General features: G+C 44.3%; 1 protein-coding gene across 1 annotated transcript; it reads right to left on the minus strand.

Annotated features, from left to right (window-relative positions):
* Positions 1-224: 224 nt before the first annotated feature.
* large1 (LARGE xylosyl- and glucuronyltransferase 1) lies at positions 225-72,880 on the minus strand. Its single transcript, XM_061714738.1, has 15 exons — positions 72,552-72,880; positions 60,206-60,392; positions 49,889-50,187; positions 48,303-48,385; positions 44,740-44,863; positions 44,409-44,580; positions 30,824-30,928; positions 29,671-29,783; positions 15,262-15,387; positions 14,040-14,195; positions 10,353-10,516; positions 7,420-7,698; positions 4,834-4,980; positions 2,710-2,905; positions 225-1,039 (listed from the first exon to the last, which is right to left on the minus strand). Exons 2-15 carry the CDS (start codon positions 60,309-60,311, stop codon positions 842-844), a joined length of 2,268 nt encoding a protein of 755 aa, XP_061570722.1. The 5' UTR covers positions 60,312-60,392; positions 72,552-72,880; the 3' UTR covers positions 225-841.
* Between the last annotated feature and the right edge of the window lie 45,454 nt (positions 72,881-118,334).

Below are 118,334 nucleotides of genomic sequence, written 5' to 3' on the forward strand. Positions count from 1 at the left end.
GGAATAAAACCAATTGAAAACCTCTGACCTTATAGAAGTTTGTGGATTTATTGATGTTCGTGGATATTATTGAAGTTTGTGGAGTTTATGGCAGTTTGTAGAGTTAACTCTGTGAGGAGCTCCAGCGTAAACACAGTGTGTTTGTGTGAGGTGTGTGTGTGAGAGGTGTGTGTGCTGCATCAGTGCTCACGGAGGCAGAAATGATGAGGAACAAACAGTGTTCACCTCTGTTTTTATTCAGGTAGCAGCGTCAGTCAGTTCTGTCTCACACACACACACACACACACACACACACACACACACACACACACACACACACACACACACACACACACACACACACACACACACACACACACACACACACACACACACACACACACACACACACACACACACACACACACACACACACACACACACAGAGCTCTGCTTTCATTCTACTACTTCCTGTCCGACTGCACAGCTGCATCTTGGTCCTGTCGTCCGTCACAGCTTTAACACCCAGCAGAACGGCAGCAGAACGGCAGCAGAACGGCAGCAGAACGGCAGCAGAACGGCAGCAGAACGGCAGCAGAACGGCAGCAGAACGGCAGCAGAACGGCAGCAGAACGGCAGCAGTGGGACTAGAATCCTCCCGGATCACGTCTTCTAACAGCAGAGGACAACAGATGGAGAGAAGACCCTGCAGTTAACACTGAGAGTCAAACGTTCGTACAAAGTCTGATGGACTGGAGTCCGGAGTCCCGGCGGCTCCGTGAGCCTCTTGTTTTCCATTCCCCGGGCCTCGGTGGTCCGCAGGAGCGCGGCAGTTCGGTACTGGGGCGGCCAGGGGTCCGCGCTAGCTGTTGTTCTCAGCTGTCATGTACTTGAGGGCGGCGAAGCCGTAGCGGCGCGACATGTTCTGCTGGAACTCCTCCTTCAGGGTCTTCAGGCAGACCCGGTACTGCTTGTTGGAGCGGAACTTGGTGATGTCGAAGCTGGGGGCGTGAGGCATGTGGATCATGAAGGCGTTGGGCAGAACCACAAACTCGTACTCCTGCAGAGAGAGAGAACAGGAGCGTCAGTGTGCAGATCCACCACCATCGGAAACACTCGTGTTGTTGTGTGGAAAGTTCCTATAAACTGAACCCTTCTGGACTAGGCCTGTGTTGAAAAAAATAGATTTTCCGATTCTAAATCGATTTTCATATTAATTCCTAAAAATCGATTCGTATGTCTAAAGATCGATTTTTTTTTTTTCATCATTACATTACAACTTTTGGTATTTTTTTGTTTATGCCCCAAAAAGGAATGTTTTGTTGGAAACGAGAATAACTTGTGCCATGTTTTTGCCTTTAAATATGTTTAAAAGTATGAAAACATTAAAGTTTTCAGTTATAATTGTATAAATTGTCTATATTTCATTACTTTATATACTGTCTTGGGGTTACATTTGCATAAAATGCTAAAAACCAAATTTAAAAAAATATAAAACCGAAATAGACCGGAAATGAAAAAAATTTAAACTGAATGTGGGAAAATAAAAGCGATTTCATACGTCTCTGTTTCCTCCCTGGATCTGTTTGGTAATTCTGACCCACGATGTTTCTGAAAGCAGTTCTATCAGCATTCTGGGAGCTGATTGGTCCTTACAGCATCATTAGCTGCCAAAACTTGCTGTTGAATCTCAATATAATACTAGTATTAATATGTTGCATAACTACACAGTCAAAACGGCTTAGCTCCGCATTATTTGCAAGACCTGATAGTGCCTTATGTTCCTGGCAGAGCTCTCCGCTCTCAGAGAGCAGGTTTACTCGTAGTTCCTAGAGTATCTAAATGTAGATTTGGAGGGCGGGCGTTCTGCTATCAGGCACCATTACTATGGAACCAACTTCCAATCTGGGTTAAGGAGGCTGACACCACCTCCACCTTTATAACTAAACTTAAAACCTTTCTGTTTAGTAAAGCCTATACTTAGTGTTTAGTAAACCTCTAGCTAGTGTTGGTAAATCTCTAGTTAGTGTAAACTCTAGTGTGTTAGAGTCAGTAGTCATAGTTGCAGCTATAGAACAAGACTATAATAGCTAGTCTCAAATATAGCTTCGTGGTAGATATGCTGCTATAGGCTTATGCTGCAGGGGGGCACCGACATGATCCGCTGGGCGGTGCCTCTCACCCGTCTTCTCTTCTCCTCTCCCCTTCCTCTCTTCTCCTTTTCCATTTTTATTTATTATAAGTATCTCATAGCTATCATGTCCATTGCCCCTGTAGTTTCTTGTGCTGGCCCCCCTTTTTTCTCTTTTGTGCATGTTTTCAGGCCGGAGCTTCGGAGCTGCCCGCTGGCCTGTTGTATTAGTACTATACAAATAAAATTGAATTGAATTGAGTCATATAATTAATTCATAAACAGCTCAAAAAACTGTTTTAATAACACTAACCCAAGTCAATATCGGAATCGAATCGGATCGAATCAAATCTTGATAATCGATTCTGAATCTTAAGAATCGGAATCGAATCGATTCTTGACATTTGAATCAATCCCCATAACCCTACTGGTTTGACTGTGAATAGGAGGGAAACTACACCCATTTCACAACAGCAACTAGAACGCAAAGCTTTTATCCTGATCATTTCAGTAGCTGTGATTGCCGTCATGAGTGCAGGTGCAGGGTTGAGGTGCATGGTGGAGGTAAAGGATGGTGGGGTCGGGTGGAGGTGCGTCACCTGCGCGTCCAGCTCCATGATGTGAGCCACCTTGTTCCAGCCGAAGCCTACGAAGCGGCGGTCGTATTCCGGACTGTCCCTCCTCACCATCACGTAGGGCTCGAAGTCGGCCTCCCACTGCACCTTGTAGGGCGTGGTGGCCGTCCGCCATTTGGCAAAGTTGGTGGGAGCGTGGCCCTTAGTCCACACGTGGTACCTTTAAGGACGGAAAACAAGAACGACTTTGATGAAGCTTCTAACAATACTGACATGCTTTTATTAATAATAAAAGCTCAAACTTATCATCATAAGCATATCAGAAATGACCACATCCACGACTCTCTATGTCAAACCATTTAAAAGTTATGGCAGAAAATAGGAACTATCAAATATGGACTATCAGATGAAGGGGGGGCACGCTTTTTGGTGTCTATCGTCGCCACGGTAACGCTTTTGACTGAGAAAAGTAATGCGCGTCTTCGCAGGATGGAGACGCACATTTTGATGTATAACACACCTGGGAGCATGTTACGGTTAGGGGCGAAGAAGCGGCCGAAGAAATGGCATAAATTTCACCAAAATTACACGATTAATTCAAAATGGCCGACTTCCTGTTGGGTTTCGGCCATGGCGCCAAGAGACTTTTCTTTAAGTTGCGACATGATACAGGTGTGTACCGATTTTCGTGCATGTACGTCAAACCATATTGTCGTGCTTGAGGGGCGCTGTTGAGCCATTTTGCCACGCTTATTAATGCAAACCATTAAATATCACATTTTTCACCAGGCCTGGCTTGCATGCAAAATTTGGTGACTTTTGGGCACGTTTAGGGGGTCAAAAAGGCCCTCCTTTCGTCGGAAGAAGGAAAACAAAACAAGGAAAATTCCTACAGATACAATAGGGCCTTCGCACTGTAAGTGCTTGGGCCCTAATAATAAAAATACATTTGATTTATTTAAGGTGCCTTTCAGAGCACACAACACCGATTAAAAGGGCAAAAAAAATAAGCCAGGATTTGATTTCCTGTAAACAGACACAGAGTGAGGGGATGGAAAGGTGGAGGTGGGTTTAGAAGAGAGGTAGAGCTGGGTGTCATCCATGTAACAACGGAAATGGATGTTGTATTTTTCGGAAAATATGACCAAGAGGAAGGACATAGATGATAAATAGGATGGGGCCGAGGACAGAGCCGCTAGGGTCCAGATCCAGACCTGTGGTTCCTCTACTGACCACTAGGGTCTGGATCTAAAAGCCATCAGCATAAATACACATATATACATAACCGTAACAACTGTGTAACTTTGCATCCACTTTCCCCGGTGCCTACGACCATGTCAGACTACATTTGTCCAGACACGCGTTGAAGGTTAACTGCAGATCTGGAGTCCATGACGAAAAGGTTAAAGGAGCTGTATGTAAGAGCAATAATAAAACGAATCATAAAATGACCCGGATATGTCAACAGACATTTAAAAATCATGTTCATTTCAAATACTTATGTCACTGACAACAGCACTCAAGCCAGGATATTCCAGATTAAAAAGAGGAGTTGCAGCCCTCAACTGATGTTTATGTTGTCATTTTTTTGTTTTGGCCTGAAGCTCCACCCTCCACCTATCTCCCAATCACCAAGTCAGTATTGTTTCTGAAGCTCCACCCTCCACCTATCTCCCAATCACCAAGTCAGTATTGTTTCTGAAGCTCCACCCTCCACCTATCTCCCAATCACCAAGTCAGTATTGTTTCTGAAGCCCCACCCTCCACCTATCTCCCAATCACCAAGTCAGTATTGTTTCTGAAGCTCCACCCTCCACCTATCTCCCAATCACCAAGTCAGTATTGTTTCTGAAGCTCCACCCTCCACCTATCTCCCAATCACCAAGTCAGTATTGTTTCTGAAGCTCCACCCTCCACCTATCTCCCAATCACCAAGTCAGTATTGTTTCGGCATCCGGGTTGCCAGCTTGGCTCTAATTATCGCAGCAGCCGCTACGAACGTGTTGGATGAAAAACCTGGCAACCTCTGGTCGGGGGGAGGAGGGGGAGGGTACACGCCGCTCAACAATATTTTGAAAGTGACTGCAGTACCAGTTTTGGCCATTTCTTACAGACAGCTCCTTTAAATGGATAAGTGAAGTTGGGCACCTGAAGGTGAAGAGCGTGCCCATGTCCAGCTGAGACAGCAGCTCAGCCTTGGATTTGGGGTAAGAAAGGCGATATCTCAGCGTCTCAAAGGCTGGAACCACCAGCGCCTTCTTGGCGTTGGCCATGTCCAGCTGCACGACGGACTTCCTGTAAACACAGAACATTAGCCCACACAGCACTGCAGTGCTCAATACAGGCAAGGCAAGGCAAGTTTATCTGTACAGCACAATTCAACACAAGGTCATTCTAAGTGCTTTACATCAACATTAAAAGTGGCAAGACACAATTAAACAGTAAATAATAGGGCTGGGTATTGTTAACCCTTGTGCTGTCTTCGGGTCAAGGACGGAGGAAAGGAAGAAGGGAGGAAAGAAGGAAGGAAGGAAGAAAAGAAGGAAGGGAGGAAAGAAGGAAGGGAGGGAGGGAGGGAAGAAGGAAACAAGGAAAGAAGGAAAGACGGGAAAAAAGAGGAAGGGAAGAAGGAAGGAGAGAGCAAGAGGAAAGAAGGAAGGAAGGGAGAAAAGAAGGAAAGAAGGATGGGAGAAAAGGAAGGAAGAAGGAAGGGAGGGAGAAAAGAAGGAAGGAAGGAAGGAGAGAGCAGGAGGAAAGAAGGAAGGAAGGAAGGAAGGAAGGAAGGAGAGAGCAGGAGGAAGAAGGAAGGAAGGAAGGAAGGAGAGAGCAGGAGGAAAGAAGGAAGGAAGGAAGGAAGGAAGGAAGGAAGGAAGGAGAGAGCAGGAGGAAAGAAGGAAGGAAGGAAGGAAGGAAGGAGAGAGCAGGAGGAAAGAAGGAAGGAAGGAAGGAAGGAAGGAGAGAGCAGGAGGAAAGAAGGAAGGAAGGAAGGAAGGAAGGGAGAAAAGAAGGAAAGAAGGAAGGAAGGAGAGAGCAGGAGGAAAGAAGGAAGGAAGGAAGGAAGGAAGGGAGAAAAGGAAGGAAGGAAGGAAGGAAGGAGAGAGCAGGAGGAAGGAAGGAAGGAAGGAGAGAGCAGGAGGAAGGAAGGAAGGAAGGAAGGAAGGAAGGAAGGAGAGAGCAAGAGGAAAGAAGGAAGGAAGGAAGGAAGGAAGGAGAGAGCAGGAGGAAAGAAGGAAGGAAGGAAGGAAGGAGAGAGCAGGAGGAAAGAAGGAAGGAAGGAAGGAAGGAAGGGAGAAAAGAAGGAAAGAAGGATGGGAGAAAAGGAAGGAAGGAAGGAAGGAAGGAGAGAGCAGGAGGAAGGAAGGAAGGAAGGAGAGAGCAGGAGGAAGGAAGGAAGGAAGGAAGGAAGGAAGGAAGGAAGGAGAGAGCAAGAGGAAAGAAGGAAGGAAGGGAGAAAAGAAGGAAAGAAGGATGGGAGAAAAGGAAGGAAGAAGGAAGGGAGGGAGAAAAGAAGGAAGGAAGGAAGGAGAGAGCAGGAGGAAAGAAGGAAGGAAGGAAGGAAGGAAGGAAGGAAGGAGAGAGCAGGAGGAAGAAGGAAGGAAGGAAGGAAGGAGAGAGCAGGAGGAAAGAAGGAAGGAAGGAAGGGAGGAAGGAGAGAGTAGGAGGAAGAAGGAAGGAAGGAAGGAAGGAAGGAGAGAGCAGGAGGAAAGAAGGAAGGAAGGAAGGAAGGAGAGAGCAGGAGGAAAGAAGGAAGGAAGGAAGGAAGGAAGGAGAGAGCAGGAGGAAGAAGGAAGGAAGGAAGGAAGGAAGGAAGGAGAGAGCAGGAGGAAAGAAGGAAGGAAGGAAGGAAGGAAGGAAGGAGAGAGCAGGAGGAAAGAAGGAAGGAAGGAAGGAAGGAAGGAGAGAGCAGGAGGAAAGAAGGAAGGAAGGAAGGAAGGAAGGAGAGAGCAGGAGGAAAGAAGGAAGGAAGGAAGGAAGGAAGGAAGGAAGGAAGGAAGGAAGGAAGGAAGGAGAGAGCAGGAGGAAAGAAGGAAGGAAGGAAGGAGAGAGCAGGAGGAAAGAAGGAAGGAAGGAAGGAAGGAAGGGAGGAAAGAAGGATGGGAGAAAAGGAAGGAAGGAAGGAAGGAAGGAGAGAGCAGGAGGAAGGAAGGAAGGAAGGAAGGAAGGAAGGAAGGAAGGAAGGAAGGAAGGAAGGAAGGAAGGAAGGAAGGAGAGAGCAGGAGGAAAGGAGAATTAGGTCATTTTTTTACCCAAAGACAGTACAAGGGTTAAGAACCTCACGATTTGATTCGATTTCGATTCTTTAGGTTTCGATTCGATATTGATTTGATATTGATTTAAATGTAAAAGTTGTATGTAGGACAGGCATTAATATAAGCATATGCTTCTGCCTGTGCCTTTTCAGTCACTATTTTTTCGATGTGTTTAATGCTTGTAGTGTGATGTGACTGAATAAAGAATTTCAATCAATCAATCAATCAATCAATCAATCAATCAATCAATCAATCAATCAATCAATCAATCAATCAATCAATCAATCAATCATCTCATTCTTACAATGGCAAGAATGAAGTTTCTATACGGTCAAAACGTACAAAGACCGGGTCAAATACAGTATTACAAAGGCAATCTGTAACAATTCGTGCAGTGAATCAAACCAATTTGACCATTCTATGCCACAATGCCTGTTTCCAGCAGCAAAGGCGGTGAAAGGTTGCGTGGGAGGTGTTGTCTCACCTGAGATACTCATAGAGGCCGTACATGGGCAGGAAGTCGATGTCCGATAAGAACATGTAGGGCGTGTTGACCTGCTGCATGGCCACGTTTCTCAGCAGGTTCACCGGGTAGAACTGGCCCTCTTTGTAGACGATGTGGTAGCCCACGTTCCCGCGGCTCATCAGCACCTCGGATCCCTGAGCGTAGCGCAGGAACTGCTGGGCCTCGGCGTCCGACAGGTACAGGGCCAGGCTGACCGGGCCTTCCCAGTGCTTACAGATGGCCTCCAGCATCTGCAGTCTGCACAGAAAACAACTACGCTTTCAGACAGAAACATGAGAAGACCTGAACAAACTGTTGGACACGTTCATACCGGCCAACTTGAGCTCTTCAACTCAGCTTGATTTTTAAATGTGAATTTTACCGAGCCAGACTGACTACGTTTACATGCATCAATAACCCTTTTCTAACCGGATATTAGCACGGCCATGTAAACACCAATAACCCCTTTGAATAACTGGAATTTGCTCATATTCCGGTTTTTAAAAACCCGAATATGACCCCTGGGTTACTCCTTTTCTAACCGGAATATTTGTTCATGTAAATGGGATATCCCGATCAAAAGGAACAGGAATTTGTTTTCTGCGCATGTTCTTTTCACAAGGAATGCTGCTTTTTTGAGTCCAGGAAGTTCTTCTAAACATGGCGAAACACAAGACCGGGAGGAGACTAATCACTTCTTAAAGGGGACCTATTGTTTCTTTCTTTAACATATATAAAGTGGTCTCCCCTCAGCCTGCCAACTCAGAGAAGGAAGAAAGCAACCAAATTCTGCAGTGTCTGTACAGCCGCCCGGATGAGCCGTCCAGTCTGATGTGGATCTACGAGCCAATAAGATTCTGCTGACAGTGATTTACATCGGTTGGCCTCCGATGTGTGAAACCACGACCACAACTAACTCCGCCGGCCGGAGCTTCCACCATTTTTTCGTAGCGGTGTATCGTGTCATTCAGGCAGCCAATCAGCACAGAGCCTCATTACCATAGCCCCGCCCACTCAGAATCCTGCATAGAGGCGCCACATTCTTTGTAGGTTATGAGGCGTCACATTGTTGGTACGTAGATGAGGCGTCACCTTTTTTATGTAGATGAGGCACCACCTTCTTGGTACGTCGAAGACGCACCACCTTCTTGGTACGTATGTGACCCTTATATTCTTGCTGTATGTTCTGATTCCAATATTTTGTCTAAGACCGTCTACAGAGTGTACACTCCAGATCAAAACAAAACAGTAAAGCACCTACATTCATATTTAAAACCCTCGTCATACCCTCCCATTTTTTGAAACGTATGGTTCTTGTGGACATGACAGCTCAAATGTTAAAGAACACGATTTTGCAGTTTATGTGCCGCAGCATAAAATCATATCTATTCCCTGTGCACTATAGAAAAAGGCCACTGGAGGGCGCGGGCACTTTTTAGTGTAACCTTTGAGGTCAGTAAGGAGGTCAGAGGTCAGATATTACAGTACTGTGAACATGCATCATTGTGTGACACTGAAACAGTGTTCTTTCACATTATCTGCACAGGAATGTAATAGTCGCCGGAATAAATGACTGTGGGGTGTTTTTATATGATGCTGTGGGTTGCAGGAGGGCATTATGACGAAGAGTGGAGTAGAAAATGTATGTTTGCTGAGCGTGAAATGAGCCGTGTCTGCAGTATCGCGACCGGAGATAATGTTAACATGCTAGCGGCTAACGTAATGCTATCACCGTGAATGCCGGTTTTCGCCGAAGAGAAGCTTTAAATAGACTGTAATCACATGACCGGTCAAAAGAAATGTAACGAGTGTAAAGAGTGATACTCCGGACAATAGGTCTGTTCATATTCATCATTATAGACTGTTCTAGTGAGAGCAATTCATGTGTTAAGACAGCTGTGTTGTTCGATAAGCTGATGAGGTTACTAAGGTAAATAAGTTACTCTTAACAGTAACAATAAGGACAAGTTAAGTGGCTTTAATGTCCATTTATTCATTTTGTGTTATATGCAATTGGTTATGTGTGCCGAATTGAAGGTAATTACATACAGAAATGACAGATAACGTGTGTACATAATTTGTTATTGAGAAAAGGAAATACAGTCAATGAGGTGTTATCGTGATTTAATGCTGACATTTAAATGGTTATTGATTAAGGTGAATTATTTAACGAGCCAAACGGTGTCTATTATTTGTATTGATAACAGTTTGCTTACTATAGAGAATGTGAAACGTGTATTAATGGAACAGGGGTCAGATGCTTATAATAGGATTGAGAGATGAGTCCAGTGGTTACTGTACAATTTTCCGGTAGTCAGAGGTCAGATACTACAGTACCGCGAAAATGCAGTAGAAATGTAGTAGAAAAGCAGACGTTTTAGCAGTTTGATGGTCTGGAACATTCAGGTGTCTGTTAACGCTATGCTAAGAGGGAACAACATCAGCAATGGATTCATGAAACGCAATTGTTGCTTCACATCAACGTAGAAGTGTCCAACTATGTGGAGCTCAACATTGTAGAGAGTGAAAGATTTTGTCAGACAGTTGTCAATCCTCCCAGGAGCAGACGTCCCAGCAAAAATCTGACTGTTAAGCAGGAGCTGGAGCTCAGAGCCAAACGCCCTCACTGAGCATGTTAGATGTTAAAGTCCATGACAGCTCAGTAGAAGACTGAACCAGGATGGTTCGTCTGGAAGAGTCTCCAGGATCTTTTCTGTCCTGGAAGAACATGAACTCCTCCAGAACCTCGAGAGACACTGATGAAGTCAGACAGGAAACATCTACTGAGGGTTCCTCCTGCTGAAGGAGGACCTACAGATGCTTAGCTGAATGAACCTGATTCATAGCTGTAAAAGCACAGCCCTGCGATCATAACCAGTTGGAGTTCAGAGAGTCCAGGTGTGCAGACGTACCTGTCCATTGAGAGCTGGGCGACCAGAGTGACGTCGGTGTTGTCTGACGTGGGTTCATACTCGTAGTGGAGGAAGTAAAGATGCGTTCGATGGACAGTGAAGCGCTCTCGACGGAACTCATAGCATGGATCGTCTTCATCCAGCTCTGACAGAGTCTTCTGGAGCTGCAGATAAAGACAGGAAAGGTAAGGAGATTAAAAAAAATAATAAATTAAAGCTGCAAGCAGCGATGAACGGGCCCTCGCGCATGCAATTTTCACCAATAAAAGGTCAAAGACTCAACACCATGTCCGATGACACCACCCACGAGTGTTTATGTCAAACCATTCAAAAGTTATTGCAGAAAATAGGAACTATCACATATCGACCAATCAGAAGAAGGGGGGGGGCGCCACGGTAACCCTTTTGACTGAGAAAAGTAATGCGCATAGCCGCAGGATCGATATGCACATTTTGATGTATAACACACCTGGGTGCACGTTACTGTTCGGGCCGTATTAACTGCCGAAGAAATGGCATAAATTGCGCAAAATTACACGATTAATTCAAAATGGCCGACTTCCTGTTGGGTTTTGGCCATGGCGCCAAGAGACTTTTCTTTAAGTTACGACATGATACAGGTGTGTACCGATTTTCGTGCATGTACGTCAAACCGTATTGTGGGGCTTGAGGCACAAAGTTTTCTAGGGGGCGCTGTTGAGCCGTTGGGCCACGCATTAATGCAAACCATTAAATATAAAATTTTGCAAAATTTGGTGACTTTTGGGGCACGTTTAGGGGGGCAAAAAAGGCCCTCATTTCATCGGAAGAAGGAAAAGAAAAACGAGAATGAGAAAAATTCCTACAGATACAATAGGGCCTTCGCACTGTCAGTGCCCGGGCCCTAAAAATGAGGAGAGGAGTGGGCTTGAACGGCTCTCGGTGTGGATGGTGTTTCCTCACCTGGTCTATCAGTGCTCAGCCATACTATATTTTTATCACAAGGGTGGGGGTGCCGGGTGTGTATGCATCTGTATACTATGCTGTGTGTATGTGTGTGTATGTCGTATGAATGAGGGTACGGGGAGTGGGGGGGTCAAGGGAGACTGTTTCTTTTTACTTATTAATGTAAAGCACTTTGTGTTGCACTCTACCTGTATGAAAAGTGCTATATAAATAAATAAAGTTTAAGTTTAAACCATGAGAGGTGTTAACACCACCAGCTCAACAGCTCATTATTGATTGAAGAGACTACTTGACCCCCCCATGGACAAAACTAGGCTGCAAAAACAATTTAGTTAGAGAGAGATAGTTGGAATTTTTTAATATTCGTTTGGGTCTTTTGGCCATCTTTTCTTTTCCTTAGTCATTTTCCTCTGAATCTTTGAGTCTTTGAGTTAAAGCTCTGTGGTGACCTGTAATCGTTTCTCTTTGGCTCCAGAGACAATAACCTTTGTTTTGTTTTCTGGAGAAAGTTGTGGCACATCCAGTCATTAATGTCCTCAATGCATTTACCAAGAGCCTCGGCCTCCTGGTGACATTGTTATATATCTGCTGTGTCTCATCTGCATAGCTATGGTAGTTTTCCTTGTGGTTCTTTATAATCTGTGCCAGTGGGAGCATGCAGATGTTAAACAGAAGAGCTCCCAGGATGGAACCTTGGGGAACTCCACGTGTGATTCTTGTCCACTCAGATCTAAAGTTACCTATTGACACACAATTCTTCCTGTTCTCTATCTATGTTCTGAAGAAGTGAAGAAGATAAGAACTGATGGACTGATGAAGAACTCAAAAAAGATAGATGAAGGATTGATAAGTGACTGATGGACAGATAAATAACTGATGAAGGACTGATGGACAGAGGAAGAACTGAAAAAGGTCTAATGGAGAGATGAAGAACTGATAAAGGACTGAAGAACCAACGAAGGACTGGTGAAGGACTGATGGACAGAGGAACAACTGAAAAAGAACTGATGGACATTTAAGGACTGATGGACAGATGAAAAACTGAAAGGATTGATGGACTGATAGAAAGACTTCCATTCGGGGTCTAGACATTATACCCATTCACAACGCTAGATGGCGCCAGATATCTTTAAAGTGAATGCTGAACTAAACTCCCCAGGCCAAAGAGAACCCCTGTCACGAAGAAGAAAACATAGTGGTAAGAAAGAGAAGAAAATAAGAGAAAAGATCACAGAAAATGGAGAAATGTGACAATCTGGAGAAAAGTGGGTGAAGTTATGATGCAAACATCAAGATGATGATTTGAATGAGGCAAAATAACATGCTTTTTCTCTCCAATATATTGTTATAATCATTTGTTTTGGATGTACTATAATTATTTTCTGTATAAAAATTGAATTTGGTGTTCAAAAAGTCTTTTTTCAAACTTGAGTCTTGAAAACGAGGGGATCGTCTTATAATCAGGGTCGTCTTATATTCTGGCCAATACGGTAATTCGTCGCTTATTTGAAAATGTCGCCATCTTGCAGTCCTGCTATTGCCGTTGGTCTCAATAACTCTGCCCCCCCTCCGCTTACGTAGCGGTTTCTTTCCTCTAGCCCAGCAAAGAGATGGTGCTATCTTGGAACAGGTTTGATGGAAAAGGGGTAATAGAGGTGTCAATCCTCCAGATCCATCATCGTTCCTGAGACACGTCCTTGTTCAAACTACGCTCAGCAGCTGCTGCTGCTCCTCGTGAGGGCACGAGAACATCCTCAAGTGCTCATGGATACAAACCAACCCACAACTGTTCTCGGTCAAAGGAATTAAGACATTAATTCCATCATTTCAAATAAAACCAGTTTTATAGTTTGCAACCTGAAAAGTTGGAGGAGATGGGTACTACTTCTGTAATATTATATGACTCCATATTTATTTACTTTGACCTACGTTTTAGGGTGTGCTGGGAACAGACTTGTGCTACGGAAGAGTATTAGGGCCAGGCAGGAGAAAAATAAAAACAATATTTTAGAGGAAGATTTTTTATCATTATGCACTTCAAGAAAAAAGTCGAAATGTCGAGAAAAAAGTTGAAATGTCAAGAATAATGTTCTTTTTTTTATTCGAGCTAAACCTCATAAGTTTTTTACTTCCTCCTACCCTTTTTCGGGCATGAAGGTTTATTTCTTTTTGATTTTGTTTAATGACTGTTTATTTGTATTCTTTTTCTGATGTTTTGTGTAATTGTTTTTTGTGTTTATAATTTAAATTTTATGCTCGAAATAAAGATTTCAATCAGAACTACAATTTCGAAATAAAAGTCGAAATGACGAGAAAAAAGTCGAAATGTCGCCAATAAAGTCGAAATGTCGAGATTAATGTTTAAATAGAATTTCAAAATAAAAGTCGAAATGACGAGAAAAAGGTTGAAATGTCGAGATTAATGTTTAAGTACAATTTTGAGAAAAAAGTTGAAATGTTGGGAAAAAAAGGCAAAATTTCATATTTTTTCTCGAAATTATATTTCAACATTAATCTCGACATTCAACTTTTTTTCTTGACATTTCGACTTTTTTCTCGAAGTGCACAATGAAAAAAAATCTTCCCCTCTCAAATATTTTTTCTCCTGCATGGCCCTAATACTCTTCCGTACTTATGCAGATACACCCTGTAGTTGCTGAAATAAACTCTTTCACGTCAGCTTTGGAACTTTGGAACAGGAATCTCTGGATCGGGGCTGGTTAAACTCCGTTTAACACGTACGTTCTCACTGTTGTGGTCGGCCTCGCTGGGGCAGCCGAACAGCTCCCGTCGCAGCAGGTTGCCGTCGTACTCCAGGAAGGTGAGATAGAGGTTCCTGAAGAACTCCACGTGCTTGTTCTTCACCCGCAGCTTCTTGGGGGAGTTCCAGTGGATCACCTGTTCAGCGGGAAGATGACAGGAAGTCACGGTTCCTCTGACGATCATCAGAAACACCACACTGTTCTGATCAGCACTCACATGAACATGGAATTCATTTGGTGTAGGCCTGTGTTGAAAAAAAACAATTTTCCGATTCTAAATTGATTCTCATATCAATTCTTAAAAATCGATTCGTATGTCTAAAGATCGATTTTTTTTCATCATTACATTACAACTTTTGGTATTTTTTTGTCTATGCCCAAAAAAGGAATGTTTTGTTGGACACAAGAATAACTGGTGCCATGTTTTTGCCTTTAAATATGTTTAAAGGTATGAAAACATTAAAGTTTTTAGTTATAATTGCATAAATTGTCTATATTTAATTACTTTATATACTGTCTCCGGGTTACATTTGCATAAAATGCAAAAAACTAATTCTCAAAAATTAAAAACCGAAATAGACCGAAAATGGAAATTTTCCTGACTCTGATTTTGTATTATATGCACAAATGTGTGTCCAGTAAAGGGGGGGAGGTGTTCTGTGCATTCTGTGTGTTTTTGTATGTGTCAATATTAAATGTTAAAATTCAATAAAAAATTAATTCCAAAAAAAAAAGGAAAAAGAAAAAATTAAAACGGAATGCGGGAAAAATAAAACTGATTTCATTCGTCTCTGTTTCTTCCCTGGATCTGTTTGGTAATTCTGACCCACGATGTTTCTGAAAGCAGTTCTATCAGCATTCTGGGAGCTGATTGGTCCTTACAGCATCATTAGCTGCAATACTTGCTGGTGAATCTCAATATAATACTAGTATTAATATGTTGCATAACTACAGTCATATAATTCATGCAACAGCTCAAAAAACTGTTTTAATAACACTAACCCAAATCAAAATCAGAATCAGATCGAATCAAATCTTGATAATCGATTCTGAATCTTAAGAATCAAATCGATTCTTGACATGTGAATGAATCCCCAGCCCTGATCTGGTGACTCCACCCACATCCGTCCACAGACACATTACTGTTCAGACAGCACTGGAGGATTGTGGGAGCAGCGGCTCCGGTCCCGTCAGAATCTCACCTTCAGGTCCGACACGTCCTTGTAGCACTTCTCAGAGCGCGTGTGGTCGGAGAGCTGCACGTTCCAGAAGCAGGGCAGCTGGTGGACCAGGAACGGGTTCTGCTTGATCACCGCGTTGAAGATGTCCTGCAGACGCAAGAACACACACATGGCAATTGATTTCAGGAAGAACGCCAAAACACCTGAACCTGTTAGGATTATGGGACAAGTCCTTGAACAAGTGCAGTCCTACACTGCAAAAACTCAAAATCTTAACAAGAATATTTGTCTTATTTCTAGTTAAAATGTCTCATTTTTAGTCAAACAAATCTCATTACACTTAAAACAAGTGTCATTAGCAGAAAAATAACTTATTTTACAATTGTCACCTGTTTCAAGTAGATTTTCACTTAAAATAAGTAGATAAAATAAGTAAAAATCTGCCAGTGGAACAAGATTTTTTTGCTTGTAATGAGAAGATACAGGACTGTCTCAGAAAATGTTAATATTGTGATTTTCTGTAATGCAATTACAAAAACAAAAATGTCATACATTCTGGATTCATTACAAATCAACTGAAATATTGCAAGCCTTTTATTATTTTAATATTGCTGATCATGGCTTACAGCTTAAGAAAACTCAAATATCCTATCTCAAAAAATTTGAATATTCTGGGAATCTTAATCTTAAGCTGTAAGCCAAAATCAGAAATATTAAAATAATAAAAGGCTTGCAATATTTCAGTTGATTTGTAATGAATCCAGAATGTATGACATTTTGTTTTTTTTAAATTGCATTACAGAAAATAAAGAACTTTATCACAATATTCTAATTTTCTGAGACAGTCCTGTAAATCTTGTCCCACTGGCAGATTTTTCTACTTATTTCAAGTGAAAATTTACTTGAAACAGGTGAAAATTGTCAAATAAGTTATTTTTCTGGTAATGACTCTTGTTTTAAGTGTAATGAGATTTTTTGACTAAAAATGAGACATTTTAACTAGAAATTAAAGCTGCAAGCAGCGATGAACGGGCCCTCGCACTCATGGCCAACGCCCCTCCTTCCAGCCCCCCCCAAAAAGAGAATATTAAAAATACGATAAATGTAAAAAAAAAATAAGATTAAACAAGATTTATCTTCTCATTACAAGCAAAAACATCTTGTTCCACTGGCAGATTTTTCTACTTATTTTAAGTGAAAACAGGTGAACAGGTGAAACAGATGAAAATGGTGTTTTTTTTTTCCAGTTATGAGTCTTGTTTTAAGTGTAATGAGGTTTTTTTTTACTAAAATGAGACATTTTCACTAGAAATAAGACAAATATTTTTGTTAAGATTTTGAGTTTTTGCAGTGATCCATTTTACTTATCCTGTGAAGGACAGAGTCATATTGATAAGTTCAGAAAAGTGTTTTTTATTGTTGTGTTTTGATGTATTTGATGTAAGCCCAGTGGATATTTAAAGCTTACAGAAGGCTGCATTTAACTGCTGCTATGTCATTCCTGCAGTATTTCTGCAGGTGTTTTGGTCACTGCTATTATTTGTAATATATTATAATATTTGTAATCAGAACAAATTATCTGTCCCCATATGATAAAATCCACCATCCCCCCTGATTTTTTTTTTACAACTCGAGTGGCTGCGGTTCTGTTTAAAGCCGGGCAGACACTGTGCCATTGCCGGCTCGTTTTGAACCAATTTTCCTCTTGTTTCAATCATTAATATGTGTGCAGACAAGGTAAAAAAAAAAAAAAAAAAAGAAAACTCAAACTCTTTCTGTGTTTTCTAGTAGTTCTTCTAGTTTTCTATTGTTACTTTTAAGTTTACTGTTCCCTTTGTGGTTTTACTGCTGGTAAAGCATGTAGCTTTAATTATCACCCAATTCTGTGTTTCACCTTGTTAGTCAACTTCACTCCAACTCATTACCACCAATTTTACACTTTTTTTTGGAATGAATGGTCAATGGACCTCATTTACATAAAATCATAGCTCATTTTTGAGATAGATAAAGATAAGCCGAAATTCTGAATTTTTTTGACTATAGTTAAACTCAGAGGCATATAAATTGATGGATTATCACAGACGGGTATATGTGAAAATGAAATGAAATCATTTAAAATGTTTGGACCACCACCCAGCACCAGCCAGTGGTTGGTGGGTCAAATTGAATATCACAGGAGAGGAGAAATTGAATAAAATATCCATAATTCAATGCAAGTAGTGAAATGAGGTGGGTAGTAACGAGTTACATTTACTCCGTTACATTTACTTGAGTAAGTTTTGGGAAATTTTGTACTTTTAGGAGTAGTTTTGAATCACTATACTTTTTACTTTTACTTGAGTAGATTTGTGAAGAAGAAACTGTTCCTCTTACTCCGCTACATTAGGCTACGTTGAGCTGTTACTTTTCTTTTATCCTTTTTATCCGTGTACGCGTCAATCTCATGACATCACTGAGTGATTCTTTGGGAAAAAGGTTTGTTTTTGCATGTTTTGTCACATTTACACAGACTCAAACACACACAGAGTTTCTATGAGTTCATGTTTGTTCTAGTTCTGCCTGGTTGAAAAAGAAAAGTACAAAGGCTTGAAATTTTGTGCTACTGGTGCTTAATTTATTTTTTATTCTGTTATTTTATTATTTATTAAAGTTCTTGAATTTACTTTACGCTTATTTTAATTTAAGCTATTTTTCATTTTTTTATTAATTTTAATTTATTTTATTATTTTATTGATTTTAATTTGCCTGAAGGTGATTATTTTGTACTTTTGTCTTTTTGAATGGGTGTGTTAAAAAAATAAATCAGACGTTACTCAACAGTTACTCAGTACTTGAGTAGTTTTTTCACCAAGTACTTTTTTTACTTTTACTCAAGTAATTATTTGGATGACTACTTTTTACTTCTACTTGAGTCATATTATTCTGAAGTAACAGTACTTTTACTTGAGTACAATTTTTGGCTACTCTACCAGCTCTGGTAGTGATCATCAATTTTATTTGAAATGAGTGTAACAGAGGCAGTTATATGGATGAAAATCATATTTTTGATATAAAAGAAAAGTGAATATGGGTCAATTTGACCAAAAGACCACAGAAGGGTTATCTATTAACATTTCAACATAATCAACTCATCCAAGAGATATTCAGAAGAGCTTCTCTTCTGCAAATGGTACAGTAGATGAGCTGCCATACAAAGGAATTTCCCTTTGGGGATTAATAAAGTAATTCTTATTCTTATTCTTAAAATCCGTCTAGCTGACGTGACCCAGGCAGACCAAACAACAGGCTTCAGCTTGAGCGGCCGTTTTCCGCTTGGTCCTAGTGCTGACCTGTCTCCATTTAATATAGCGTAACATTGTTTTTGGACGGTAAAAACTGCAGGGGACCAAAACTGCCTTTTGAAAAAGTGCAGGATACATGTCCCCCCCCCCCCCCCCCATATTACGTCCGTGTATGAACGTACAGTCAGTGTGAGCAGGGACCTGTCGCATCAGAGCATCAGGTCCGTCCCAGCCGGTGTTCTGCCAATTTCTGCTCCCTGCCGAAAAAATGCTACGTTTGGGTTCTGCGCATGCGCACAGTCGATTTTCAAAGTTTGCATCATTTCTTGCACGATGTAAAATGGATAATGGGATGTTGATTATTTGATCCTTCAAAATACACGACCCATGACATGAATGCATTACACTTTGTGAACATTATACGATAAAGAGAAAAAAAACAACAATTCTATGGCTTTATTTGATATTCATTCAGTCATTCGCCTTTATTTAACCAGGCAGGTCATTAAGAACATTCTTATTTACAATGACGGCCTGGCAAGAGACAAGGACCACTTGGGGGTGAAAGGAAGTGGTTTAGGGAGTAAAACACAGTAAAGTTGTGGCTCTACAAAGGTGGAAAACCTTTAGGTAGCATTTTTTGGCAAAGCTGCAGAAATGGGCAGAAACTGGCTCTCGACTCTCGGCCGCGCGCTCCTGATCGGGATCGCGGATGGAAGCTCAATAATAATATAATAATATAATAAAATAAAATAATTGCAACACGCATTAAAAAACCACAATACAACTTACGTGACGTGACGGCGTGACTCCACATGTTGCTGCAAGTTGCAACAACCCCCCTCCCCCCCCGGCAGCTTCCAGGAGCTGCGGCTGCGCGTTCCCGCGGTCTGCGCGCACGCGGCCCGCAGACAGCTTCATGCTTCTAATCCAACTCAAAACATTCATTATAAATCGCCTCTTGCACATACAATGCTCAAATCATATTATTTTCAACAATATTTTTACGAAGTTAGAAGTTAATTCGACATTGCATGACAAAGTAAAGATTTATTTCAAAATGAGTTCATATTTTGAATAAAGTCGGTGACAAACTGTCCCAAATATAGAATGGATATCAGAATGGAAGCCTGATTAAATGTATTGATTTTGGGTCAATTTGCACCAAGTATTTGAAAGTTAAAACAACTTTTATGTTCATGGCGAGACACCGAAATTTGACATCCTCTAACAGCGACGCCCTTTGAGAAAAACTTACAGTTTTCTCTGTCAGCCATCGTCAATGTCTTACCTATTTATCTGACCAACTTTGAGATCCATCCGCTCATCTCCCTTTGAGCACAGATGCATACTAGAAGACATGACAATTCCTGGTGCCAACAGGTGGCGCTACAACCGATCCTGAATATTCAACCATAGATGTCTTCAGGCTCAGCCTACAATCATGCACATACGTTTTCAACCACATCAAATCATGTATTGCTGAATTACAGCCAATTGGTGTTTCATGGCGAGCCTTAAAAATGACCCCAAACTTCGGTGGATCACTACGGTCAAGCCCTCTGCTAAAAACGTAAAAGCTTCGCAATTTAGCGTCGGCCATGTGTCTAGATTGTACAAACCAAGTTGTGAGCCAATCTGATAAAATCTCTAGGAGGAGTTCGTTAAAGTACGAGGCCTAGAAATGATCAGAATTCATAAAAAATGACATTTTCTGTTCAAAATGCTGGACTTCCTGTGTAACTTAGAGCATGGGTCCAAGAGACTTTTTTGTAGGGCTTTGTCTGATATAATAGACACATAAAGGTCATTGCTGTAAGTCAAACCATATTGTGGGGCTCGTCAAAAACATAAAATAGGTGGCGCTATAGAGCCTAATCCTTTTTGACCCATGCCTGTCGCCCATAAAATACGTAATTTTATGCGACTCTAGAAGCGTGTGCAAAATTTGGTGAGTTTTTGAGCATTTTAAGGCCTCCAAAAAGGCAATTTATTTATGGCGAGAATAATAATAATAATAATAATAATAATAATAATAATAATAATAATAAACATCACAGATACAATAGGGTCCTCGCACTTTCAGTGCTCGGGCCCTAATAAGACAAATATTCTTGGTAAGATCTTGAGTTTTTGCAGTGTATAAATATCTGGGGACCATCATTGACTCTACCCTAAACTCTAAAGAGAACTGCAAAGCTGTGAGCAGGAACCAGCGGCTGTTCTGTCTGAGGAAGTCGTCCCGTTTCCACATTGATAGGACCATGATGACACTTTTTTATCATGCTTTTATTGAATCTGTTTTAGCTTTTTCACTAGCATCATGGTTTGGAAACCTGCCCCTAAAACAGGGTTCTGTAACCTTTATTATCAAAAGAGCCATTTTGCCCGCGTTGTCATAAACCTGTTCTCTGTATTTGTCCTGTGTCAAATTAATGACTCAAGATTGTGTGTGAGATGCTTCTCCCATCTACTGCAAAACAAATCTACGTACGGGTGCTAATAAAGTCAACTTGAACTTGAACAGAGTCAGCGCTGGCGTCATCGCCGGGGATCGATGGCAGCGAGCAGGCAGAGCCTGAGCTCTTTATTCTCATTCTGCTTTTGCAACCATGTGGTAGAAGACGCCAGCTGATACTGCCAGATTGTTGTCACAGTAGTCGTCATGATTGAATCAGATAAACCTTGGAGACAACTGAATGCTTTCAATATGATTGATTTGTAACTATGGAGTAAGGTATATATATATATATATATATATATATATATATATATATATATATATATATATATATATACACACACACACACACACACACACACACACACACCCTTCTCAGAAAATTAGAATATTGTGATAAAGTTCTTTATTTTCTGTAATGCAATTAAAAAAAAAAAAAGTCATACATTCTGGATTCATTACAGTTTAAGATTAAGATTACCAGAATATTCTAATTTTTTGAGATAGGATATTTGAGTTTTCTTAAACTGTAAGCCATAATCAGCAATATTAAAATAATAAAAGGCTCACAATATTTCAGTTGATTTGTAATGAATCCAGAATGTATGACATTTTAGTTCTTTTAATTGCATTACAGAAAACCACAATATTTTAATTTTCTGAGACACTCCTGTGTATATATATATATATATATATATATATATATATATATATATATATACATATATATATGGCTTACGTCTTAACTTACATATTAACTTCAGTAGCCAGGAGGAAGCTGACACTTATGTTAAACTGCCTGACTACTCCTTGTACAAGTAATACGTTTGTTGGATCTAACCTCTCTCTGTCTTGTGTCTCATTCTCGCCGGTGCATAGTTGGAGTGCAGAAACAAATTTCTCCAACATTTCCTCACGTAGTTTAGTTGCCCTGATCGATGTTCAGGCCTTCACAGCTTCGCTAAAGCCAGCATGCGTGGATGATTCCAGCTCTCCAGGCCTATGATAACAAGGCTCGCCCTTCACCAGAGCAGCTCCTCAAACAGAACCCACAAGCAGCACTCAAAGCCCCTCCAAACTGCACACCTCGTTACAACTGACTAATGAGAGGTTTCATTAAAACCCCATAAATGTAGCACTTATCTCCATGAGCTGGAAATAGCTCCCAGTTGAAGATCACCTGCATTTTAACACGAGTTAAAAGAAGAGTCAATATTGGATCTTTGGAAACCTGAAAGTCCGTCTCTGAGGAAGGTCCATCGTGGCAGATTTTCCTCCAGCTGGATCCATAAATGCAGCGAGTGAAAAGTTTGGGCTCTAGAGCAGGTTAAAGAACAAGTTCTTCCCTTTTAGTTTCCAGCTTGCTCCAGTCTGGCTGATGTCAGTTAAACTCAGGTTTACCGGCGTTTCACCGCTCACCTCTGCAATGATTATTAATAAACCATGTCTGGGCAGCAGAATCACAGAAGGAAAAGTGTTTCAAGGTCGAACAGTAGCACACTAGAGCTCTAAAAACCCGTGTGACAGAAACTGGAGCGGCTTCATACCGCACTTTAATGTGAATCCAGAGCTGAATTATGGTTCTGCGTTAAACCTACACTGCAAAAACTCAAAATCTTAACAAGAATATTGTCTTATTTCTAGTTAAAATGTCTCATTTTAGTAAAAAAAAAATCACATTACACTTAAAAAAAGACTCATCACTGGAAAAAACAACAATTTCCACCTATTTCAAGTAGATTTTCACTTAAAATAAGTAGAAAAATCTGCCAGTGGAACAAGATTTTTGTGCTTGTAATGAGAAGATAAATCTTGTCCCACTGGCAGATTTTTCTACTTATTTCAAGTGAAAATTTACTTGAAACAGGTGAAAATTGTCAAATAAGTAGTTTTTCTGGTAATTACTGTAATGAGATTTTTGGACTAAAAATGAGACATTTTAACTAGAAATAAGACAAATATTCCTGGTAAGATTTTGAGTTTTTGCAGCCTACGCCGTAGGGTACGGGCTACACGGGAGTCTCTCCGTAGCTACACTGTAGCCTGACCTGCACCTCCCAAAAAATGTAACTATGCGACATGGACCCAACGCAGACCGAGAGGGCAGTGATTGGTTCGCTTGGTAGCAACGCATTTCCGGTTCCGGTTCGTGAAGCCGTCGAGAACTTTAAGCACTCTTTTCTTTGTGTGTGTGTGATTTTTTTTTTTTGGGTCAAAGTATAAACTAGCGCTCTGGGGGGGTATTGCACCGCGGAGAAATGGAGTGACGGAGAAGTCCGAAGGGTTCACGACATCGTCACGGCAACGGCGTAGGTTCTGCGTTGGTTTAACGCAGAACCTTAAATCAGGCTTTAGGCCTATTGCTTTTATTAGGGCCCGAGCACTTGCAGTGCGAAGGCCCTATTGTATCTGTAGGAATTATTCTTCTTCTTCTTATTGTTCTGACAAAAGGAGGGCCTTTTTGCCCCCCTAAACGTGCCCAAAAAGTCACCAAATTTTGCATGCAAGTGAGGCCTGGCGAAAAATTTGATATTCAATGGTTTACATTAATGGCCGTGGCGAAATGGCTCAACAGCGCCCCCTTGAAAACTTTGTGCCTCAAGCCCCACGATACGGTTTGACGTACATGCACGAAAATCGGTACACACCTGTATCATGGCCCAACTTAAAGAAAAGTCTCTGGGCGTCAAGTCGAGAAACCGAACAGGAAGTCGGCCATTTTGAATTAATCATGTAATTTTGGCGAAATTTATGCCTTCCTTCGGCAGTTAATACGGCCCAAACCGTAACGTGCACCCAGGTGTGTTATACATCAAAATGTGCGTCTCCATCCTCCGACACCACGCATTACTTTTCTCTTTCAAAAGTGTTACCGTGGCGACGCTAGACGCCGAAAAGCGCGCCCACCCTTCATCTGATTGGTTCAGACAGAAAAAACTTTGCGCCTCAAGCCCCACAATACGGTTTGACGTACATGAACGAAAATCGCTACACACCTGTATCATGTCACAACTTAAAGAAAAGTCTCTTGGCGCCATGGCTGAAACCAAACAGGAAGTCGGCCATTTTGAACATTCTGAATTAATCGCGTAATTTTGGAGCAATATATGCCATTCCTTCGAGAATTAATACGGCCCGAACCGTATCGTGAACCCAGATGTGTTATACATCAAAATGTGCGTCTCCATCCTGCGACTACACGCATTACTTTTCTCTTTCAAAAGTGTTACCGTGGCGACGCTAGACGCCAACAAGCGCACCCCCCCTTCATCTGATTGGTCCATATTTGATAGTTCCCCAAAAGGCACCAAATTTGGCACGCAAGCCAGGCCTGGCGATAAATTTGATATTTCATGGTTTGCATTAATGGGCGTGGCAAAATGGCTCAACAGCGCCCCCCGGAAAACTTTGTGCCTCAAGCCCCACAATACGGTTTGACGTACATGCACGAAAATCGCTACACACCTGTATCATGGCACAACTTAAAGAAAAGTCTCTTGGAGCCATGGCCGAAACCGAACAGGATGTCGGCCATTTTGAATAAATTGTGTCATTTTGGCGAAATTTATGCCATTCCTTCAGCAGTTAATTCAGCCCGAACCGTAACGTGCACCCAGGTGTGTTATACATCAAAATGTGCGTCTCCATCCTGGGACAACACGCATTACTTTTCTCTTTCAAAAGCATTACCGTGGCGACGCTCACGCTAGACGCCAAAAGGCGCGCCCCCCCCCTTCATGTGATTGGTCCATATTTGATAGTTCTCCAAAAGTCACCAAATTTTGCATGCAAGCCAGGCCTGGCGATAAATTTGATATTTCATGGTTTGCATTAATGGGCGTGGCTAACGGTTCAACAGCGCCCCCTAGAATACTTTTATCTGCCATAACTTTTGAATGGTTTGACATAGAGAGTTGTGGGTGGTGTCATGGGACTCTGTAATGAGTCCTTAAGCTTCGTTGGCCTTAATTAGCCCCGCCCCTTCTTCTGATTGGTTGTCCCGATTTTCTGCTATAACTTTGGAATGGTTTGATATAGAGAGTCGTGGGTGGTGTCATCAGATTCTTTATGGAGTCCTTGACCTTCATTGGCCAGAATTAGCCCCGCCCCTTCTTCTGATTGGTTGTCCCTTTTTTCTGCTATAAATTTTGAATGGTTTGACATAGGAAGTCATGGGTGGTGTCATGGGACTCTGTAATGAGTTCTTAAGCTTCGTTGGCCTTAATTAGCCCCGCCCCTTCTTCTGATTGGTTGTCCCGATTTTCTGCTATAACTTTGGAATGGTTTGACATAGAGAGTCGTGGGTGGTGTCATAAGATTCTGTATGGAGTCCTTGACCTTCATTGGCCTGAATTAGCCCCGCCCCTTCTTCTGATTGGTTGTCCCTATTTCCTGCTATAACTTTTGAATGTTTTGACATAGAGAGTAGTGGGTGGTGTCATCAGATTCTGTATGGAGTCCTTGACCTTCATTGGCCTGAACTAGCCCCGCCCCTTCTTCTGATTGGTTGTCCCTTTTTTCTGCTATAACTTTTGAATGGTTTGACATAGGAAGTCGTGGGTGCTGTCATTTCTGATATGCTTATGGGGGGCGGTGGCCGTGAGTGCGAGGGCCCGTTCATCGCTGCTTGCAGCTTTAATTCTGTTAATTATTTTATCTGTGTTGCTGTATAATTCCTGTGTGTACGGAAGAGTATTAGGGCCATGCAGGAGAAAAAATATTTGAGAGGGGGAGATTTTTGTTATTGTGCACTTTGAGAAAAAAGTCTAAATGTCGAGAAAAAAGTTGAAATGTCGAGATTAATGTTGAAATACAATTTTGAGAAAAAAGTCTAAATGTCGAGATTAATGTTGAAATACAATTTCAAGAATAAAGTCGAAATTTTGTGAATAAAGTCGAAATTTCAAGATTAATGTTGAAGATTTGGTGAATAAAGTGGAAATGTCTCCTCCTCCATCAAATCCAGTTAGCAGAGAGACTGACAGCTCTGCAGCAGCAGCCGTAACTAACTAACTAACTTACATTCTTGGAGTGGAACGTTAAGGATAGTTTCTGAAGTTATGCAACTGCATATGTGTGATATGTGTTTCAAATCATCAATCAAAATTTTATTCAGGAAATTTTGAATTTTTTCTCAACATTTTGACTTTTTTCTCGAAATTGTACTTCAACACTGTAGCACGGCGAGTGCTACGGGGCCCGACCGACAGGATAGAGAGGAGACGGAGTTTAGTGCAGAACCCTTTTATTTCACCAGAAGCAAACACCCACACGTGCACAAGCACAGCATCACTCAGCAGCTTCAGCTTCAGTCTGCCCACCAGTCTCAGCAGCAGCTTCTCCTCTTATAAGGCTGGCAGGGTGGAGAGGCTGACGGGCCACACCTGTGTCCCGTCAGCCTGAGTGGCTGCACCTCCTCCACCCTGCCACACTACACTAATCTCGACATTTTTTGTTGACATTTCAACTATTTTCTCAACATTTGGACTTTTTTCTCAAAGTGCATAATGAAGAAAATATCTTCCTTTTCTCCTGCCTGGCCCTGATACTCTTCCGTACTGTGTGTCTTGTAATTGTTGCAACTTTTTTCTGCTGCTGTCTTGGCCAGGTTTCCCGTGGAAAAGAGGTCATTGTGTCTCAACGGGACCGACCTGGTTTAATAAAGGCAATAATAATAATAATTAAAGCTGCAAGCAGCGATGAACGGGCCCTCGCACTCACGGCCACCGCCCCCCATAAGCATATCAGAAATGACACCACCCACGACTTCCTATGTTAAACCATTCAAAAGATATAGCAGAAAAAAGGGACAACCAATCAGAAGAAGGGGCGGGGCTAATTCAGGCCAATGAAGGTCAAGGACTCCATACAGAATCTGATGACACCACCCACGACTCTCTATGTCAAACCATTCCAAAGTTATAGCAGAAAATCGGGACAACCAATCCGAAGAAGGGGCGGGGCTAATTTTCACCAATTATGGTCAAGGATTCAATACCGAGTCCCATGACACCACCCACGACTCTTTATGTCAAACCTTTCAAAGGTTATGGCAGAGAAAACTATTCTAGGCGGCGCTGTTGAGCCGTTAGGCCACGCCCATTAATGCAAACCATGAAATATCAAATTTATCGCCAACTATCAAATATGGACCAATCAGATGAAGGGGGGCACGCTTTTTGGCGTCTAGCGTCGCCACGGTAACACTTTTGAAAGAGAAAAGTAATGCGCGTAGTCGCAAGATGAAGACGCACATTTTGATGTATAACACACCTGGGTGCACGTTACGGTTCGGGCCGTATTAATTGCCGAAAGAATGGCATAAATTGCACCAAAATTACACAATTAATTCAAAATGGCCGACATTCTGTTCGGTTTCGGCCATGGCGCCAAGAGACTTTTCTTTAAGTTGCAACATGATACAGGTGTGTACCGATTTTTGTGCATGTACGTCAAACCGTATTGTGGGGCTTGAGGCACAAAGTTTTCTAGGGGTTTCCCACCAACTCTAAGAACATTTAGCTGTTTCGGGGCGACAGCAGAGCTGCCCTGAGCCCATCACCAGACGTGTCGTGGATGGAGGGAGGTGGACGAGGGAGCCGGCACTCCTGCTCCTCGCTATTCTGCGAGGAGCTCCTCCTGTTCTGTTTCGGCCATGTCGCCGTGTGTAGGTGTGTAGCGATTTTCGTGCATGTACGTCAAACCGTATCGTGGGGCTTGAGGCACAAAGTTTTCTAGGGGGCGCTGTTGAGCCATTTTGCCACGCCCATTAATGTAAACCATTAAATATCAAATTTTTCGCCAGGCCTGACTTGCATGCAAAATTTGGTGACTTTTTGGGCACGTTTAGGGGGGCAAAAAGGCCCTCCTTTCGTCAGAAGAAAAAAGAAAAAAGAAAAATTCCTACAGATACAATAGGGCCTTCGCACTGAAGGTGCTCGGGCCCTAATAATAATAATAATAAAGCTGATATTAATATTAAATGAACGGGCTCTTGCACTCATGGCCACTCCCCCCCAGGGTTCCCCCCACATTCTTAGGTCAATAATACTATAAAAATCATCATCATCATTATCATTAAAAGTTATGGCAGAAAGTAGGAACTATCAAATATGGACCTATCAGATGAAGGGGGGGGGTTTGACTGAGAAAAGTAATGCGCATCGTCGCAGGATGGAGACACACATTTTGATGTATAACACACCTGGGTGCACGTTACGGTTCGGGCGAAGAAACAGCCGAAGAAATGGCATAAAAATTGCGCCAAAATTACACGATTAATTGAAAATGGCCGACTTCCTGTTGGGTTTCGGCCATGGCGCCAAGAGACTTTTCTTTAAGTTGTGCCATGATACAGGTGTGTAGCGATTTTCGTGCATGTACGTCAAACCGTATTGTGGGGCTTGAGGCACAAAGTTTTCTAGGGGTTTCCCACCAACTCTAAGAACATTTAGCTGTTTCGGGGCGACAGCAGAGCTGCCCTGAGCCCATCACCAGACGTGTCGTGGATGGAGGGAGGTGGACGAGGGAGCCGGCACTCCTGCTCCTCGCTACAACCAACAACACACTCCGTGTCCCGTGTCCCGCCGACATCCATCCACCCCAATCAGGATCCTCCACACAGAGCTGTTTTGCCCTCGGGCCAAAGCTTAGCCTGTTAGGGCAAGGATGGACAGATGGAGCTGTCCTGGCTGGGCCGAGTCAGGCTGAGCCGGGCCAGCTGCCATCCCGCTGTCACCGTCGGGTCTTACCAGGCCCAACCAGGCCGCCCTGGCTCTGATTAACACACCATTCAGGCCAGCAGAGGAGCAGCAGGTACTCATTCATGTGCTGAGGAGACCGCATCCTCCAGGGCAGGGGTGGGCAACCCGCGGCTCTAGAGCCGCATGCGGCTCTTTAGCGCCGCCCTAGTGGCTCCTCGAGCTTTTTCAAAAATGTTTGACCTTTTTTTTCCTTTTTTTCTTCTTTTTTTGGTCTTTTTTTCCTTTTTTCTTCTTTTTTCCCCCTTTTTCTTCATTTTTTCCTTTTTTTTACCCTTTTCCTTTCCTTTTTAATCTCGACATTTCAACTTTTTTCTCAAAATTTTGACTTTCTTTCTCGACATTTCGACTTTTTTCTCGACATTTTGACTTTTTTCTTAAGATTGTACTTCAACATTAATCGTGACATTTCGATTTTTTTCCCGAAATCTTGACTTTTTTCTTGACATTTCGACTTTTTTCTTGACATTTCGACTTTTTTCTCAACATTTTGACTTTTTTCTCAAGATTGTACTTCAACATTAATCTTGACATTTTGACTTTTTTCTCGAAAATTTTGACTTTTTTCTCGAAATTGACTTTTTTCTCGACATTGCGACTTTTTTCTCGACATTTCGACTTTTTTCTCAAAGTGCATAATGAAAAAAAAATCTTCCCCCAGTTATAACTAATATAGAAACACGCAGCATGTGTTGTCTTCATTCTAAGGCTTATACAAGACTTTTCATTTTTTGCGGCTCCAGACATATTTGTTTTTTGTGTTTTTGGTCCAATATGGATCTAAAACATTTTGGGTTGTCGACCCCTGCTCCAGGGAGACCAGATCTTCCAGGGAGACCAGGGTTCAGCACCAGAAACCCCCGAGCTGGGGGAGTAGGAGGACTGGCTGCTGCTCAGGCTGTGGTGGACGTGTTTGGGTGGGACTTACCTGGTCTGCCAGAGAGGTGGACAGCATGCTCATGAGCTCCCGCTCTGCCGTCAGCCTCCACATCTGCTCCCAGCGGAGCTTCCGGAGCCGGTCCAGGAGCAGCAGGATGACCCCTGGACAACACAAAACACACACAAACAAAGGCATGAGAACCTGCCTGGCGCTGATCAAGTCCCATCATGCTGCTCTGGATCTCAGCCTCGTGTCTTATGAGATAAAGCTGCACTTAAACCTTTTTAAACGCTCGTTTTGACCTCAGAGACGGAAAACAGAACTGTGGTTTTGTCTTTTCTGTCTTTTGGCTGCTGATCGTCTTCAGTGGCAGAGACGTGCAGAATTAATCCTCATCCCGGAGCAGACGCACCATCCCTGAGACCCGCTGAGCTCCATCTGTTGCCACGGTGACGCAGCCAGCCAACGGCGGCCCAGCTCTCCTGCCAGGCTGCTGTTGTGTGGAAGTGAACATATGCTGCCCTGTCCCTGCCAGTCAAAACCGCAGAACGACGTTAAAGAGCAGAGCGTGGCGTGTTCAGGTGAGAGGCCCCCAGAGCTGCTGCAGCGTTGGACGTCCCTGCTGGATTGGATGGAGGAAGCTTTAAGAGCAGGAGAACGTACAGACGTACAAGCTGTAATGGATCCAATGGATTCCACTACCAGCTGCAGGGAGGAGTCCTGACATCAATCCTCAGTTCTCTCTGAAGACGACCCCCTGGTTTCTGCTCAAATGGCTCATGTTGCTGAAAAGAGGGAACATTGTGACACGCTCAGTGAAGCCTGGAAGTCCTCACGTGCAGCTCCTGGGTTTCTTCTGCTCCTCTGAGCCTGAGTCCTGGACATTTGCCACCCATCAATAATCGTTCTCACTGTGGAACATTAAACAGTTGGGAATCGTTTTCATAACCCTTTCCAGCTGATCTTCTACGATCACCGCTGATGTCTTTCCCTCTTGGCATTCTTAATGCGATGGAAGCACCTGAAGCCGATGGATGCGGCGTGGATGCAGCTGAAGGTGATAGAGGCAGCGTGGAGGTGGCTGTAGACGATGGAGGCAGCGTGGAGGTGGCTGCAGACCTGAGCTCCTCAGAGCTCCTCTGGAGAAGGTTTGAATCTTTACATCCATCACCCTGCACCAGCAGCACATCCAAAAACTCACCGGTGTTGAAGCCTCTGCCCAGAGCTGGCCAGGGTCGATGGTTCTTCCACAGGTTCCCCAGGTACCAGTCACTCTGGTTCTCCACCAGACCCAGAACCTGTGGACCTGAAAACAGACGACAACAACATGAAACTACCTTAAATCCAAGTCTATCTGACTCCAACCTCCACCTTTCAGTGTACAGATGGATGGATGGATGGATGGATGGATGGATGGATGGATGGATGGATGGATGGATGGATGGATGGATGGATGGATGGATGTGTGTGTCATAACCTGCACTCTGCTTCCCCAGTCATTCATTGACTCTGCTATGCCCACACTCCACACTCTTCAATCTGGACTGATCACACACACCTGTTACTCTCCTGCACACACCTGCCACTCAATAACTGCCACTATTTCATCCACTGTTCCACTCACTCTCATTGCCAGATTGTTCTTAGCCATCTTGATGCAAGACTCTCCAGCGTTCTCCATTCTGACTTCCCATTGCAGACCCTGCCTGTTTTTGGACTCTGCCTCTACCGCAGTCAACTCCGGAGGTTCCTTGGGTTTGCCAACTTCTACCGGAGATTCATCCGAGGATACAGCACCTTGGCGGCTCCTCTCACCGCCCTCACGTCAACCAAGGTCTCGTTCCGGTGGCCACCAGCAGCCGAGGCAGCCTTCAACTCCCCTCAAGACCAGCTTCACCTCAGCACCCATCCTCCAAACTTGCCGTACTCTGACCGTCAATTTTGGTAGAGGTCGGCGCCTCTGAAGTGGGGGTGGGGGCAGTCCTCTCACAATGATCAGCCTCCGACCAGAAGCTTCATCCATGCGCCTTCTTCTCGCGCTGCCTCACCCCCACAGAAACAAATTATGACATTGGGAACCGGGAACTCTTAGCAGTCAAGTTAGCATTGGAGGAGTGGATACTGGCTGCAGGGCACGGAACAGCCTTGCCTGGTCCGTACAGACCACAAGAACCTTGAGTACATCTGCACTGCCAAACGTCTCAACTCCCGTCAGGCCCTATTTCTCACCAGGTTCAACTTTACTCTCTCCTGCCTGTCACCCTGGCATTCACCCTGGCTGCAAAGAATTCATCCAGCGGTGGTTCTGGTGGGCCACGCTGGATGAGGACACTCAAGGTTATGTCAACGCCTGCCCGACCTGCAATCAACACAAGCCTTCCCATCAAGCCCCTGCCGGCCTTCTGCAAGCCTTGCCTATGCCTCATCGCCCGTGCTCCCACATCTCTCTGGACTTTGTTACCGGTCTGCCGCTCTCAGACCACAGCACCACCATCCTGACAGTGGTTCAGCAAAATGGCACATTTTATCCCTCTCCACAAACTGCATTCGGCCAAAGAAACTGCGAGGGTCATGCTCCAAAACGTGTTCCGGCTCCATGGTCTCCCAGTGGAGGTGGTACTTGATCAAGGTCCCCCAGTTCACGTCAGTCTTTTTGCCAGCTATTCGGGGGCCCAAGTCAGTCCGGATTCCACCCCCAGACCAACGGCCAAACGAAGAGGAAAAGCCAGGAGATGGAGACAGCCCTGAGGTGCCTGGTGTCCCGTAACCCCTCCTCCTGGTCCCAACAACTTTTGTGGGTTGAATATGCCCACAACACCCTGACCAGCTCTGCCACTGGGCTCTCCCCATTTCAGTGCGCCTATATGTTCCAGCCTCCACTTTTCATGGACCAGGAGGAGGAGGTGTCCTCCCATCAGTGCAAAACTTTATCCGCCGCTGCCGCTGAACCTAGGCACGGACGAGAGCATCCCTTCTACAATCGGCCAGCCGTAGTGCCAACAGACGTCGCACCCGAGATCCTGCATACCAGGTGGGCCAAAAGGTATGGTTCTCCACCCAAGACCTGCCTCTGCGGGTGGAGTCCAAAAAACTGGCACCCAGGTTCATCGGCCCATTTGAAATCGAGAGAGTCATCAACCCAGTGGCGATGAGACTAAAACTCCCCCGGTCCATGAAGGTTCACCTCACGTTCCATGTCTCCAAGTTTAAGCCCGTCCGAGAGAGCCCATTGATGCCAGCTACCCCTTCTCCACCTCTGCCGTGCCTAGTCGATGGGGCCTCGTCTACACAGTCCACCGTCTGCTGCAGTCTCAACGCTTTTTATCGGCGGCACCTGGACCAACCACTAGGCACCAAGGCGTTCCCTTCCAAGTCTCACCGAGCCACCCAGCCCTCCCTGGGAAGGAGGGCCCAACCAGAGAAGGACTCATCTTCAGAGGAGGACTCATTTTCGGCGGAGGAGGACTCGTCTCCCAGGAAGAGCCGTTCCAAGTGCCGGGGAGGGCCGCCCTCCGGCGAGTATGATCCTGCTTCTACGCCCTCCCCATCGGGCTCCGATGTGGAGGGGAGGAGGACGTCCACCCTCCGACCCCCACCCTTCACCCTTCTGAAACCATGGAGTGGGAGGGCATTTTGGAGGAGTTCTAGAATGCTTCTCATAGCAGAACTAGACTTCAAATGTTTGTATTTAATCAATCAAAGGAGAGGAAACACACAGGTAGAGGATTTAAAGTAACAGATCTGAGAAGACTAAACCCCTCCAAAGAGTTGAAAACAGGTCAAAGGAGACAGAAAGCTGTCTGTAGCAGTGGCTGCTGAAGGTTCCTGCACACGATCAGGGCTCATGCTGAAGCCACGAATGAAGATCACAAGGCTATCATGACATCAGCTAAAGCAGGATTGGAACAGAGTTGTTAATGTTCATTTCAGACAGGGACGGATGTCGGATGAGATCAGCAGACCGTCCCACTGTTGAGCCACAACAAACATAAAGCACTTTTATGTGCCGGTTGATGACAAACTTCAACTGCCCACTTGAAATCACCCACCGCAGCAAAGACGGGGTGTAAAACTCACACGGACAAAAGCTCACATGGACGACAAGTCTTTGAGCCGGGCCCACAGAAGCAATGAGGACAAAAGACAAATGGCAAATGACAAATAAAGCTGGTGTCAAGATGATGGAGGGATGAAAGTGGAGGAGAGGTATACAGGCTCAGGGCAGGGTGTTATGAGAGCGAGATAAAGGTGGAGGTGACGGGTTTCAGAGTGTAGACGGCAGCCTGGAGACGAGGCCCGGTGGAAGGCAAGGCAAGTTTATTTGTATAGCACAATTCAACACAAGCTTTACATCAACATTAAAAGCGGGAAGACACAATTAAACAGTAAATGTAGAATTACGTTTCTATACGGTCAAAACGTACAAAGACCGGGTCAAATACAGTATTACAAAAGTAATCTGTAACAATTCATAGGGTGAATTAAACCAATTTGAGAATTCTATGCCACAATGCCTGTTTCCAGGTCTTATTTCACACAGCTGAGGAGAATTACATTTCTATACGGTCAAAACGTACAAAGACCGGGTCAAATACAGTATTACAAAAGTAATCTGTGCAGATTCGTGCGGTGAATCAGACCAATTTGACAATTAAAGTCACAATGCCTGCATTCAGGGCTTATCCATAACTTTGCGCGGTTTTCAAAAAGTATTTAATTCAAGAGTATGCTTGAACAAATAAAATGAAATAAAATGAGGAAAAGAGGTAAAATAATAAAAAGCACAAGTTGTTAAAAAGTAAGGGCAGTAGAGTACAGCAGGTAAGTATTTAATTCAAGAGTACGCTTGAGAAAACAGTAATGTTTTTTGGCCTGATTTAAAGGATCTACAGTTGGAGCAGACCTCAGGTCTACAGGAAGTTTGTTCCACCGGTGAGGAGCAGAATAACTGAACGCTGCCCCACCTTGCTTGGTTCTGGTTCTGGAACCACAACAAACCAGATCCAGATGAACCTCAGGGGTCTGGGAGCTTCATAGGAACTAACAGATCCAGATGAATCTCAGGGGTCTGGGAGCTTCATAGGAACTAACAGATCCAGATGAATCTCAGGGGTCTGGGAGCTTCATAGGAACTAACAGATCAACCATGTATTTTGGTCCAAGACCATTCAGGTCTTTGTAGAAGGATAAGGGCAAGCTAAAGACTCAGCTCTTTAAGGAGCACTTCAGCATCTAGTAAGATGCGTGCACTTATGACAAGATGGTGTCTTCTTAGACGTAGCTTTCTTATTTTAAGAAAAAAACAAAAAAGTTGTACCATATTTTCTGGACTATAAGCCTCATCTGCAAATAAGCTGCATCCGATCTATTTAAAAAAAAGATATGCAAGCCGCAGATATTTATGTTGTTAGATTAGATATTTACTACATGTACAGAATGATTTTGACTGTAAATGATGTACATGTTTGTACCTAAATAGATTCTTTCTTAACAGTGTCTTTTAACACGGCAGCAACTTTGCTGATTAAAACGGGACAGAACCAAGAGAAAATAACCGGTATTTATTCATCTATTTATCTGTTTGAAATCTGCTTCTACTTCTATCTGCTAAAGAAGAAGTAGCGTATTCTTCTTAGCATTTATTTTGTCTTAGTTTTGATTCTAATTCCGGTTAGAGCACCCCGAGCAGTGGAAGAAAAATCCACGGAATAGCTGCACCTTTGTATAAGCTGCATGGTTGAAAACCTATGAAAAAAGTAGCGGCTTATAGTCCAGAAAATACTGTATATATTATATATTCTAGCACTGGCATGGAAGCAACTGTGTCCAACTGGACTCTCAGCAGTCTGACCAGCACTGATCCAGCTGGACCTCCTGTGTGATTTTCTGCTTGTGTTGTTCTCTCAGATGTAAGTCGCTTTGGATAAAAGCGTCTGCTAAATCACAGTAGTAGTGGTAGTAGTAGGATGGCGGCTTTAATGAAGGCTCTGAGCAAGATTAATGAGTGCTGATTGGTGCAGCAGCACAGAGCAGACAGCTCCTTCACACAGGGTGGAGGACAAAGCAGCCGGCTGACAAGTCAAGGCTCAGCTCTGTCTTTTATCTGGACTGGATCAGCACTCTGAGCTCACAATGGTTGATTAAGGTTGACAGCCACAGAGCAAAAATTAATTACACTTTAATCATGCTGGAATTCATTTAGGAAGAACAGAACCACTGAAGTAACACAGGACCAGTAATGAATCACCAGACCGTACCAGTCAGCGATCAGTCGGCACCATCATGGGCAGAAAACAAACCAACAGGATGTCTATAGAGCTCTGACCAATGGGGAAGCATCCGCCCACGGTGGGATGGTTGTCACAAAATGATTCAATCAAAAAAAAAGACGACTTCAAAACCTTTTTCACCTCAATCAAAAAAAAAAAAAAAAAATCACTTCAAATCGAAAAAAAATATTTTATATAAGAAAGTGTTCAAATACAATTTTTTGTGTCTCAAATATTTTTTTTGCATTCACTTTTTTCTTTTTCTTTTCATTTTTTTGATTGAAAATATTTTTTTGAAGCAACTTCTTTTTTGATTAAATGATAAAAAACAAATGTCCTACCCATAATATGGCCCAAACACAAAACAACACTACTTCAATCAAAAAAGTTGCTTCAAACTAAGAAAATTCACTTCTATCAAGCAAAACATTTCCAATCAAAGAAAAACAGTGCTCAAATGCATTTTTTTGAGTCTCAAATATTTTTTTGCATTCAAAGTATCGGGACATACCTAGTTATTAATGTTTTTTAATATATATTAAATCATTTTATATATCGTTGCATTTAACGTCACTTCCAGCCGGCAGCCGGAAGTGATGAAGTAAGTGAAACTAACATGGTTTACATGTTTGAATTGTGACATTTTATATCTGTTCATGTTGCATTAAGCTGCTGCTATTCATTTCATGCCATTCAGAATGTTGCACTAAGGTTAAGCCAAAAAGTATTTAAATTTTCTTGTGTTTGTGAGTTTGACTGGATGTCATTCAACTACCTCTTTTGAAGTTAAATGTATTTATTTTTGTTATTGCACTATTCTGCACTTTTTGTTTTAGTTTACAATTTCATGTTTTTACATTTTGTGGCACCAGAGCTGATAAGCTTTGCTGAAATAAATGTCCATGTTGTTCTCCAATTAGGGCTGGGCGATTTTGGACAAAAATAAAATCCAGATTTTTTTCTCTGAAAACCAGATTTTCGATTTCGATTTTTTTAGTAAAACTACAAAAGACAATGGAATAAATTGTTTCAAATATTTTATCTTTATTTTTAAAGAAAAATAGCAAACAAATGTCCCTATTGTGAATGAAGTGCAATTGAAAGATACTGTAAATCCTCCTTGAGTTTAGTAAAGTGACATTTACAATTTTCTTGACCAAACAAAGATGACTAGACGAGCTCTGTCTGTAATGCAGCCAGCTGCAAAAAAGGAAAATACATTTTCAGATTTTCCTTTTTTTAACATTGTCTTGATTAATAAATCCGATTTAGATTTAAAATCGATTAATCGCACAGCCCTATCTCCAATGGACAATAAAAGAAACTTAATTTGAGTTTTAGTCCTCTTTTCTTTTTTTTTTTTAATTCATTGCCAAAATGTATCTGATCGGGAAAAAGTATCGGAAATGTATCGGGAGCCAAAAAAAGTGATCAGATCGGGAAAAATCAGGATCGGCAGATGCTCAAACTCAAGTGATCGGGAGTTAAAAAATCCTGACCGGGACAACCCTAGTTTATACCTAATATGAACCAAGTGGTGCCACGAAAAAAAAAAAAAAAATCTCACGGGGCAGCGGGGCCTATGGCCCGGGCCCCATTGGGCCCCCCCTGAAGCCCCGCCCCTGCCTCCTCGTCCGTCTGACGGCAACATGTAAATGAGATGCAGCTGCAGGACAAGCAGAGCTTGATTCCCCGGGTTTCCCTCCAACGCATCTCACTTTTATTGATCTTTCAAACCTCATTCTCAAGAGTTTACATTCCAGATCAGTGACTTCATAACGAAACTCTGACAGGAAAATCTTTGAATATCTTTGAAATAAGGAAAAACAGACGTGCACCCGACCGCGAAGCCTTCTCCAGTAACCTCTCCCAGAGTCAGGTATCGGTTTCTGAGTCAGAGTGCTGCAACAGGCGACAAAAACAGACCGAGCTCGATCAATACGGCTCCGTTCCCATCCCAACGTATCCCAGCCCTCGCCTGAGGACGGTACCTGAAAGAAAACATCCTGTCAATACTCCGTCCCACTCAGACGCGTATCCTCCAGACTCAAACAAGGCAGCACATTCATGCACATCGCCCTGGTTACGGGATATTGATCCGTCATTCAGAAACATGCGAGTGCTGAGGATTAAAGCTGCCATTCAGAGGCTGCACACAAACCAACGATGTGAGGCGAGTTTAGACGAGACGGCCCCTCGGAAACATCAACACGTTTCCTCTTCTCTGTCCTAAGTCACATGACATTTCAAACAATGAAGAAAAGTGTTCACAGAGAAGCAACATCAACTCTTCAGGCTTAAGTGAGAAGAATGCATGGGTCCGGATCCACACCTGTAGCTCTTCAACACACCACCAATTCAATTCAATTTTATTTATACAGCAGGTCTATTTCTGATAAAACTATATTCATGTTATAATTTACACAAAACCTAGTGCAACATGGACGTGAACTGATGACACTGGCCCTGAGCTGTTTCCGTAGAGATGATGGAACCAACGGTTTCAACATTAGGCCTGTGCTGAAAAAAATCAATTCTCGATTCTAAATTGATTCTCATACTAATTACTATTAATTATTAATAAAATTGATTAATATGTCTAAAGATCAATTTAAAAAAATTGTTTTTTTCTTCATTACAACTTTTGGTATTTTTTTGTTCATCCCCAAAAAAGGAATGTTTTGTTGGACACGAGAATAACTGGTGCCATGTTTTTGCCTTTAAATATGTTAAAAGGTATGAAAACATTAAAGTTTTTAGTTCTAATTGCATAAATTGTCTATATTTCATTACTTTATATGCTGTCTTGGGGTTACATTTGCATAAAATGCTAAAAACCAAATTCACAAAAATTAAAAACCGAAATAGACCGAAAATGGAAAAAATTAAAACGGAATGTGGGAAAAAATAAAACCGATTTCATTCGTCTCTGTTTCCTCCCTGGATCTGTTTGATAATTCTGACACGCGATGTTTCTGTTTCAGTTCTATCAGCATTCTGGGAGCTGATTGGTCCTTACAGCATCATTAGCTGCAATACTTGCTGTTGAATCTCAATATAATACTAGTATTATTATGTTGCAGAACTACAGTCATATCATTCATGCAACAGCTGAAAAAACTGTTTTAATAACACTAACCCAAATCAATATCGGAATCGAATCGGATCAAATCAAAACTTGATAATCGATTCTGAATGTTAAGAATCGGAATCGAATCTTGACATTTGAATTGATCCCCAGCCCTATTCAACAACAACATCTCCATCTCCTCCGGCATGCAACCTCCCCCCTCGGCATCCCCTCACCTCTGCTAGAGCTAACAAGAAACATGAGCTCTCTTTTCCCCAACCACTGAAATTTACTGAAATATAGACAATATATGCAATTATAACTGAAAACTTTAATGTTTTCATACCTTTTAAACATATTTAAAGGCAAAAACATGGCACCAGTTATTCTTGTGTCCACCAAACCATTCCTTTTTTGGGCATAAACACAAAAATACCAAAAGTTGTAATGGAATGAAAAAAAAAAAAAAAATAGATCTTTAGACATACGAATCGATTTTTAGGAATTAATATGAGAATCGATTGAGAATCGGAAAATCGATTTATTCAACACAGGCCTAGTTATAACAGTTATAGAGCCGTTCTACAGCAGGAATAGAGCTGTTATAGAGCAGCTATAAAGTCAGAGGACTGGGACTGAAGCCTGATAAACTGAGGAAGCAGTGTTGCTGGGTGACAACGGCAGGAAGCTGCAGCGGCGAATGAATGACCTCGGCTGGAAACATCCACACAGACTGAAGCAGAGCAGCGTCTTTGACTGGCAGTGGGAGGCATCGGTGCATCACTGCAGCACCCTGAACAAACAGCTCTGCTTAATGACTTACAACACAGAGCTGTAAATCCATCTACACGGACCGGGAGGAGAACGCAACGAAGGCAGAAACTAGGGTGGAAAGAACAAACGCAAAAATGGTTTATTTGGAGTAATCTGTTGGGATTTTAATGATCTGCAGCGATGCTGAACAAAACACTCCAGCAAATGTGATACTAATAGAGCTCAACTGTGTTTGCTTTCATTGGAAAACGGCCTGGCTTTCATTGAAGCTCCGCTCTATTCTCAAAACCATCAGTTCAGGAGGGTTGATCAAACATCCGGCCCACAAGTCAACCATGCCTTGGTTCAATTGAGCAATCATTCATTTCATTACAAGCACCATACAACATATATTAAGAATATATGTATTGGCAGCAAGTATTGCAGCTAATGATGCTGTAAGGACCAATCACGACCCAGAATGCTGAACTGCTTTCAGAAACAGAATGGGGCAGAATTACCAAACAGATCCAGGGCAGCAAACAAGATGAAATCTTTTTTATTTTTTCCATTTTCTGTCTATTTCGGTTCTACATTTTTGAGAATTTGGTTTTTAGCATTTCATGCAAATGTAACCCCAAGACAGTATATAAAGTAATGAAATATAGACAATAGGGGTGTAACGGTATTTGTATTCGTCCCGTCCCGTCACGGTACGGGCGTCACGGTTCGGTGCACGCAGTCATACGGCGAATACGTCTGACTGAGTTAAAAAAAAAAAAAATCTATCATCGTTTTTTTTCCCCCCTTATAAATATCAACAGTCACGTTCCATTACAGACCTAAATGTGTGCTAGTCTGTGCATATCAATAAATATATGTGCAATTCATATATCATCATAAATTGTAGGCTATAATAACGATAAAATGTTCTAATTCTTAATTTACAACTGTCCTGAACGCATCAGGGCCGTGAGCCAGCGCGGATTGGCTGTAAAGCCTGATTTATGGTTCTGCGTTAAATCGACGCAGAGCATACGCCGTAGGGTACCGAGCAGTCTACGACGAGGTTATGCGGCGACGCGCAACCTTCGCCGTAGGCGCTGCGTCGGTACCATAAATCAGCCTTAACAGTCACAGTGAAGGAGATTAGCGCTAAAGTTTAAAAGAGGACTAAATTTGTACAAAGTTTTGAATGTTACCCAGTTTTCCACGTTACCTGGATTATTTTGGGTTATGGAAGAGTCAACTACCATTGGTGAGTCAGGGTAACCTTCATAAATAATTTCTTTATCAGAATGTTGTGTATTCTTGACCACCTGCCTATTTTAATGAGCTTTGTGTTGTTGTCAACTAGACCGCCGAGTCTATTCTCTGTTATAGAGCTCAGAAATTATGTTATAGACCGCTGTGTCTATATCTATCTAAATAGATTGTGTAATTTTAGACCAGTTAGGTTTTTTTTTTGTATTTAAGCTGAATCCAAGATGGAACTGAGTCAGTCCGTGACTATCTGAGTTTTCAGCGGCGTGTGATTGACAGCTGTCAGGCCTGTGTGTGTGTGTGTGTGTGTGTGTGTGTGTGTGTGTGTGTGTGTGTGTGTGTGTGTGTGCGCGTGCGTGCGTGCGTGCGTGTGTGTTCTTCTGAACAAGTTTGTGACTTTACTCTGCTTTCTGCAGCATAGGCCTATAGGCTTGGCTCAATAAAGGTGAGAATAAATGTAGTTTGATGGTAGGATGATGTTGTTGAACGTTAAAATGACTATCATAAAGGGCCCATGGAGAATGCTCCGCCCCCAGACGGCTCTGCCCATATGCAGCAGTAGAGGAGCCCGGGTTCAAGTATTTATTAAAAGTGCTGGAGCCTCGTTACAATGTCCCATCAAATGCTATGATCAAAATAAAGGAAGAAAAAACTCGTCTTATACATTTGGGACTTTTTGTATTTTTTTTCCCGTTGTACCGAACCCGTACCGAACCCGTACCGAACCATGACCCCTAAACCGAGGTACGTACCGAACCGTGACTTGTGTGTACCGTGACACCCCTAATAGACAATTTATGCAATTATAACTGAAAACTTTAATGTTTTCATACTTTTAAACATATTTAAAGGCAAAAACATGGCACCAGTTATTTTTGCGTCCAACAAAACATTCCTTTTTTCGGCATGAACAAAAAAATACTAAATGTCCCCATGCCAATGGTTTCAGATCAAATTTCTCAACAACCACAGCTCTGCTAAAATCTACAAATGATATATTTACAGCTTCTGAAAATGGTGAACTCACTGGTGCAATATTTCTGGATCTCACTAAAGCTTTTGATATTGTTGATCACTACCTTCTACTGGACAAACTTTACTCAATTGGCATCTCTAGAAACTCTCTTCTTTGGTTCAACTCTTATCTCCATAACAGACGTCAGTGTGTCAGCCTTAATGGAATCCAATCCAAATATACAATTGTTGAAAGGAGTACCACAAGGCTCATCCCTTGGACCACTCCTTTTCTCCATTTTTATTAATGACCTCCCAAAAACCTGCTCCAACTGTCAAATACATTTATACGCAGAAGACACAGTAATACATATATCAGGTAATAACACATCAATAATTCAGAGATCGTTACAAAGTGAATTTTCTACTGTTCAGAATTGGCTAGCATCTAATAAACTTTTGTTAAACTAAAAGAAATCATGTTCAATGTTGTTTGGTACCAGATTAGGCCTTGGAAATAACCCAGATCTCAATATTCTTTTTAATGATGGCTCACCCCTTGAGCAGGTCACCACATTCAAACACCTCGGCCTCTGGATCGACCCATTACTTACCTTCAAATATCATATTGAGTCCATCACAACTAAGTTACATCGCAACCTAGGCATCCTTTACCGTTCAATAAACTGTTTTACTCTACCAACAAGGAATATAATTGTCACACAACTATTATTACCCATTTTTGATTATGCTGATGTTGTCTACCAGAACACTTATGAATCACATCTTCAACTGCTCAATGTCATTTAAAACAGTCTCTGTAGATTTGTGTTAAGGTGCCCATACCGAACTCACCACTGCTCCATGTATCAGTCATTAAACTGAACTCACCACTGCTCCATGTATCATTCATTAAACTGAACTCACCACTGCTCCATGTATCAGTCATTAAACTGAACTCACCACTACTCCATGTATCAGTCATTAAACTGAACTCACCACTGCTCCATGTATCAGTCATTAAACTGAACTCACCACTACTCCATGTATCAATCATTAAACTGGTTTAATCAGCTCAAGAAGACAACACCACTGGCTCCAACTCATATTCAAATGTGTCCACTTTAGTTATCCATCATACTTAAAACAATATCTGATTCCATATACATCCTCATATTCTCTCAGAAACACTCAGCAACCCTTCTTTTACCTTCCTTTAACCTTTAAAGAAATTGGCAGACTACTTTTAAGTTTAAAGCCCCATCAGACTGGAACAACTTACCCATCAATATAAGAAAACTTAATTCATTACACCTCTTTAAAAACTCACTATATTCCAACCTCAACAAACCATGTAGTTGCCTCTAGTGGTATTGCCTTCTCATTTCATTTTTATTTATTTATTTTATATATAATGTATATATTGTATCATAATGATGATGACAATGACTTATTATCAATATTGTGGTTCTTGTTGTTATTACTGTGTTATATGCAGTGTTTACTTGTGTTCTTAGGGTGTGGTAGGTCTTGGGGACTGGTGTGTGGGCGGGTTTGTGTGTGAGAGCTTTATGTATTATGTATGTTGCATGTGACTGTTTTGTACTGTGTTGTACGGTATTTTCCGCACTATAAGGTGCACCGTATTATAAGGCGCACCTTCAATAAATGGACTCCTTTAAAACACTTTCATATATAAGGCGCACTACATTATAAGGCGCACTAAATATCTGGTAAAATACCGTACTATAGTGGCTGGGGTTGAGTTACGTATCTACCTGATGGAGCTGCGCTACAGGAAATGATACAAAATCCTACAGCAAAGGCAAAAAAGAAAAAGACAAGAAGAAAAGTACCGTATGTCAAACTTTATTAACAAAATAAAAACCAGCTTTGATCCGTCTCGTCAAAGTCTCCATTATGTGAGTCAGCGTCACTGCTGTTGTCTTGAACGTCTGTGACGATTCCTGATGTTTTTAGCGCCGTTACTTCGGCGACACCAACTACATTACCCACAATCCCCCTGACTACAGTAACAGAAATTACCGTAATGATCATATATAAGACGCACTGCCGGTTTTTGAGAAAATTAAAGGCTTTTAGGTGCGCCTTATAGTGCGGAAAATACGGTATGTTGGACCCCCTCGAAAACGAGATGATTCATCTCAAGGGGCTATCCATTGATAAATCTACCTTTTTACATACAACCACATACAACCACGCTCATGACACAAACCGATGTTCTGTAGTTGATGAGATGTAGCCATGTCATGTCCAAACACATGTTCTATGTGTTTGGAAAAACAAACCAGTTCTTACATCTTTTCAAACTTAAACCTCTAAACTGACTCCAGAATTCATCCAGATCCAGATCCAGATCCAGAACCAGAACCAGAACCAGAACCAGATCCAGACAGACACGTTAAAGCACGGGCCTACCCGCCACGGTCCAGTCTGAGCCCCGGGAGACGTCTTACCTCTGAACTTGTGGAAGACGGCCCAGAGCTCGGCGATGTCGGTGGCGAACGTGATGTCCGTGTCCAGCACGATGACCCTCTGCAGGTCCGAGGGCAGCGTCTTGGTGAGCACCAGCTTCATCAGGCCGTAGATCCCAGAGTAGTGCTTGTTGGGGATCCACGACACCTCGGACTGAAACAGCACACAGGGCCGGGCTGCATTTTTAAAACTGTATTGTTTACAGTACAATAAAGATACTTTACAAAGCTGGTAAACTGTCAGAGGGGATAAAAGGACGTGTCGGGTCAGTGAGCGCTGCAGGCGGGTGAAGGGAGGGGGCGGAGGGCTCACCTTCAGCTCGTCGGCGTCGTAGAAGTCCACCCTGACGGCAGGAACCATCCAGGTGTGAAACAGCGACGACAGGATCTGCTGAGCGATGGAGTCGGTGATGAAATGGAAGTGGAGAGGGTTGCGCCTGCAGACACACAAACGGCAGAGGCCGGTTGAGCGTTTCCTTCACCGACAGCCTGCAGATCTTTATTACTGGATAAAAGCCGAGGCCTTTCTAAACACCGAGTTAAAAACACAGATATAAAAACACGGATATAAAAGGGCATAAAGCTGTGCAGCAGAAGATGACGTTTTCTTTCTTTTTTTTTCCCTTTTTTTTTTACTTTGTCTGCATATATATTAAAGGGATTGTGACATGAAAAACACATTTTTCTTGATTTTTTGTGTTTTGTTGGGTGTCTTGACATCAATTACACCCAAAAAACAACAAACTTTTAACATTCAGTGTATTGTGTGCTTTCTGGGATTTTCCGCATAACTGTGCAAAAACAGCTCATCTGGTTTGGTGGCGGATCGTTACGTAACGATCCGCTAAATCACCGCCCCCTCCACCCAGCTCCCTGCCTCCTCTCCTCTCCAGCGCACCATAAAGGCTGATTTATGGTTCCGCGTTACACCGACGCAGAGCCTACGGCATAAGGTTACGCGGCGACGCGCACCGTACGCTGAACCCTACGGCGTAGGCTCTGCGTCGATTTAACGCGGAACCATAAATGAGGCTTAACAAGGAGCTGTTTACAGCCTCTTCTGTTCTAATCACCGGAGGAAAACTGCTAAGAAGACCTGCGGCCACTGACTGGACTTAAGATAAGGGGACACTGCTGCTTGCATGCCTTTATTTTTATGATTGTTTGCTGTGGTTCGCCCTCCTGCTTTTCCGTGCATGCTTCGCCTGTCGCTCTCGGCTTAATGCCGCGTTCCATTTACCTCGGAAATCGGAACTGGGAACTGGGAATAGCAGCCATCTTTGAATGGTAACTCGGGGGTGGTGAAGCTTCTCCATGGATGTATTATATAACTGGATACCGGATCGAAAATGGCCGCCCATTCATTTCAATGGAGTTTGCTCACCCAGCGCATCCGCCGAAAAAATTTCTGACTTCCTGGTTTACTTCCTGGTACACGGGCCCATAGAGCATGCGCAGTTGAGTCACCTCCCATGATGCTCTGGGGCCTCCCATCATGCCCCGGGGCAATGTGAACGAGCGCTGCGCGCTCTGGACAAGCGCTGCGCGCTCATGAGTCCTTCAGACCGGTAATGATAGATGTACACAATGAAATTAGGGATTTATAGGGCAAATCAACCGATGCTGTTCTCAAAGTCATGGTTATAGACTATACATGGTTCATTTGTGTGTGTTTTTTAATTAAAGATAAAACGAGTCATTTTTATTTAAGATGAGACACCCCAGGTTAATAGGCTAAAATAGGATAAAAATGTAAATAGCAGGTATCACCATGAAACTTCCCAAGTTTATTACTTACATTAAGACAAATATTTTTTGTATTACAAGTTTTGTCAAGTATTATGTTTAAATATGTCAAATATTATGTTTAAATGTGGTTAATTTACTGCGTTACACAGAGGCTACGCCGTAGGCTCCGCGGCTCCGCGCACCCTACGGCGTAGGAGCCGCGGAGCCGCGGACTGCCCACTGCCCACTGCCCTGCGGGCACTGCCCGGCTTCGCAGTGCCCGCGGAGCTGCGGAGGTGCAGCTTCCCCGGGAGCACTGTCATAAAATAAGCTGAGGGTTAAGATGATGTTAAACACATGACATCTAAAACTCCACGGCACCGTCGCAACAACTACGACACATCTCTCTCCCTGCACGTTTGCTCAAACCTGATGGAGGTCAGTTTTATTGTGAGGTGGGGATCTCACGCCACAAGCTCATTTTGTTAATATTGACCCTCATTTAGTCCCGTGCAGGGCGCTGCCTCCAAATGAAAGAGCAACAGAAGAATACATATTTGAAGTGCGTTAGGTGTGTGTGTGCAGGAGGATCTCAGTGGAAACACCCACACCTGCGCCTCCGCGGAGCCGCGGATGATCTACAGGATCATTAGAATGCTTATGAATGTGGTCGAAAACGCAGATCTTCGGTTATGTGTGGATGCAAATGTTTTTATAAACGGAGGGGGGGAAATATTCGTTTTTAAAAATACCCGGCTACGTGTGGACAGGGTCTTAGACTTGTGTTATTCCTGCCTGATATCTTATTTTCACAAACTATACACCGTTGGCTACAACGGAAATGTTTAAGTACAAGAATGACAAACCATTATTATTCTTGCTATTAAACATTTCTGTTTGGTGCAAATTGGCAATGCAATGTGTTTCTGAGTGATTATTCCGCCGAACGGCTTAGTTTCAGCCATGCTCGTTCCCGAGACACACACGACCGCGCTTTGCGAGTGCACGGCACAGCCGTGACGTCAGAAAGAGACTTTTCTTTGACTTTTCTGGCCGTTATAAAACATTTTTGACGGATATAAAGTCCATGACTTAAAAATATAGAATACAAAGATTAGTAATTGGTGGTGATTACAGCTGGAGGTGTCCTGTGAACAGTTTTAGAGGCTTCTCTTTTACTATTGCGGTCTATGGGAAAAAAGCTTTCTGGGCCCCATGGGATTTTTTGTTGCAGTACCGCGGCTGGCCACTGGAAAAAATCGGCGTGCCTGCTGAGCGCGAGACTGGGGGCCTGAGCTTCTCCCACTTTCCCAGTGGGAAATCCCACTTCGAGGGGCGTTTCAGTTGAAAATTCCGACTGGGAACTAGTAAATCCCCACTTCCGAGGACAAATGGAACGCGGCATAACTCTCCGACGCCGCTGTGAGCGTATGGCTGGAGGAGGAGGAGGTTTGGAGGAGGAGCGGAGCAATGATTGACAGGAAAGGGGGGAAAGGAAGCATTTTTCACGGGGCAAAAAAGCACTGTAATAAAAAGCCAGGAAAAGAGTACTAGAGTGAAGTTTTTCTTGTTACACTCTTTTAGACACATTTGAGGGATGTTGCCCAAGACTTTTAATAGTGTTAAAAGCATGTTAAAAATGATGTCACAATACCTTTAATGGTTAATACCATGTTGGTAAAAACTGCTTTCAGAAACATTGTGGGTCAGAATTATCAAACAGATTTCAGTATTTAATTTTTGAGAATTTGCTTTTTAGCATTTTATGCAAATGTAACCCCAAGACAGTATATAAAGTAATGAAATATAGACAATGTATGCAATTATAACTGAAAACTTTAATGTTTTCTTACCTTTAAACATATTTAAAGGCAAAAACATGGCACCAGTTATTCTTGTGTCCAACAAAACATTCCTTTTTTGGGCATAAACAAAAAAATGCCAAAAGTTGTAATGTAATGATGGGAAAAAAAAAATCAATCTTTAGACATACAAATCGATTTTTAGGAATTAATACAAGAATCGATTTAGAATTGGAAAACTGATTTTTTTCAGCACAGGCCTAGTAGATACGGATGTCCGCCCTGGACGCCAGTCCTGGACGTTAGAACGCGAGTCCTGCGGCTGCTCTAGACCGGCAGGTCGTACCTGTGGAAGAGGACGGACTTGACCAGCGTCACCACGTCTCGACTGGCGTTGTAGCCGGCACACACGATGGCCACGTGGATGGTCTGTGGAGACAACAGGAAGCATGATAGAACATATGTGGAAGACTGCTTCAGCACAGAACACCAGAAGAAGAGATGGAGCTTCTTCTAACATGTTATTGAATCGACGTTCATGAACTAAAATCAAAAGACTGACGGAAAGACTTGAACCAACCGGAGTAAACCTCTTCTGATTCAGGTTCAGCTCACATGTGGACCGCTAAATCTCAACATCTAATTCAGGGGTCGGCAACCCGCAGCTCTAGAGCCGCCCTAGTGGCTCCCTGGAGCTTTTCCAAAAAAAATTTTTTTTTCCTTTTTTTCTTCTTTTTTTTCCCTTCTTTTTTCTTCCTTTTTTTTCCTTTTTTTCCTTCCATTTTCCTCTCCTTTTTAATCTCGACATTTCGACTTTTTTCTCCACATTTTTACTTTTTCTCAACATTTCGACTTTTTTCTCGACATTTCGACTTTTTCCTCAACATTTCGATTTCGATGTCCAGATCTACCAGGAGCTCTGTCACTTCTCAACTGCTCGCGGCTACCAACGGACTTTTTAGCAGCACTGAAACAAACTAAAAAACATTATAAAGTGTCGCCGCTTGAAGCTTCTTTCTCTCTCATTTTTTAACTTGATATGGAACACAAGCCACAGATCCAGCAGCACATCTATCATCTCCTCCAGGTTCTACATCTTTAGTGCTGTTGTCTTCTTCATTTAGATACACAATCAAATACGTCACAGCAGCTTCTCTCCAACCTCCTACTTCTGCTCCAGGTGCTGAATTGTAGTGGAAAAGAAACCAGGCCGAGTTGAGATGAGCTGAGCTGAGTAGGTACTTTCTGCTGAAAGACCTACTTTACAGTGACAGAATGTGGTTTCTGTAAACTTCATGCCCCGTTCATAATGAGGCCTGTTCTACAATGAGCATTTGGATCAGTTTTTGGTTCTGACTCTGGTTCTCTAACCCATGAAACGTTGAAATGCCGAGATTAATGTTGAAATACAATTTTGAGAATAAAGTCGAAATTTCGCCTTTTTTCTCAACATTTCAACTTTATTCAAGAAATTTTAAATTTTTTCTCAACATTTCGACTTTTTTCTCGAAATTGTACTTCAACATTATTCTCGACATTTCGACTTTTTTCTTGACATTGATGTTTTTCACGAAATTTTGACTTTATTCTTGAAATTGTATTCCAACATTAATCTCGACGTTTCGACTTTTTTATCGAAATTTTATTTCAACATTAATCTCGACGTTTCAACTTTTTTCACGAAATTTCAACTTTATTCTTGAAATTGTATTCCAAAATTAATCTCGACATTTCAACTTTTTTTATCGAAATTGTATTTCAACATTATTCTCAACATTTCGACTTTTTTCTCAAAATTGTATTTCAACATTAATCTCGACATTTCGACTTTTTTCTCGAAGTGCACAATAAAAAGAAATCTTCCCCTCTCCATGTTTGTTCTCCTGCATGCAGCACCAGTCAGCAGTGAAAAGAACATGAACCACATCTCACCTCACACTTATCCACCACAGGCTGCTGGACGCAGTCTGAGCTGTTGGCCCCGGCAGCGTTTTTCTGGCCCTCGTTGTCCCCGGTTCCCTCCTCTGAGTGAGTCCGATTCTGGTTCCCCCGGTGGGAGTCATGCTGCAGGCGTCCAGACGGGTTCCTGGACGGCCGACTGAGCTCCCGGCGCAGAGCCCTGTTCTCCTCCTCCACCGCCCGGACCCTCAGCTCCAGAGCCTGCCGCTCCCCGGCCCCGTCCACCGGCACCGAGGGCTGGACGTCCAGAGGAGACAAGGGAAGGGGCTTCACTGTGGGGAAAAAGACAGAGTCTGAGGTTATGAGGAAACGTTTGAAAAGAAAGTACACCGTTCTTCAGGTCCAAGGTTTTAGGAATTTTAAAAAGTACTGTAGTTTTACGTTACAGGTTCATGTACACAAGATATGTTGTTTCTTTTTCTATCTTCAACTGCATCTGTTACAAACAAGACAATCTGGATGTGTAAATGTAATGGCCATATTTGCTCCTTTGTCTTTTTCGAAGCTGTGGAGATCAGCCCCAACTCCCAGTGAAGGATGGAGATCAACCAAAAACTCCCAGTGGAGGATGGAGACCAACCAAAAACTCCCAGTGGAGGATGGAGATCAACCAAAAACTCCCAGTGGAAGATGGAGATCAACCAAAAACTCCCAGTGGAGGATGGAGATCAACCAAAAACTCCCAGTGGAGGATGGAGATCAACCCCAACTCCCAGTGGAGGATGGAGATCAACCCCAACTCCCAGTGGAGGATGGAGATCAACCAAAAACTCCCAGTGGAGGATGGAGATCAACCATAACTCCCAGTGGAGGATGGAGATCAACCAAAAACTGCCAGTGGAGGATGGAGATCAGCCACAGCTCCCAGTGGAGGATGGAGATCAACCCCAACTCCCAGTGGAGGATGGAGATCAACCAAAAACTCCCAGTGGAGGATGGAGATCAACCATAACTCCCAGTGGAGATGAGGTTGTGGAGCAGGAAAGAATACAACAGTTTCTCCACTTAAGAGCATCGCAGAGGAATGTAACAGCCTGGGATAGCAACATCAAAGATTTACAGCTTCAATTACTGCATTGATCTTTGTTGGAAAAGAGATGACTCTGTTTTCCTCATAAAATCACTTGTATTCAGCAGACTTGGAGATTCTGGGACTGATTGTGATGCAGATGTAGCAGAAGAGCCAAAGAAGAAACTCCAGTACATCTACAATGGGAAAATACTTCAATTTTATTCTTCTCTGACTCAAATCCCCCCAGAACCACAGCACCTTCTGGACCCCTCAAGCCCCCATAACCACAGCCGCTTCTGCAGCCCCCAACCCCCCCAGAACGACAGCATCTTCTGGACCCCTCAATCCCCCAGAACCACAGCCCCTTTTGGACCCCTCAATCCCCTAGATCCACACCCCCTTTTGGACCCCTCAATCCCCTAGATCCACAGCCCCTTCTGCAGCCACCAACCCCCCAGAACCTTCTGGAGCCCCCAACGTTGAGGCAGTAATTCATCTGCAGAGTGGATTAGTTGGGCATAATCCCACTGAAGCTGACCCGATGACCGTTTCCAGTGCATTTCATTCACACGGCATATGGTGTTTTCAGAGCAGCAGATGCACCTGGTCGTCTCTGCTGCCAAACTAATTCATTTGGCTCTTAGGTATTTGTCACGTCTGCCTCCAAACAAACGCCTTTGCAGAGTACATTAATCACATTCTCCCCACAGAGAGAAGTGGTGCTATAGTTCAGTGCAATAGGCTTTTTATTAAACTGAAAGGGGACATTTGCACAAAGTATTATTCTAACTGGTATTCCTGTAAGATCTGCAGTTTGATTCCCCACTTTCATGTTGCTGCCATTTCTCTTTCCTGTCTAAAATCACAATTGAACACACATACTACCAGCCACCTGAGCAGTTTCCATGGTCACTTGTGTGTCCTCTGCAAAACTGTTTGGGAATGGAGCTGAAGCACAGCAGAGAGGGACCTGTTCTTCAGCCATGTCTTTGTAATGTGTCCCAAAGGTGATTTTGGATTGTCTTGATGAAAACTGTATGGACGTCCTGGAATTGACGTGGCCCTGAAGGGAGCATGTGCTGCTATAAAATGTACGTCTGCATTATTGTTGTCATCACAGAGGTGGAAACGAGCCCAGGGCATCAAAGAATGTGGATTCTGGACTGATTGATGATAACAATCTGAATGATCCTTTTCCTCTTTGGTTTGGAGCACGTATTCCTGTTTTCTTCCAAAAATATTTGGATTATCAACCAGAAACATGAATCAGTGTCATCTGCATAAAAACCCATCCATCCATCCATCCATCCATCGTCCGCCGCTTATCCGTTCCCGGGTCACGGGGGCAGCAGTCTCAACAGAGATGCCCAGACTTCCTTCACCCCAGACACTTCCTCCAGCTTTTCCGAGGGGAGTCCGAGGCATAAAAACGAACAATCATATAAACAATATCAAGTCTGAGCAGGTAGAATTAAAGAAGCAGGGGTCCTCATACAGAGCCTTGTGGTACTCCTCTGTAGTGCAATAGCAGTTTCCTGTGTGATGGTCCCCCCCAGATGCCACGGGCCTTCAGCCAGAGAGGTAGAGATTCCGTAGAGACTTATGGATCGTATCCCCGGATAGATGGATGGATGGATGGATGGATGGATGGATGACGTACCAAATCAACGTTACAATCACCTGCTGACATCGCCTTTTTTGAAACATTTTATTTTGACCTTTTCAGGTCTGAAAATGGATTTATGTTAATAAATGAAATGAAGTTTGTGAGAAAAATGGGTTTGGGGTGTCTGCAAAAAAATGAAAGCCACATTAATCTTAAACATCACATTTCATCTTTATTTCCATTGTCCATATGGACCTTTTATTGGGGCTGTAAAAAAAAAGTCCTGACTTTAATCCAACAGGAGTGTTTGGGTAGGAGCTTTAGAGCTGAAGATGTTCAGTATGTCTACAGACACTGAAATGATGTACTTTCTTACAGAGATGTATGACAACTGGGTGAATCTTCAAAAGTAGAAAAATGTATAACCAAGCATGACATGTTTGTTTTAGTTCTCTGTGTGCATTTATAGCTCCTGTGAGAGAAATGCTTGTCGTTTTGAAGCAACAGTTGAAATGCCCAACAGTAGAAAACCAGTTGGCCGACTAAAACACTGAGCTGTAGGAGCTACTGAGCAATCTAAACTTGTGTATTCACGTCTGCCGCATTTAATTTGGATTATCTGTAAAGATGCCTCTTTGCCTTGTTTTCAAAGACAGTTATGTGCCCAGCGGTAGCAGCACATCCATCACGGCGTAGCATCTGTTCACCTGGCAGACTCTTCAGAAAACCTCTACAGGTACGCCAGCCAGATGCCTTTTTGTCTGATCAGCTGGACGAGGGGGACGGCGGTGGAAGCATTAATACACGTGGAGCTCTTAATGTTCCTCACATCCCCCCTCACGAGTAGGGATGCCCCCATACCATTTTTTTCACACCGAGTACGAGTATTTTAATTTGTGTGCTTGCCGATACCGAGTACCGATATGATACTTCTACCACAAAAATAACTAGGCTAAAAATGCAATGAATTGGAAGACAGGTTTTATTTGCAACAGATAAATAAAAAATAAATAAATAAAATGAGTAGAATAACTATTTTTAACAAAAAATAATCTTTCTGTGGAAATAAAAAGTCTCCACACTGGCACTGTCTTCACATTTAAGAAAGTATCAAACATATAACATATCAATGAAACATCATATCGCGGCTCGAGTGCGTTGAGAAGACGTGAAATCCTTGGTCTTCTCCAACTTCAGTGGCTGCTCATCCAGCGCTAGATAACGGTTAGAGCTGGGTATCATCACTGACCTCCCGATACGATACGATTCTGATACACTAGGTCCCAAGACGATACGATTTCCGATACGATACGATTCGATATCAATATTCTGGTTACAATAAGGGAATAACATGATCCTTCCACGCGCCACGTCCGGCCAGAGAATCCCCACCCTGCCTGGTGAAAAGAAGCAGCCTGCTCACTCCTCAAGTAAGGAGGTGACTTGAGCTCAGTGCAGGGCCTCCCGGGGTTGGTAGATGGAGCAATGCCCAGGACTGACTTAGGTAGGAGCACTGGGTGATAAAATGGGGGAAAAAATCAGGATTAAAAAAAAAAATTTTAAAAACAAAAAAAAAAAATCGATACTTGGATTTATGTATCGATAATCGTTCCTACACATGCATATCGATAAAATATCGATATATCGATATTTTTAACCCACCCCTAATAACGATTAGAGCCTCCGTTAAATTAACGGCCCGTGTGTCGTCTCTTGCCTTTGTCTGTGGCTTTTGCAGAACCTGAGCTAATGTTGCTGTTGTGTTCTTGCAGTAGCATTAGTAAACTCTGTATACTCAGATTCATGATGCGTCTTGAGATGTTTTATAAAGTTGATTGTATTAAATGACGTATTCTCCTTTCCTCCTCTTGACACCTTAGCAGCACGTAGCTTCAGTCTGCCTTGCTTCTGTCGTCGTCCCTTATTTTGAAATATGTCCACACTGCTGACGTCCCGCTGCATTAATTGTCACTATCTTGCCTGAAACGTCTCACTCATGTATCACTCTCTTCTCATCACCCCTGACTGCAGCTCAACATCTCCCCCTAAAGTTACTAATCAGTAACTACAACAACAATGAAGTGGTATCGGTGCGTGGTATCGGAGAAATTTTGTGAGTTCGAGTATATGAGAGCGGTATCAGCCCCGATACCGATACTGGTGAGAGCATCATCTCACGTTTCAATTTTAATTCATATTATTTGGAGGCTAACAACGCACAACTAAAGCTTTCTCAGTTTACGCAAACAAAAACAACAATTTAATGATATTCCAGTTCAGTTCGATCTGTTGTCATCTATTTATAATCCCATTCACTGCATTTAAGTCCAGACTAGATTCATACACAACCACCCAAGAATCCCAACAGATGGCACCGCCCTTCACCTAGATTCAGAGCAACTCTTTAAGCCTAACCTCAAGTCCCCCCAGACTCACAGACTCATCTTCCTTGACTGGTTCAATTAAAATAGTAACAAAAAACATCAATCCTCATCTTGTCAGGTTCAATCCAATTCAATTCATTCGTATTTATATAGCGTCTATTACAACAGAAGTTGTCTCTAGGCTCTTTCCAGAGACTGTTTGCAGGCCGGAGCTTCGGGAGCTGCGTGCTGGCCTGCGGTCCCCTCCCCCACCCCCCCCCGGTCATCCAGCTGCTGCTTCCACCTGCCTACGCCCCCCCCTCTGGTCATCCTGCTGCTGCTTCCACATGCCTTCTGTGTGCTGATGACGTCCCCAACCCCCCCAGTCTGGCCTTCAGCAGGAGGGTCCCCCCTTATGATCCAGGTCCTGGTCCAGGTTTCTTCCCTCCTAAAGGGGAGTTTTTCTTGCCACTGTTTGGCTTAAGGCTTTTCTCCCACTAGGGGAGTTTTTACCTGCCATTGTTTATGTAATAATTGCTCGGGGTTTATGTTCTGGTCTCTGGAAAGCGTCTGGAGACAACATCTGTTGTATTAGACGCTATACAAATAAAATTGAATTGAATTGAATTGACCAAAACATGACCCCATAGCAATTATTACATAAACATAACATAAACAGTGGCAGGTAAAACTCTCCTTTAGGAGGGAAGAAACCTGGACCAGGACCTGGATCATGAGGGGGGACCTTCCTGCCGGAGACCACTCAGGTGAGTCTACCCACAACCATGGGGAGTTGTGCAGCAGCTTTACTCCATAGCTTGTAGGCCGGTTGTTTCAGGGCAGATGGAACGTGTCAGCTGCTTCACGTCAGCGTCGACGGCGTCTGGATTATCCGGATGGTCTCAAGCAGAGTCTCCATGCGATGATGATAAGACCCGATGGGTCAAAGACCTTGAATGTTGTATTCTGCCTGTCAGCTGCTACATCACACTATAATACCAATCCATCATGTCATAGGACTGCGTAGCAGCGTCTGACTGACGTTGACATGCCTCTACAGGAGAGCTGACATACTGGCTAACGCCATTAATGCCAGAAACCTGGTATCTGGATACCAGTCACTCTCCCGGATAGAAGATACAAACTCCCGTTTGAGATATTTGGTCATGAAGTTGTCCTTCGGTGATGAAAAAAGCATTAAAGTGAACTGAAATGAACGGCATTGGCTTGCTGTGGTTTTCTCAGCTACTTCCAGTTTTGTGCTCCGTCCTTGGACACCAGCGTGCCCAGTTGTGTTATCCAACCTGGCCAGCCATCCCAATTATCTTCTTCCATGTTAACAATTAGTTAGGTTTGAGTTTGTTCGTATTGGTGGCTTCTTCAGTTTGTTCTAGCGCCCCCATAAGGAACAGTTACTGAACTGGAAGTGTTGGCAGGATTGATGAGTAGGGGTGTAACAATATATCGTGCCACGAAATTTTGCAATACAAAAACGTCACGATACATGTCGTGCAGGTGACAAACTGTATCGCGATATTGGGTTATTAATATTAATATATTGTGTTGACTAGTAACGCGCAGCGTATTTGTGCCGACCGCGCCTCGACCCGCGGACCAAAATCTTCCTCCGCTCAGAAGAAACTAGTACCGTTTTGCGGTCCCGTTTTGAGCTCTGAACTTTTACTGATGTAAGGCTGGTGTAGAGTTAAGCCTTACCTTATTAAATTAAACCTTTTTGGGGTGGTGAGTAGGATAAACACGGGACAACTTCTGCTGAGTTCCAGTGTACTTTAATGTCCCTCAACAGTGTAGGATTTTAGAACATCAACACAGTACCTAGTGCCGTACTGTGGCGTATCACTCCGCCCAATCTAAAACAGACTAATCACTACAGATAAACTGACTAGTGTCATTATAGTCCCTGATTTACATCAGAATATAAAGAATATATTTATAAAATAATGAACCCTGAATTACAAAAATAACCTTCTTAACAAAAATAAATCTCCTCTTACACTTATAAGGTGAGCAGGAATCAATCTTTGTTATGATGTAAAATTGTATGTATTTATTTACTTTTATTTATTTAATTTTAGTTGTTAAATTTCTGGAAAAGAAAAAAGTCAAATCATACATGAGAGAAACTATTCAGTTTGTGACCTGTATGAAACTGAAGATGCATAATGCAAACCTGACATTTACTTTTAGTTCAGTTTGTGGAAAATGGTTGGCCTGGCTTTCTCTTTAGAACTTAAACAGTTATAAAGCATTACAAACTGGAACATTTTTTTCCAATCATATGTTCCTCATTCAAGGTTGTTAAAAAATACTGCTATAATATTGTATCGTTATCGTTATCGTGACCTCAATATCGTGTTTCGTACTGTATCGTGAGATTAGTGTATCGTTACACCCCTATTGATGATGGACCTGGACGACTGACACCTCCATGGAATCGATGGACAGTCACAAATCCATGTCACATCTGGCATTATCCATTCAGAATGTAGAAAAGATTGTATGTTTTTTCCTCAAGATGACCTTCGGTGGTTCGGCATTTGTACGCCCCTCCTACTACTACTGTCATGGAGACGCTTTTATCCAAAGCGACTTACCTGTGAGACAAACACACGGGGTTTAGGGTTAAGGGCCAAGGTGGTTCATCTTGGTTGCCAATAAGAGACATTAATTGGATTTGTCTCAGAGTCTTGTGATTCCATGAATCTAGATTTCCACTGGAATCTAATTTCTGATGGTGAAACAAAGATGAGACTGAATTCAGAGCTGGACTGTAGTCAATGAAGTTGCTTTTAGTAGTTCAGTGAGTTTTTGTGTCATAGTGGTCATCATTATGCTGTTGCAATCTGTTAAGCCATTAACAGGCCACAAACACGAATGTCCCAATTACACAGAAGACAATGATTTGTCTTCAATCCCTGGTCATTTTCGCAAGGACGTGGTAAGACATTGATGAGCTTAGTCGGCATGGAGAAACACAACCTTCACTCATGAAGATGGGACATCTCTCATCACGCTTGAACATGAAATACGTCAGTTTTAAAATAAGATACACAGTTGCTGTTTTAAGTTTGGGAGTACTGAAGCATTTCTGGTTCCAATAAGAACCCTGAGGGCTTTATTTGTGTTAATCCATTACAACTGAAGGCTTCCTGTGAAGAAAATCCTTCTTAAGCTTGAGGGATTTCTGGGAAAGCTAAAGCTACTTTTCTCTTCGCTGCTCAGCCTCTAAAGAAACTATAAACAACAAATCAAAAGCAGTTTCATAGGTTAAACCTTTTGTTTTCATTGTTAAAGTTCTGACATTCCCCATAAAGGGGACCTATTATGAAAAAATATGTTTTCTCTTGCTTTAACATATTTAAAGTGGTCTCCCCTCAGCCTCCCTAACTCCGCCGGCCGGAGCTTCCGCCATTTTTTCGTAGCGGTGTATTGCGTCATTCAGGCAGCCAATCAGCACAGAGCCTCATTATCAGTGGGCGGGGCTAGCCCACTCAGAATCCTGCATAGATAATGAGGATAGAGACTGGGATGATAAAGACATGGTTTAGAGGCTGAATTTCAATTTCAATCAAATAGTCAAGGGGCAACTTTATAAAAGAGCCTCCGTTAAGACTTTTGCTCACATGTCTGGGTAAAGTTTGACAACCTATTTTTTTTGTTAGAACAAATCTATAGAAGGGATTTTAGGGGTGTTGTCATCTTGAATTTTTTAGCTGGTGACCACTAGAGGCGCTAGAATATTCAAGTTCTCAATTCAGGCATATGGTCAGTTTTGGTCAACCTGTACAATTTGTATACATAATTGTCAAGATTAAAACATTGTATATCTAAGGAAATAGATAAAACAATACTTAAAAAGCCTTTATGAATCATATTGTAATATTTTAGCCAATATTGGATACAAAATATCATTTTTTTAATAGACGTTTTTGACCTTTAATAGAAAATGTGTTTCACTGCAAAAAAAAGATGGTTATTATGTGTGTTAAAAACGTCTATTAAAAAAAGTCATATTTCTTTCTTTTTTTTCAATTGATGTTTTATCCATTTCCCTAAATATAAAATCTTGAACATTGAAGATTTTGCATATAAACTATAAATTTTGACCATTAATGTGACCATATGCATGAATTGAGTATTTGAATGTTACAGCGCCTCCAGTGGTCACCAGCAAAAAAATCCAAAATGACAACACCCCTATTATTCCTCCTAGGGGTTCCTTCTAACAAAAAAATAAGGTTGTCAAACTTTACCCAGAAGCGTGAGCAAAGTTATCAATCTTAGGGTTTGCCCCCTGACTAAAAAGCTTGTTTTTAAGACATTCAATGCCTGTTTAAAATAGGTATTAGATGCCATAACAGGTTCCCTTTAAGTTGATCAAAATTATTAAAAAAAAAAAAAAACAGTTTGTGAAGTAGCACCTCAGGCTTGGGATGTCAAACTGATTGTGGTGGACACACCGTCCTGTCCAGGTTAACCCCAACGCTAACACGATGCTCCGCCCCCCAACGGGACGAAGCTACTGTAGAGAGTAAATGAAGTATGAATGGGTCAAACAGCAGCTTTATCCCAGCCCTGACGCTGAAGAAAAGGCATTAACATGACCTCAGGTGACGGCTGAGGCCACATGGACGCGGGTGAAGCCCTTGGGGGAAGGTGTGTTGGTGAAGAGAAGACTTGTTTGCAGGTGAAGCCTCGTGGCTGAAGACCGGTGCAGGAAGGCTCCAGCAACAACGCTGCACACGGCTGACTCAGACTCCACAGCTCCTCACTGCACCCAACCAGTGGACTTAATCAGAATTAATGACAATGCTGCTGCAGAATTTCAATGTGAACAGTTACAGTCAGTCAGACGCTCAGAGCTGCTGGACTATCCGCTCTGCAGAAGTAATCAACCCCAGACAGGCCTCAGCGAGTCACAACTTCACTTCCAGGAGATCGGGAGGATGATGGAGTCATTTGTTTCTCCTCCCGGCCAGCTGCTGCTGGTGGAGGATGTGTGGATCCTCACAGCCGTGTGCAGCTGCAGGTCCAATCACGCACCGGCTCTCATGAAAGACTGACGTTACACAACCACTGTGGATGATGTGGAAATGGGTCCAAAAAGATTCTCACTCTTACTTTTATTTCTGTGCAGACGTCACGACAGATACAGATCAAATCCTGATAATGGATTCTGAATCTTAAGAATCAGAATCAAATCGATTCGTGACATTTGAATGGATCCCCAGCCGAACGCTGAAACCAGCTGAGCGCTGAACCCAGGTGAGTGATTGTGTCGTTCTTACCTTGAAAACTACCGACTGACAGGTAAAGCCAGGTGAGCGCTGGGATGAAGAGCAAGGCAAGCGAGGCCGCCAGGAACTTCCTGCGACCCCGACACATTCCCAGCATCCTCTGGAGCGAAGTAGATGTAAACCGAGGTGAAGTGACCTCTAGGTGGGCAGCAGCTGGGGTCCAGGCCCATTCATGGCTCTGAGGGAGAGGAGACACAAGCAGATGTGTTACATCCTGCAGAGAAAAGACAGGAAAACGGCATCTGCTGTTGCTGGGCTGGAGGGAAGACGCTCCTAGATCCAGACCCCGGTGGTCGGTAGAGGACCAGCAGGAGAATAACCATGGCAACCAAACTCAATATGTACATAAATACGGCATAACATTCGCAAAGAAAACAAATCCTTATCAGCAGGTGCTTTTTGTGTCAGTTAGGCTCCACTTTAGCATTCCCGACACTCGTTTAGTCTTTCAGACAAACTTTCTACTGCCGTTAAACTTTTACCGTTAAAGTCCGAAGCGCCGGATGTTTACGAGGTCTCAGCGAGACGCCTTCAAAATAAAAGCACTAAATATCGGTCTCCTTAATATATAACAAATAAAATAAAAGCTTGGCTTTAAATAACGTTAATGAGACATAAAAAAATAAAAACACATTTATAGAAATACTCATATTAAAAAGGTAATTTACAATTTCCGTTATTTTATTTTATTTTTTTGAAAATTATGTTTCATTATTCATTATTATTATTCATTATTATTACTATTATTATTACTATAGAGAAAATACCACCTTTTAAATGCTGATCTTGTCATTTCATTTAGTTTCAGCTACACCTTTAAATTGAGCTGTGAAAATATTGACATTAAACCGGTCTGGTACAGAAAAGGTTGGGGACCACTATTGTAAAATACTAAATGATATTGGTCATCAATTTTGAACGTGAGTAAAATAAAATAATCTCTCCGTTCATACCACGACTTTTGTTCAGTGGTTCGATGTTTTTGTTTCCTGCGACTCCGATAAGATAAGAAAATGTCAAAGTTAATATCCGTGTCATTCAGGACATTTTCAGCTTTGCTGTGGACATGAAACGGTCTGAAGATGCGTCATCGTTCCTCCACAAAGTCAGGTCTCCAGTTTGGTCTCCATGGTTTCCGCCGTCGTTGAGGCTCGTCTGTTTCCTTCATCTTCTGGTAACAGATCCTTGATAGGGATAAGGACATGTGGTGGACACGTCCAACGTCCCGCCTCCTGGTTCTGTGGCCAGGAGATGAACGTCTACAGCAGGGCTGAGGATTAGGGTTGTCCCCATCAGGATTTTTTAACTCCTGATCCGATCCCGATCACTTGAGTTTGAGTATCTGCCGATCCCGATTTTTCCCGATCCTATCACTTTTTTTGGCTCCCGATACAATTCCGATACTTTTTCCCGATCTGGTACATTTTTGCAATGAATTAAGTAATAAAAAAAAAAGTCCATTCTCTCCAACATGGAAATATATTTATTTTCACTGACTGCATCATTGGATCAAAACAAAGCTTATCAGCACTGGTGCCACAAAATGTATAAACTAAGGCTGGGACTTTAGCGCGTTCATTTCGATTAATTAATTACAGAAAAAATAGCGGGCTAGAAAAAATAGCGCATTTTAATCGCATGAGTTTTTTCCCCTCGGAACGTTTCACACGGATGGCGCACCAATCAACGTGCATTGAGTGTTACAGCGAAGTGCGGCCGTCGTCATAACACAAGCTAAGTTGTTACCCAACACACGTTAAAGATGAATGTAGGAGCCGCATTTAAGTTTATTTACTATTTTTGTTGTTTACTAACAAAATATGAAGTGTGCGCCTTCCTCCTTCCTAAGGTGGAGGACGGCGCTAGTCTTTAAGTTGGTGGTGGTGACGTATGATGGGAAAGGCAGGTACAGCAGGAAACCGTCATTGACCGCAGGATCAGCAGGGGAATGGAACCCTCTGACAACTACTGCTAAGACTCAAGGGGCCTGATTTACTAAAGGTTTGCGTGTGTAAAAACGTGTGCAAACTTGACATCACCCGCAAACCAAAGTGCCAGCTGATCTACTAACAGCGTGCAAAGAGGGCTGCGCCTCTCAAATGCGCAAAATAGCACACGCTATTCATTTAGTACTTTTGCCCTGATGAATAATCAATATGGGGCGTACCCGCCAGAAATCGCTAAATACTGGGAGGGGAAGATGCAAATATCTCCATTTACCAGGCGCAATGAGATTTACCAAGCCTGAAAGTAATTGCGTGGATTGTGATTGCGTCTGTATTTAATACGTTCGAAAGGAAGGTGCTAATCTCCACATGCAAAAGGAGAAATATTTTATTTGAATGTTAAATCGAGTATTATTCAGCAAAAGGTTGCCACAGGAGGCACATTCATTTTTTTTATTTGTGATAATAAATAGATCACGTGTTTTCATGGAGAAAAAAGTGTTTCTTATTGTGCGCCTATATGTTCTGCAGTTGTCATACCCCGGTGTTGTGCCGTATTCAGCACCCCTGCCATGAAAAGCACCCCCTCGTCTGACAAAAATGATATTCTCATTCCGTGTCATGTTCTGTTTAGCGTCCAGTTTTGTGTTAATGATTCATGTTTAAATGCGCTCATGGATTCCACAATAGTCATACTTTCCCACAATCACAGTCACAGATAACAAAAATCGGGTAAATGGTTATTGATGTCATTAATTAATAGCCTGCTTACTGTGTTGTCTTCCATAATATTTGTAAATATATATAATATAAACTCCTAAGTATGTGTTTGTGTGAGTGTGTATATATAAATATATTGAAGTGTCAGTGTGTTGTTTTTTTTCTTGGTCTACTTATCATTGAATATACAAGGGGGTGCTTTTCACGGCAGGGGTGCTGAATACGGCACAGCAATTTGCCTCTTCCACTAATATCTCTAACCCAACTCGTCAAATTTCATTTTGCGCTTGCGACTATATCCTGCTTTCCATCCAGACTCTCCATGGCGCAAAGTTTGCGCCGCAAACCGTAAGACGCGCAACACCTCATTTAAATACTGAGGTTTGCACCTGTTATCAATTGCGCACGCAATCTTAGTTGATCACTTGCAAAACACACAACAACAGCACGCGCAAACTTTTTCAGTGCACACGCAATTTAGTACTCTTTATTTAGGATCTTAGTAAATCGGGCCCAAGGACTCTAATTTCATCTTTATTTACAGTTTGTTATTTTTACAATAAATTCTAAGCATCAGGAAATCACAACGCTCTTTGGATTTATTTAAAGGACAGCTGGGAGTCTGACACACTGCTTAAGCCTTTCCATGTGGCAAGTAAAGAAACAAGGAAAATGCATTAGATTTTTGCCACTACAATTCGTCAATGACGAGCTGTGACTCTTAACTGGAGGACTTTTTGAGGATGAAAGGAAACAGACAACTGAGTGAAATATTGCTCTTTGCTTTATCTCTGTTCAGGCATCTGAAGCAACAGGCAGGTGTTCTTCTGAAAAAAAAAATCTATTTGTTAAATCTCTGCTCAGGCCTCTGAAGTTACAGACAAGTGCTCTGTTTTCTAATGTGTTTCCATGTTCTGGAATGTACTTGAAACAGTTGAAAGTATTTTGTTATATTTAAGTGTTTACAGAAGGTCCTTGACTATAAGCTACCTGTCTCATTCAATGTGCATACTGCATATATTTAATTTACTGCATTTTATAGCAAATTGCACTGATTTGTTCTTGGTGAAGCACCACCATTAAAAAAAATTAACTGTTTCATAAATTGAACATATGTTTTCACTAGTCAATCATTCAGTCGTATACAAAAATCCATTTGAAACAAACAAAAAAAGGAATTTCATTGTTCTCAAGTCTAAAATTGATATGCGATCGAATTATGACAATGGGTAAATTGAAGAGTGGAAAGCATGTTGTTGGTCATTTCTTCTACACGGTTTTTGTCCAAATTGGTATCAGTTTCCAGAACCCAGGTATCGGAATTAGTATGAGAAAGAAAAAGTAGTTTTGGAACTAATAAAAAAGGCCGTTTGCTTGAATCACTCGAGGGAAACCAGCCTTTTGTAAATGAAGCATGATTGCTACCATTACTTTACGTAGCTGTGCGTGCACGCCCCGGCTCCCCAAACTTGAATAAGAACAGCTATTGCTGCAGAGGATTTAACTTCTGGATCAATAAAGTGTCAGTTAAGTGAATACCTGCAACATGAGAACTGCACCACATGAGGTGCGACGCGGGGGTTAGCAGAGCTGGACATGAGTGGCTCTGACCTCACACAAACAAGAGGTGGGGCTTCCTGTTGTGGCTGCAGAGTTGAGGTTTGAAGACCTGGAAGACTGCGATGAAGCTGAATCTGAGCCCACACTCACGACAACCATCTTGGTCCCTGAGTGGTTGCAGCTGCTCAGCTGACCATTGACAGTCACCAACTAGGTAAACGCGTTGGGAAAGGCGATCTTCTGCATTGCCCTGAGCACTTTCTGGGAAACACCTGCCCATGACAACCATCATCTTCCTGCTGACTGCTCTGGTGGTGTCTGCACCAAAATCCTACCTTCAAAATACCTTCAAATCAAAGTCTTTATGACTGAAAGGAGACATTTGTTCACACTGGACTTTGGCTTTGGTAAAATACTAAATGATATTGGTCATCAATTTTGAACGGGAGTAAAATAAAATAATCTCTCTGTTCATACCACGACTTTTGTTCAGTGGTTCGATGTTTTTGTTTCCTGCAACTCCGAAAAGATAAGAAAATGTCAAAGTTAATATCTGTGTCATTGAGGACATTTTCAGCTTTGCTGTGGACATGAAATGGTCTGAAGATGCGTCATCGTTCCTCCACAAAGTCAGGAGCAGTATCTTAGTTTCCGCTGTCTTGAGGCTCGTCTGTTTCCTTCATCTTCTGGTAACAGACCCTTGATAGGGATAAGGACATGTGGTGGACATGTCCAACGACACGCCTCCTGGTTCTGTGGCCAGGAGATGAACGTCTACAGCAGGCCTGAGGATTAGGGTTGTCCCGATCAGTTGCTCCTGGGGCCTGAGGTGTTTTCATCGTGGTTTTAATGCTTTATCTGTTTTTTTTGTTCTTTTCTCTCACCCCCGCAGCGCCACAGCCCCCGCCTCCTCCTAGAACCTTTCCATCAGGCTCCCCGCGCGTTTCCCCGCGGCCCCGTGCAGCCGTGTACTATTGAGCTGTGGACATTACGGTCTTCTATTACCCCACAGTCGAGCCGCGAGGGACGACCTGCCATCCCCTCCAGCACCCCCCTAAAGCTGAGAGCAGGCTGTGGATGTGACGTTCCCTCTGTGCTGGCCTCAGTAGAAGGAATCACACGTGATTGTTTGCACATCTCCAGGTCAGGCAGGCATGTTGTGAGTTTTAGGGGGTACCAGGGTGTTGAAGTCGCATCCCTGGTGGCGGCTGCCGGAGGATGTTGGTCACAGCTGGAGACTCGAGTGGCGTGCTGATGTTCCCTGCCCAAGTAATGTTAAGCATCCGGTCCGTTTGTAGCGGCCCACTTTAAAGCAGTGCTCTGGTGTGGTACATGTCAGATTACAGTGCAGGGAGTCCCAACAGGTTTAATGTAGAAACAAAGATAGTCTTTGCCAAATGAGTGCCTACCTTTCCCAGAATGCAACTCATCTGCTGACGACGCGGCCTCAGATGAAGTACTGTATGTGATGCCAGTTAGGATAGAAGCAGCCTGTAGAGTGTGTGCGTGTGTACTATAGGCGGGAGAGTTACATGAGGCATATAAAGGCGTTTAGAGGCGAGTTCACACAAATCGTCAGGAACAAGGTGTAGAGGGAGAGGCAGCAGCTGCTCTTATACGGATCAGCTTAGTGAGGAGAAGAACCACGGAGCTTTTCCTGATGCTGTAATCACATGGTTTAAACCTGACACATGAAGACGCCTCGTTTCTCCGAAGGCCAAGAGCTCCAATGCTCTACAGCAGCTTGGGTTCGGGTTCCCATCCCGCACGATAGAACCATCAGCAGATTGTTCATATCTGGTTTGGGTCAGGGTCGAATGTCAGTTTTTCCGCGGTGGTATCACAGCTCACTACCACATCTGTCACGAAGTACCCTGAGGCTTTAGAGCAACACATGAGATCCTACGGTCCCCAGGTTTCCCTGCGTTCTGTAGGCGTTACAAAAGACAAGACGACGCTACGATACCGGGCTGAGTCGCTCTGACCTGTCCACGAGGAGAATGTTGGTGAATTCTGAAAACCAAAGACGTGACAACGGTTTTGTACCAGCGTCCACCTTAAGACCCATTTGCAGAAAAACAGGAGACAGAACACCACCTGAAACTCTCGCCTGGTATCTTCAATGTCAGGACACCTTTCAAGTGATGGGACAAGGAAACGTCACAAAGTGGTGAAAAACTTTACTCCTCAAAGTTTTTGTGTTGGCCGCTGGCTGGAATGATAAAAAAAAAAGGATGTACCGTATTTTCTGGACTATAAGCCGCTACTTTTTTCATAGGTTTTGAACCATGCGGCTTATACAAAGGTGCAGCTTATAGTCCAGAAAATACGGTATACAGTAAACCCTCGTAGACCGATGTTGAAAAGATCGATTTTCCGATTCTAAATCGATTCTCATATTAATTACTAAAAATCGATTCATATGTCTAAAGATAGATTTTTTTATTATTTTTTTTCATCATTACATTACAACTTTTGATATTTTTTTGTTTATGCCCAAAGAAGGAATGTTTTGTTGGACATGAGAATAACTAGTGCCATGTTTTTGCCTTTAAATATGTTTAAAGGTATGAAAACATTAAAGTTTTCAGCTATAATTGCATAAATTGTCTATATTTCATTACTTTATATACTGTCTTGGGGTTGCATTTGCATAAAATGGTAAAAACCAAATTCTCAAAAATAAATAACCAAAATAGACCGAAAATGGAAAAGTTTAAAACAGAATGTGTGAAAAAATAAAAACGATTTCATAGGGCTTCTGTTTGCTGCCCTGGATCTGTTTAACCCAGGGGGTACTGCACCGCGGCGAAATGGAGTGGAAGAGAAGTCCGAAAGATTCACGACGGCGTCACGGCAACGGTGTAGGCTCTGCGTTGGTTTAATGCAGAACCATAAATCAAGCTTTACAGAGCAGAGATGTGACCTGGTAGACGACTTCTTCCACGTGAACCCGGCCCCTTTTCCTTCCCGAGACAAAAGTCCAGCCAGGGTTCTGTGAGGCCCGTTTCCATGGACATTCACACACGGCTCTGTGAGGAACTGCTGTTTTGGTGGGGGTGGCTGTGGAGGAGGATCTACTGCACAGATGAAGCTATTAATCAGAATCAGCTCTGAGGTGGAGGCTCGCAGGGGAAACAACAGTGCATTACTGAAGCATTTATCTTCGAGGGGATCGTTTCTCCGCTTCATCTCTTTGGGGGTAAAAGTTCTTTCTTCCCATCAATAGGTAAACACACCAGTTCACGATAAGTTATGACTGCAACACCTCCCACTGGTGGGTTGATGAGGAGTCACCACGGGCCAGATGGAGGAGATGATGCACTTCCCCACCTGGGATGTAGTTGCTGATCACAGCCTCCGTGGTTCATGCTTGTGGAGCCGTTTGGTTTCTAGGACATGGTTTAGGAGACGATGGGGGCCAGTTGTTCAGGGGACGGAGTCCAGGAGGACTGAATATCACGGCTGATAAAGGTCAGCTAACCCGAACCAATCACTTCCGTGGCCACAGGTGTATAGCACCTGGGCACGAGTGTTTATACAACTATTTATGGCACTTTTCCACTAGCACCTACTCAGTCCGCTCGACTCGACTCGCCTTGGCGCTTTAGGGGTCTAACGTGCTGAGTAGATACTTTTTCTGTAACTACGCTGTCAAGATTCTAAGTGGCTGAGTCGGCTGTATCTGACATCATCACTCTACAGGCCACTGATTGGTCGGGGGGTTGGAGTCAGACGTCTGAGTCAGGAGGAGGAAATCAGAGAAAGAGACTCTGACGGATTCTGGTTCATTTTATTCAACCAATGGCAGCAAAAGTCTGTTTCATGATCCAACTCTGAGGTGCAGATGTTCATAAACCTGGTGCTGAGGAGAGAATTAAAAAGGGATCTAGACGGGCGATAAGGAACGACCAGATCTATCAGGAGCTCTGTCTCTTCATAGCTGCTCACGGCTCCAGCTGACTTTTCAGCAGCGCCGAGACAAACTAAAAAGCTTCTTGAAGCTTCTCTCTCTCTCATTTTTTAACTTGTTATCGAACACAAGTCACAGATCCAGCAGCACATCTATCATCTCCTCCAGGTTCTACATCTTTAGTGTTGTTGTCTTCTTCGTTTGGATCACACAATCAAATACGTCACAGCAGCTTCGCTCCAACCCTTTCTGCTCCAGGTGCTGAATTGTTATGGAAAAGAAACCAGGCCGAATTGAGATGAGTAGAGCCGAGTAGGTGCTGGTGGAAAAGTGCCATTGTACACCTGACGTCATCAGCTCAGGTGTACAATGAAGACTCACAAATGCTGCTTTTCACCTTCATGTTCTTCTCAGTCACATGAGAACTATGAGACACTGATGAAGTCAAACCGGAAACATCTACTAAGAGTTCCTGCTGAAGGAAACATCTACTGAGGGTTCCACAGAGATCATGGGGGTACTTAGCATTGACCCCTTTTTATTTTCGGCTTCATTTTTGTTAGATGAATAATGACCCTGACTGTCCGTGACAGTTTCATCAGTGATGGAGGTGGAGAGCAGCTCCTCCACCCATACGCTGGTGGCTCTGACCGAGTAAATCAGCGGAGCAGTAGGTACAACAGGCTTGTTTGCTGTTCCAGCCGACGTCCCCCCGAGAGCCGCCCTCCACACTCATTACTGAAGATAAACACACACACGCATCCAGGGACACACTCGTCATCATCCACACACTGAAACCTCCGTGCCGACCGAGTCCGGGTGAACTGAGCATGTGCAGAAGCTCTCATCTGTGCTTTCATCATTTCCAACGTTGCTTTTATCACGAGGGAAAACCTTCATCTCCTCTCAAGTATAAATTGAAGGCTACTGATCGCAGTCTCACCATATTACTCTCCTGAGGTCTGAAAGAACATCAAAAACATAGCAGTCACCATGGCAACAGGTATTTCTATGTCTCTTAGAATCAATGACGGTGGCCTTTCATCCACATCGGTCTGTTACAGTAGAGGCCCGGTCAAAATGATCAAGACTAACAGCCACCCACTGGCAGGAAATATTCATCCATAAGCATCAATTCTATCTTCATTTCTGAAGTCTGTGACGGTAATTACCAGCACTACAAGCACGTTGCTGAGTAATCTTTCTCACTGCAAACCGTTCAGACACCGTTTATAGTAGGCCCGTGTTGAAAAAATAAAATAAAAGGGATTTTCCGATTCTAAATCGATTCTCATATTAATTCCTAAAAATCGGAATTAATATGAGAGTCGGCTGCAGGTGCTGCAGGATCCAGAAAGTGTTTCTCCGGTGATGGAGGCCGGGATCTAGACCGGTCTCTCCTCCTGCGGATGCAACTTTGCTCTTTATTTCTCACGTTTGCACCTCGATAATCCCGTTGGAACAACTTGTCTTTATTTCTGCAGCGGAGGAATCAGATCGTGTTGCTTCATGATTTAAATATGAATTTATGTTGTTCACATTGTTATACTTATAAGAGAGGTGATGGCGGACATCCAAAATGTGTAAGACTCAATAAACGTGTACATTGGTCTTAATCCGTCAGTATATAATACGTGTGACAGTAAAGCGGAACGAGGAGCCGTTTTTTGTGGTGTCGGTTCTTAAAATACAAACAGGAAAAGGAGTGTAATGATGCACTAATGCTGCCCATAAACATTCACAATCCCTTACGATCATAATAAAACCACAACTCTTCACGGAATGCAACACAAAGCAAAGAACAACAATACCCATAATGCAGTGCAGCTGAAATCAGAAGAAATGCCTCCAAATAAATTATTTTTTCCAGGCCTCAACTTTGGACAGGACTGTCTCCAGCTCACAGCCGATGTTTTTTTTATTTGTTTTACTTGTTTTTGCAAGTTCCTTGTTAAGATGAGCGTTTTTTAATGGATATTTATCCTCATATTCAAATATATCTACTTGAGGGAGGAGACAGGGCGGAGAGTTGTGCTCCCGCAGGTGCACTCAAATCCACATTGATTGTGATGTTCAAAGAAACCTGCGTGGATTTGGGCGTACGCACAGTTTTGTACATCTGAATTTTGTTTTGTGTACGCAAGAATTCCACGCACGGATTCACGTTGAAATCCATGCACTCTTTCTATACGAGGCCCCTGGTGCTTCCACCACCACGTGGTGTGAAATCAGTAACTAGACTCTTCTCCTGCATTGGTCCCCGATGGTGGAAGGACCTTCCAAACTCTGTCTGATCTGCAGGGTCTGAACCTACTTTTAAGAGCAAGCTAAAGACTCAGGGGCCTAATTTAAAATGGACTGCGTAGGAGTCATACTAAAAGTGCACGTACACCCAAAAGCCGAAAATGCCGGGCGCAAAAAAAAATCCGGATCCATAAAACCGCGTGCACGCACACTTGCACACAATGTTTGCTTTATAAATCACAGTTCAGCTGGAAGGCTGCGCAGCTGAATCCGCCTCATATCCCGCCCTCTACACGCCCACTTTTTACCTTAAAAGCGTAATGCAAAGTAGTATTTGCATATGAATGAGCCTGCTGAGCATGCGCAGTGGCTTCCTGCAGCCTGTTTGGCGTCAGAATGAATGAGACGGGTCCAGCCACCATGCCACTGAATTTCACTGAGATCTGAGATCTAGATGTTGTGGATGAGGTGGAGGACAGGAAAACGACAGTATTTGGTGGTGACAGTAAAAGTAGAAAGAGTATATAAATAGTATAAAATAAAGCGAGTGAGTGGCAGCACGTCGTTGCTGCGCTAAACGCCGTGAGTGCCACCAAGGGCGCAATTTCCACTGGGGACAGGGGGAACATGCCCCCCCCCACTTTTCAAAATCATGTTTTTGTCCCCCCCCACTTTTTACAGTTTAAAAAACTAAACTAAACTAAAACTAAACTAAACTAGTTTAAAAACAGCCTGTAATTGCAAATCATCAAGACACCCCATGCGAAGGCGATGCGAAGACGGCACGGCATTTAAAAAAAAAAAAAAAGATATATATATTCTAGCACTGGCATGGCAGCACCTGTGTCCAACCGGACTACCACCAGTCTGACCAGTATGATCCAGCTGGAGCCTCCTATGTGATTTTGTGCTTGTGTTGTTCTCTCAGATGTAAGTCGCTTTGGATAAAAGCGTCTGCTAAATGACAGTACGAGTAGTAGGAAGAGGAGAAAACAGAGGGAAAACAGAAACGGGACAAAGCTGAACAACAGCCATGAGAAGAACCGAGGCTCCAGACCAGCGCTGAACCCTCAGCCTCCCGAGAGTTTTTAGCTGGTCAGCTGTTCGCCATCGCCGCTGCTGCAGTCTGATTGGTGGCGTCCTCCCTGGGATCACGATGCAACATCTCGCGTCCCCGGCCCCGGCCCACCCACATTATTCACTGGCCCACCCACATTACTCACTGGCCCTCGCAGCCAACTTTGATCAAAATACATGTTTCACATAAACATATTCTAAAAAGTTATATGAGAAAACTAGGGCTGGGGATCCAAATGTCAAGAATCGATTTGATTCCGATTCTTAAGATTCAGAATCGATTATCACGCTTTGATTCGATCCGATTCTATTCCGATATTGATTTGGGTTAGTGTTATTAAAACAGTTTTTTCAGCTGTTGCATGAATTATATGACTGTAGTTCTGCAACTTATTAATACTAGTATTATATTGAGATTCAACAGCAAGTCTTGGAAGCTAATGCTGTGTGTGTGTGTGTGTGTGTGTGTGTGTGTATGTATGTGTCTGTGTGTGTATATGTGTGTACACGTGTATATGTGTGTGTGTGTGTGTGTGTATATGTATGTATGTGTATGTGTGTGTGTGTGTGTGTGTGTGTGAATATGTGTATATACGTGTGTGTATGGGTATATGTGTGTATATGTATGTATGTGTATGTGTGTGTGTGTGTGTGTGTGTGTGTATATATATGTATGTATGTGTATGTGTGTGTGTGTATCTCTGTGTGTGTGTATGTATGTATGTATGTATGTATATATATATATATATATATATATATATATATATATATATATATATATATATATATATATATATATATATATATATATATATATGTCTGTGTGTGTGTGTGTGTGTGTGTGTATCTCTCTGTTTGTGTGTGTGTGAGCAGTCACCTGCTGCAGACAGGAGGATCACACAGTTGCTCTGAATAAATCAGCAGTCAGAGCCGCTGGTCTGGTTGTGGTTCCGGTTCGGTCCCGTTAGGTCCGTCAGGACTGCAAAGTAGTTCCATGTATCCAGAGCGGTCCGGTGGTGTTCATCCGCCCCGGCACCGCCGCCCCAGACGGTCGGCTGGCCGGAGCTGAGGGACCGCGGAGAGCCGGCGGGGCTCCGCGGACAGGCGGGGGTGAAGACTCCGACCCAGGGACAGCGTTCCCGGCCCCGGCTCCCGTGTCGTCCGCGTCCTGCTGGAGCGTCTGAGCGGTCGGCCTCAACACAACACCTCTTTCTTCCTGACGGGCGGTCAGCGACCAATCACAGCGCCGGACTCATCCCGACGAGCGGCCGGCGACCAATCACAGCGCCGGACTCATCCTGCCCAGTGGCCAGCGACCAATCAGAGGGCGGGATACGGAACCGGGAGCAAGGAAGAGAGGGAGCGGATCTGAAGGATTAAAGCGTCTGAGATTCCTGCTTCCAGACAGATGCAGGTCTGGCCTGGCTGCTCCACCACAGAGCTTAAAGAAACCCGCTCAGAGAATAAAGCTGACATAAGAAACAATCATAGATGTTATTTTACATCATAACTTAGAACAATACAGAAATAAAGTTACAATACGACGATGAAGAAATAATTATTTACCAGGATCAACGGGCTGCTTAGGTGTGATCAGTACTGGAGTTGGGGGGGGGGGGGGGGGGGGGTGAGGGGGATGGCATCCGCCCCTGAAATAAAAACGTTCCAAATCATCCCCCCTGTTAAACTGTCATCCCCCCTTTCCATCCCTTATGTCATTTCATCCATGTGAGTGAATGTGGTTTTACTGCTATTTCAACATTTAGAGTCATCATCAGAAAAATAACACCAGAAAAATAACTTATTTGACAATTTTCACCTGTTTCAAGTAAATTTTCACTTGAAATAAGTAGGAAAATCTGCCAGTGGGACAAGATTTATCTTCTCATTACAAGCAACAAAATCTTGTTCCACTGGCAGATTTTCTACTTATTTCAAGTGAAAATCTACTTGAAACAGGTGAAAATTGTTGTTTTTTCCAGTGATGAGTCTTGTTTTAAGTGTAATGAGAATTTTTTTACTAAAATTAGACATTTTAACTAGAAATAAGACAAATATTCTTGTTAAGATTTTGAGTTTTTGCAGTGATCCATTTTACTTATCCTGTGAAGGACAGAGTCATATTGATAAGTTCACAAAACTGATTTTTATTGCTGTATTGCTTTGTATTGATGTATTAAGTATTTCTGCAGGTGTTTGGTCAGTGCTATTATTTGTAATTATTTGTATTATTTGTAATATATATATATATATATATATATATATATATATATAAATATATATATATATATATATATATATATATACCTTTAAATGTGTGTATATATGCGTATATATATATATATATATATATATATATATATATATATATATATATATATATATATATATATATATATATATATATATATATACATATATATATATATTGTAATCAGCACAAATTATCTGTCCCCATATGATGAAATCCACCTTCCCCCCTGATTTTTTTTAAAACTCCAGTACTGGGTGTGATGACTGTGACCGAGGGTATAAGGACATGCAGATGGACATTAATGATCCATTCTCTGTGACGCGCAGCACAGCTGTCAGTCACATCTGGACCAATGTTTAGTGAGTGGAATGACAAGGCTGTTGGACTGTCATCTACTACGGGACACAAATCCTTCCAAACCTCAGTATTGTTGCGAGACAGCCTCCTGAAACCTGCAGGCTTCTGAAAAACCAGACAGTCTTAATCATGATCAGAGATGTTACACAGATTGCACGACCCTGCATGACCCTGTTAATCCTGTTTTTGTTCATCCGGAATTCTTCATCTACAGTTTATTTGAACGGACGGTTATCCTGAGGTGGGGTTAGGGTTAGGGTTACGGTACTGTAGACAACGGGGGGTTAGGTTACCGTGGAGATAACAGATGGGAGTTAGGGTACTGTAGACAACAGGCAGTTTCCAGCTTAGCTCAGTTATGTCCCAGTTAATTAACATCCATCCATCAATCCATCTGTACATCAATCTGTACGTCCATCCATCCAATCAATTCATCTGTACATCCATCCATTCATCCATCCATCCATCCATCCGGCTGTACATATATTCATCCATCTATCCATCTGTACATCCATCCATCCACCTGCCCATCTGTACATCTATCCATCCATCTCTACATGCATTCATCCATCCATCCATCCTTACATCCATCTGTACATCCATCCATCCATTCATCCATAAATCCATCCATACATCCATCCATCAATCCATTCATCCGTCCATCTGTACATCCATCCATCTGTACATCCATCCATCCGTTCATCCATAAATCCATTCATACATCCATCCATCAATCCATGCATCCATCCATCTGCCCATCTGTACATCTATCTATCCATCTCCACATTCATTCATCCATCCATCTGTCCATCCATACATCCATCTGTACATCCATCCATCCATCCATCCATCCGTCCATCCATCCATCCATCCATCCATCCATCCATCCATCCATCCATCCATCCTTCCATCCATCCATCCATCCATCCATCCATCCATCCATCCATCCATCCATCCATCCATCCATCCATCCATCCATCCATCCATCCTCTAAACACTCTTCTTCCATCTCATGCTCTAAGGTTGTCCTGGAGCATCTCTGGGACAACCTTGCATCTCTGCAGACCCCTCACACCCAGGACCTGGACCAGGACCAGGACCAGACCCCTCACACCCAGGACACAATCTGGTTGAACTCCTCCCCTCTGGACGGCGCTACAGAGCACTGGACGCCAAAAACCTCCAGACTCAGAGACAGTTTCTTCCCCCAAGCTGTTGCTCTGATGAACTCTCATCCCTCATAGAGTCTCAGAGTGATCAACCACTGTGCAATAATAATAATAATTAAAGCTGCAAGCAGTGATGAACGGGCCCTCGCACTCACGGCCACCGCCCCCCATAAGCATATCAGAAATGACACCACCCACGACTTCCTATGTCAAACCATTCAAAAGTTATAGCAGAAAAAAGGGACAACCAATCAGAAGAATGGGCGGGGTTAATTCAGGCCAATGAAGGTCAAGGACTCATTACAGAGTCCGATGACACCACCCACGACTCTCTATGTCAAACCATTCCAAAGTTATAGCAGAAAATCGGGACAACCAATCAGAAGAAGGGGCGGGGCTAATTAAGGCCAAAGAAGCTTGAGGACTCAATACAGAGTCTGATGACACCACCCACTACTCTCTATGTCAAAACATTCAAAAGTTATAGCAGGAAATAGGGACAACCAATCAGAAGAAAGGGCGGGGCTAATTTTCACCAATTATGGTCAAGGACTCAATACCGAGTCCCATGACACCACCCACGACTCTTTATGTCAAACCATTCAAAAGTTATGGGAGAGAATAGTATTCTAGGGGGCGCTGTTGAGCCGTTAGGCCACGCCCATTAATGCAAACCATGAAATATCAAATTTATCGCCAGGCCTGGCTTGCATGCAAAATTTGGTGACTATCAAATATGGACCAATCAGATGAAGGGGGGGCGTCGCCACGGTAGCACTTTTGAAAGAGAAAAGTAATGCGCGTAGTCGCAGGATGGAGACGCAAATTTTGAAGTATAACACAGCTGGGTGCACATTACGGTTCGGGCCGTATTAATTGCAGAAGGAATGGCATAAATTGCGCCAAAATTACACAATTCATTCAAAATGGTCCTGTACGGTTTCGGGCATGACGCCAAGAGACTTTTCTTTAAGTTGTGCCATGATACAGGTGTGTACCGATTTTCGTGCATGTATGTCAAACCATATCGTGGGGCTTGAGGCACAAAGTTTTCTAGGGGGCGCTGTTGAGCCATTTTGCCACGCCCATTAATGCAAACCATGAAATATCAAATTTATCGCCAGGCCTGGCTTGCGTGCAAAATTTGGTGACTTTTTGGGCACGTGCAATTTTCACCAATTAAGGTCAAGGACTCAAAACACTGATGACACCACCCATGACTCTTTATGTCAAAACATTCAAAAGTTATGGCAGAAAAGAGGAACTATCAAATATCGACCAATCAGAAGAAGGGGCAGGGCTAATTTGCACCAATGAAGGTCAAGTACTCATTACCGAGTCCGATGACACCATCCACGAGTCTTTATGTCAAACCATTCAAAAGTTATGGCAGAAAATAGGGACTAAATATTGACCATTCAGAAGAGGGGGAGGAGCTAATTCAGGCCAATGAAGGTCAAGTACTCAATACCGAGTCCGATAACACCACCCAGGACTCTCTATTTGAAACCATTCAAAAGTTATGGCAGAAAGTAGGAACTATATCATATGGACCAATCAGATGAAGGGGGGAGCCATTTTGCCACGCCCACTAATGCAAACCATTAAATATCAAATTTTTCGCCAGGCCTGGCTTGCCTGCAAAATTTGGTAACTTTTGGGGCACGTTTAGGGGGGGAGAAAAGGCCCTCCTTTCGTCAGAAGTAAGAAAGAAAGAAAAATTTCTACAGATACAATAAGGCCTTCGCACTGTAAGTGCTCGGGCCCTAATAATAATAACCACAATCATATGCTGTAACAATGCACCTTTCAATAACCATGACTACCTCATACTGCTGCATCTTTCTGGACTAAATGGACTTGGAAATAATGTATTTTCTCCACAATTCTCTTCAAACTCTAGATTTTCCTTAATTAGAACCATTACCATATTCCCACCATTTAAAAATTAAATAAAAGGAACAAAAACTGAAAGAGAAGATAAAATGAACGTGTCTGTGACTGCTCATGAAGCATACCCAGTTTCATTATATTTCATCTTTAGAGCAGTGTCATGTTATGAAGAGAATTTTGATTGGAGAGTCCATCGGCCCGTTTCCATGATGCACTAATTCAGAAACTCCAGAATATCAAGTAAACATTTTCTCTCTTCCAGGAAGTGGTTTTTCAGACGGGCCGATAATCCACTTATTCACAAAAGTGTAATGGAAATGTCTTTTGGGAATTTCCTCGTCTCTTGCATATTTGTTGGTACAGCAGTGTGTTTATATTTACTATTGCATTGTCAACTCTGTTTTTCTGTTTGTCTTCCTCTTTTTAAATGTCATGAGCTGTTTGACAACTGATTTTCCCCAGAGGGGACAATAAAGGTTTCAATCAATCAATCAATGGTTGGATATGACGTAGTCGGTCGATCTGAAGTCATCAACATCTAGTTTCAGCTGTTTTTGTCCTCATTGATACGATGTAGTTGTCCTGTAACATTAACTTAATCTTTATATCTACATCAGGGGTCCGTTTCACAAAGCAGGTTCAACAAACTCTGAGTCTAATCCTGAACTCTTAGTTGATCTACTCTGAGATCGGAAACTCTGAGTTTTCGGTTCCAGAACAGCGGTTTAGAGTTAATTTACTCAACTCTAAGTAGTTTCACCTGGAGTTAAGCTCGTGCGCCACAACTATAAAAAGCCAGCATCAATAGAGCCCCAATTCGACAACTCACCATGGCAGCCGGCGACAACAAAAGATCCACCTACTTTTTTTTTTATTTTTTTTTAACTCTATTTAACATTTCAATTTACAAAATCCCTTTGAGGAAACATTAGTTTGCGTCTGAAGATCCACATACTTCACGCCACTGGAGTTAGAAGTGTTAATACGTGTGTATTGCGAGTATGAGAGCATATTTCGGAAAAAAAACACATTAATTGCCACACACCGTAATTGGGAATTAAAAGTTGCGTTCCGTATTGAACCAATACAGACACATATTATGCTCTTATTTATTCATGTAATAATATACAGGTGGAGGTCGAAAAATTTGAATATATTGCAAAACTTCATTCGTACTAAATTCAACTTAAAGTGAAACAAATATTATTTCCCACTACATGCAAAGTGAGATATTTCAAGCCTTTATTTGTTATAATTTTGATGATTAGCCTATGGCTCACAGTTTATGAAAACCCCAAATAAAAAATCTCAAAAAATTAGAATATATTATGAAATCAATAAACAATTCAATCATCAAAATTATAACAAATAAAGGATTAAAATATATTGCTTTGCCTGTAATGAGACTATGTAATGTATTACGTGGTCTGATAACCATCTCCCAACGAATATTTAATTCTCTGCGCATTAATGCTGCACCTTCATCAATTGGGTCTTCATCAAAAGGACATGCCATGTTCGTGACAATGGACTTCTAATATAAATACTGACTCTGTTTTTAATGACAGACGGCAGGACTTCGCCAAAACTCGCCTGCTGACTGAATGAATGAGGAAATCAAATGTGCGTGTGGCTCTAAAAGAGGCGGAGACGCAGAGAAACTCCAGGTTCATTGAGATAAACCTGGTCCCGACCAGGTTAGGTTCAGAGCGTCTGTTACTACGGTAACTGACCGAGAGCTTAAGTTACCTCTCTTTGTGAAACGGGCTAGAGTTACCTCTCTTTCTCTGGTTTGAGTTACCCCTGGGGTCCATTTCACAAAGCCGGTTTAGTGAAAACTCTGAGTCTGTTAACCCTGAAATGAGGGAAACTCTGAGTTTTCCGTTTCACAAAGGGAGGTAACTCAAACCAGAGAAAGAGAGGTAACTCTAGCCTGTTTCACAAAGAGAGGTAACTTAGTTACCGTAGTAACAGACGCTCTGAACCTAACCTGGTCAGTTACCGTAGTAACAGACGCTCTGAACCTAACCTGGTCGGGACCAGGTTTATATCGTGAAACCTGGAGTTTCTCTGCGTCTCCGCCTCTTTCAGAGCCACACGCACATTTGATTTCCTCATTCATTCAGTCAGCAGGTGAGTTTTGGCGAAGTTCGGCCATCTGTCATTAAAAACAGAGTCAGTATATATATTAGAAGTCCATTGTCACGAACATGGCATGTCCTTTTGATGAAGACACAATTGATGAAGGTGCAGAATTAATGCGCAGAGAATTAAATATTTGTCGGGAGATGGTTATCAGACCGTGTAATACATGTATATTACATAGTCTCATTACAGGCAAAGCAATATATGTTAATTCTTTATTTGTTATAATTTTGATGATTGAATTGTTTAATGATTTCATAATATATTCAAATTTTTTGAGATTTTTTATTTGGGGTTTTCATAAACTGTGAGCCATAATCATCAAAATTATAAAAAATAAAGGCTTGAAATATCTCACTTTGCATGTAGTGGGAAATAATATTTGTTTCACCTTAAGTTGAATTTACTACGAATGAAGTTTTGTAATATATTCAAATTTTCCGACCTCCACCTGTATATTATTACATGAATAAATAAGAGCATAATACAGGGGTCTCAACTCCGGTCCTGGATCCACCTATCCAGCATGTTTTAGGTGTCTCCCTGCATGAACACACCTGATTCTAATCAATGGTCGTCATTAACTTGTCATCAAGGTCCGGGCAGTTCTGTTGCGGACACAGCTCCTTGTATCATGGTGTTCTGAAGCAGGGAAAGATCTAAAACATGCTGGATAGGTGCTCTCCAGGACCGGAGTTGGAGACCCCTGGCATAATATGTGTCTGTATTGGTTCAATACGGAACGCAACTTTTAATTCCCAAATAAAAAATTAAAAATTTTTTAAATAAAAAAAAGAAAAAATATGTCGCTCTTTTGTTGTCCCCGGTTGCCATGGTGAATCCTTGTATCAGCGCTCTACTGATGCTGGCTTTTTATTTCCCTCACGCACGAGCTTAACTCCAGGTGAATCTACTTAGAGTTGAGTAAATTACCTCAAATCCGCTGTTCTGGAACCGAAAACTCAGAGTTTCCGATCTCAGAGTAGATCAACTAAGAGTTCAGGATTAGACTCAGAGTTTGTTGAACCTGCTTTGTGAAACGGACCCCTGCTGACGGTCAGTTAATAACTGATGATGGTTGGCAGCTCCTGGATGGTTTCTAGTTTCTCAACACTCAGCCAGCAGGTCTGTGTGAACCCATCCAGATCAAAATGTGGTCTACTTGGGTGCAGACTGGGCTCAAAATGGGTCCCATATGGTTTCACAATCAAAGGCCCTAAATAAGAAGACTGTTAGGGCCTAAGACAGGAGAAAATTGCTGTGGTTGACTTAGGGTGCTTTCACACCTGTCCCGTTTGGAGCAGTTGTTCCGAAACAGGGAGCATTTCCCCCTAAAGATTGGTTGGTTTGGTACATGTGAACACAGCAATCGCGCTCGGATGGGGGACAAAACAAGCGAGCCGAGATCTCCTAGGAGAGGTGGTCTCGGCTCACTTCCATTCCAGACCTGGAGCGGTTCGTTTGCATTGAGAACATAATCCACACAGAAACCGACAACTCACTCATAACTGTGGTTCAACCTTTGTTTTTCCCGGGGTACAGAAGAGGAAACTCCTTCCGTGTTCAGTTCTGACCAATGAGAGAACAGTTGGTTCGCGCATGGTATTTGTTAACAGCTTTGAACTGCTACAGACGGTTGCCTTGTGAACACAAACGCCACAAACAAAAAACGAAACAACTGTATCGATTTAGCCTCTGAATCGGAACAAAACAAACGGGCCACAGGTCTGAAAGAACCCTTAGACACCCAACCAGTTGGGCTCCACCTAAAACCCACACAGATCCCACTCAGAGACTATATGGGCAAACACTGGTAGGACCACCATGGAACCTGCAGACAAACCAAGGACCCGTTTTACAGGCGTGTTTTAACCCGTGAGGAGCATGTAAACACCGCTGGGTATTGACTGGAGTTGTTCTCACAGTGACTGTGATGAGCACACGGGGGCTGACATTGATTTGTTTTGTCTCTGGTTGCAGTCGTTGCTGTCAGAGCCTCCATCTGAGACCCCCATCAGGAACTGCTCCTGTGAGAAAAGCCAAGTTCCAGCTAGTGTTAGAGAGTTACAGCGCCTTACTCCAACAACGTTGATGACAGCTGATGATGACACCCTAGTGGTCAGTAGAGGAACTACAGGTCTGGATCTGGACCCTAGTGGTCCGTAGAGGACCTGCAGGTCTGGATCTGGACCCTAGTGGTCAGTAGAGGAACTACAGGTCTGGATCTGGACCCTAGTGGTCAGTAGAGGAACTACAGGTCTGGATCTGGACCCTAGTGGTCAGTAGAGGAACTACAGGTCTGGATCTGGACCCTAGTGGTCAGTAGAGGGAAAAATCAGGTCTCGATCAGTAGAGAAAAATAATGTTTTGTGGTGCAAAAGTACAGTTTGGATCAAATGATCTGTTAATGTTAAAAACACCTCCACACACGATGTACCTGTGTCCACATTCCGACGGACACTCCAATGGACCTGTGTCCACACTTCAATGGACCCGTGTCTCAGCTCCAATGGACCTGTGTCCACATTAGTGTTGTTGTTATCAGCCTGCTTCAACTTTAGTTTTAGTCTAGTCTCTGGGTCCAGCTATCATTTTAGTTTTTATTAGTTTTAGTCACGTTCATTCTCCTTTTAGACGTGTCAAGTTTCAGTCAACTAAAAGTCTGAGCATTTTAGTCTTATTTTAGTCAGAATTGTCCAGGACCATTTTAGTCTAGTTTTAGACAAATATTGTATTTCACCAAACCCATTTTACAATTCAAACAAGGTTATTGTGGCAGGGTGCAGGATTGGGGCGTGGTCTGCAGGGGAGAGAGGGAGTGCGGGGGAGTGGTGAACAGGTGACGCGGCTGGAACAGCTGACGGTACACAGGTGAATCTAATCATTCTCTGTGTATTTCAGTAGGTGTGCGGGCCCTGGAGACGGGAGAGGACGGACGCAGAGCGGAGCAGAGGTGCAGCTCTGCGGACGGTGCAGAAGCACAAAACTCAGAGAGAGACAAACTAAAAAGAAATAAAGACATTTCTAACGAAATCCCGGTATCTGCTGTCTTGAGTGACCCCCGTAGCAACTCGCAGTGCTACAGTGGCGCCCAACGTGAGGCACCAATGACAGCAGAACGCGGAGGAGAGATGGAGCAGACGGTGGCGGCCCTCGCCCAGGCGATGACCGAGATGTCGGCCGCGCTCCGGAGCCAGGGCGAGCGGCAGACGGCCACCCTGGATGCGCTGGCGGCGCAGCAGCAGGCAGGCAGGGGGGGTCGCCCGCCCGCTCCTTTTGCGGGGGTGTCCCTACAGAAGATGACGGAGGCGGACGACCCCCTCGCATTCTTGGACACCTTTGAGGCGGTGGCGGAGGCCTGTGATTGGCCGGCGGCGGAGTGGGCGGTGCGCCTCCTGCCGCTCCTGTCAGGGGAGGCGCAGATGGCGGCTCTCGCCCTCCCAGCGGCAGCACGCGCCACCTACGCCCAGGTGCGGCGGGCGGTGATGGACCGGCTGGGGCGATCCCCGGAAGACTACCGCCGCCGGTTCAGGGAGCTCAAGCTGGGGCCGACGGACCGCCCCTACACCTTCGCTCACCAGCTCCACGACGCGGCGGTGCGGTGGCTGCGACCCGACGACACAGGGGGGGAGAAGCGGCTCGTACAGCAGATCGTCCTGGAGCAATTTGTGCAGGGGCTCCCCACCCGGACGGTGGCGTGGGTCCGCTGCCATTGCCCGGGGACCCTGCAGGAGGCCATCACCCTGGCCGAGGACCATCTGGCGGTCCATCCGGCGGCCGCAGCAGCGGCGGGACCCGCAGCGCGTCCCATTCCTGCGCCGCGCCGGAGGTTCGCCGCTGCAGGGGGTCCACCAACTACCACTAACACTTTTCCTTTTTCCCCTCCCCAGAGCTCGCACACGGTTCCGCCCGCGCCAACTGACCCTGCGGGGGCCCCTCAAACGCCTGGGCAGGGCTGCTGGCGGTGCGGCCAGCCCGGACACATCAGGCGGCACTGCCCGCTGATGGAGGTGGGCCAGGTGATCCGGGTGGCCGGTCCGCCAGCATCCTCCCCGGACTCAGGAGGGACATACCGGGTTCCGGTAAGGATCCGTGGGGGTATACACTCGGCCTTGGTGGATTCTGGCTGCATGCAGTCGGTAATTCACCAAAGCCTGGTGCAACCCGAGGCTTTGATGAATGTGTCGTCCTGGGTGGAGGTGGTGTGTGTTCACGGTGATGTGCATAAGTACCCCGTAGTACCAGTGGAAATTCGACACAAGGGGAAAAATCATAGAATAAAGGCCGCGGTTAGCTCCCGCCTTTTGCATCCTCTGATTCTAGGACACGATTGGCCGGGGTTTAGAAATTTGGTGAGTCAGTGTGTGGGGATGCAATCACGGCAGACAGGGACATGCGGTATGTGCGCTGTGCTCAGCGGTGACGCGAGGTTGTCCGACGCTGCAGACGGAGAGGGAGAGGGACCCGCGGAGGCTCCGGCGGAGGCTCGGCGGGACCCGCTGCACTCTATGGAAGATTTTCCACTCGAGCAGTCTCGTGATGATACTCTACGCTCAGCCTTCAACCAAGTGATACAAATTGATGGTCACAAGGTGCGCCCTGATGCAGCGCTCACATATCCGCACTTTGCATTGAATAGGGACAGGTTATATCGAGTGAGCCGTGACACTAAATCTGGCCGGATTATTACCCAGTTGTTGGTACCAAAGAACCGCCGGGAAATGGTTTTCCAGGCGGCTCATTATAACCCGATGGCTGGTCACATGGGGTGCGACAAAACACTGGCCCGCATAATGGACCGATTTTATTGGCCGGGCATTTGGGGGGAGGTGCGCCGCTGGTGCGCCTCCTGTCCCGAATGCCAGCTAGTTAACTCCCCGGCTGTGCCAAAAGCACCTTTGCAGCCGTTGCCATTAATGGAGGTTCCATTTGAGCGTGTCGCCATGGACCTCATCGGTCCATTTCAGCGGAGCGCACGGGGATATCGTTTTGTACTAGTCCTGACGGATTATGCAACACGTTATCCAGAGGCAGTGCCGTTGCGCACCATCTCGGCAACGAGTGTGGCGTGGGCGCTGCTTCAGGTCATCTCCCGCGTCGGGATCCCGAAAGAGATTCTGACGGACCAGGGCACTCAGTTTATGTCACGAACACTGAGGGAACTTTACGGATTACTGGGCATTACGTCGGTTAGGACCTCCGTTTATCATCCCCAGACGGATGGTTTATGTGAGCGTTTTAACCGGACGCTGAAGGCCATGATCCGTAAGTTCATTCACGAGGACGCTCGGAATTGGGATAGGTGGCTTGATCCTCTGCTGTTTGCAGTGCGTGAGGTTCCCCAGGCCTCGACAGGGTTTTCCCCCTTTGAGCTGCTGTTTGGCAGAACACCGCGTGGGGTTTTGGACCTGGTTAAAGAAAACTGGGAGGATGGTCCAAGCCCCAGTAAAAATGAGGTTCAGCACGTCTTGGAGCTGAGAGCCAAACTCCATACACTGGGGAGGCTGTCACGGGAGAATTTACTCTCAGCCCAGGAGCGGCAACAACGGCTGTACAACAGAGGAGCCAGGCTGAGAAATTTCACTCCGGGAGATAAAGTGCTTGTATTGCTGCCCACTTCTAGCTCCAAATTACTCGCCAAGTGGCAAGGGCCCTTCGTGGTCACACGGCGAGTGGGGGACGTGGACTATGAGGTGGTGCGTCCTGACAGGGGTGGGGCGACACAGTTATATCACGTCAACCTCCTTAAAGCCTGGAGGGAGGCGGTGCCGGTCGCTCTGGTGACGCAGGTAAGAGAGAGAGATGAGTTGGGGCCTGAGGTGCCAAAATCGGCGAATCCATCCTCGCTCGCTTGTGGGGACCAGCTCTCCGGGTCCCAGAGGGCCGACCTGGCCTCGTTGCAGCAGCAGTTTGCTGATGTGTTCTCTCCCTTACCAGGACGCACGAACCTCATAGTGTAAGGGTTGACAAAAAGGATCCAAGGATGCAGAGCAAAAAACAGGTCCAAGGCAAGAGGATTGCAGAAAAATCCACCAAAAGGATATTTATTAGATACTCCCAGCAAAACATGTGCTCAGGTACACAGACAACTCAAGAAAGATCAGCAAGAACAGAACTGCTTAAATACCCAGTGCACAAATCACAGACAACGATGAACACCTGGTGAACCCAATTAACCCCCAATGCAGGAAGAACACCATGTGTGGGGGAGGGAGGACATCTAGTGGACCTGAGGGGAAACACAGAGACAAAGGTAAGTATCAAGGTGCAGACACACAGACAGATAAGGGTAAAGGTGCAGACACAGACATGGTCAGGTGTGGACCATGACAGGACCCCCCTCCTAAGGGACGGCACCCGACGTCCCACCAGACCGATCACGGCGGTCCCGGCGGAAGGCGGTGATCAGATCAGGATCCATGATGTCCCGAGTTGGACGCCAGGACCGCTCTTCAGGCCCATAGCCCTCCCAGTCGACCAAGTGCTCCAGACCCCGGCCTCGACGACGGACATCCAGCAGCCGCCGGACAGTGAAGACCTCAGACCCATCAATGACACGGGGGGGAGGCGGAGGACGGGGAGCCGGGACCAGCGGACACGAAGAAACAGGCTTCACCCGGGACACATGAAATGTCGGATGGACACGCAGCGACCGGGGGAGCTGGAGACGGACTGCAGAACGGTTGATAATGGCTGCAATGGGGAAAGGCCCAATGAACTTGGCCGCCAGCTTCCGGGACTGGACCCGGAGGGGAAGGTCCCGGGTAGAGAGCCAGACCTTTTGACCCGGGCGGTAACGAGGTGCAGGAACCCGGTGTCGGTCAGCCTGGCGTTGATACCGGGAGGCGGTGCCGAGCAAGGAGGAGCGGGCCTTCTTCCAGGTCTGACGACAGCGACGTACAAACGCCTGAGCTGACGGAACACTGACCTCAGCCTCCTGGTCAGGGAAGAGGGGAGGTTGAAACCCAAGGGCACACTGGAAGGGTGACAGCCCAGTAGCAGAGCAGGGAAGAGTGTTGTGAGAGTATTCCACCCACGCCAACTGCTGACTCCAGGTGGTGGGGTTGGAGGATACCAGGCAGGGTAGCGTAGTCTCCAGGTCTTGATTGACCCGCTCAGACTGGCCGTTAGACTGAGGATGAAAACCTGAAGAGAGGCTCGTGGTAGCCCCGAGGAGAGAGCAGAAGGCCCTCCAAAACTGGGACGAGAACTGTGGCCCTCGATCAGAGACCACATCGAGGGGGAGACCATGCAGGCGGAACACATGTTGAACCATAAGTTGAGCCGTCTCCTTGGCTGAAGGCAACTTGGGCAGGGGGATGAAGTGGGCCATCTTGGAAAAGCGATCAACCACTGTAAGGATGACCGTATGGCCACTAGAGAGGGGCAGACCAGTAACAAAGTCCAAAGATATATGTGACCAGGGACGATGTGGAACAGGTAGGGGCTGGAGAAGTCCCGAGGGAGCTCGGCGAGAGGTCTTGTTCTGCACACAGACCGGACAGGCAGCGACGAAGGACCGGGTGTCCCTCACCATAGACGGCCACCAGAAGCGTTGGCGTAGGAGAGACAGGGTCCGCCCAACACCAGGGTGGCAGGCAAGGCGAGACGAATGGCCCCACTGGAGGACAGCAGAGCGAGCAGGGTTGGGAACAAACAAACGCCCCGGCGGACCGGTCCCAGGGTCAGGATGGGCACGCTGAGCCTCCCGGACCACATTCTCCACAGCCCAGGAAACGGCGGCCACCACACGGGAGGGTGGTAGGATGCTCTCTGGAACATAAGTGACTTCGTCTGCACAAAACTGACGAGACAGAGCATCAGGCTTGACATTTTTGGAACCAGGACGGTATGACAAGGTAAAGTTGAAACGGGTGAAAAACAAGGCCCACCTGGCTTGACGTGAGTTGAGCCGTTTGGCTGTCCTGATGTAGGCCAGATTTTTGTGGTCGGTCCAGACCAAAAAGGGATGTTCGGCCCCTTCCAGCCAATGGCGCCACTCCTCCAACGCCAGCTTAACCGCCAGCAGCTCCCGGTTACCCACATCATAATTCCTCTCGGCGGGGAGAAGGCGGCGAGAGAAAAAGGCACAAGGATGCGTCCTCCCATCCAGGGAAGAGCGTTGGGACAGGATGGCCCCCACCCCCACGTCCGATGCATCAACCTCTACTATGAACGAGAGAGAGGGGTCAGGGTGAATCAAAATAGGAGCAGAGGTGAACCGAGCCTTAAGCAACTTAAATGCCCTATCAGCAGCAGAGGACCAGACAAAAGGCTGTGAACAAGATGTTAAAGCATTCAGGGGAGCAGCCAGGGTGCTGTAACTGCGGATGAACCGGCGATAGTAGTTAGCAAATCCCAAAAAGCTCTGTAGGTGCTTGCGAGTGGAGGGAATAGCCCATTCCAAGACTGCCTTCACTTTGGCAGGGTCCATCTGCGCCCTCCCCTCCGATATCACATACCCCAAAAACAAAACTGTGGACACATGAAACACACATTTTTCTGCCTTCACAAAAAGATCGTTCTCCAGCAGCCTCTGAAGAACCTGGGTGACATGCTGCTCATGCTCCTGTTGGGTTTTGGAAAAAATCAACATGTCATCAAGGTAGACAAACACAAAACGGTTCAGCATGTCTCTCAGAACGTCATTCATAAGTGCCTGGAATACCGCTGGTGCATTGGTGAGCCCAAACGGCATCACCAGGTACTCATAATGACCACTGGGGGTGTTAAAGGCAGTCTTCCATTCATCCCCCCTCCTTATACGAACCAGGTGGTAGGCGTTGCGGAGATCGAGTTTGGTAAAGATGGAAGCACCCTGGAGAGACTCAAACGCCGTGGAGATGAGAGGAAGGGGGTACCGGTTTTTAATGGCGATGTCGTTAAGACCCCGGTAGTCGATGCATGGACGGAGGGATTTGTCTTTCTTGGCCACAAAGAAAAAACCAGCTCCTGCTGGAGACGTGGATGGACGTATAAGACATGCAGTCAGGGACTCTGCGATGTACTTCTCCATGGCCAGGCGCTCGGGAGCAGTCAGAGAGAAGAGACGGCCACGAGGAGGGAAGGTTCCAGGAAGCAGGTCGATGGCGCAATCATATGCACGATGAGGCGGAAGAGTGGAAGCGCGATGTTTGCTGAACACTTCCTTCACCGCCAAGTAAACGGAGGGAACAGAAGACAGATCAGGGAACTCGCCAGGGGCATTGGGGTCAGGCCGGGGAGGAGGGGGGACTACAGCTGATCTCAGACAGTTCTGATGGCACGAGGAGCTCCAGCGGGTCACCGACCCGGAGGACCAGTTGATGACCGGATTGTGCTTCTCTAGCCAGGGCAGGCCTAGCACAAGCGCTGTGACTGGCGAATCCATGAGGCAGAACTGGAGTTTCTCATGGTGATTCCCAGAAACGCAGATGTTCAGGGGAACAGTCCGGTGGGTAATGGTGCCTAACGGCCTTCCGTCCAGGGCACAGACCTCCAGAGGAGGCTCGGTGGGAACAGTGTCTATGCTCAGCTGACGCACCAGGGCAGAGTCAATGAAGCACTCGTCAGCTCCCGAATCCACGAAAGCATGTAATGACTGGGGCTGAGACTGCCAGGTTAGGGTGACGGGAAGGTGGGAGCGAAGGCGATGGGGAACGATCCGGGATTGGCTCAGCAGTATTCTCCCCCCTACTGATGAGCCAGCTCTTTTACTGGACAGGAAGATGCCATGTGACCAGGCTGGCCACAGTAGAAGCAGCAGTTCATTCTGGTGCGGCGTTCTCTCTCCTCCTTAGAGAGCTTGGCACGGCCCAGCTGCATGGGCTCAACACAGGTAACAGGTGAGTCAACAGCCATTGCCTGGGTGGAAGGGGTAGGCGGAACAGAAGGTCTCTGTCCAAACTCATGAACCCTCGGCATCCAGAAGTTCCCAGTGGAACGAGCCTTAGCCCGGTCACGACCGCGGTCCCGCAGCCGGTTGTCGATGCGGATGGCTAGGTCGATAAATTCGTCAAAATCCTGAGGAATGTCTCTAGCAGCCAGTTCATCCTTGAGACCGTCTGTGAGGCCCTCCAGAAACAGGGCTATCAGGGGCTCCGCACTCCAGCCAACTTCAGTAGCAAGGGTGCGGAAGTCAATGGCGTAGTCAGCCACACTGCGTGCCCCCTGGCGGATGGTAGTCAGTCTCTTGGCTGCCCCACGACCAGTGACTGGGTTATCAAAAATTTTCTTCATCTCTGCCATGAACATCCTGATATCGAAACAAAAATCGCTGTCCTGTTCCCAGGCCATTGACGCCCAGGAGAGAGCACGTCCCGTCAGGAGGCTGATGATGAAGGCCACCTTGGCGCGGTCAGTGGGAAAACACGCCCTCTGCAGTTCAAAAGCCAAGGTGCATTGGGTGAGGAAGCCCTGGCACTTCCCCGGATTACCGTCATAACGCTCCGGGGGTGGCAGGCGAACCTCCCTCAGTCCTGGGGCGGCCGGAATGGAAGAAGCCCCAGGATCCCCCCAGTGGTCAGTAGTGGTGGTGGGAGGGGAAATGGGCTGGTTATGGTGCCGCTCGACAGCCGTGGTGAGTGCCCCCATCTGTTGACTTAGCCGCTGCACTGCAGAACCGATGGCCTGGAGGTCCTGGGAGTTCTGGCCTACCAGGGCTCCCTGGTTAGTCAGCGCAGTGCGGAGCAGGGGAACTTCCGCTGCAACAGCATTCAGTCTGTCCAACTCTGCTGGATCCATGTTTTAGTGCTTGAGTTGTTCTGTAAGGGTTGACAAAAAGGATCCAAGGATGCAGAGCAAAAAACAGGTCCAAGGCAAGAGGATTGCAGAAAAATCCACCAAAAGGATATTTATTAGATACTCCCAGCAAAACATGTGCTCAGGTACACAGACAACTCAAGAAAGATCAGCAAGAACAGAACTGCTTAAATACCCAGTGCACAAATCACAGACAACGATGAACACCTGGTGAACCCAATTAACCCCCAATGCAGGAAGAACACCATGTGTGGGGGAGGGAGGACATCTAGTGGACCTGAGGGGAAACACAGAGACAAAGGTAAGTATCAAGGTGCAGACACACAGACAGATAAGGGTAAAGGTGCAGACACAGACATGGTCAGGTGTGGACCATGACACATAGAGCACAAGATTGTGACACGCCCAGGGGTGACGGTGCGCTCACGTCCCTATCGTCTGCCTGAACACAAACGCAAAGTGGTGAAGGCCGAATTGGACGCCATGCTGGCAATGGGGGTAATAGAAGAGTCCCACAGTGGCTGGTCTAGTCCCATCGTTCTGGTGCGGAAGAAGGACGGGTCTATACGCTTCTGTGTGGACTACCGCAAGGTGAATGAGGTGTCACGTTTTGACGCGTACCCGATGCCTCGGGTCGACGAGCTCCTGGATCGGCTGGGCACGGCTCGCTTTTTCACGACACTGGATTTGACCAAGGGCTACTGGCAGATTCCTATGTCTCCAGAGTCTAAGGAGATTACGGCTTTCTCCACTCTGTACGGTTTGTACCAATTTCGCACACTTCCGTTCGGCTTGTTCGGGGCCCCTGCCACGTTCCAGCGTCTCATGGACAGAGTGCTGCGCCCGCATGCTGCGTATGCTGCCGCCTATCTAGATGATGTCATCATCTACAGCGACAGCTGGGCGGAGCATGTGCGGCAGGTGGGTGCGGTGCTCAGTTCACTGAGACAGGCGGGGCTCACGGCCAACCCGAAGAAGTGTGTGGTTGGACGGAGGGAGGTACGGTATCTGGGGTACCACTTGGGAGGCGGGCAGGTGCGTCCCCAGGTAGATAAGACAGCTGCGATTGCGGCCTGCCCAAGACCCAGGACCAAAAAGGAGGTTAGGCAGTTCTTGGGGCTGGCGGGGTATTACCGGCGGTTCATTCCGGACTTTGCTGACCTGTCCAGCCCCCTGACTGACCTGACCCGAAAGGGTGCCTCAGATCCGGTCCAGTGGACGGAGCAGTGCCAGCAGGTGTTTGAGAGGGTGAAACAGGCCCTCTGTGGGGAGCCGCTCCTTTATACTCCTGACTTTTCTCTCCCTTTTGTTCTGCAGACTGATGCCTCGAACAGAGGGCTGGGGGCCGTTTTGTCCCAGCAGGTGGACGGGATGGACCGCCCCGTGCTATACATCAGCCGCAAGCTGTCGGAGAGGGAGGGGCGGTATAGCACGGTGGAGAAGGAGTGCCTCGCCATTCGGTGGGCGGTCGGGTCCCTGCGCTACTACCTCCTGGGACGCCCATTCACCCTCTGGTCGGATCATGCTCCCCTCCAGTGGCTCCATCGCATGAAAGATACCAATGGGCGGATCACACGTTGGTATCTGGCTTTACAGCCCTTTAATTTCAGAGTGGTTCACAGGCCGGGGGCTCAGATGGCGGTCCCTGACTTCCTCTCCCGCTCCGAGGGAGGGGGGGGGGAGTTGGCTAGGCCGGACGGTCCCTGGCCTGAGTCGGGCGATGGGGGTATGTGGCAGGGTGCAGGATTGGGGCGTGGTCTGCAGGGGAGAGAGGGAGTGCGGGGGAGTGGTGCACAGGTGACGCGGCTTGAACAGCTGACGGTACACAGGTGAATCTAATCATTCTCTGTGTATTTCAGTAGGTGTGCGGGCCCTGGAGACGGGAGAGGACGGACGCAGAGCGGAGCAGAGGTGCAGCTCTGCGGACGGTGCAGAAGCACAAAACTCAGAGAGAGACAAACTAAAAAGAAATAAAGACATTTCTAACGAAATCCCGGTATCTGCTGTCTTGAGTGACCCCCGTAGCAACTCGCAGTGCTACAGTTATCTTATTATTATATTATTGTTACCTCAAGAATACATTTATTCCAGATAGAGAAGACGCTCTAATTTGAGTTTACAACATATTAATTTTTTCCTGTGATTTTGTGGCCAAATTTCTCCCCATCACATTGGGTTTTCTTTTCCACGTCTATGTAGGAAAGTGAATCCAAAGATAGTTTCTTCTTTCTCTCCCAGTCCCAGAGCAGATCCCTGCGTGGCCAGCCATCAGCCCCTTTCTCTATGTAACGTTGTTTTTAATAACGTGAACCTAGATCTCTGCGTTAACGGCATCAGCCTCTAACTCTGCAGCTGCATCTTCTGGATCTGATTCCTGCTGCAGCGACTGGGATTGAGGACTAACGTCACCCAGCAGAACTAAACCAGAGAAACTACTGAAAACATGGACATTAAACCAGAGAAAGTACTGAAAACATGGACATTAAACCAGAGAAACTACTGAAAACATGGACATTAAACCAGAGGAACTACTGAAAACATGGACATTAAACCAGAGAAACTACTGAAAACATGGACGTTAAGGATCTTTTTTTAGAACATTTCGTCTCGTTTTGGTCAACGAAAATGAAGACACATTTTAGCAAAGTTTTTTATTTTGTAATCTACATTTTAGTCTCGTTTTTATTCGTCTACGATATTTAATTATATATTTAATTATTGTCATCGTCACATGACCAGCATTTCTGTTGTGTCTTGTCTCGTTTTTCTCAGTTGATAAAGCTTCGTTGACCACCTAATTTTCGTTGACGAAAGCAACTTTAGTCCACATTCTCTGAAGACTTTCAGCCAGACTATGGCTGATTCAGATTCATTCCATTTGAATGTAAGGTAACAACAGTAAGCATAGCTAAGCTTGAGCTAAGCCAAATTACTTGCTATTTTTAATTAACAGAGGTTGGTTTGTGTCAAAATGACATTGAGCAGAGGTCTAGAAAATGAGCTACAAAACCATTCTTCAGACAACTTGTGAGTGATGTCATTGGGGATTTGTCCAGGTCTTGCACAGACGGTGTTCCAGATTTCATACTTCTGTGAGTACACTCAAACACATTAGTACGTACACAGCTCACACGCCCAGAGTGTGAAAGAGCACACCCGTTCCCCCAGTTACCGCCCTGACACTGCAGGAGCAGGCTTTACTTCAATCTGTAGCCCCAAAGCAGCCCTTTCTCCTTATGTATCTAGACTCTGTTGTCTTTTATGACGCTTAAACTGCACCATCACTGGCACCAAAAGCAAACCAGCGCATTCTTTGTAAAACTCATCACTTCCATCCAACAAGATGACGACCACAGTCTGCTTTCGTGCACCGTCCAGGTACATGCATTACACAAGAACACGATTAGGAACACAACCAAAGTCCTCAGCAAGATCTCAGTGCGGCATTTGATCAGGCGGGGTTGAAGTCACATTTATTTGAGAGAGCTACTACTGGTGTTTCACAGGGTTCTGGAAATGCACTTTTCACCCTGCACACCCCATTAGCTCCTTCTCAGGCAGGATTTCCCGCGGGACCCAACACAAATCTCGGGGAGCGGGCGGTTTGAACTTTGCTGCGGGCGGCTAAAAAAAACACTGCAGGATCGGGGTGTAGCCTAGCGATAAGATGGAAATCAATGAGGTTGAAAAGAACCTCAAACAAGGTCTTTACAAAACAAAGACAAAGCAAGGCCAGTCAGATATTTGGAGAAAGTGAGTTTAGTGTCTGTGGAGCATCTTGGAAGAGAGACGAGGGATTGGAACTTCAGTCGGTCAGCAACATTCTCTTCCTCCACAGCAATGTAATGGCCAAGTGATTCATTTGTTAAATTAATTCATTTAATTTGTTAACTTTGTTTATTTTATGTTATTTATTAGTGTTATTTGACCCACACACAGCCTACTCTCGTTGCTATAACCTCAATCACATAATTGATGCGTGAAAGGCGAAAGTGCGATGATGACAATGATGGATTTGCATCTAACTTTGGGTCACGTGACCTATGAACTGTCAATTATCCATCAAACTCCACAATGATCATGTTAACATTAAATCAGATAGATCTGTCCAGGACATTTCATTGCTGGACGGAGAAGATACTAAATCAATGCATCTCTATTATTGTGCGGCATGAATTCTCAGAGTTTTGCGGGTGTGGGTGGGAGTGGAACACACGTTGTGGGTGCGGACGGTAATGGTCAGAAATTCAGCGGGAGCGGGATGAAGAAACCAGTCCTGCGCAGGGCTCTACTGTGGTATTCCCTTAGAAGAGCTGCTCCTGCATCCCAAACCTGGATAAGAGGCAGTTAATGGAAGGATGCAACTGTAGAGCCCCTCATGTCACATTACCTCATTACTTGGTTGGTGATTAAAAGATGCTTTCAAGTTAAACTATTGATTTCTGTTATTGCTCGTCTAATTAATCCATCTTCTCTCTCTGGGCACATTATTCTATTTGCCTTCCTTTCATGCAGCCTCAAAGTCTTTTAACATCACATCTGAGCAGCGGAGCTCCAGATCTGTAGCTGCTGCGAAGGTTTCTGATGAAAAACCTTCCAGCAGAAGAAGCTGCAGAGGGCCAGAGGTGAAGTACAGGCAGTGTGAGGGGAGGGTTGGACATGTGAGGGACAGGGGCTGGGTGGGAGGACAGGTGCAGTCATGGAAAAAAAAGTAGCTTGTTTCAGTTTGGAGATTTTATACGCTGCTCTATCTATCAGCAGTGTTGAGAGCATGCATGCTGAGCTGTCTTGGATGATGGTGGAGGATCGACTAGCATGCAACCTTATTCTGTTTTTAAAGAATATCTGTATATTACGCAAACCTGGCTTCTTGTTTATGCAGCTTCTACCAACAAATAATAGACACAGCTATGATACCAGACTGGCCCTAGGTAATCACTTTTCTCTACCTATGCCCAGAACCAATGCATTGAAAAAAACAGTAATGTATAGAGCAGTCACACACTGGAACCATCTCCCCCCATGTATAGCTGCAATAAACAAGGTGTCAAATTTTAAAAGGAGACTGAAGCAGCTGTGGTTCAGAAGGAAGTTATGATCGGTCCTAGGTATATATTGTGATTATGCTGCAAATTGTAAGTATATTATAAATTGAATAGTAAATATATTTTAAATTACTGTAGGCTATGAGTATATATAGTATAGTAGTATAGTAGTATAAGTATATTATGAATTAAATAGTAAATATATTTTAAATTATAAGTATATTATAAATTAAATAGTAAATATATTTTAAATTGTAAGTATATTAGAAATTGCATATTATATCATACACTGTGGACTGTTATTTTATACTATAAATGTATATGCTATGGAGTGCAACTGCTGATTTGAAAGAGCTGCAACTATTAGCTATTGTTGAAAAGCTGCAGTTGAATGGATGTTGGGATGGTTCCTGCAAAACCTTGTGGTTTTGTTGTTGCAAACTATTTTGGAGTGGATACAGATTTGGTGATAGTAGCAAATATTGTTACTTAAGATGTTGATATTTTTGGTTGGTTATTTAATCTTTTCTTTTGTTTTTGTTTTAATTTATTATTTTAGGAATTCTGATGAATTTTTCCACCCTTTTTGATTTGTGATTATTGTAATCTTTTGTATGTCTTTGTGTGAAACCCATGAAGAATAGTATTCACATGGTGAAGACTAATTGGGATCCTTATCAAATAAACAAATAAACAAATAAACACAATAAAGAACCATGTGGTCCTTAGCAGGTCCTGACATCAGGCATGAACACATGACCTATCACGTGTTCCTATGGTGTTCCCCCCAAAAACAAAAAACAGAAGCAGTGTGTGAAACACTGTATGCCAGGGGTGTCCAAAGTCGGTCCTCGAGGGCCGGTGTCCTGCATGTTTTAGATGTCTCCTTGCTTCAACACACCTGATTCTAATTAACAGTTGTCACCAGCTTGACATCAAGGTCTGGACAACTCTGTTGGTGACACAGCTACTTTTATCACGGTGTGCTGAAGCAGGGAAACATCTAAAACCTGCAGGACACCGGCCCTCGAGGACCGACTTTGGACAGCCCTGCTATATGCCAACGATTCAGCAGCAGTTACTGAAGAACTGGTTTCCTGTCTGGTTCATCGGAGTCTCACGTGATGGTGTAGTAACAGTTGTAGGGCCACACCTGGCCCTCGCAACACCTGCCTTGTCCCACGCCGAAACCACAGTTTGGCCCATGAACTTTAGGCTATGTCTGGCCCACAGAGCACTTGCTGTAAAAGAGCCAAAAGTGTCCCCGATTAGACCCAAACGTGTCTGTTATCTGGGAAAGACTTTGAGGAGATGGAGAGTCCTGTGGGACAGAGTTTGACTACATCTTCTACTTCACAGCTTGATCAAGTCTTTTTAAAAACCTGGGGGACCCTTTTATCATCACACAATAGCCATAGACTATTTGGTCTTTACCTGACAGGAGAACACATGTCCACAATGATGCCCCAGTGTCTAACTGTGTCCAGTGAACACTGCTGCTTCCCTGTTCAGGTAAACCGCACTGTGTTGAGGACGCCTTTGGCGCTTTCCCACTAGTACCTACTCGGCTCATCTCATCTCAGCTCAGCTCGACTCAACTCGGCCTGGTTTCTTTTCAATAACAATTCAGCACTTGGAGCAGAAGTAGGAGGTTGGAGTGAAGCTGCTGTGACGTATTTTGATTGTGTGATCTAAGGGAAGAAGACAACAACACTAAAGATGCAGAACCTGGAGGAGATGATAAATGTGCTGCTGGATCTGTGGCTTGTGTTCAATATCAAGTTAAAAAATGAGAGTGAGAGAAGCTTCAAGTGGTGACGCTTTTTAATTTGTTTTTTTGTCTCGGCGCTGCTGAAAAGTCAGTTCGAGCCATGAGCAGCTATGAAGAGACAGAGCTCCTGGTAGATCTGGTCGTTCCTTATCACCGTCTAGATCCCTTTTTAATTCTCTCCTCAGCACCAGGTTTATGAACATCTGCACCTCAGAGTTGGAGAATGAAACAGACTTTTGCTGCCGTTGCCTGTTGAATAAAATGAACAAGAATCTGTCAGAGTCTCTTTCTCTGATTTCCTCCTCCTGACTCAGACGTCTGACTCCAACCCCCCGACCAATCGGTGGCCTGTAGTGTGATGATGTCAGATACAGCCGACTCAGCCGCTTAGAACCTCGGCAGAATAGTTACAGAAAAGTATCTACTCTGCACGTTAGACCCCTAGTGGAAAAGAAGCAAACCGAGGCGAGTCGAGTCGGGCTGAGTAGGTGCTAGTGGAAAAGCGCCACTTGTGGACTAGCAGCACAAATGTTTCAGTTTTTGGGGCTGGAACTTGCTGAAGGAGCTCCATCCAGCTGCTGTTCTGATGCTGACCTGGTAACGAGGAAAAATACAGATTCTCCACTGGCCGCTCAGGGCTGGCTCCAAAACTCAGTCAATCTATTTATTTCTCCACCTCAAGTAAACTTAAGCACTCTGGACTTCTGAGCAGTGAAAAAAATGCCCAACAGAACATACTAACTGTAATTTTATTAATGTTAATTAATTAATATTTTATTTATTAATGTTAACTGCACTAAGAGATCACTGTGGTTCTGGCCTGGTCCGGAAGGCTAGGTTTGTCCTGAAGGGTTCGTGAGCAAGACTTAGCAAGGCCGCCAGGAGCATCTATCTCCACTCCTGGTTGAAGGCAGCTAGCCATGGTTAACCAGAAGACACAAACTGGACTACCTCTAGAAGTGGCTGGATCCTTCGGTCCAAGGGCAGAGCATCAGTCCAAACATCCTCATGTCAGTGGTCTCTTCCGAAACCATCTCTAGGACGAGCGCAGCCACAAATGAAACAGCAACTGGCAGAGCTCTGACGGCTTAAGATGGTAAGGTCCTTGGACCTGCAGAAAGTCATGACTGGTTTCATCCTGGTTGAGCACCCACAGGTCCCAGCAGAGCTTTGGTAGTCCTTGATTCAGCTACAGTCGTCCTCGATTCAACTCTGGTAGTCCTCGATTCAGCTTTGGTAGTCCTCGATTCAGCTCTGGTAGTCCTCGATTCAGCTACAGTCATCCTCGATTCAGCTACAGTCATCCTCGATTCAGCTCTGGTAGTCCTCGATTCAGCTCCAGTAGTCTTCGATTGAGCTCCAGTAGTCCTCGATTCAGCCTCGGTAGTCCTCGATTCAGCTTTGGTAGTCTTCGATTCAGCTCCGGTCGTCCACGATTCAGCTTTGGTGGTCCTCGATTCAGCTTTGGTAGTCCTCGATTCAGCTTTGGTAGTCCTCGATTCAGCTCCGGTAGTCCTTGATTCAGCTCCGGTAGTCCTCGATTCAGCTCCGGTCGTCCATGATTCAGCTTTGGTAGTCATCGATTCAGCTCCGGCCGTCCTCGATTCAGCTACAGTAGTCCTCGATTCAGCCGCAATAGTCCTCAATTCAGCTCTAATAATCCTCGATTCAGCTCAAGTACTCGATTCTTCTCCGGTTGTCCTTGGTTCAGGTCTGGTAGCACTCGGTTCAACTCTGGTAGTCCTCGATTCAGCTCCGGTAGTCCTCCATTCAGCTCCGGTAGTCCTTGATTCAGCTCCGGTAGTCCTCGATTCAGCTCCGGTCGTCCATGATTCAGCTTTGGTAGTCATCGATTCAGCTCCGGCCGTCCTCGATTCAGCTACAGTAGTCCTCGATTCAGCCGCAATAGTCCTCAATTCAGCTCTAATAATCCTCGATTCAGCTCAAGTACTCGATTCTTCTCCGGTTGTCCTTGGTTCAGGTCTGGTAGAACTCGGTTCAACTCTGGTAGTCCTCGATTCAGCTCCGGTAGTCCTCCATTCAGCTCCGGTCATACACAATTCAGCTTTGGTAGTCCTTGATTCAGCTCTAGTAATCCTCGATTCAGCTCCGGTAGTCCTCGATTCAGCTCTGGTAGTCCTCGATTCAGCTCCGGTCGTCCTCCATTCAGCTCCGGTAGTCCTCAATTTAGCTACAGTCGTCCTCGATTCAGCTTTAGTAGTCCTCGATTTATTTCTGGTAGTACTCAATTCAGCTCCGGTATCACTCTATTCAGCTCAGGTAGCACTCGATTCAACCCTGGTAGTCCTCGATTCAGCCGCAATAGTCCTCAATTCAGCTCAAATAATCCACGATTCAGCTCCAGTAGTCCTCGATTCTTCTCCGGTTGTCCTCGGTTCAGGTCTGGTAGCACTCGGTTCAACTCAGGTAGTCCTCAATTCAGCTCTGGTAGTCCTCAATTCAGCTCTGGTAGTCCTCAATTCAGCTCTGGTAGTCCTCAATTCAGCTCTGGTAGTCCTCAATTCAGCTCTGGTAGTCCTCAATTCAGCTCTGGTAGTCCTCAATTCAGCTCTGGTAGTCCTCGATTCAGCTCCAGTATTCCTCGATTCACCTCTGGTAGTCCTCGATTCACCTCTGGTAGTCCTCGATTCAGCTCTGATAGTCCTCGATTCAGCTCTAGTAGTCCTTGATTCAGCTCCAGTAGTCCTCGATTCAGCTCCGGTCATCCTTAATTTAGCTCTGGTAGTCCTCGATTCAGCTCTGGTAGTCCTTGATTCAGCTCCAGTAGTCCTCGATTCAGCCTCGGTAGTCCTCAATTCAGCTCTGGTAGTCCTCGATTCAGCTTTGGTAGTCCTCGATTCAGCTACAGTCGTCCTCGATTCAGCTCTGGTAGTCCTCGATTCAGCTCCGGTAGTCCTCGATTCAGCTACAGTCGTCCTCCATTCAGCTCCGGTCATCCTCAATTAAGCTCTGGTAGTCCTCAATTCAGCTCCGGTAGTCCTCAATTCAGCTCTGGTAGTCCTCGATTCAGCTTTGGTGGTCCTGGATTCATCTCCGGCAGTCCTGGATTCAGCTTTGGTAGTCCTCCATTCACCTCCGGTAGTCCTCGGTTCAGTCCGGTAACACTCGGTTCCAAGGCTGTTTTGGTAGAAACATCTGATGTTTGGACAGATTTGATCAGAATAGATTAAAGGTAAGGTTGATTAACATCTTGGGTTATTTCGTGAACATTGTGGAGAAAAGAAACAGGTCATCTTCTCAAAGTAGACGGTGTAAAAGCCATGTGGTGTATTCTAGGAGTGGGTGATGGATTGCAGATAAACCCGAACTTCCTTGGCCCCTTACAGTGAAAGGTTTCATAAATCATTCCAGTGTTGTTGTCAGACCTTTATCCCCAGATGAGATCCTGTAATCATGATGGTTTCTTCCAAGATAATCGCTCTGTCTGTAGCTGCAGGAGTTACTGGAGGGATTGATTATTATTGACTGTCCTTTTCACCACCGAGAATGAAACATTAAATGAGAGAATATCTTCTAGGTGAATGGTGTCCCAGCCATTTATTAGAGTTCCAGAGACTTTTAGTGAGTGCCGATTCCAGTTGTATAGCTGGACCACCATTACTGCAACTCCTCATAACCTCCTCTATACCAAACCTCAAAGGCATCGCTTCAGTCTGTCCTTTTACTAATTAGAAGGCAGGTATAATAATTGTTATGCACTAAAACACACATTTATTGTTCAGTGATATAGCTAGAGATATCACTGTTCATTGATGGTCACGCTGTCAGAGCGCAGAAAGGTTGAATAAGATCCTCCTCCTCTATAATGTCCGTCCTTTCTCAGCTAATCCGTATGCTTCTCTCTCCTGATGGCTTCGGGCGGCTCATTGTGTGCCTCGTGAAAACGGCTGTCTCATTATAAGATGCCCACGCAGCTGCCAGCAGCTTTCAAAATGGTTTTGAGGCGAGGTGACCTGTGCCTGACCCGCCAGTGAGAAAACAAGGATGGATAATTTCAGTACTCCTGCAGCACCACACAGATGCACTGATGCAGTCCTGACAGCTCTGGAGTCGTTATCTTCGGCTCAACTTGTTTTTCTACTGTCACATCTGTCACATTTATGTCAGCCATTATGCTGACTTTTGTTTCTGGTCTTCATCTAAGGGTGCTTTCAGACCTGTTTTGTTCCGATTCAGGGGCTAAATCGATACAGTTGTTTTGTTTTTTGTTTGTGGCGTTTGTGTTCACAAGGCAACCATCTGTAGTGGTTCAAAGCTGTTAACAGATGCCATGAACCAACTGTTCTCTCATTGGTCAGAAATTAACGCGGAAGGAGTTTCCTCTTCCGTACCCCGGGAAAAACAACAACTATGGAGCATCGTAAGCACAGTTGTGAGTGATTGTGTCGGTTACTGTGTGGATTATGTTCTCACTGCAAACGAACCGCTCCAGGTCTGGAATGGAAGCGAGCCGAGAACCTAACCCTAACCTCTCCTAGGAGATCTTGGCTCGCTTGTTTTGTCCTGCATCCGAGCGCGATTGCTGTGTTCACATGTACCAAACGAACCGATCTTTAGGGGGAAACACTCCCCAACTGCTCCAAACGGGCAGTTGTGAAAGCAGCCTAAGGGTGCTCTGCACTAAGGGTGCTTTCACACCTGTCCCGTTTGGAGCAGTTGTTCTGAAACATGGAGCATTTCCCCCTAAAGATTGGTTCGTTTGGTATATGTGAACACAGCAATCGCGCTCGGATGCGACACAAAACAAGCGAGCCGAGATGCCTTGGAGAGGTGGTCTCAGCCCGATTCCATTCCAGACCTGGAGCGGTTTGTAAGTTTTTTTATTTGTAGTGAGAACATAATTGACACAGCAACCGACACAATTCCATTCATGTGTATGTGCGACTGCGGCGCAAGGAGAAGAGTCGGTGCAGCCTCCACCACCTTCTCTCCGAGATGTCGTCCCAGCGCGGCACGGTGAAATTAAAAAAATTTCAATTCGGGCAGGGTTTGCGCAGCACAAACGCTGCGGCAGGCGGCCTCTCGTCCGCAGAGCGGTCTGGTCTTGCGCCGGTAGCACATAAATGAATGTGACATAAATGAATGGGAAAGCCGGCGCCGGGCTGCGCTTTGTACCCTCTCTGTGAAAGAGGTGTGTTGTTTATCCCGGGGTGCGGAAGAGGAAACTCCTTCCATGTTCATTTCTGACCAACCAGAGAGCAGCTGGTTTGCGCATGGCATTTGTTAACAGCTTTGAACCGCTACAGACGCTTGCCTTGTGAACATAAACCCCACAAACGAGAAATGAAACAACTGTATCGATTTAGCGCCTGAATCGGAACAAAACAAACGGGCCACAGGTCTGAAAGAACCCTAAGTCACAATGAGAGACCGCTGCAACGTTCTTCAGTTGATAAACAGAAACACTTCTCAAAAAGGTGTTTCAGGATCTCTTGATCAGAACGTTCAGGAGGAGCTCTGGATTGTTCTTCCTTCCAGGTCGGCTTCAAGTACATTTGTTAGACCTCTGGTGGGAACGGGCTCAGGAGGAGTCTGATCTAGACATCATTCGGGTCTGGGGGAAGGGGAATTTTCTTTTTCTGAAGTCATTTTAGGGCGGGGGGGGTCTCCAAATCTGAAACCAGGTTAGGACGGAGGTGCACCTTCCAGTGGGGGGTTTTAAGTGTCTCTGAGTGAGGAAGGAGTGGAGCAGATCTATATGGAGCTAGAACAGTCTCATAATTCACAAATGCACAGGACAAGTTTTACAAATGCACAGACCGATTTGCAAATGCACACACCGTTTCACACATGCACAGAACAATTCACACGTGCGTAGGACAAGATACACAAATGTATTTTTGATGCACACACAAATATAACCTGATTTACAAATGTTTTTTTGTCTGTGAGCTGCGCTGGATTTGTGTGTGAGTTTTGAGACTCCTCTGACGTGACTAGATCCACAAATGCGTTTTTTTTTAACACGGAAGGATCTGCAACCAATCAGATGTCTTCCTTTGTTTCAGCCAATCATAAAAGCGCACCCACGTGGGGGACGCAGAGCAGTGGATAAAACACGATTTACTCTAAACCAATCAGATTAAAGGGGCGGATACACCTGCTGTTTGAACTGTGTTGACGTCGTTCGCTTAGAAAAGTGATTCATATTTGGAGTTGGTGGAGAAAAGATAAATAAACAAGACAGCAACACGGGATGGAGAGGAGATCACTGCTCTGCTTTTCTTGAGATCTCGGTAAAGAAAACAGCGCGATCGGAGATGGTTTGTCGGGCCGTTCAACCAGAGCCGTCAGCGCCGCGAGTGGCGCTGGTCCCGGTCAGACACCAGCTGACCACAGTGACCAGACGTGGAGGTCGGAAACAAGCAGCTGTTATCCTCACATTTATGATGTGACATTGCCACCACACAGAGACAAACATGTGTCAAAACAGCGGTGGCAGATCAACACATTCCCGGTGCAGAGTCATGCATGGGAAGATGCAGCGTGATGATGCTGGTCGGGGTTTAGTCCACCGATCATCAAACATCTGAGCTGGATACAGAGGTTCTTCGGTTATCAGTCGACTGATACCGACTTTACTCCAGATATTTCGGTAAATTAATCTCCTGACATGTGCGTACTGCTCCACCTGCCGCTGCTGCTCGTCCCCGTCAGACAGCGCAGCAGCTCTCTGCTGCTGTCTGTCTGGTTCTGAATCAGCGGGACAATCCCATGTAACAGGACTGAGCTCTCCCGACGGCTCTTTGAACGCCTGACAAACCATCTCCGATCGCGCTGTTTTCTTTACCGGAATCACAAGAAAAGCAGATCTCCATCCCGTGTTGCTGTCTTGTTTATTTATCTTTACTCCACCAACTCCAAATATCACTTTTCTTTTTTTTTTATTGTATTTTTATATTTTCAACCACAAAAAGAGGGGTATACCTTAGGTACCTAACACAAAACCCCCACAATTCAACTTCCCCCCCCCAAAAAAAAAGTCAAAGTCCATACATACCAAAACATATTTCATAGTGCTATAATCATGCCAAATATACTAACCAAAAATTCTACTCACTGCACTAATTGAGAATACCAGATAGTACTACCATATCTGTTGTATCAATGACTCTGAAATAATAATTAAATAGTTAAATAATATTCCTACCTACTTCTTGATGAAGGGGACTTATCAAAAAAAAAAAAAAAAGTAGGAGACACAATGTCATTACTTTCTTATCCTAAGTTGGGGCTGGTCCGTTAAAGAACCAAAATGATATCCAAAGATATACCCTCAAAACACAACGAAAACAAAACCAAAAAAACTAACAAAACAAGCAGACATAAACGGTGGGAAAACCCCACTTAAAACAAACAAGACAACAAAACAATACAAACCATTACACTCAGGTCTTATCATTGTCGCTATGCCTTACATTGACCTACGGAATTCTTAAAATCAAATTCTGTATGAGATTGCCATATTTTAAAAAAATCTGAGGATTTGCCTTTACTGTTGTAGTAAATATCGTCAAGGGTAAGGAGCTTGAGAGTTCGTTCCACCAATGGGCTAATACTGGGGGTTTAGATTCTTTCCAATTTAAGGTTATACATTTCCTGGCTGCCAACATAGCAAGATCTATTTATTTGCATTGATATTTGTTCCACTTGTCTGACATACTAGTTCCCAAAAGACATAAACGAGGTGTCGGAATAAATCACTAACTAACTAACTAACTAACTAACTAAGGTGACAAAGAGACAATTACACGTAAACATTGAGATATCAACTCGGTAACAGAATTCCAAAAAAAGGAAAGTGCATCACATGACCAAAACATATGAAAAAAAGTTCCTTTTTGTTTCTTACAACGCCAGCATAGAAATGACATCTCACTGTTCATTTTATGCAATCTTAGACTCTCTTACGTTTCTAAGCGAACAGCGCTAACGCAGTTCAAACAGCAGGTGTATCCGCCCCTTTAATCTCATTGGTTTACACTAAATCGTGTTTTATCCACTGCTCTGCGTCCCCCACGTGGGTGCGCTCTTATGATTGGCTGAAACAAAGGAAGACATCTGATTGATTGCAGATCCTTCCGTGTTAAAAAAAACGCATTTGTGGATCGATTCACGTCAGAGGAGTCTCAAAAGTGACACACAAATCCAGCGCAGCTCACAGACAAAAAAACGTTTGTAAATCAGGTTATATTTGTGTGTGCATCGAAAATACATTTGTGTATCTTGTCCTACGCACGTGTGAATTGTTCTGTGCATTTGTAAATCAGGTTATATTTGTGTGTGCATCAAAAATACATTTGTGTATCTTGTCCTACGCACGTGTGAATTGTTCTGTGCATTTGTAAATCAGGTTATATTTGTGTGTGCATCAAAAATACATTTGTGTATCTTGTCCTACGCACGTGTGAATTGTTCTGTGCATTTGTAAATCAGGTTATATTTGTGTGTGCATCAAAAATACATTTGTATATCTTGTCCTACGCACGTGTGAATTGTTCTGTGCATGTGTGAAACGGTGTGTGCATTTGCAAATCGGTCTGTGCATTTGTAAAACTTGTCCTGTGCATTTGTGAATTATGAGACTGTTCTAGCTCCATATAGATCTACAGGTGGATCAGTCTGGTGTTGTCCAACTCTGATGTTGAGGGCTGAGACAAGCGACAAGACTTTACCGGTAGATCTTTGTTCCCACTCTCACCTCTGTGGGTACTGATTGAACGAACCAGATCAGGAATACAAGCGGCTGAGACGAGTTCAGTGATCCAGGAGAACCGTTTCAAGTAGATTTTCACTTGAAATAAGTAGAAAAATCTGCCAGTGGAACAAGATTTTTTTTCTTGTAATAAGAAGATAAATCTTTTCCCACTTGCAGATTTTTCTACTTATTTCAAGTTAAAGTTTACTTGAAACAGGTGAAAATTGTAAAATAAGTTATTTTTCTGGTGTTATTTTTCTGGTGATGACTCTAAATATTGAAATAGCAGTAAAACCACATTCATTGATGAAATGACATAAGGGATGGAAAGGAGGGTAGCAGTTTTACAGGGGGGATGATTTGGACTATTTTTATTTCAGGGGGGATGCCATCCCCCCTCAACTCCAGTACTGTTTACATCCATCCAGCCAGATCTAAGAATTGCTGTTGATCTGAGCTTGTATTTTCTTACTTATGCAGAATAAACAGGTTTGGGGTTTGTGAGGGTTTTACCAGAAGCGTTTGTGAAGAAGACAAGAATTGAAAAGTGCTAAATGAATGCGTTTTATTTAAGGAGCAAGGGTTGATCCCGCTGAAGCTCCATCTGCAGCAGATAAAGACGAGTTTGTGGAGTGCTGACGTTCACACAGAAGGCTCTTCTGACACTTCTCCCACTTGCATTAAAGAGATAAACCAGGTTTTATTGCACGCCTGATGAGAGGCTCCAGAGATAGCTGTCAGCAGTTTCCAGAGAAGCTCAGGAGCATCAGAGAGGGAGAGAAAAGCGCAGACTTATCAATAGTGGCTCGGCTCAGCCCCAGGAGTTCAGGGTTATTGTTGGCCGTAAATGACCGCCACCAGACTAACGGCGTTCATGTCTGGAGCAGCCCCTGATCACGCTCATCTGTGCCGGTAAACTGTTATGGGACCTCTGATTGTGAGAAATTAAATACAGTTCATTTAAAATCACAATCATATCTGCACATTTGGCTCACGGGACGATGACAGAGATGTGTTACCTGCATCACCATGGTGAGCTGCAAACACAACCTGTTCCAGAGCAGGCCAAGTTCTCCTCAGTGTGTTTCAGATGATTAGTTTAGTTTTAGTTTTAGTTTAGTTGAGTTTATTTTGTTTATTTCGAACATGTAAAAAAAAACAAGAAAAAAGGCATAAAGAAAGAAAAACCAACATCAAAACACATATTTCAAGTTACATGTTCGAAAAGGAGTGGGAGGAAGTAGACATTTATTTAATCCCACCCCCTTTCCACAACTAAACATGAATTATATGTCTGTATTTGTATAAATATATATCATTTTTACAAAAATAACCTGTTTAATACAAGATGTAAGCTCTATCATAAATATAATATAACTATGATATAAATATAATCCGTATATCTAAGTATATAAACATACAAAGACAACATGACAGAATAGCAGAACACACACAGCTGCTGATCTTTAAACACAGTCTTCCCTTTTATACCTCAAATAAACCATTTCTTTATATTTAGGGCCCGAGCACTTACAGTGCGAAGGCCCTACCGTATCTGTAGGAATTTTTTTTATTCTTTCTTTCTTCTGACGAAAGGAGGGCCTCTTTGCCCCCCTAAACGTGCCCAAAAAGTCACCAAATTTTGCACACAAGCCAGACCTGGTGAAAAATTTGATATTTAATGGTTCTTCTGATTGGTTATCCCTATTTTCTGCTATAACTTTTGAATGGTTTGACATAGAGAGTCGTGGGTGGTGTCATCAGACTCTGTATGGAGTCCTTGACCTTCATTGGCCTGAATTAGTCCCGCCCCTTCTTCTGATTGGTTGTCCCTTTTTTCTGCTATAACTTTTGAATGGTTTGATATAGAGAGTCGTGGGTGGTGTCATTTCTGGCATTTCTGGTTTCCGGCGGCTATGAGTGCGAGGGCCCGTTCATCGCTGCTTGCAGCTTTAATTCTTCTTAAATTGTTTTATATTTGTACATTCTTTTAACTCCAAATTCAAACCATACCAGTTTAATTCCACAAACTGATACACAAAAACTTTTGTTGTACATGCGAATAAAGATTTGAAGTTTAGGTTTCCCCTTGAATACTAACCCCCTTCCCTCCCAATGAATAATTTCTGAATGTTATCCGGTAGCGAATGATTTTTTGCTTTAAACATTACTTGTGCAGATTGAAATGCTTGACTGTTCCACTTCAGAAAATCCAGCAACATACGTCTGTGGTTCTGTTTCCATTTCAAATCAATTGCTTCATTGACGGAGAACCAGTCCACAACATGCCTGACCACACAGTGCTGCACGCAGACCACAGGTCCAGTTCACTTTCATCAGAATCAGAATCAGAATCAGAATCAGCTTTATTGGCCAGGTTCGAACATTGTCCAACAAGGAATTTGATTCGGTTATTTCGCTCTTTGGTAGTAAAAAAATAAACAATAAACAAATAAACAATAAACAAATGTGGTATTACTATCTACAGTATAAACATTTTAACATTTTAAGGTGCAGCAGTTTGAGGTAGTGATAAAAGAAGGATAGTTCTGAATAAAAATAAGAATAAGTATAAGTATAACCTATATACAATTTTAACAGACAAATTATACAAAAGATACAAAAAATTATACAAAAGGAAGTACAAAAGTGAGAGGTGCAGCAGAGTGAGGCAGACATGATTATTAAAGAGGGTGCTGGATGATTTTTATTGCACGTGTTTGGTTACTCTGAGACTTATTATTTGTGGGAGTTCATCAGAGCAACCGCTTGCGGGAAGAAACTGTCTTTGTGTCTGGAGGTTCTGGCGCACAGTGCTCTGTAGCGCCGTCCAGAGGGAGGAGTTGGAACAGGCGGTGTCCCGGGTGTGAGGGGTCTGCAGAGATTCGACCTGCCCGTTTCCTGGTCCTGGACCGGTACAGGTCGTCGATAGATGGGAGGTTAGTCCCAACTATCCTCTCTGCAGTCCTGATGGTCCGTTGCAGTCTGTGCCTGTCCAGTTTGGTGGCTGATCCAAACCAGACAGTGATGGAGGAGCAGAGAACAGACTGGATGATGGCAGTGTAAAAAGTGATCAGCAGCTGCTGTGGCAGGTTGAACTTCCTGAGCTGCCGCAGGAAGTACAACCTCTGCTGCGCCTTCTTTATGACAGAGTTGATGTGGGTGGACCACTTCAGGTCCCGGGAGATGGTGGACCCCAGGAACTTGAAGGAGTCTGTGGAGGAGACGGTGCTGTTGAGGATGGTGAGGGGGGGGGAGTGGTGGTGGGTTTTTTCTGAAGTCCACTGTCAACTCCACAGTCTTGAGCGGGTTCAGTTCCAGGTGGTTCCGACCGCACCAGTGGACCAGCTGATCCACCTCCCTTCTGTACGCGGACTCGTCACCCTCCCGGATCAGGCCGATGACGGTGGTGTCGTCCGCGTACTTCAGGAGCTTCACAGAAGAGTCCCCTGAGTTGCAGTCGTTTGTGTAGAGGGAGAAGAGCAGTGGTGAGAGGACGCATCCCTGGGGGGCGCCAGTGCTGATGGTACGGGTGCTGGATGTGATGCTCCCCAGCCTCACCTGCTGCCTCCTGTCACTCAGGAAGCTGGTAATCCACTGACAGGTGGGGGCAGGCACGGTGAGCTGGGTGAGCTTCTGGTGGAGGATTGCGGGGGCGATCGTGTTGAACGCCGAGCTGAAGTCCACAAACAGGATCCTCGCATAAGTTCCTGAGGTGTCGAGATGACGCAGGATGTAATGCAGTCCTATGTTGACTGCGTCATCCACCGACCTGTTTGCCCGGTAAGCAAACTGCAGGGGGTCGAGCAGGGAGCCTGTGGTGTCCTTCAGGTGGCTCAACACCAGTCGCTCAAAGGTCTTCATGACCACAGACGTCAGGGCGACGGCTCTGTAGTCATTTAGACCTGTGATGGTGGGTTTCTTGGGGACTGGGATGATGGTGGAGCGTTTGAAGCATGAGGGCACCTCACACAGCTCCAGGGACCGGTTGAAGATCCTTGTGAAGGTGGGAGCCAGCTGCTCGGCGCAGGCTCTCAGGCAGGAGGGCGACACGCCGTCCGGGCCTGGAGCCTTCCTGATCTTCTGCCTTTTGAACAGCCGGCACACGTCTTCCACAGAGATCTTCAGTGCAGGCAGGGTCTTGGGTGGGGGGAGGGGGGTAGACAGAGGTGGGGGGGGTTGGCTGAGGTGAGGTGTGAAAAGGTGGGCAGAGGGGGGGGGAGGGGGGGGGATGGTGGAGGTGTAGCTGCAGGGGGGGAGGAGGGGGATGGTGGAGGTGTAGCTGCAGGGGGGGAGGGTGAGGGGGGGGGAGGTGGTGATGATGAAGGTGATGATGATGATGATGATGATGAAGGTGATGATGATGATGAAGATGATGAAGGTGATGATGATGAAGATGATGAAGGTGATGATGATGATGAAGGTGATGATGATGATGAAGATGATGAAGGTGATGATGATGAAGATGATGAAGGTGATGATGATGATGAAGATGATGAAGGTGATGATGATGGTGATGGTGATGATGATGAGTCGAACCGGCAGTAAAAGCTGTTAAGCTGGTTGGCGAGTTTGCGGTTGCCTGCAGGGCGTGGAGCTGGTCTTTTGAACCCAGTGATGTTCTGCAGGCCTCTCCACACAGACGAGGGGTCAGGGTTGGCAGAGAGGCGATTCTGCAGCCGTTCGCCGTAGGATCGCTTCACTTTCCTGATCTCTCTCGTCAGTGTGTTTTTGGCCTGCCTGAACAGGGCTCGGTCGCCGCTCCTGTAGGCCTTCTCCTTGTCTCTGCGTAGTTTTTTGAGGTTCGGAGTGAACCAGGATTTGTTGTTATTGTATGTGCAGAACGTCTTGGTCTGCACACACATGTCCTCGCAGAAACTGATATACGATGTAACAGTATCAGTCAGTTCATGGAGATCTGAGGCCGCAGCTTCAAAGACACTCCAGTCGGTGATCTGAAAACAGTCCTGAAGCTCCAGCTTTGACTCCTCAGTCCACTTTTTAACAGTATTAACTACAGGCTTCGAGGTCTTTAATTTCTGCCTGTAGGTAGGGATCAGATGGAGCAGACAATGGTCAGAGTAACCAAGAGCTGCGCGGGGAACAGAGCGGTATGCATTTTTTATGACGGTGTAACAATGGTCCAGAGTCCGCGTGTCCCTGGTGGGACACGTGACGTGTTGTCTGAATTTCGGGAGTTCGTGAGTGAGGTTTGCTTTGTTAAAGTCCCCCAAAACAATAAAGAATGAGTTCGGGAGTTTTTTCTCCAGGTCTGTTATCTGATCGGCGAGACACTGAGTGGCTTCAGCCACACACGCGTCGGGTGGAATGTAAACGCCGACCAGAACAAAGGATGAAAACTCCTGCGGTGAATAAAAAGGTTTACAGTTCACAAAAAGTGTGTCTAAGTGAGGACTGCAAGAAACTTTTAGCACTGTGGCATCTGTGCACCAACCTTCGTTTATATAGAGGCAGACCCCGCCGCCTTTTCGTTTCCCTGATGATTCCTTGCAGCGATCCGCTCGGATGAGCTGGAATCCCGGCAGCCGTACTGCGCTGTCCGGGACGAGATCACTGAGCCAGGTTTCCGTGAAGCAAAAGGCGGCAGATCTGCTAAAATCCCGGTTCCTTGTGATGAGCATAAGAAGCTCATCTATTTTGTTAGTAAGGGATCGGACGTTTCCCAGGTGAATGGAAAACAGTCCAGACTCAAACTTCACATGATGCCAATCCATAAACAGCCGATGGCGTGAGACCTACACTGAAGAAGACACCAGATTATCAGGATTAAAGAACTCAATCACAAAGAAGCTCCAAAAAAAATCTAAATTCTGCCAAATATCAACCAGGAAGGAAGAACAACTGCAGTTCCTCTACTAACCACTAGGGTCTGGATGTGGACCTGCAGTTCCTCTACTGACCACCAGGGTCTAGATACAGAATTGCAGTCCCGCTACCAACCACCAGGGTCTCGATCCAGATCCTAGTGGTCGGTAGAGCTGCAGGTCCTTTACCAACCATTAGGGTCTGGAGATAGACCAGCAGTCCCTCTACCGACCACCATGGTCTGGATCTGCGCTGCGTTGCGCTGCGTCGCGCTGCGTCGCTGCAGCCAGTTAGGACAGTCCAATAGAAAATAAAGCAATGGAATTGATTTTGTCGCTGACGCTCGCATCGCATGCAGTTATGACACGGTGTCCGCCGGTCGGAGCTTCCGCCATTTTTTCGTAGCGGTGTATCGCGTCATCGCGTCATCGGTTCAGGCAGCCAATCAGCACAGAGCCTCATTATCATAGCCTCCCCGCCCACTCAGAATCCTGCATACAGTAGGTTAGAGAGGTTAGAGACTGTGATGATAAAGACATGGTTTAGAGCAGGGGTCACCAATCCTGGTCCTCGAGGGCCGGTGTCCCTGCAGGTTTTAGATGTTTCCCTGCTTCATTGCACCATGATACAAGTGACTGTGTCATTAACAGAATTGTGCAGCCCTGGATGACAAGCTGATGATGATGATTAATTAGAATCAGGTGTGTTAAAGCAGAGAAACATCTAAAACATGCAGGACACCGGCCCTCGAGGACCAGGATTGGAGACCCCTGGTTTAGAGGCTGAATTTCTAATTTATTTAGCAAAAACAATCAAAAGCTTGTTTTTAAGACATTCAAGGCCTGTTTTAAAATAGGGATTAGATGCCATAATAGGTCCCCTTTAAAAAAATAGAGGATGATCTTAGCCGATGGAATACTCTTCCCATTTCACTCATGGGGAGAATTGCCACCATCGAAATTATGGTTTTACCAAAAGTAAATTATCTTTTTTCAACTTTTTTCCCAATGGAAGTGGAGGGGAAGTGGAGGGGAAGAGGAGTGGAACTGGAGTGGAAGTAGAGTGGAAGAGGAGTGGAAGTGGAATGGAAGTGGAGAGGACGTGGAGCAGAAATGGGGTCCAAGTGGAGTTTAAATGGGGTGGAAGTCGGGTGGAAGAGGAGTGGAAGTGGAGTGGAAGAGTTGTGGAAAAGGAGTGGAAGTGGACGGGATATTGGGTGGAAGTGTAGTGGAAGTTGAGTTGAAGTGGAGTGGAACTGGAGTAGAAATGAGGGTGGAAGTGGAGTGTCAGTGTAGTGGAAGAGGAGTGGAAGAGGAGTGGAAGTGGTGGGGAAGGGGCTGTGTAATAATTTCCATGAAGCACGTGTTTTGATAATCTTCCGTGAATCCAGAGGCCGTCCATCACTCAGCAGACAGCAGAGACGACAGCAGCTTTCAGCTGAGTATTTATAGCTCATCCAGGCAAGGTGACACCGAGGCGGCGAGTCTGTTTCAGGGAAAATAATTGACTCTTCCCCTAGCAGGGACACGATTTACCACAGATCAATATCTCTGAAGGTAATACCTCTAAATGAAGTGTGTCCCAGCACGCGTCGTCCTCGGCTGCTCATCAAATCAAGCATCAAAGATTCATTTCTGCTGGCGTTGTTGGTTTATTTTGTGTGATTGAGGTATTGTTGCATGTGCCGCTTTAAAAGCAGTGTCAAACGAAAGCAGAATGTGCCGAACACATGAAGAAAGAGGCAGTGGAGGAACTGATATGTGGAGCAGAGATGCAGCCTGGACCAGTGAACTGTCAGGGTTCCTGTGATGGGACCTCTGGACACACACCATAAAACCATGCAGAGTGTGCACACTGCAAAAACTCAGAATCTTAACAAGAATATTTGTCTTATTTCTAGTTAAAATGTCTAATTTTTAGTCAAAAAATCTCATTACACTTAAAACAAGACTCATCACTGGAAAACACAACAATTTTCACCTGTTTCAAGTAGATTTTCACTTGAAATAAGTATATAAATCTGCCAGTGGAACACATTTCTTTTGCTTGTAATAAGAAGATAAATCTTGTCCCACTGGCAGATTTTTCTACTTATTTTAACTGAACTCACCACTGCTCCATGTACCATTCATTAACCCTTGTACTGTCTTTGGGTCAAAATGACCTCATTCCCCTGTTCCTTCCTTCCTTCCTTCCTTCCTTCCTTCCTTCCTTCCTTCCTTCCTTCCTTCCTTCCTTCCTTCCTTCCTTCCTTCCTTCCTTCCTTCCTTCCTTCTTTTCTCCCTTCCTTCCATCCTTCCTTCCTTCCTTCCTTCCTTCCTTCCTTCCTTCCTTCCTTCCTTCCTTCCTTCCTTCCTTCCTTCCTTCCTTCTTTTCTCCCTTCCTTCCTTCCTTCCTTCCTTCCTTCCTTCCTTCCTTCCTTCCTTCCTTCCTTCCTTCCTTCCTTCCTTCCTTCCTTCCTTCCTTCCTTCCTTCCTTCCTTCCTTCCTTCCTTCTTTACTCCCTTCCTTCCTTCTTTTCACCCTTCTTTTCTTCCTTCCTTTCTTCCTTCCTTCCTTCCTTCCTTCCTTCCTTCCTTCCTTCCTCCCTTCCTTCCTTCCTTCCTTCCTTCCTTCCTTCCTTCCTTCCTTCCTTCCTTCCTTCTTTACTCCTTTCCTTCCTTCTTTTCACCCTTCCTTCCATCCTTCTTTTCTTCTTTTCTTCTTTTCTTCTTTTCTTCTTTTCTTCCTTCCTTCCTTCCTTCCTTCCTTCCTTCCTTCCTTCCTTCCTTCCTTCCTTCCTTCCTTCCTTCCTTCCTTCCTTCTTTACTCCTTTACTTCCTTCTTTTCACCCTTCCTTCCATCCTTCTTTTCTTCTTTTCTTCTTTTCTTCCTTCCTTCCTTCCTTCCTTCCTTCCTTCCTTCCTTCCTTCCTTCCTTCCTTCCTTCCTTCCTTCCTTCCTTCCTTCCTTCCTTCCTTCCTTCCTTCCTTCCTTCCTTCCTTCCTTCCTTCTTTACTCCTTTCCTTCCTTCTTTTCACCCTTCCTTCCATCCTTCTTTTCTTCTTTTCTTCCTTCCTTCCTTCCTTCTTTCCTTCCTTCCTTCCTTCCTTCCTTCCTTCCTTCCTTCCTTCCTTCCTTCCTTCCTTCCTTCCTTCCTTCCTTCCTTCCTTCCTTCCTTCCTTCCTTCCTTCCTTCCTTCCTTCCTTCCTTCCTCCCTCCCTCCCTCCCTCCCTCCCTCCCTCCCTCCCTCCCTCCCTCCCTCCCTTCCTTCCTTCCTTCCTTCCTTCCTTCCTTCCTTCCTTCCTTCCTTCCTTCCTTCCTTCCTTCCTTCCTTCCTTCCTTCCTTCCTTCCTTCTTTACTCCTTTCCTTCCTTCTTTTCACCCTTCCTTCCATCCTTCTTTTCTTCTTTTCTTCCTTCCTTCCTTCCTTCTTTCCTTCCTTCCTTCCTTCCTTCCTTCCTTCCTTCCTTCCTTCCTTCCTTCCTTCCTTCCTTCCTTCCTTCCTTCCTTCCTTCCTTCCTTCCTTCCTTCCTCCCTCCCTCCCTCCCTCCCTCCCTCCCTCCCTCCCTCCCTCCCTCCCTCCCTTCCTTCCTTCCTTCCTTCCTTCCTTCCTTCCTTCCTTCCTTTTTGTTCCTTTGACATTTAAAGAAATTGGCAGACGTGCTTTAAGTTCAAAGCCCCATCAGATTGGAACAACCTACCCATCAATATAAGAGAACTCAATTCATTACATCTCTTTAAAAACTCACTATTCTCCAACCTCAATAAACCATGTAGTTGCCTCTATTGGCTTGCCTTCTCATTTGTGTCATTTTTTTAATACTTAATGTATCTATTTTTTCATATATTGTATAATAATGATGAGGACAATGACTATTATTAATATTGTTGTTCTTGTTGTTATTACTGTGTTATATGCAGTATTTACAGGTGTGGTAGGTCTTGGGGACTGGTGTGTGGACGGGTTTGTGTGTGAGAGTCTTATATGTTATGTATGTTGTATGTAACTGTTTTGTACTGTGTTGTATGTTTTATGTTGGACCCCCTCCAAAACGAGATGATTCATCTCAACGGGCTATCCGTTAATAACTGTATTATCTTCACAAACATCACATGTGAAGAAGTTGGGATTCAAAGAAACATCTGATGAGAAAAAGAACCTGAAACACAACAAGAAACATGACATTAGTAGATCATTACCTTGTTTTTTTATTTACATTTTAACACAAGGTTACGCAAGTTTGTTGTTGCCACGGTAACTCAGAACTGCTTCTAAGTCCTCATCTTACTGCATTGCTGCAGTTCCACGTCTAGAGTAACTTTGTATTTGTGTTTCTAACCTCCTTCAGTTGTGGGGTTGTAATGCTGATGCATGCTGGTCCAGAAACCGTGGGGAGGAGATGAGCCTGAAATCCCTCCACAGCTTCTCACCATGACGGTGATGAGCTGGACTCGAACCGCTGCGGTGCCACAAGTTCCTCTGAGCTGGTTCTTCATTTAGCTGCATCATTTACAGCTCAAATGTTAACTAAGTGTTTGTGTGAAATGCTTCTGGATTCATGAAAAGGTCAGCAGGAATCCGGCCCACTGAGACCCCAACACAAACATGAAAGCTCTCATTACCATTACACTGATTTATTTACTGAACAGACTGACGTCTACCAGCTAAATAGAAATTAACTGATTTAGGGCCGGTGTTTTGCCAATTTCTGCTACCTGCCGAAAAATGCTACTTTGTGGTTCTGCGCACGCGCACAGTGATTTTCAATGTTTGATTGCCACGCCAATCATTTCTTGCATGATGTAAAATTGATAATATGGGATGTTGAGTATTTGATCCTTCAAAATACACTGCCCATGACATGAATTGCATTACACTTGTGAACATTATACGATAAAGAGGAAACAAAAACAACAATTCTATCGCTTTATTTGATATTCAATCAGTCATTGGCCTTTATTTAACCAGGCATGTCATTAACAACACATTCTTATTTACAATGACGGCCTGGCAAGAGACAAGGACCACTTGGGGGAAAAGGAAGTGGGTTAGGGAGTAAAATACAGTAAAATTGTAGCTCTACAAAAGGTAGAAAACCATTAGGGAGCATTTTTTGGCAAAGCAGCAAAAAATGGCAGAACACCGGGACACACCAACCCGACGACCGACTGTTGGCAGAAAAGTCTCCCCGGGTTGGTCAAAAAAATACTCCCAAACACCAACCTGACGTCGACTGGAGCATACTTTCACGAGTTGGCTGATTAGGACCCAGCAGCAGGAGAGTGCTGATGAAGACCAGAAGCCGGGCTCACATTACACCAGTTTTAGAATCGCTGCATGGGTTCCCCATGCGCTTCAGGATCGATTTTAAGGTTCTCTTATTAATTTTTAAATCTCTTAACGGTCTCGGGCCTTTTTATCTGTCTGATCTGCTTTTACCCTATAAACCCCGGCGGACCCTGAGGCATTTTAATCATTCCCAAAGTTAGAACCAGTACTGGAGTTGAGGGGTGATGAGGGGGATGGCATCCCCCCCTGAAATAAAAACGGTCCAAATCATCCCCCCTGTAAAACTGCCATCCCCCCTTTCCATCCCTTATGTCATTTCATCAATGAATGTGGTTTAACTGCTATTTCAACATTTAGAGTCATCACCAGAAAAATAACACCAGAAAAATGTGACAATTTTCACCTGTTTCAGGTAAATTTTCACTTGAAATAAGTAGGAAAATCTGCCAGTGGGACAAGATTTATCTTCTTATTACAAGCAAAAAAATCTTGTTCCACTGGCAGATGTTTCTACTTATTTCAAGTAAAAAATCTACTTGAAACAGGTGAAAATGGTTTTTTTTTCCAGTGATGAGTCTTGTTTTAAGTGTAATGAGATTTTTTTTACTAAAATTAGACATTTTAACTAGAAATAAGACAAATATTCTTGTTAAGATTTTGAGTTTTTGCAGTGATCCATGTTACTTATCCTGTGAAGGACAGAGTCATATTGATAAGTTCAGAAAAGTGTTTTTTATTGTTGTGTTTTGATGTATTTGATGTAAGCCCAGTGGATATTTAAAGCTTACAGAAGGCTGCATTTAACTGCTGCTATGTCATTCCTGCAGTATTTCTGCAGGTGTTTTGGTCACTGCTATTATTTGTAATATATTATATTATTTGTAATCAGCACAAATTATCTGTCCCCATATGATGATCTGTCTGATCTACTTTTATCCTATAAACCCTGGCGGATCCTGAGGTCGTCCGGCACCGGCCTTTTAATCATTCCCAAAGTTAGAACCATAACCCACAGTGAGGCATCATTTCACTACTACGGCCCACGTCTGTGGAACAGCCTGCTGGAGAAGCTCAGGCCCGCAGAGACTGTTGATGCTTTTAAAATCAGGCTCAAGACTCACCTTTTTAAATGGTCTTTTAGCTGATTCCTTTCAATCTTTCTTGTATACCCTTGTTTAACTAGCTGTTCTTGTTGTTTTAACCCAGGTCTTGTGCTCTTATGGTTTTAAGTTGTTCTTATGTTTGTTTTAGCAGGTCTTGCTTTCTAGACCTACTTTTAGTATTTTATGTTATACTTTTAAACTCTTTGTTTCATTTTGTTCTATATTGTAATAATATCATCAAAAGTTACACAAAATAACACAAATATCTTAACAGCCCATATAAGTACATAATGTAAAGAATATTTCAAATAGCATACAAGCAACTTGGTTTCATCCGTAGCTACTTAGCAACTGTAACAATTGTATAC

The sequence above is a fragment of the Cololabis saira genome, chromosome 23, assembly GCF_033807715.1.
Source record: "Cololabis saira isolate AMF1-May2022 chromosome 23, fColSai1.1, whole genome shotgun sequence".
NCBI classification, from domain to species: domain Eukaryota; kingdom Metazoa; phylum Chordata; class Actinopteri; order Beloniformes; family Belonidae; genus Cololabis; species Cololabis saira.

What these genes read in the sequence shown, in the direction of transcription:
- large1 (XM_061714738.1), bottom strand. Translation starts at nt 60,311, where the DNA reads ATGCTGGGAATGTGTCGGGGTCGCAGGAAGTTCCTGGCGGCCTCGCTT. An exon ending in ACGACGCCGACGAGCTGAAG is followed by an intron (nt 44,581 to 44,739) that starts GTGAGCCCTCCG and finishes GTGCTGTTTCAG; the next exon opens with TCCGAGGTGTCGTGGATCCC. An exon ending in CCACCTCTCTGGCAGACCAG is followed by an intron (nt 15,388 to 29,670) that starts GTAAGTCCCACC and finishes TTGCGTCTGCAG; the next exon opens with GACATCTTCAACGCGGTGAT.